Here is a 144,179-nt window from a genome sequence, read left to right on the forward strand (position 1 = left end):
CCCAAAGCCCTGCACTGAGCCACACGCTGGGCATTTTTTTTTCAGCACTATCCCCCCTCCTTGCCGTACCAAACTCCTTAATGTAGTTATTCCTTTCTTTTGCTTTTTCTCCCTCCCAAGCCTCCTGCCTCCTCTGTCAAAGACTCGTCTCGCCTTCCCTCCCTGATCTAATTAGTTCCCACAGAACACCTGGGTTCTGCGTGCCGGACTGACATCTTTTGCGATGCACCAATCTTGTGCTCGATTGCCTCAATTAGCTTCCATTGTACACCTGGGTACGGCATTAATGTGACATCTGTACAGTTCAGAGAACGTCTGCTCTGTTATGGAGCTTTTCCATCACTTCTTGGAGAGAAAGAGATTATTGTGCCCTTAGCTGTAGCCCTGCCTTAGCCGGAGGGATCATTCTCTGCCTTCTTGTCTCACGTACAGCTACGCAGCATCTCTGCAGATGTTGAAGCTTGGAAAACATGGATCCTCTGCGAGAGATGCGAAATCACTTTGGAAGTGGAGGCTTTGGAAATAGTAGTTTATGGGAATGCTCGGAGCCAGAATTGCAAAGCTGGGTAGAGCTGTTATAACTGTTGCATCTTGACCGAACTCTGTGTAATCCCAGCAAAGTGTAGCTCTTTGCCCTGTTTGGGCTGGCTATAAAGTTGAGGGGCTCCTCCAGCTGCATAGCAGGACTTTAAAACCTTCATTAGGCTCAAACTGCTCAAGTTGCTTGCAGTAAACTGCAGACCAGGATGTTCAGGGGATAGGTCCAGACTTTGTCACAGATATTTTACATTTGCATCCATGGAACTGCTGGCCAGATTTGCCCCACGTTCTTCAAAAGGACATTGAAGGACAGTGGAAAGGGCATCCTCAAAAGGTGAAACTGCAGACAATGTTGATTATTTTAAATTTAACATTAACAAAAGGTGGAACAAAATAGTTTGTTCAGTGCAGATGAGGAGAACTGCGGGCTAATGCTTCCCATCAAAGACGAAGGCTTTCTCCCTGGATGCAAAATGATAAAATAGCATTTTTCCAGTCACCATGTTGGGTTCATAAATTAAAGTTTTATAAAATCCAAGCTCCTAATAGTCCTTAGTTTGAGGATTAGTAGGGAAAAAAATTAGCTAGTATAATTCCGTTTGACAGACATCAAAGCTAAGAACAACAATTTTAGTGATGTTATGCTGAAGCTGGAAGGTTTACGTCATCAATTTTCATCCATCTGTCCATTCTTTGTAGTAGAACTGCTGAAGCTGTGGGCCAGTTTCAACTGCATGTGGTGGACCAGGGAGGTCTCAAAGATATTATATGAATGCGTGTTTCATGGAAATGAATTTTTAATCAAGAAAGGAGACCTTATTACTTTCTCTTGCTGATTAAAACAGCTGTAGTGTGAGAATAAGAATCATTAATGAAAGAAGCTGCAGCAGAAATTTTTATGAACTTCCTGGCTTTAGGGGAAAAAAAAATCCAAAACAACAAACACTGTTGCTATTGGCACTTTAACAAGCACAAGAAAATTCAGCAGAGGGGAACTCCATAACAGACAAGTGTCTACAGTTCTTCAACACTTCCACTGGTCAAAGAACAAGTTGTTCCAGTGCATTATTTTTTGTGTCCAAGAGATGCCCCCTTGGAATCAGCTTGCACTTAGAACAAAGCAAAGTTAACGCTATAAGAAAGCAAAGGAGTGATGGGTGATCACTGGGTTGCGTTAAACACATTTGTCCCCATCTATCCATCTACCCAGTCTATGATAAGACATCATAGAAATTGCCATGAATTATATATCTCAGTACCTCAGCAATAGATTCACCAAGGATCAGCATTATACATACTGTAACTTGTTTCTAAATGGTGACCCCTTTTAGATGCAGTCAAACTTTCAGGCCATGCAAAGTGTCCTATGCATATTTTCTCCTATTCTTAGGAAAAAAAGGTGATGATGCTATAAGACAACTTCAGGTTTACTGTTCTTGATTAATTTTTGTTGTTATTGCCGCCATTTTCTTCTACTGTGGCTGTTTTATTGCCTCAAATTCACCAGAAAACACATCAACACCATTTCCCACAGCATTTTCCTGGAGAAATTGGCTGCTCATGGCTTGGACAGTTGCACTCTTTGCTGGATAAAAAACTGGCTGGATGGCCGAGCCCAAGGAGTGGTCGTGAATGGAGTTAAACCCAGTTGGTGGCTGGTCACAAGTGGTATTCCCCAGGGCTCAGTACTGGGGCCAGTTCTCTTTAATATCTTTATCAATGATCTGGACAAGACAATCAAGGGCACCCTCAGTAATTTGCAGATGACACCAAGCTGGGAGGGAGGGTTGATCTGCTTGAGGGTAGGAAGGGTCTGCGGAGGGATCTGGACAGGCTGGATGGATGGGCCAAGGCCAGTTGTGTGAGGTTCAACAAGGCCAAGTGCCGGGTCCTGCACTTGGGTCACAGCAACCCCACGCAGCGCTACAGGCTTGGGGAAGAGTGGCTGGAAAGCTGCCCGGCAGAAGAAGACCTGGGGGTGCTGGTTGACAGCCGGCTCAATATGAGCCAGCAGCGTGCCCAGGTGGCCAAGAAGGCCAACAGCATCCCGGCTTGTGTCAGAAATGGTGTGGCCAGCAGGACTAGGGCAGTGATCATCCCCCTGTACTCGGCACTGGTGAGGCCGCACCTCGAGTCCTGTGTTCAGTTTTGGGTCCCTCACTACAGGAAAGACATGGAGGTGCTGGAGCGTGTCCAGAGAAGGGCAACCAAGTTGGTGAGGGGCCTGGAGCACAAGTCTTCTGAGGAGCGGCTGAGGGAACTGGGGTTGTTCAGTCTGGAGAAGAGGAGGCTGAGGGGAGACCTTATCGCTCTCTACAACTGCCTGAAAGGGGGTTGTGGTGAGGTGGGGGTCAGTCTGTCCTCCCAAGTAAGAAGTGATAGGATGAGAGGAAATGGTCTCAAGTTGTGCTGGGGGAAGTTTAGATTGGATATTAGAAAAATTTCTTCACCTAAAGCGTTGTCAAGCATTGGATCAGGCTGCCCAGGGAAGCTGTTGATTTACCATCCCTGGAGATATTTAGAAGACGTGTAGATGTGGTGCTTGGGGATGTGGTTTAGTGGTGGACTTGGCAGTGCTAGGTTAACAGTTTGACTCAATCTTAAATGTCTTTTCCAACCTAAATGATTCTATGATTCCAAGTCTCTTCCTCCACAAAACAGAAACTGAGCAGTAGCATGGCTGCTTATGAAAAACAGGCCTCTTGAGGCCAGAATTTAACCCAAGAGCTCTCTTTGGGTTGCTCTTTTTCTGTCTTTTTTTCTCCTTTTGTAACTGACTGCCTTTGAGTTGTCCCACTGGATTATCTGATTATTAAAAGGAAATGACTAAGCATCAAGCTGAATGAGTACCCATCTTCTAAACCACTTTCAGCCCATGATGAAATTTCTGCAAAGCATTTCAGCCAGTGCCAGAAAGCCCTTAGAAGGCAGCAGAATCATAGAGAAAGGACTGGACCCGTTTGGAAAGGGAGAGCTCAGCTGCCTTTAGAGGAGGAAAGCACCACATCACTGCATTCAATGATGTTTGCACTAGCAGGGAGAACTCCAAAAATGGTGCTTTTTGGGGACTGGGCACAACAGACAGCAGATGCTTGCAGGTTGCTGTATGGCAAAAGCAGACACATCCTTACTACTACTAAGAAGCAATGTGTGACCAGGAATAGCTACACACTTCGAAAGCAGAGAGACATTCCCCAAAGGCTGGAGAAGGAGTTCTGGGGTCTCCCATTCCTCCCATAGTACTGCTCAGTGGGTATCTGCATTCCTTGTCATGCAGGGAGCCTTCGCCACTCGTATCGAAGCTTTTCTTTGGCTCTAAGCAGGGCAGAGGAATTGATTTATGTGCATTTAAATGCTAACAAGGCATATCTTCCTTTTGACTACAAGTACTTTAACTACTTTCCTCAATTCTCTGAGTTAAATTCTTCTGTCATCCCATTTCTTCATTTGGAAGAGTCCTGGATTTTTTACTGTGATTTGCGTTAATTCAGATGATTTCATCACACACAATCTAACAGTGGCCCAACTGAAGAGGCAGCACAGTATCGCACATGGGCGAGAATGAGCCCTTGGGACAACGGAAAGAAAAGGCTATCCTAAACTGGTTTTGCTGGTAGAGAAAACATCACATGGAAAGTCACTATGAGTAAGATTTAAAATAGTTATTCTAAGCCACAGTACAGGTGTCCTCTCCTCATCCTTTAGGGAGAAACGGAATTAAATAAGCCCTTTTGCTTTGGCCCCTGTGTTGAGCCAGTAAATCATTCCTCCTGGAAGCAGCGCATCATTTTTCATGTCTCTTGGACCAGGTGACCTGCAGACAGTAATTTCCTTTTGACAGAGGTCTCTTTTACATACTGAGAGATCACAGCATCTGGTTATAGTGGAACCCCAGAATGAACTCTACTGCCTTCAGGGGGAAACTATTCCTTCCAGAGCAGGCCCTTCTGTACCGCTGTGTCACTGTATTTTTTCCTGTAGCATATATTATTTCCATATACTATAGTTAATCTGCTGAACAGGACAACTCCACCAGTTGAAAACTTTGTTGTGAAAATAAACCCAAACTCAGTATACATGTACAAATATATCTATAGTTTTTACTTCTTTCTGGAAAGGGAGAAAACCCCAATTCCATTTGTCAGTGTGGCCAGGGTTTGCATTCATAGCAAATCCCTCCATGGAAGAATGATTAAAGAGAACAAAATCACTATATGCTGAGTTTTAGAAAAGTCTGTCCAAACTGTATGAGAGGCAATTGACTCACTGGAGTGTAGGCTTGACTTGACTGTTATGGACTAAAAGTGGTTTTTCAAAGCTCTTTGTGTTCATAAATGCTATCTACAACATCTTTCATGGTGCCTTTTCTGCAATGTACGATAATGTGAGCTCACACACAGTTAATAATTAGCAGCCAATGAGCTAAGAATAATGGATATGGAAACAATTTCCAAGAGGGGATTTTTCCTCTTTATCTCTCTTGACTTTTCAGGCGAGTATTTGAATAGTCAGAGACAGGAGGGATTATATCCTAAAGGTAATTAATATCCATCAGTCATCAAAACTAGCTGCTTTTGTGAGCTCTAATTACCGAGGAGTCCAACGGCTTGGTGGATCGTGCCGCACGGTGGGAGTTCTGGCCATCTCCTTGCTCTAGCCCCTGGAGTAATGGTGGACTTCCACTTACTCATCCACTAGAGAGTTCTCTGAGAGAAATCACGGAACAGTCTATGGAAACAAGCAGTGCTCTGGGAAAGGACGTCAGCCCCTGGTTTGTAGCCTGGAGCACAGAAAGGGCACAGACTGTGGCCCTCCTTCTGAAAAAGAAGTTTTATCAGTAGCAGACCACTGGTCTGATGTGGCTGGTGTGGCTCTGCACAATGTCCGAATTTCCCGAAGGGCACTTTTTTGTATTTCCTTGGAGCAAACCCATCAGATTGAGCCTGTCAGAAACTGAGAGGGTCACCTGCTCTCAGAATCCCGATTTAAGTTTCGGTATTGTTTAAACCTAGCAAAACAGGTACTATATTGTGCTCATCTTGAGGCACAAACTTGAAGGTCAAAGAGAGCAACTGAGAGATTTATCAAAGTCCTGCCTGACTCAGTGGGTGGTGTCAGCACCACAGACACACAAATTCTGCTTAAAAGCCATTTTAAGCACTCATGTTCCTCCTCTTTCTTTCCCTAAGATCTCAATATTTAAATAAAAGCATTTTCTATCCTGCTTCCAGCACTGCTTCACACTTCTTTTGTGTCTGTTGCTTTAAATGTTCTTTAATTGTCATCACACATGACAGAAGAGTATTATCAAAGCAATCAAACTACAGACAAAGGGACTTAGAACATTTACAGCTGCGTTCAGCTCTCCAGATTAAGCTCATGACAGCTTGAAGCCACAGCAAGCATTAGGCTCAGTTGCTGGCCACAGCAGGTCAGTACTTACTCAGGGCAGAGGTGGAAAAAAAAAAAAAAAAAAAACAAAGGAAAAAAAAAGGGGGGGGCAAAAAAAAAAAAAGCTGGACTATCCTGAATGAACATAGAGGAAGAAATAGATGTGATATTCCATGGGGCTCTACCTACCCAAACAAAACTAACAGCCTTTCCAGGTTAGTAACCTGCAGTTCCTCCTTTTTACCATCTCATTCCAAAGGCTTGCAATGCAGGCAACAGCAGGAAAAAAGCAGTCTTAAACCAATACCGACATATAATTGATCTGGGTTCCTAATCACTGCTCCACAGGGACCGGCAATGCTTTAAAAACAAGATGTATTTAATCACAGTGTCCCACTGACATCAGTTCAAAGGCAGCTTCAGCTGCTCTCATCTTCAAGAGAGAACTTTCTTGCCCAGACTTCAATTAATCCCCACACTGTCTAATTTTTCAACATTTTCAACCTTGCACAGATTCTTTGCACAAAATGCTGTCACTTCCACTTGTTCTTTCTTCCTGGATTGAATGTACAGGTCTTTAGCCAAAAAAGGAAATAAACTCTCTTATCCAGATTTTTCCTTCCCTGCACTATAAGTGAAGACTGTGGCTGCTTTTTGATTTGCTTTATTTGTCACAATCAGAACAAAAAATAACCCCCAGGGTTCAGTCTCCTCAATTTTAGTACGTTACAGAGATTATCAGTTTTCTGTCTTGTGCAAATCAAGTTCTTTACTATTTTGCTGAAGAATTAATTATGATGAACCATTTCTTCAGCATATGCTCCAGATTTTCCTAGAACTGTATGATTTGCTTTTTAAAATGGGAAACTTTTCAGTCTTCTAATATACAGCTATACTCCTGTATTTTGTAAAAGGAACAGATTTCCTAATTCCCATTTCACTCTAAGTCATTTAAGTAATTTTATTTATATTTACATACCTCAGAATTACATCAAGACTCTGAAAAGCATATTAAATTTTCACTTGTGCTTGAATAGTTTTCATTATGGAATTTCCTGTATTATACATTAAATATCAATTAAAAAAAGGTCTCAAAATACAGCATTCATCAAAAGCAGACATGAGAATGGAACTTTCTTCCTCAACAAATCTGCTCTCAACGCAAATAATTTCTGTTGAAGGCATATTTTCTTTTTCTAAGATAGTCACCCATTTCTCTTATGATCTTTTCACAGAGCATTTGCCATGAAATGAATTACAAAGTGCACATGCCTTGTAGTTCTAAACATATGACCAGCTATGCAAGGTCAGCTGTATTGTGCTGTCTTCAACTGAGACCAGTGAGAAACGTCAAAAAAAGAGTGAGGAAAGGAGTAAGAATATATTAGTATTTTTCTGTTGTATTTTCTCAGTTTCCAGTGAATTATAGTTTCAGGAAATTCAAGAAGTGTCGGTAATATTACATTTAACTGACCTTGATGAATGTTTCTTCCATGCATTTACCTAATTGCTATTTAGCATCCACAAAACACTATGATAAGGAGCTCCATAGTTCAATTAGGCACTGTGTGAAAAGCACTTCCTTTTATTTGTTTCAAACCTTTCTCTTGCTAAGTTCCTTTTGATACCATCTGTTCATTACAAAAGAGAAAAAAACCAATCCTTTCTTGTTCACTTTTTTCCATATTACTCAGGATTTTCCACAGCATACCTTAGTTTAGACGGGGCCTCTTGAGACCACCTAGTCCAACCCTCCTGCTCAAGCAGGACCACCTCGAGCAGCTGTTGTCCCGTTGGGTTTTGTGCATCCCTACTGATGGAGACTTCAAAGCTTCCCTGGGCAACCTGTCTCCAAATCTGACTACCATCACAGTAAAAAAAAAAAAAAAAAAAAAGAAGAAAAATGTTTTCTTGTGTTCAGATTGAATTTCCTGTGTTTTAATTCGTGCCCATTGCCCCTTGTCCTGTCACTGGGCACTACTGAGAAGAGTCTGACACCCTCTTCTTCATTCCCAGCCCCCAGGGGTTTAGAGACGTTGGTAAGATCCCCCTGAGCCCTCTCTTCTCCAGGCTGAACAGTCCCAGCTCTCAGCCTTTCGTCATAGGAAAGATGGACCAGTCCCTTAATCGTCTTTCTGGCCCTCTCCTGGACTTGCTTTAATAAGTCTGTATCTTTCTTGTACTGAAGAACCCAGAACAGGACACACTACTGCAGGTTTTAAAGACCTCTGTCTCATCCTTCTTCAGCCATCTCTTTTCTAGACTGAAGCTTCCTAGTTCAGCTATTGATCCCGCGTTGGGAGTCGTTTTTCCTTGCTTATCCTTCCTCAAGTTCCCTTGCTTATCCTTTTTACTTATCTTCATATTCTCTAGAACCAACATATCCATTTTGGGATGGGACAACCACAGCTTTGTTTGCATTCCGTGTGCAGATGCACATGCACACATGCAGCGGCAGGAGGATTTTTTCTGTACATTCTCTATTCCTTTTCTAACAACTCCTAATGTTCAATTGCCCTTTGGCTGGTAGGGAGCATGAAAAGATGTTTGCCTAAAACTGTGTTTTAGAACTCTGAGATCTCTTTTCTGAATAAACCTTTTAACAGATGGGGTTGCATAATGAAATTTTTTCCTTACGATATTATTATTAGAATCACTTTCAAATGCTTCCCCCTATTCTTCCTTCAGTTTTTGCTTTGCTATCTTAAACAAAAACTGAAAAAGGCATTTATTTTGCATTAGCATTTTTGCCCCCTTTCAATTATTTTCTTATGGCAGAACAGAAAAGTGAATGAAAGGGAGGAAAAAAAGAGGAGGATAAAAAGGATAGAAATGTATGTGTAAAGGTGGAATATTGAAGTAATATATTGATCCTACAAGTGATTTTCTTTTTGAGATCGTTACAGCATAGCTTATGCAAATGCTTTCTACACTCACATATTGGTCTATGCAATGACAGAATAATTCAGACACCTCTATCATCAACATTGTGGGCACAATTTTAGACATATGTAAAGTAAGCAGTCCAAGGGCTGAAGACTTCTGGCTTGTGAGATGGAGAAGGAAGCAGAACAGCCATGCCTTCACTACCTGCTTCTGCCATGTAACTTGCTCTTCAAAGCCCGATTAGCTACCATGACCTATGACTAGACACTTGGAGGGGTCTGAAGTCCTTGGATCTCCTTGTACAAGACAGACATGCATAGAGACTGCTTTATTGTAAATCTTTGCATCGTTTTCTTTTGTTTCACATTTCCAAGAAAGTTGTCTTGTCTTCTGACATGCAGATTAGTGGATGCAAGACTCCATGGGATTTGATCAGAAACAGCTGTTTGTTAAAAGACAGGAGAGGTGTGTCACCCTACAGTGAGGTAGGACTTGGAGTACTTTAGAATTTCATTCCAAAAGCACGAGAAGCACTTAAAATACACTCACTACACTCACGGCCAAAGGCACAACTATTTTGTTACAAAGCTTGGCTATCTGTTTCTGCAATTCAACACACAGCTTCTTGGTGTAGAGACAGAAAATCACAGGAATGCATTACTGCCACCTTAACAATAACATTTTTCTGCCTCAAGTTTTAGACAAGACATTTCTTTCCAGCTCTATCCTACATAATGGTAAGTTATCTGAATTTATTAATTGTTTTCTTCTCCACCAGCAATTATTGGGCAGTCTAGAAGGCACACTAGAAGGATTTCACTGGGTGATTATACAGTTTGCTTTAACAACAACAGTTGACAGTTCTTCTCACTCTGATTTAGAAAACAAAAAACAACATTTTTTTTTTTCCTCCTATTTTCAGGTTGACCAAAGTGAAAATATGTGAGGTCAGTTATTTCTAGCAGAAGGTATAAATTTTCTTCAGAAGGCTTCTGTATTCTATGCAGCTATCTAGTGTCCCTTCTCATTTTACAGTTAATTTAACTATCAAGATCCAGCTATGTTATTTACATGTGCCTTTTCATTTGGGCTTGGATTGCTGGTTTCTTCCGTAATTGTTTGTCTTATAGGAACACTCAGAGATTCTAGACCTATGGTGAGAATCACTATGCAAATGTAATGATATGATCCTTGCTCAGAAGAGCTTACAAATTTAAAAGGTCAAGAGAAGACAACACAGATGGATGCAACAGGTGAAGTAAGAACCACTTGGATCCCTAATGGCAGATATATAGAATTTAAAGGAGACTGGATAAACTGTTCATACACGTGAAATGGCAAACAGCTGGCATGGTATCTGTGGAGCACTGGGATCAAGCCTGTCCTTTATTATGCCAGCAGAAATTCACTGTAGTGATTGCAAATTCAAGTAAATCTCCTTTCTTAAATTATTTAGATTGAAAATAAACTAAAAAAGAAAATAAAAGTAGCCTCCTTCCCACTCTCAATCACGATGGATTTTATGGAATTAAAAAATATAGGAGGGGAATAATCAATAAAATCCTCAAGAGACGTTCAAAAACTGCAGTATCAGTACAAATACACATTTAACTTCAGATAATTCATGCAAATCTCTACCTTACAAAAGTTAATAATTTATGCCTCACTTGGCCTCTTTCCACTACCAGGACCTGAACACATTTGTTATTTTAAACTTCACAAAACACCTGAAAGCAGGTAAAGAATAGGAGATCAGAACAAGCACATCCGAAGCCTAGCTACCATGGCAATTAGATGCTGCATGAAGATTTAGAGCCCAAAGCTGGGCATAATGGAACAGCTAGTTGATTTCCTAGAGCAATGTAATTATCTGCTCTGTGATTTAAGCTTGGTTGATTGTGCCTAGTGGTGTGAAATGCATTTGACTCTGCTCTGGCTTCTGAGAAGATGGCATTTCTAAAAGGTGGTACTCTCTCCTGCGACATCATCCACTAACAAATTTAGGTAAAATCAGTCTGTCTTCTTGGGACAGCACCACCTCCTCTGGTTCTGGCAGGAGACCTCTTATTCTAGTTAAGTTTATGGGCATTTGAATGTAGGAAAAGGATCTCAGTGTTCAGTGACAGGGCTGTACTCCTAATACTTTACTATATGTAAAGCTCTGAAATTCTGCAGAAGTTAGGCTCATGGAAACAATGATCTTTTCAAGGTAACCAGCTGGATGAAAATGTGACGGGATTAACCCTTTCTCTGAACATTCCTGTACCCATGACTTCTCTCAGAAAACAAATGTGGGACCATACAGCCAAACAAATGTGATTTGGATGCACACTTAATCCACATCTCACAGTGAATTCCACTGCTCAGAGAGTAACATAACGTCTGCATACCAAAGACTGTGACCTCCTTTTAGAGAAGGAGTGCTTTGAACCTCTCCCCTGCCACCTAATAGGACCTCAGACTCCCTTAATTATCCAAACTTCCCATGACTGGGAGATCCAGTTAGGGATGCCCTCTCTTTGGTCCTTGCAAGGAACATGCCAGTACTGGAAAACAGAACTGCCACGTGTGTATTTCGGCTCCATATAAATACCTGCATCTAAGTTCCCAGCATGGTCCATGGAAATCCTACTCAGTACAGTCAGTGAAATATAATATTTCAGAGTCAGCTCATCCTAAAGTAGGCACATAAGGCTTGATTCAATTTGTCTGAAACTAAGCACACAGTGCTATTTGAAATGGCCTGAGGTAGCCAAGACCTCCATGACAGGCTGGCAAATATAACATGGAAAATATGTGTAACCCGTGCTCTTCTAGAGTAATAGCTAGAGCCCAGGAAGGATACTGGTTAGATCTGAGACCTACCTTAAACAAACTTCCTTCAGAAATCCTGATCTGTGATCCAAATATCACAATATGAAGCTAAGGGTAATGTTCCTTACCTGCTTGCCTGGCAAGACAAATGGGAAGGAAGAGATTATTCGTTAACCAAGGACAGCAAAGAACTTAACAGGATCCTGTACATACTGTAATCTGCAGGATTAGAACACGCGCACACCTGGCAGCTTTATCTAGTAGGATTAATTGCCCCAAATCTGTGTCTGTATGGCACCAACTGCAATGGTCCAAGATTCCTTTTTCATGCTCCCATATTACAGTACAGTGTGTACACTGTAGTCAAGTATTTAAGCAGTGATTGCACCTTCAGAGATATTCTAGTCCAGGGTCAACACTCTGCAGCCACAAAAATTAGGGTAGCTGGTAACCCTACCACCACACCTGTGCTTGCCTTTGCACTAGTACTAACACCATGGCTGAAAAATGGCAAGCTACAATAGTAATGCACTAGAACTCAATATGCAAAACCTGAGTAACAAAGAGAACAATCTTTATGATTGCACAAAAGGCTCAACACTAAAACTGCCATTGAGGAACATTAGTTGGTACATGACCAGGGATATTAATACGAGCAACAAAATAATGAAATAATGGAAAAACATATGCTAAGTAAGCCTTTTGTATACATACATAACGGAGATGTAAGACTGAACTGTGGGTGTCCTGATTTATGCTGATTTACACATCTTAAATGAGCTGGTCTTCTTGCTTATTATATAGCTCTAACTGTAAATGAAAAAATAATCTCTGGAACTTCTCAGTTGTTCTTGTACACCCCCATTTACAATCCATATGGTGTTAAACTAGAAAAAACGTACAGCTTTTAGCTACCCTTCTGGCTATATCTCTTCATTGAACAAAAAAAATTTATCTGTTGCAGCTTTTTAAATCAGCATCAGGTACCCATTAAGCTGGATGATGCGGATGCAGAAAACGTGGACCCTGATAAAAAGGCCTGACAATGTATCTTGTGGCTATTGCTTGCTTAGGCTGAAAAATTGATCATCTTATTTTGCTGTGTTTCAGTTAAGCTTTCTTTTTGCACATACTGAACTTTAGGATTAGTTAATGAAAGCAAAGAAACATTTTCATTCTCCCTATTTTTACTACAGCTTTCTAAGACAGAAGGATGGAGAGAACCGCCAGAACAGTGTTTGACAGGAACAGGAGTTCCAGCAAGTACATTTCTTCAGGCATCTTTCAACTCTAAGGTATGGAACAAATACAAGCCAACGAACCAAGGCTGAATGCAAAATGCAATCAAAATGCATTGCTATTTGGTAGATTATAATGGCACTTCCCAGATCCATCTGAAATTAAAGCCCCAAGCTATGGTACTTCCCGTGTGAGACAAGTTAAAAACGGGTCCTGCACCACTGAGTTTACAGAGCTGGGAGGGAAACAGAAGTTCAAAAAGTGAAAAATCTTCAAGGCCAACGGACAACAAAAACCACAGCCAGGGCTGTAACACAGTCTCTCAGCTCTCATTTCAAAAGTAGCGTCTGTCAAGTTAGAAGCAGAATGAGAGCTAAGACCTGTCATCTCCTCGTTTGCAGAGTAAGATGCCACTCAGCACCTTGTTATTGGCATGTTGTTTGCAACTTGGAAAAGATAAACGCAATATGGCCCAAGATCCTTGAAAAGATACCACCTACAGGTTTTAGTAAATTGTGCAGACTAACCGTGCAAAACACCTCTGAACTATATAACCACATTTTTTCCCCCATTCAGGATTTCAACAAGTACAGCTCTTACGGTAGCCAGCTCTCTGCCACGTATTTTATTTTTAAGACCACCTCATTCATTGTCCCAAGGTCTGTTGTTGTGCTTTCCCTTGGAAAAGAAACTGAATTAGCTTCCATTGTAATGCTGCCTTGGCAGAACCTGGTCAGAGACCTCAGCTGAGTCACTCCTTTAAAGAAAGAGCTTTCTGCCATGCATGCTGCTGTCCTCACCCTTGAGGTTGGTGAAAGAATCAGATAATCATTACAGCATCAACCACCTCCCCTTCACCTCTGCTGGGTCAGAAAACTTAGTACCCGAGTCAGTCACTGCATGATCAGACCTGAGTGTTAGAAGCGAAACAGTTATCCACACAAGAATGGCTCCCAGCAGGGACAGCCAGAGTGAAAAAAATCCCAAATTCAAGCTGAAATGGAAGCTGCCTACTTCAGGGAATAGACACTGCTACTAGACTAGTTGTGCTTTTATCAGCAATCTCTCCCTCGTATGTCAGCTGATGACGATACAGCATTAGAAAGGTGACAGACAGCTGACTGGACTGAATGAATACAGTTGACACCACCAGATATAGGGGAAAAAAACAATCCAGTATTTACTGGAAGAGAAAAAAAGCTCTGTCTTGTCCTGTCCTAGGGACACAGTGCCCTTGTCACAGGGTGCTACAACACCAGCTAGGCAAGATTAAGTAGGCACCTCTCTATACCTGCACGTAGACATGGAGCTTGTTATTCCACCTCAAGTTCAAAGGGAAGTAGTTTGTGAATGGTTTGTTAAAAGCAGTGATTTTTCCCTAATTACTTCCCACCTTCTCAGCTAGAAAACTGTTATATATGACTGTGCCAGAAAAGAAAGCTATTATAAAAAAAAGCTATTTTTCTTCCGCAATATGGGTTCTTCAGTCTCTAATCAGCGAGAGAAGTTATATTAAACAGACACGGGAGATAAAAGCCTTTGGTTACAATTAACTTCACAATCTGATTCCCAGTGAAAGAAGACACACTGAAGAAAGGACTGCACAAAAACTCTTCCTATTTTATAGATCAAGGACAGATGAAGCAGCTTGTTTGACACTGTGGAACGTGTATCCATATGATTTACCTATTACGTATTCCAATTAAAGTCTAAGCACCTAGCGAGATGGGGAAAAGTGCCGTTATCCAACTGTCACTTTGAGGACTACAGGCTGGAGCAAACTGAATGGCTCGCCCACGGAAGAACTGATCTCAGAGCTCCCCTGAGTCCCCACATTGGCTCAGCCCTCCCTTCACATCACTTCACTTTCCGTGCACTGTAGTTTATGAATTGAACATCCTCCTCAGAGCAAGTCTGTAAAATCACCATCTTCTGATCCCTCACCATTGACGAGGGCTATGGGGAAAAATTTAGGACAAACACATTTCTGTCAAGGGAAGGAATTCAAAGTGGCTCTGTTAATTTTTGCACAACTTCTAGCTGTGGAGAGGTTTTATTCAGAATTTAAGTACCTCCCTGTGGTATAGCTTAATTCACTTTGGAAAGGACCATCCCACACACAGCTTAACTGATTAATGTCTGTGCGTAGATGAGCTATTACCTCCTCTCCAACCACTGTTCCTGCCATTTCAGGTTTGAACCCATGCAGGTGAACCGTGTCGCTGCTCGATTCTCTAGAACCAAGAGGGGTTCGGTATTTTACCCTCCAAAGTGAAATTTCTTCCTCCCCCGGGAAGAGTCCTTTCTAAATCACCGATGCTTGGAAGGACAGGAGGACACCAATATTGCACTTCAAGTAGCTTCACTATTACAAAGAATCATCACATCAGCTGAAGAGGTTACAAAAATCTATTTTAACACAATCCACCTGCAATCTGTTTTCGATGACTCCCTTAAGACTCCTTAAATGTACGCGCTTCAGATACTTCATAATAACCAAGGTATTTTACCATCCAGTGATGACACTGGGTCTTGTGAGTAAAACCTCTGCTGACTACAAAAGGAAGGCCATTTAGTGATACTACCTCTCTTTGCTGCTACCCCCACTCTGCGAGGTCTTAAGATTCCCATTCTCTGTCCCTCCTTCCCTTTTCCATAGCCATTATTCCTCCAAAGCCTTGCAAAAGTGCTTTTTATTTTAGACTGCACACAAGAAGAACAAAGACAGGTAACTGTCTGCAAGAACCGGGACATTTTGTGCCAAAAGGGTATATGCCTTTTATATTAAAACCAAGGGCCCGTCCCTCTCTTTCTTACTCCCCTAACTCCCCCCCCCCCAAAAACTACTTTGGCAATTACTGCTTCCTCCCCACAAAAAAGAAAAGACGACTGCCACTTTCTGCTCCTGAAGCACTGGCAGTTGAAAGCAACCAATGACAGTCTATAGGTAGGGGAGGGAAAAAAAAAAAGAGCAATTTCTTTTGCTTCCCTCACCCTTGATCCCAAGGGAAAGACCACTAGAGATTCCAGAAGAAAATAAAATCAGGATGAAACCAAGATAGATGTTGAAAGGCAAATAAAGCACCCACAAGCTGGCTTTATAGTACTTTTTACCTCTAGTTATACAAAATACAACTGCTAGGTAAAACAAGCCTGTGCCAAAAATTATTTTTTTGACTGTTCTGTTCTTTTTCTCTGCAGTACTTCCTGGAGAGACTTAATAGGATGACTTTTGACAAGTTATTCTACAACACAACTGGTACAGCCTGGTTTCCTACTAGCTACTGCATCATGCTTTGATACATGTGATGGACCTCACAGCCTCACTCTACGCAGAATTTTGTGTTTGCATGCAGCCCCACATATGCATACATGCAAATACATGTGCAGGGTGAAACTGCTGTCTGACATCCCCCTGGGGACCTTTGTCTGACTGGGGATCTACCTTTGTGAAATGTAGAAGGATTTCACCTTTAAGACTTGTACTCCTCAAGACAAAATCAGTAATAGTTATTGAAGGGACTCAGAAGTTATTAGAGACAGATAAGTAAGATATTCACAGCACTGGATTACACAGAGATATCGAGCCACGATAGATAAACTATTAAACATTCTTACTCCAGAAGTAGAAGCTTTAGACAAACATACCGAAAAAGAAAACCCTTCATTTAAAACAAAATAGCTTACTCCCCCCAGTTTTGTTTTTTCTGTTTTACCTTAAATAGATGATGCTGCACGAAATGCTAAGAGCCATAAGATTTTGCAAAACAGTCAGAACTTACTTTGTATATGAGGAATAAAAAGATATATATATATATATATATAAAAAAATCTTTTGATGTGTGGACTTCAAAGAACAATTTTCAACAGTATTTGGTATTTAGAACACAAGGCTTAAAGTAATAAATTTACTTACATCTAGTATATTGTAGCAGTCCCAGTGCTGTCCTGTTCTTCGTGCTGTAAGGGTTCAGAGCACCTCGGAACAGACTATGCAGATCAGCCCCCAAAAAAGGCACTAGTTGGATCAGAGACATATCCAGTTAGTTTGTCAGTGCTCAGCTGGTACATGTTCTACAAAATTGTTTGGAAAATACACTGAAAATATAAGCAGAGTGACTCAACAAGCAGAAAGAACACACTGGTTGGATTATGTTCCACTGACTCAGGCAAGCTTTTCCATTTCTGTGCCTGATGTTCTCCATTTAGAAAATAGTGATTTACAGTGAAGTCAGGGTCTTCTTAAGCCTTACCTGTGATACTCAGATTTCATTTTGGGTTCACATGCTAACATTTATAACTGACTTAGCGTACAGTTTTAACAGGCTGTTGCATAGTCCAGCATATGAACAGGTTATTGCGTTAATTTTAAACCACAAGGCATAGTGAAAAAACATGTATTAATTCATAATGTGTTTACAAAAGTTATATTTAACACTTTATAAAACTCTCTGCAAAGTGGAATGTGCTGTAGGATCCGGCCGATGATGTCTTTTGGGTTTTAACAAGGAGTCATCCTTGGCCTGTCTGGTCAACTGGTAGAGCGGCTCATGGCCATAATTAGTCTTGGGCAGGGGGAAGAGGAAGTTTTCTTCAAAAGAAATAGAGGAAAAATCCTAGAATATATACAGTGGGAAGGGCTGGGGATCAGGAGTTCAGAACTCAGTCAAATAAAGTGTGGCTACAACATACAAATCAAAGTTGTGTGAGCATGTAGGATGCCCCTTCAAAACAAATTAAAAAAAAGACAATTTTTTTTTTTTGCAGAATTTACTCTGAGTGTCTGAGAAGTCCATGCTCTCAGAAATATCCTTGGAAGATACCACAAAGTACTGCATGTAAAATGAGTTCATGAGAAATGGAGGCAGTAGAGAAATCGGTATTTCTGCCAGATGAAGTAAGACCAAAAAAAACCCATGAGAAAATGGTAATTACTACTTCTCAGAAGAAAAGCCAGGTAAAGATAAGAGGTACTACTGTAGCTCGCCTGTGGCATTGTGTTTTGCCAGCTAACACAAGCACTAAGTAACTAGGGTAACACAGTTCCTCTAAGTTGCAGATATAGGGGAAAAGAGGGGCTGAACCAATGTTGTGGTTAACTGGCAAATTTGAGTAATATGCTAAAATAACTAAGGGCCCATCACAGCCCTAGTAGATTTTCCTCCATCAAAGCTCTTCTGGTGTTTGCTAGCAAAAGCAGCACAAAGCAAGACTGACTCACAAATATCAGTCAGATTCAGATTCAAATCAGTCCTTCTTATCTTTGTAATTGGGAGGGATTTCTTCCTCACTTGAATTGTTATTAAAAAAAATAATACAGGAGTGTAAGAGCACTCTTTGAAGAGAGCCACACGTTTATGAAGAGCTAATTACATTGTTGATCATTCAAATCAGATTCATTATGAACTCAACATGTGGCACAAAAGTCATTTTATGAGTGGCCTTATTCCTGCATCAAGCGAACTGAGAAGTGAAAATCCTTGCAAAAAGCCAAGAGTTATGAACATAATCCTCTAGTATGCCATGTCTCAGCAGGTAAGATTAAAAAGACAAAACAGAACACCTCAAGACTGCAACAACAAAGACTTTATTAGAGTCAAGAATATATAATCACTGTACAGAAAACATTCAGAGTTAAGGTGTGAAATACTGAACCGCTCACTGTGCATTCTGGTTGCTGAGCCTGTTAGTGATGATTTAATTGGCTGCCTACAGCTGGCTAACTTATCAGCACTTAAAAACATTTTTGTAAGCAGGGGAGAAATGATTGTCCTTTCTAACTGATAACATTGCCCAAGGTGGGAAATAAAGGATCATACGCATTACATTAAAACTTACTCACGGAACAAAGTTGGTGGGAAGGGAAGAGAGGAGATTGCCATAGTTTTGTGTTTTTTTCTGCACTGAGGAACTGTAACCTCACTGTTCTAACTTTGTACATACTCTTGTTCAGTACAGCAATGATTTCTATTTTTAAATAAGAAAATATATTAACAGGTACAAGAATTTACCATCAAATGCAGCCTCTTCCAGTTATCTTTGGCTTGAGAGGAAGTTGCTTACTTCAACTTTTGAGGCTCAAATGTTTTCAGTGGAAAGAAATGCCATAGCATCTGAGCCCCAAGGATGGTATAAACAACCATTTTCCTTTAAAAAATGGTTGTTTTTAAACCTTCAATGAACAGAGACTCAAAAAAGCCTCTCTACCTCCTGAGCTCTCAATTCTCCACGCTACCAAAACTGCAGCTTTTGCTTTCCAAAACTGTTTGGTGAAGTCCACAAGGGCTTGAGAAAGTCTCTTTCTTGAGCATTTGCTTGTTTCCACCACAGGTAGGCAAAAGGCTTATTTTCTCCAATACTAAAAGAAAACAAAAAACAGATAGAACAGCATTTATTCAACTTGGCTTACTCTCAGAAACAAAAGTTATGCATAAATTGAACTCTGTGTTTAAAAACATGGTGAAATGCCTAAAGGCAGGCGATTTTCACAACGCTTCAGGAGAGCAAACAGCATGGAAACCAACTTATCTGTCTCTTCACAAACGGCTTCATCCAATCTACACAATCCTGCTGGTAGATGTTCCCTATTTTATTTTGGCATCCAACAGAAGGAAAACAGAAGCCCTGTCCTGAAGGAAAGGAACCACAGCTGCATTCCAGGATGCAGCAGCACTGGGACCACAGCTTGGAGATATTCTAAAGCCAGGTAACATTTACAGCTTAAACTGAGTCTGTTCCTAAGCAGACAGCAGCCAAGTATTAGTACAACCCCAAGTTGTACTCCTACATTTTAGGTGGGACACCCCTCATCCCCCAAGCTTTCACTTTTTTAATCACTGTTTAGCATGAGCCCTGAATGTAACTGACTTGACTTGTAAATTTACAAGGGAAATAAAATGTGAAATTAGTCACTTCAACTGGAGATTGTTTCCTTCCTCTACAGAAATAAATAATGCTGTTAAAATGAAAATGACTCTCCAGGGAGAAACGGCTATCCAGTCTTCATTAGTATCAACTAAAATTAGTATGTACTTTTTCTCCTCTTGAGCACTATTGTACAACTCCATTAACTTATTCTAAATGTTAAATTTATTTACTTTTGAGACAACAGTTTTTTGATAACCATTAAGAAGGAGACAAGTACTACATAAAAAGATCTGTAAAATATCTGGTAAGATAATAGATTAGAGATGTATTAGAAACTAAACTAAAGGCTGCATAACACAGCTTTAAACTGAACTCAGTTTACATTTTTGTTACAAAATAACAATTCTAAGCCAATACCAAAATATCTAGACTGCTCTATCCAAGAGCTTTACTTACTATAGAGTGGCATATAGAATGGTGATACACAACAGTTACTATAATAACCAACCTTATTAAAAAGCTCTTAACTGTTGCAGTAGGCGACACCGATTGCTTGTAGGCCTATTTTGAAGGCAGTAAGAGAATAAATATCTATCGATAAACAAAAAAACATGTTGAAGGGCATTTCAAAGGAAAAATTGTGTGGCAGCATTAGGCCAAAATCTGCTGTTTATGCTTGTGTCATAATACCTGTGTAGTGTGGTGGGGTTTTTTTTGACAACTTACATTACTATTAAGAGCAAGGCCATTGGCAATTCATTGCCGCATTATACATGAACAAATTGCAAGCTTCAATTGGCCATTGTGTAAGATGACCCCTTTACAGCAAATTCAATGATGCATTATTTGTTCATTTGTTCAATGATTTACAGACTCTGTGAAGACTCCCGCAACAAATTCTTAAGACCACCTTAGACAAAAAGGAAAGATCATGATTTTGACTAATGAAGTACTAAATATCACTAAAAAGTGTCCTATTTCACTTGTAATATAAACAGACATTAATTACATTTTATTTTGATGGATTTTTCTGGTAAGTTTTTTAAAAAATACATACATTGAGCTCAGATTCTTAAGACTTGTCAACCGCTGATTAATCTGTGACTATTCTTTTTGTATCCTTCTCACTCTTATAAACATCCAGTATTCTTGCAGGCGGAAGCCTGCACGTGTAACTGTTTACAGAACATACATGAAGGCAATAATCTGAACTCCAAAACTAGCAGAAGAATCCGACATCACGTGGAGCCAAGAGACGCCTTAAGCACTTACAGAGCAACACACTATTGTTTTCATTTTAGGCACCTGATCCCAAAAGTAGAAAGGAAAGCTAAAGGCATATAGGTAGCAAACTCCGCAGCAGTACACGAGAATTCAGGGCCTCAGGAAAAGCAGCCCAAAAGTCTCCATGCTGGAACTCAGCATCAGCCAGCTGGAGAGATAAAAACCCCCAAATGAGACAACTGGATCAAGCCTGCATTAGTGGCTGTCATATCTGCTTATTTGGTATCCAAAGTGCAATACACACTGTGGGCTTGCTTTTTAACTCCCAAAAATGTGAAAGGAAGATGCAACTGGTGCCTGCTGCTGTATGTATCAGCCTCTTGCTTAGAACACCATTCCTGGCAGCTAGAAGCCTGGGGTTCAAATTCTTGGGTACTTTTAAATATTCTGAACAAATCTGTCCTGTGATTTTAAAAGCAGTTTTAAGTGCTGAAGAAAGGTCAAGCAAGAACAAGTCTGAATGGAAAAAGAAAAGGTCACCTAAATCAAACCTGTAAGCTCTGACTTACTAATACAGCTTCACAAATGCAATAACAATTATCTGGGAGAGTCTGGCAGTCACCTAAAACCAATGAAGTAAAAAGACATGTCTTAAAAAAAGTGACTGTCAGTATGGGATTAAAAGCAAGGTCTACACACATATTGGAAGCACTTAAAATTTTAATCTTGAATATTTGTAATGGCTGGGTTGGTTTGTTTTTTTTTTTGAACCCCAAGGTAGATGCTAGGCATTTTTCACTTTGTCTTATGAAATTATGGTCCTCCATCCTATGATCAAAGCAATCCATAATAAATGACAGCAAATTTTGCAACATTTTCGCATAATTACATTCCTTTTTTTCACATCACGTAAAAGATCACCTTTATTAAATATATATGCAGATGGAAATGACATTTTTGCTTCTTACCCTGCACTATAGTGCAGTTCTTCAAAATAAAAATAAAGTTTGTAGGAAACAACATATTAGTTGGAAGACCTTTAGCAAAATGCATAGCCATAAAAATACTTTTCCTTGGTTCATATCAGACTTTGATCAGTCTTTTGAAGAAAGAATCAATAAAAAAACCTGAGATAATGACTGGCTTTTCAGATTGGTTTCATTTTTCCTCTCAATTCCATTTCTTGTCATGAGTCTAATACTTAAGGCAAACAATGTAATATCTTAAATCCCTGATAAACACAAACTAAATATGTCAGATGATTTTAGGGAAAAACCATTGTAAATTCGAAGAAGAAATGCTTTTGTGAACACAGATTTATTCAACGTGAGAATTAAACATTTTATTGTCTTATTGTGGCTTGTAGTAAGACAGCACACATATGTGTGGTTAAACATTTCATTCTCCATACTAGAGCAAGGGTAAATTTTAATAATAGAAACAGTAAAGACAATAATTTATTGTCACCCCAGACCATTAGCAAGAATCAGATAGTGTGTGAGGGTGCATGGAACCTCCAGAGATCATTTAGTCCAACCCCCCTGCTCAAGCAGGATCAAACACAATAGGCTGCTCAGGACATTGTGCTGTTGGATTTTAAGTATCTCCACAGATGGAGACTCCGCCACCTCTCTGGCAAACCTGTCCCAGCGTTTGATTACCCTCACAGTAAAAAAAGAGTTCTTTATGTTTAGATGAATTTTCCTGTCTTTCAGTTTGTGCCCATTGTCTCTTGTCCTGTCACTGGGCTCCACTGAAAAGAATCTGACTCCATCTTCTTTACTCCCTTCCATCAGGTATTTATACGCATTGATAAGATCCCCCTGAGCCTTCTTTTCTCCAGGCTGAACAGTCCCAGCTCTCTCAGCCTCTCCTCGTATGACAGATGCTCCAAGTGCTTAATCATCTCCATGGCCCTTTGCTGGACTCGCTCCAGTATGGCCATGTCTCCTGTACTGGGGAGCCCAAAAGGGGCACAGCACCTTTTGGTGTATCTCACGTAGCACTGGGTAGAAGGGAAGGATCACATGCCTCTACCTACACCAGGAACACTCTGGTGGCCCTTCTTCACCATGAGATCATGTTGCTGCATAGAATCATAGAATAGTTTGGGTTGGAAGGGACCTTTATAGGTCATCTAGTCCAACTCTGCTGCAGTGAGCAAGGACATCTTCAACTAGATGAGGTTGCTCAGAGCCCCATCCAAGCTGACCTTGAATGTTTCCAGGGATGGGGCATCTACCACCTCTCTGGGCAAACTTGTTCCAGTGTTTCACCACCCTCATTGTAAAAAATTTCTTCCTTTTATCTACTCTGAATCTAGCCCCTTTTAGTTTAAAACCATTACCCCTTGTCCTATCGCTACAGGTCCTACTAAAATGTCAGTCCCCATCTTTCTTATAAGCTCCCTTTAAGTGCTGAAAGGCCACAATCAGGTCTTACCAGAGCCTTCTCTTCTCCAGGCTGAACAACTCCAACTCTCTCAGCCTGTCCCCATAGGAGAGGTGCTCCATCCCTCTGATCATTTTTGTGGACCTCCTCTGGACTCACTCCAACAGGTCTATATCTTTCCTGTACTGGGGACTCCAGAGCTGGAAGCAGTACTGCAGGTGGGGTCTCACCAGAGTAGAGGGGCAGAATCACCTCCCTTAACCTGCTGGTCACACTTCTTTTGATGCAGACCAGGATATGGTTGGCTTTCAGGGCTGTGAGCACACACTGCCATTTCACAACCAGCTTTTCATCCGCCAGTACCCCCACATCCTTCTCCACAGGGCTGCTTTCAATCCCTTCATCCCCCAGCCTGTATTGATACCAGGAGTTTCCCAGACCCAGGTGCAGGACCTTGCACTTGGCCTTGTTGAACCTCATGAGGTTCACATAGGCCCACTTCTTGAGCTTGTCCAGGTCCCTCTGGACAGCATCCCATCCCTCAGGCTTATCAACTCAGCTTGCTGTCATCTGCAAACTTGCTGAGGGTGCACTCAATCCCACTGTCTATATCACTGATGAAGATATTAAACAGCACTGGTCCCAATACTGACCCCTGAGGGACACCACTTGTCACTAACCTCCATCCAGACATTGAGCCATTGACCAATACTAGCGGTCAGCATCATGTGCAACTCATCCACCAGAACCTTCAGGGCTTTCTCTGAAAAGCTGCTTCCCACCTTATCACCTACCCCCGCTTGCCTATGCTTGTGCATGGGGTTATTCCACACCAGATGCAGTACTCGGCACTTCCCCTTTGGTGAACTTCAAGAGGTTCCTGTGCAGTCATTTCTCCAGCCTGTCAAGGTCCCTGTGAATGGCAGCACACGCTTCTGGTGTATCAGCTACTCCTCCCGGATTTGCATTGTCTGCAAACTTGCTGAGGGTGCACTTCAACCCATCATCCAGGTCATTAATGATGTTAAACAATTCTGGCCTCAGTATCAACCCTTGGAGTAAACCACTAGTGACCGGCCTCCAGATGGAGTTTGTGCCACTGATCACAACCTTCTAATCCCAGCACAGTGACCAGTTTCCAATCCACATCACTGTCCAGTTCTCTAGTCTGTATTGCTCCAGTTTGTTTATGATGATATTATGGAAGACAGTGTAAAAGCCTTGTGAAAAATCAAGACAAAGAATACCTAAAGCTCTCACCCGGTTCACTGAGCTAGGCTTTTTATCTTAAGTGGCCATCAGGCTGGTCAGGCATGATTTCCCTTTTCTAAATCCATGCTGACTACCCCCAATCACCTTGAATCTATTCTGCAGATCTGCACATAGAGGAGAAGCCATCCCTCCTAATACCAGAAGTCTCAAGGTTCCAGCCATCACCATCCCAGGAGTCTCCATTTCCTAACTCAATGAGCACAATGTATTCTTGCTCCTCCTTCAGTGCAGCTAGAGGTTCAGGCTCTTCTATCTCAAGGCCTCTATGAAGTTCTGGTCAATCTCTTTCTTGTCAGCCCTGATACTGTGCAGTTCGCTGACCTCCTCCCACAGCTCCTTTACTTGGTGATGTAGACATTCCACCACCGCACACCTCCTGCAAGCAAGGAGCCCAATTCCCACTGCCCCAGCAAGAGGTCTCAGCCACCCCCTACAGCCCCAAATCTGAAAAACTGCAGTATCCCTCAGGACCTCCCTTCTGTGCCGACGCCTCTGACATAGGGGATAGCTGTCCACGTAGCTGCTAGGGACCATGTTCTAAGGTACAGTATCAACATTGCAGAAGATGTGGATGCTGTTACAAGCAGAGTTCCTGGCCCCTTCTGCACAAGCTGCTATGTCTGTCAATGATCAAAATGACTAGCTGGAATGCACAGTTAAGGAAGTCTAGCAAAGGTATGAAAGAAAGGAAGTTATTGTCACTCATTTACTTTGGGAATGAAAGCTAAGGAAGTTCTGGATCCTTCCCTCAGAACTCCAGCTTTCCAATTTGCAGTTCTTACCCTTAGTAATACAACCAATTACATCCCACTTAGCATGTCTGCTAAGGTGCTTTAAAAAATTTTCTAGAACTACCAACGGCTTGCTCTCCAGTCCTGGCAGCAAGAACACACTTTTAACTTGTTGGAAAATGAACTAAAAAGATCATAAACAATGAAGTTAAGTCTTGAACTTACCACTCGCAACCTCTCACCTTACTGAGCGAGCTTTCACAGAGACCACCAACTGAGAAGATATCTCACCTGTGCAAACTTGTGTATCTGCTCCACCACAGCTGCAAAGAGGGCATGGACACTTTCATCAATTAGACTCTGCATATAATGGACAGCTTCTTCATCAGACAGGTCCAAACGAAATTTGTCCTGCACCTGGAATGGAGGCGGAGATGACAAAAATTAATTCAGTAGTTAACACATGCACTATTCTATCTGAAGTATACAGTAGCAGACAATGATTTCAGTTATGAAAGTTTAGTAAAGAATCTCTCTTTCACTTCTAAATTACAGCAGATTATTGGAAATTTACAATGTTACGTAAAATGCCCATTTTTCACTGCTTCATAAAAACAGGTATTTAAATAAGCTAGAAACATCCACCTACACCTTATCCCTCCAACTAGTAATTTCAAAGCTTGAGGCCAGAGAGTCAAGAGAAGTACCTGGACATAAGAGTTTAAACAGAACTAAAATGCTCTGAGAAAAAGAGAAAACACTCTAAGTTCACTAAAAAAGAATTAAATGTCACTTGAGAAAAAAACCCACACAACTTTGCATATTAAATACAAAGTTGGAAAAGTCTGGATGATCCTAAACGTTCTTGAAAGTATGTAACAATTCCTTATTCTAAATTTATTTTCAGGTAACATTGGCTTTCAGAAACTGTAAGACTATTAAGTAAAGAATACATAATTAGAGGAAGGGGTGGGCAAATCAACCACATTAAAACTGACCTTTATATGGCAGGTGAGAATTTCATTAGCTTTTATTATATACACCATCCATAAACAGTTAGCTGGCGACACTGCTACCCCTTACATTGTTTTTCCCTTTTGACGACAACATATTTTTATTATTGTACCAATAACACATTTTGCAATTTATACATGAATTAAAAGGGGAATGCACTATTAATTAAGAATACAGCAACATCTATACTTTTCTATTTCAGCCTTGGCAAAGCCTTGACCCATGAATATTTACAAAGGTGCAGTGGATGCCTTTCTGTGAATTCCAACTAATTCCATGGCAATTGTTCAGGACTGCTCCAGATGGCAACATCTTACAAGCACCGTCACGACAGACATTCCTTTGGTAATACTCAAAAAACTTCTGTGCATAGAACTGGCAAGAGCTTAAACAGATCTTTCCGGAATAAAAAAAAAATAGAAAAAGATTTTGCTTTAGAGGAGCCAAGTAAGTTTTGCAGACGTGCCTTATCCCTCAAAACATTTATGAGAGGCAGATGCATGAACAAGCATTTTGGATGAGTTCAAATATTCTGATGCGTGGACCTGAGGAAGTGCTACAGATGCCAAAACATCACTTTGAGTTTTCTGAAGTGCTGGCTGTGCAGCAAAGTCTGCATATAGGAATGGCAAGTGTTCAGATTCTTTTGGGGGCGGGGGAGGAAATCATCACACTGGTCCAAAGGTGCACCAGGGGAGGTTCAGACTGCATATTAGGAAGCATTTCTTTACCGAGAGGGTGGTCAAGACTGGAACAGGGTTCTTAGAGAGGTTGTCAGTGCCCCAAGCCTGTCAATGTTTAAGAGGCATTTGGACAATGCCCTTAACAATATGCTTTAACTTGGTTAGCCCTGAATTAGTCAGGCAGTTGACTAGATGTTCATTGCAGGTACCCTCCAACTGAAACAGTCTATTCTACTTTTTGCATTAAAAAGCCCTTGAGGTGTTGAATTTGGAAAACCATTTGTGCTGTTGAATACCTCCTAGCAAGTCCATGATCTCTCAGAATTAAGAGTCTAAGACAGAATCATAGAATCATTTAGGCTGGAAAAGACTTTTAAGATCAAGTCCAACCGTTAACGTAACACTGGCAAGTCCACCATTAAACCATGCCCTAAGTGCCACATCTACACATCTTTTAAATACCTCCAGGGATGGTGACTCAACCACTTCCCTGGGCAGCCTGCTCCAGTGCTTGACAACTCTCCTGGTGAAGAAATTTTTCCTAATATCGAATCTAAACCTCCCCTGGCACAACCTGAGGCCATTTCCTCTTGTCCTATCACTTCTTACTTGGGAGAAGAGACCAAGGCCCAAAACCTCCTTTCAGGTAGCTGTAGAGAGCGATAAGGTCTCCCCTCAGCCTCCTGTGCTCCAGCCACAAAGTTTGCTTTGTGTCCAAGCCACAAGTAGCCAGTTTCTCCAGGAGAATGCTGGAAACAGTGTCAAAGGCTTTACTAAAGTCTAGGCAGACAACATCCACGGCCTTTCCCTCATCCACTAAGCGGTTCACCTTGTCATAGAAAGATACCAGGTTATTCAAGCAGGACCCGCCTTTCATAAACCCATGCTGACTGGGCCTGATTGCCTGGTTATCCTGTACGTTTCATGTGGTGGCACTCAAGATGATCTGCTCCATAACCTTCCCTGTCACTGAGGTCAGACTGACAGGCCTGTAGTTCCCTGGATCCTCCTTCCAGCTGTTCTTGTAGATTGGTGTCACACTTGCTAATCTCCAGTCAACTGGGACCTCCCCAGTTAGCCAGGACTGCTGACAAATGATTGAAAGCAGCTTGGTGAGCACTTTTGCCAGCTCCCTCAGTACCCTTGGGTGGATCCCACCTGGCCCCATAGACTTGTGTGTGTCTAAGTGGTGTAGCAGGTTGCTAACCATTTCCCCTTGGATTACAGGGGTTCATTCTGCTCCCCGTCCCTGTCTTCCAGCTCAGGGGGTTGGGTACCCAGAGAACAACTGGTCTTACCACTAAAGATTCAGGAAAAGGTAGCGTTAAGTACCTCAGCTTTTTCCTCATCCTTTGTCACTATGCTTCCCTCCACATCCAATAAAGGATGGAGATTCTCCTTAGCCCTCCTTCTGTTGCTAATGTATTTATAGAAACATTTTTTACTCTCTTTTACAGCAGTAGCCAGATTAAGTTCTAGTTGGACTTTGGTCTTTCTAATTTTCTCCCTGCATAACCTCATGATGTCCTTGTAATTGTCCTGAGTTGCCTGTCTCTTCTTCCAAAGGTCTCCAAACTTTTTTTTTTTTTCCTCCCTAAGTTCCAGCCAAAGGTCTCTGGGCAGCCAGGCTGGTCTTCTTCCCTGCCAGCTTGTCTTTTGGCAGATGGGGATGGCCTGCTCCTGCACCTTTAAGATTTCCTTCTTGAGGAATGTCCAGCCTTCCTGGACTCCTTTGCCCTTCAGGACTGCCTCCCAAGGGACTCTGTCAACCAGGCTCCTAAACGGGCCAAACTCTGCCCTCTGGAAGCCCCAGGGAGCAGTTCTGCTGACCCCTCTCCTTACTTCTCCAAGAAGCGAAAACTCTATTATTTCATGATCGCTATGCCCAAGATGGCCTCCAGCCATCCCATCACCCACAATTCCTTCTCTGTTCTCAAGCAACAGGTCCAGTGGGGTGCCTTCCCTAGTTAGCTCACTCACCGGCTGTGTCAGGAAGTTTTTCCACATGTTCCAGGAACCTCCTGGACTGTTTCCTCTCTGCTGTGTTGTATTTCCAGCAGATATCTGGTATGTTGAAGTCCCCCATGACAACAAGGTCTAGTGATTGTGAGACTTCTCCCAGCTGCTTGTAGAACATTTTTTCTCCCTCTTCATCCTGGTTGGGTGGTCTATAACAGAGTCCCACCATTGTATCTACCTTATTGGCCTTCCCCCTGATTCTTACCCATAAACACTCAACTCTATCATCACCATCATTAAGCTCTAGATAATCAAAATACTCCCTAACGTACAGGGCTACCCCACCACCTCTCCTTCCTTGCCTGTCCCTTCTGAAGAGTTTATAGCCATCCATTGCGGCACTCCAGTTGTGCAGGTCATCCCACCGTGTTTCCATGACGGCAACTGTATCATAGTTTTCCTGCTGCACAATGGCTTCCACCTCCTCCTGTTTGTGGCCCATGCTGTGTGCATTGGTGTAGATGCACTTCAGTTAGGTATTGATCCTGCCACCTTTTTGGGAGGAGAAGCCTTAATTCCTACGTGACCATTCTCAGGTTCTTCCGTGGTTTCTAACACATTAATAACCCTTGTGGCTTTGCTGCCGCATGGATCTCCATCCCCTACCTCCACTGAGACGTCAGACTGAAGGACCTCGCTATCACACCCTCCCTCAAACATTGGCATGCTGTCCCAGGCTTACCTCTAGGGAGCCTGGTTTTATCCCTTTCTCCCTTCAAATCTAGTTTAAAGCTCTTTCAATAAGCCTAGATCCTCATGTTCTCTAATCAACCCTATCCCCAAAGTTTAAAAGTACTAATCACCTTGCAAAGTAGTGCTGATAACAATATGAAAATTGCCCAACAAATTCACATCACTTGCAGAAAATTAATTGCTGCCATCTAATCACGTGCTTTATTCTCATAAAGATAAATTTCAAATGATGCGAGCTCTTGTGGAGACCATCATGTTCCTCTAACTTCAGTCTCCTGCATAATGAGCTAGGTAAAAAGGTATCAAACAATTTTTGCATCAAGTATGTAACTTCTAGTTTATCTCTAAGATTGAGAGAGAAGAATCTCTTTTACAGAGTCTTTATACTGAGACAGAATGCTTCACATCCTAGGTAAATTGTTTCAAAGATTAATTGCCCCATTTAACAATTGTAACTTATTTCCTATCTGAATTTGTCCAATTTCCATCTCAAACAGTTGAGCTCATTAAAACTTTTTACATTAAAGAACTGTCCATCAGAAATCTATCTCATGTAGGAAAATATCAAAGTATTTAAGTTGCTTCTTAACCTTCTCCTGGATATGACTAAGGAGACTGACTGTAAGACAGAATCAAGTCTTTCCTGAACATTTTCCATGCATTCACTTTTTTTTAAGCACTGACAAAAATGCGAGCCAAATTATTTCAACAACGTTCTTAATAAGGTCACATTTGTAAGATGACACTACCTTCTCTTCCCACTCTGTATTCTTTCTATGCACCAAGGATACTGCATATACAACCACCCTCTTTATGATAGCAAAATACTCTGAGATTTCCGTTTAGTATTACTCTGCATTCTTTTCAAAGGCAACATGTTCCAGAACAGCACCCTTCCAGCGCTACAATAAAAAGCATGTTAGCCTGCCAAGTATGGAAAGATAACGCTGCTTTACTCAAAATACTGTTATAACTCTGTTGCTCATATGTTTGAAGTAATCATAAATAGACTTTTTCCTCAACTTCCCCTCAAACAGAAGATTGATCAATATGAAAGAATACATTAAGCCAAAAAAGTTCAAACTCTCAAGGAAGCAAGTACCAAGGAGAGATTTAGAAGATATTTCAGGCTAGTATTTTATAACTTTTATCTTCATAACAAACATGATGAGAAGGAAGTTTATTATCTCCTGCAGACATATTAGAAGTTTGACAGCCAATGAAGCACACAGTAGAATCCAACTGAATTTAATGGACTATTCACATGCTTGCAATTACACACAAGCTTAAATACTTGCCCAAATTAGAGCACAGACTTCTATCAGATCTATTTTCACGCTCACAGAAAAGGCGATGTAATGAGAATTCAGCAAAATTGCTAACTGCAGTTTCCAAAAAAAAAAAAAATTATCTGTAACATGCTTTTACACAACTCTAGTAACCAAGCACTTCAGTGATCTTCTGCTTTGTTCATAGAAGTACTTCTCAGAAAGTCTTGCAGTTAGCAATATTAAGATGCAGCCTCATTCTATGAATTAATGACTATTTAAACCCGCTTCCCACCTTCCCCAGGAACAGACTGGCACACTGATACATGTGGCTTTCCACGGTTTACCCACAGCTAGATCTTAAAAGCAGTTTGCAGTTAACAGCAGGATCAAATGCTGCCGAGTACTAGATCTTTGCATGAAAGTTTTTCAGTACTGCAATTAAAACTGACTGCAGCCTGAGAAGAAACACAGCAAGATGACAAATTACCTCTTGAGCTCCAACAGCAGCAACAAGATTAATATACATCGACTTATAGTTCTTACAACAAAAGCAGTAGTAATTCTTATTTGAAACCTGTGAGTTCCAAAGTAAACCATGTACTCTAAAAGCCAACAATTTCTCACAGAGGAGGTGCAACTAGGCAGAGATTTTTGCATGGTATAAAAAAAAAAGTAAAAGTGAATTGGCAGGTCAAATTCTGATGAGTTATACCATTGTCCCATTCTACACAATTAAGAATGGCCACCGTGAAGGCATCAAAAACATCTCACCTGAATTATTCAGAGTTCTGACTTTGGCATTTAAATCAAGTGAATTGTTTTAGTTAGTCATTAGTATTTGTCAAAGAGAAAACAAACATACTTGCTGAATCTGGTTAAACTTTTGCTTTGTTTCCAGAGAGGAAAGTTTTAAGCCCCACACTGTATACACATATTGATTTTAAACATCAGATCTCAACAGCAGGATTTCAGTGTTTAAGGATAAAATGGCTGGATAAAGAACTAGAGAGTCCATGAAGATACTGACATCAACTTGAAGGTTTCACGTTGTCCATTTCCTATCCCCCTGCACAGTGGATGGTTTAGTGTTAACACGTAAAAGAACAGGACTGCACAGTTGTATAAATCTGTCTGACTAGAAATTTTATTATATTTCAGTTAAAACTGAAGCATCCTGTAAGAAAGCTACTGTTAGTTATCATGATACAGCTTTTCTTTTTCAAAAGACAAAGAAAATAAAAATTAAAAGCGGAACAGGCCATAAATCATGAGGGACAGTTCAGAAGAAAATATGGGGAGGTGGGGGTGAGGGGAGAAGCATTTAAGTATAAATTACTTGGAACTGAACTGATGATGAGAACGGAAAAAAAGCTGATCATCGCTTGCTGCAGAATCACACGGAGAATGGAATCTTAGCAAGGTAAGAAGGCAAAAAAGTAAAAGAATATATTTTACAGTAAAACCACCAAGAAATACTACTTTGCACTGTGCTTATTCCATCCAAAATTACAGGTTTATCAACCACAGTTGAAACAAACCCAAGAAAAAAAGCACAAGAGGAGGAACTGGATAGTTAGTAGCTTCCCTCACCTTCCAGCACAGTGTGCAAAACCAATAGAATAAGATGTAGTGTTTTGTTTGTGGAGTTTTTTTGTTTTGTTTTCTGTAACTGATAGGTATCAAAGGTCTTCACACATTCCATTACTGCTGCCCCACGCAATGAACTTCTCAGTATCTGGAGAGGTTTCAGATTAAACTGTTAAATAAAAAAAGATCCTCCTTTTTTAATGCAAAGATGAACTTATACAGCACTTATTTTTAATATGGTCTAAAGTTGCATTTACATATCTTATTTATAACCAGATCACAGTTTGCAGATACATTATTATGCTTTCTAGAATAGTTTAAACATAAGGATTAAGGTACTAAGATATGGGAGGGAGGGTGCGAAATAACAAAAACGGACATCAGTTTTGACTATACTTTTGCTAAAACAAACAAAATCACCAAAACCCCAAAACACAATCACCCTGTGAGATCCCAGTCAAAATTAGAATTAACTTCTTCTTTTCCTCTACCTGCCAAAACCAAACAAAACACCTCAACCCAAAATCAAGTGGTCACTTCATCCATCTACTGCAAAAAAAACCCCAAACCCAGGATCCTATGATGACACAGCCTGATCAGAGCAAATACTAACTAGAATTCCACATCTTAAATTCTGGGGTAAGAAAAGTAACTCCTATACCGCAAGTGTTAATATGGGGAAGTAGAACATCGTGACAGATAAGACTGAAGTAGAAATTAAACTATTTCATGGTAAACACTGCTATTTCACACACTCACAAAAAAAAACCAAAACAAAAAACCCCAAACAAAAACCAAACCACCCCCCTCCAAAAACCCCCAACCCCCAAAAACCTGTCTTAAAGACACGAAATTTCAAAACATGTAAACCTTATGTATTGTTATATTTGATATGACATTTCACTAGAAAAAGGAAAGTTGTAAAGTTAACTGAGAGGGAAAGAGCATAACATCTACCAGAATAACGGGCAGTGTTAACTGCTGGTAAACTTGCACTTTATTTTTGCTTGAAGTGTCTTCAAGGAGAACTAAAAAGACTATCATTTTGAAAATGATATCAAACATGCTGTATGAATCTGATTTCACAGAAAACTCCCAGTCAGGCTCACAGAGCTGTGTACTGTATAAAATCAGGATGGCAATAAAGAGGAAATACTCAAGCCAGCCCTAATTATCATATTAAAAATCGCAGTTAAAGGTCTGAGATAATAGCAGGCCTATGTCTTCATTCACTTGAATGAATCTCCAAATTTACCCTTCTCTCTTTTGGTATTTTGTATTGTCAGCCTTAGGTTTGAGAGATCGTACACAAACCCAGCTGGGAATAGGGCTAGTGCAGGTAAGTGCACTTCATTGCAAAGTTCCAAGATCTTCACTTACAGTTTTTGCTCCTTAACCACATTGTATTAAAGTCAGGAATTTTTCTTTTTTACTAAAAAACATCTCACTGCTAAAACATTACCTGAAATGGATTAGGTACTTAAGGCTCAAGGGTAAGACAAGCTTTTTAGAAATTGTTAGGAAGTTTTATAAACTTCAGGGCAGTATCCAAATCCATGCTTCACGAACATTTGTAGCTATGGTTTTTGTAATTACTGAAGAAGGGAGTAATACATTTTGAGGTAACATATCACAAGTACATATTGAGAACCCTTTCTCAATGCTGTTCAGTTTTCAGATAAATTGTAAGTCAGCCATTCTGAAGACTGGTGGCTGCTCTACTATTTATTTTTCCAGCAACATTAAGCAGCACTGCTTGTGTTTTCTGTCACTACTAGGTACATAATTTATCACTCCAATATGGTATTGCTCATTGCAAAGTCAGCTGCTTAAATTTAAGAGAAACTTCAGTGTCCTTTTTTGTTGGGTCACGATATGCAATGGATCTAAGCACCCTGACTACTACCAAAACGTCAGATAAAAATCAACTGATAACCAAAAAAGAAAAAAACCCAAAATTTAGTGAGGTTTTCCATGATCATTTTTACTGTTTTGCCTTATAATTGTCACCAACAGTCAGCATCCAACATTCATGTAGCAGAACTTGGCTGCAAAATGGTTGGCTTAACCCTTACTATGTTTCATCTTTTTCAGCAAAAGACTTTCTTGCTTTCCCTATTGCTTGCAGTCCAAACAACTCACAGTACAAACTCCTAAGGTGCTCTATTTGCATGAGCAATTTCATTTGAAAGACTATCCCGACAAAAGCTTTTGTTTTCAAGGCTTTGATTTGAACAAACTGCAGTTTCTAAACAAGCCTGGGTAGGTTTCTCTATTTTTTTAATTTATTTCTTTTTAAATATAAGCAGTAAAGATGTTAGTGAACATCTCTAAATTGAACTTCCATGAAAATCAGGGTTTTAGCTGCTGCAAAATGCAAAGATGATACTGTTCCAGCTCAGATTTTCAACATATTGGTCAAAAACTTATAATCAAATAGACAGTGTGATATAAAGCAACAGGAGTGTTCTCACACTTGGTTCATGTTGTGATGTTTATTCCATTTTTTTTTTAATTTTGAAATGAATTAATATACATGCAAAATTAACAGCTTCGAAACAGAAAAGCTGGGTGTGCAGCTGCAGCATCATTACCCAAATGGACAGAAAGATGAACGTCTGCCTAGGCAAAATAAGCACCATGTCAATGTGGCACTTTTACAAATAAAAAACGTCCCCAGAGCAGCAAGCAAATATAAATACTGAAACAAACAGACTGTAACTAGCAAAACTGAGCTTAATTCTCCAGTAAAAGTAAACTTCCTCTTGACATTAATAAATCTCAGAAATCTTTCCTAGCTCCACCTTTTAACAAATACTTGTATTTTCAGTCAGGTGAAAAGACACAGATATCCACTGCCTAAAAAGGCATGTCAAGCACCAGATTAGAAGTCCTTTCCATTTCACTAATTTGTAAGCTCAACCCTCAATTATCCATTGAGTGACTCCTGGGGAGGACAGAAGAGAAGAGCACAGGGAGTTTTACTACAACCCAGCTGAAGAAACTGGCAACATTAGCTCAGGTTTACAAACAAGCTAGCTCTGAAATTCTTTTTATCTCAAGTCACATCATATCTCTGCTTCAGCTTTTATGGCTGTAGAACAAAAATCATTTTACCTTGGTATGTTTAATGTAAAAGGAACAAAACATGCCTGCTCTCTCCTCTTGCTAGTTCCAAACAATTACAGTACTCATATTCTTATTAAGGAGGATGAGACCTAGTCAATGCTTGCATATATTTGGGAGACACAGAGGATGTCTCAGTGTTACAACCTGTAGAAAGAAAATTCTCCAGTCTCCTGAATGGTTTGATTTTAGCCTTTTCTGTGTATACCCAAAGGTGCTATCAAAACTGAATGGGGCTCCTTTCACCAACATCAGTTACCTACTGCTTGCTGGACGCCAGGTATTTGCTGGTTTGCTATGTTCACAATAACCTCGCCTGTAAATAAAACAGTTGCAGCATCTTTGCAGCACCTTCTTTAATCAATGGGCATCTGAAACACAGCTCAGTCAATTAGGACACTGTCCTTTAATGCCTGCTGGGTTCTTTGTGAGCCAATGAATCACTGGTCCCTGATGTTTTCTAATTTAAAGGTCAAATTTGCTATGAAGGACAGATAGAAACCATCTGGCTTTCCTGTAGAAAAATCAAAAGCTTTTTTTGTTAGGAGGTGACAATGCTGAATACATTAGCTATATCTGAAGAGTGATGGTCTACCTCTTCCTTATGCAAAACTGGTTATATAATTGGCTCCAGATTTTAGTCATTACTACTTAAATTTATAGCACTGGCTAATTTAAAAAAGCCCAACAGTTAGCAATTAGTGTTGCAGCTGTACTGGAAATGAAAAAGCAAGTAGCACTGGCAGAAAAAAGGTGTGCGTAGGGAAATCTTCATTGTATCATCAGTTATGCACTGACAAGTCAACATTAAGAAGTTTCAGCCCAGCCTTTTTCCTGAAAACTGAGAAGTGGAAAAGCATAAGCAAAGAGTAGAAAATTTAAAGGCAATTACCTCAGAGGCCACAGAAAGGGAGAGGCAAACTGGGGAGACTCTTCCCCTACTTTTCAATTTAATTTCATTTTGTGACATTTTTGAGCCAAAGCGGGTTTTCAGAGCAGCCTAAATCAGAGGGTGGCAGTAACACATAGTGTCATGAACCATGAAGTGAAGCACCCTAGACTGACAGTTTTCTTTATAAATAGTATGGAGAGGAAAAAAGGAGATGAAAGGATCAAAAAAACCAAATAATTTTAAACTCTGCAGCTATTTTTTCTTGGTCAAAAATTGACAAATGTTTTACTATTAAACAAAACACCAAGAATGTGAACAGGGTTCCTATGGTTTTGAGGATGGGGACAATTTTGCATAGCTGGTAATCGCTGTCTTCTGGGTTTTTCTATGAGGAAAAGTAGTGATCAAAACTGGAGTGAGGGAAGTAAGTCACTAAAAGAAGCTTTTCTTACAATTGAAAGGTACTAGCCAATTTATCCAGTGATATTGGGTATACGCACTGAAAGTAGATAGTTGGTTAAAAAAACATTTTTCCATACACTCTTAAAGAATAGTTGTGAAACTTCAAAAACAGAGCTTTTTTTTGTTTTCAGGCCAATGCTGACTTACTCATTTTCAGTCCAATTTTAGGTGTAAGAATGCATCATTAAGGTCAGCACTGATTTAATTTCTGAAAACAAATGTTATGAAAAGCAAGTAAGAAGTTATTGTCAAATTTTGGTATGCTCTAAATCCACATCTCTAGTTGAAGTCAATGGGAGCTTCTGGTTCTTTTCAAAGTAACAGGGAGAAAATATCCAAAATTGTAGTCATTCTCGGTAAGAAAAATCAGTTTGTGTAGAGCTTACTTTCTTTTGAACAAGAAGAATGTGAAAGTACCTTTACAGATGACAGGAACAGAGCACCCAGGTCTACTTACACCATCGTGTGCCATAAACCACGTAAAACAGGTTTAATCTGTACTTATTTTACAGTTGTACATGACAAGCTGCTGTTCCAATTTTGCCTTCACTTGATACATATTTCTCCCAAGACTTTTCACAACTATTGGACAGAAATGACACCTGGACAATATGCATTCAGTCAGATTTTAAGCTTGATTATACAATTACATTCTGCCAGTTAGCTCCTTGGGATGCCAGGTTGTTACTGGAAGGTAGATGGTATTTTGGCAAAAACAGTCGCCAACTACAAAGATCCTGCCTTCTCTTTCGTTCTTCAAGTTAGTAATAATATTCCTTAAGAGTGCCTTCTACACTCAGATTTTTCTAAAAAGTGTCATTTAGCATACCAGTCTGAAATTCTTAAAAAAAAAAAAAATCACAATTCAAATCATACAGTGCCTCACTGAAGACAACGCCCCACATTATAGTTTCTTTCATGATCTTACTTTGTTTCCTTATTTGTCTGAACATAAAGTCCAAAGATTGCTGACTTCCAACCATCTTTCCTAACTAGTGAGCATCCTGTTATGATACACATATGTGTCACAGGAAGTGACAAAAGACAGACAAGAAATCAAGCCATACAAAATGACAGTAGTATTCTTCACTCTATTTTATTCTAGCTGTCATTATCATATGGTATATGGAAATTTTATTTTTATATAGAATATGTATATGATTACAAAAATTAAACCTTCATTCTGGCTGTAAAAACTCAGTAGATTACTTTCTCTTAAAGTTTAGAAAAGGGGAACACCAAAAATATTTCCAAAGGCAGCTTTACTCACAAGCATGTCTTCACATCTTACTGTGTTTTTCACCAGTGGGCAGGTATGTTCTGCAACATAAATCACCTCCCTCCCTATCGGAAGCGAGGATGACGCATTATTTCACTTTGTGAAGCTAAAGGCTAGACTGGAACTTAGGCTACCATCTAACATCACAATGCTTTCACTTTGAGGAATCAAAACTGTGACCATTACAGAAAAATTTTCCTTTAGAAATAATCTTTAGAGTAATTCATGCCTACTTGGTAACAGCAGTATAGCTGCACCTACTGAAAAATTCCAATATCAAAGATCTCTATACCAAACAAATTGTTCTCTAAACTAATTGAAGTATAATACTCCCTTCAGTAAACGTTCCTTTGTTTAAAAACAAGAACTCCTTTTTTCCATACTATATAATTTTCCATGTAGTTTATTCATAAACTAGTTTTCTGATTTATCACCGAATTTAGAAAAAGGTAACCTATCTAGTTACCTCAGTGACTTGACTCCAGCTGCCTGTGAGACCAGAGCCTCACCAGCTCACCAGCTCCCTAAAGCAAAACTGCAGGCTCTACAAAACAGAGAATGAGTATTACTACAGCACCAATAACGAAAATGCTGGCTATGAACTTCCAGCTACGCTGTTAAGCAGGATACCTTCTTAGATACGGAAACATTTGTAAATCTCCACCTTCATCTTCCATGAAAGTGGTATCATGGTTGAAATGGCTATTGACTTGATTCACACAAAGGTAATTTAATTTTGCAGTTCAGTCCAAAATGGATCTTTAGCTAATTTGAATCTGTTGAAATATATATGGATTTTTTGTTTAAAGCTTTAAGAAAAAAAATAAAAATCAATTGAGATGCTGAAAGCATTTATTCAATTTTCCTACAACAAGGTACAGTATTATCTTGTTAAATGACTGCACAGACTTGCCACTCAGCCCAAGAGATGCAAGACACCTTGTTGTTTTTTTTTTATTAGTACTAACAAAGCTCATAACTGATTTGAGACAGGCTAATGGGTATTTAATATCCAAAACAAGTTTTCTAACACATTATTTAAAAAAAACAAACAATGACCTATTCACCATTCTATAACGGGTTAAGATGATTCTGATACTAGCCCTTTTACAGCTGATTTGCTAACTGTTTTTTTTAAAGCAAAAAGTAAAACCAAAATTGAGAACTAGAGAAAACTACTGTCATAGGAGCTTTGAACATAGTTGTATGCATTCAGTAGATCATAACATCAACAGCAGCTTTATGGAAGGGTCCTCTGTTCACCTACTCTTTAGGGAGCCCATTATGATGTATTATTTTTGCACAAATTCCAGGAGTATATTCAAAGGATAATTTTTGAACTATGAGGACCAAACCTGAACAGTTAATAGCAGTTAAAAACAGCTGAGCTATCAGAAAAAAAATGAGAGTTTATATAAAATAATAATACTTGTGGGAGGGCTGAAAAGTCTATGAATTACAAATAAAACATTTATGAACAAGCTAAACAATCTGGTTATCTTTCTGATAATATCTTACTGTGTGGGTTTTGTTTTGTTTTTTAAAGGAACAAGCACACTGTAAATGAACTTAAAGAACTTGGGAAAGTGAAACCTTTTCCTCTCAAAACATTTGAAAATGTGAAAGTGATTTGCTTTCCTTATCAGTAATACTTGTCTTACTGGTTCAGTTCTAGCTCTTTTCACATTTTAAAGCCTCTGTGAATAGACAGACTTGAACCTACCATGAGGGTAAAAGTCACAGTTCACCAAGCTGCAGCATTGTCAGAGTCAGTATCCCAATAACTAATTGCGGCTTTTGACCTAATAGTGGTCTGTCATATAACAACTAAGCTTATGTTCTTTTCATGCAAAGAATGCGCTATTATTTATACTTTGTAAGGGAATTTAGAAGTAACCACATTGATCTAATTCATAGCTATTAGAACATCATTTTAGATTTTGCTTCCTTCATGATCTCCAATCAGATACAATACAATCATACTTTACATAATCTTGATTTTTAACTACTGTACATCAGTTAACTGTAACATACTTAGCAGCTGTAGAAAAGACTTGTTGGCTTTCAATTCTGTATCTCAATTTGTTACTTAAAGAAAATTATATAGCAAATTTATATAGACTAAGAGTTTTAGAAGTGTCTGAAATACTCAAATGTTGCTACATTAAAACAATCCTTTACAAATATTTTACAGAATCTGACATCCTATTATCATTAACTACAGAAAGCAATATACCCTTGGACAGCACTTCTACAGGGTTTACCAACATAAAATACAATGCCAAGATACTAATAAGAAACAAGGATCTTGCACATTAATTGGCAGTGAACACTAGGAGACTCTGATTAATAAATGTCAGAGCTCACGAAAGAGCATCCAAGGCAAGAACGAACATAATTACGTCAAGTAACAGTGAACTCTGGACAGAGGTGAGTAAGATTAAAATACGCAGCAAGTCTCAAACTTACTGCTGCAAACATGAAAGAACCAGCACTTCTGGAATTCAATGAAACCACCAGTTTGACCTTTTGATGACTGTTGCAGTCAATGACAAACTTTCCAAAATTAGCCCCTGCACTACCTGTAGATGCATACTTTAACTTCTCCCAGGATTTATTGTGCATCTATTCATAGACTTTGCAATCTAGAAGGGTTTCCCTTCCTTACTGTATCATGGAAATTAAAAAAAAAAATTATTTCTCCCCATTTTTCCAATAGGTAGCCTGAAACAAACATGTTGTCTTTATAAAGATGAAATTCATAGGCATGCGTTGCAAGTACACTGTTAGGAAGGTCTCTTCTTTCAAAAGAAGGTCTCTCCAGGAAAATGTAGTTACTCCCAGAAATTGGTAGGTATTGAACCATTTCGGTTTTCTACTTGAAGCCTCTCTCTCCCATGTTCCATGTGAGTAACTTACTCAATCTTTGCAGGGCGTTTATGGACAGAGGTAACGTTCAAATATTGATATGGAAAAAGAATTAGCTGTGAGTTTCTCAGGAAAAGTATCAAGTGGAGGGAGGGCTGTCATCTTTACCACAAAGTACAGCACTTCTGGCTAGCTCAGTCTTCCTGGAAATGAAACTGAATAGCTACATGAACTTTTTGTATTAATTTGAAACCAAGAAACTCTGAACAGAAATGCTCAAATTCTTGCAGGCAAAAGGAAAAATTTGGTTGGAATAAGAATTTAGTTTCCTTTAAGGGAACTGTATTAGAACATGAAATATTAAAGATTCTGAATCTTTGCTTTCATAGCTTATTGAAAACACTGAAGAACAGCCTATTTTAGAGAAAATCCACTGCTTGAATAAAAATTACACTGAACTGATTTCCATTGGATACACAGGCTCCACAAAGTCTTTCGTGGAATTAAAACACATAGCCTTTCACTATAAATCAGGTTATAAAAAAAACAACATTTGCCTAAAATATAAGTGTAATGAAATCAAGATGAACATTTATCCAGTATTTTTTAATCTCAACTGTTGTTGAAACATCAAATGGAGAAGAATGATTCAGGTTGGTGCAAAGTGACAGAATTAGAATTATGAGACACGAGTTTGTTTTCACAACAAACAAAATTCTTGGTGATGAAGACATACTAGTCTACTGGTTTTAAATCTTCAGCAGACTGGTTTTATAAAACCATCTATGACTTACAGGATTCTAGACTAGATGGAACAATCTTTCGTGATATAGTCAGTGTTGATTGCTTCACTTATCAAAAGTTTCATAAGGTAGGATCACTGTTCTTAGCAGAATGCTAAAATACCACTTGGAACAGAGCGCTAAAGCAGACTCTGCACTACCGCATGGATGATAAAGAGCAATTCTGTATTTATGGGCACATGTGCTAAGTGATCTCAAAAGTATATTCTCCTATCTTTAACTTCAATTATTCTAGAAATTGCTCAAAACTTATAAAACAGGATCAAGTATTTTCAGGTCAGTTACAAATAAGTCACCACAAGTGACTGAAAATTTCATGACATGATCATGACTTGGGTCACTGCAAGACAAGGAAAGCTTTCCGGTTACCTTTTTTACAGTCTTATCAGGTTCGAGAGCAATATCTGGAATGTTGGCATCCACCATGAGGGAAAATAAGTTCAAGATCAAGTTGGAATACCTAAGCAGAAGAGCAAATTAGGTAAAACACTTTGTAAACTGTACAAAAGACATTTTGCAAACAACTTCATTTAAGAACACATCATCATCTTAATGTGAATTGGTAATGCTTCAGAGGAGGTGCATCCATAACACTTTAGTTGAACATATTTATGTTAAAAACATAAGGTACCTGATATTAGCAGTGAAAGTTTAACCCTCAAACCATCTCAAACTGCCAAAACTGAACAGACTGCTCTGGTTTTATTATAATTTTCTAAAAAATGTCAGAACATTTATTCAGAAACACATCAAATATAAACTGTGAATTCATATATTGAAAGATTTAATGCCATTTTCTACCTCTAGTAGGACAAACATATGCTCGTATATTGATTCAAAGGTTATTTTTTATTAAAAAGGATATCAGTGATACAGCAGTATTATATAAATTAGCATTCAAACAGCTGAAGTCTTCACAATTACAAGAAATGATTTTTCAAGTTGCTTCAAGGGCTTTTGCCATAACAAGTTGAATATAAGTGATTTTACCAGATCCAAGTCTGCAGTTGCTCAGTTAAGCTGCAATAACATTGGTAGGCATGCCACACTTACGAAGTAAAATGTAATTTATAACCATTAAAAAAGACAAGACAGAGTATAGTTTTCAGTCTTAACGTGATATCGGAAGTACTCGCGAATCTTTGAGAGAACATCATTTTGCCCTTGCAGGAAATTAGCTGTAAGTTGCTTTTTGAAAGGATAATTTTCAAGCTGTTCAACATAAACTGAAACTTCCCTTCCTCTGTAAAGAGATCTAATCCCCTTTCAGAGACAAAGTAGGTAACTGACTTCAAAATCTGAAATATTGCTAGAACGCTAGGAGCTTCACAGACAATAGAAAATGAATTCTTAGCAGCAAAACTTGTTTATTAGCAAGCTGCTGAATAAGCTGACAATTGCAAGGAGTACAAAGTATTTTAACTACACAAAAGGACTGCTTCATAGCTGTATTTTACAAAGTAAATACTGCTCAACACCAACAACAAAATCTCTCTAGAAAGCATAATTCCATCAAAAACTCTTGACACTTCATTACTATCTGGGACTAGCACTACCTAACACACTCCAATATAAGTTTTAACTCTTTATAAACACAAACATTTAATATAAACTGTTTGGGCAGAAATCTTCAGTGTCTTGTTTCAGCTGTTCTGCTTCACTTTCCCAGGGGCAAGGGACTGGAATCAGGAAAATTACTTTTATCACAGATTAAAAGAAAGGTTAGACTACCATTTTTTTTCAGATCTGGTTAAGAAATCTGGCAGTCAAGTTGCTTCGGTGCCAGGAACAGACACCATAGGTTGTAATGAAAATTTTTTCTACTTGCCTGAAACAAGCAAATCTCACTTTGAACATGCATAAATCTTACAGCTATGTTCTCTCAAGTCTCTTCCTAGGTCATTGGTAGTTCTCCCTTTGAACTGACCCAGGAGTCCAGAGTCTGAGTCCCTTTTGCTCTTGAACCATGCAGAGAATAAGAGCTTATGAGCAGCACAGGTCACTGGGGTTATTTAAGAGATAGATGTTTGTAAAAGAGATTTCAAAGGTCTAGGCTTCATTGCTAGAGGCCAGTTAAAAGCTGGTTCTGTTCCACACAATGAAGTCTTTTGGTTCTTGGTGCTTAGAGTAAAAGCACTGGAAGCATAAGATTAACTGAAGAACCTCATTAAAAAAAAAAATTCAAGAGAAGGTAAGTTTGGGGGTAGTATGGAGTGGGAAGAGACAAAAATTAGGAAAACAGCTGCTCACTATGCTATCTGCAGGTCTCTCCTCTGACCCTCACCCCAACATTTCTTTAACTCGGTAATCAACTAGATGGTGGTCTAAGGGTGAAAAAGATCTTAAGTGAATTTGTTAGTTGCCTCTAGGATCCCTGTCATGTTTCACAGATTTTTAGAAAATTTATTAAAAAAGTGGGACTTGACAAGAGAGTTAAGAGCTTCCTACTTTAGACAGCTGGCTGTCATCCCTCCCATAGGCAACATCCTTGGCAAATATACTAAGATAATCACAACTGGTCAACTGACAGCCCAAATTTATCCTAAGACTAGACATTTTGCTGGAACACCCAAGTTAAGAATCTGACCTGTAAAAACCAAACACCTTTGTCAGGCAAGTCATATCACTCGTCTTTGACATCTACATTAAAGGCCTCTGGAACAGCTGACCTCCATCCACAGTCAGAATGAACTAGCAGCTCAGCTTCAATTAAGTACCTAAACCTGACCTTAAATCCCTCTCATGTAAACGCATTCTTTGTTTTCCTCAAAGCTCAGTACAAATTAATTTACGAAAGAAATGAGCACTTAGCTACACTGGAGGTTGATTAAGCTTACAGTCTGAACATAAAGTGCTAAAAGAAGAAGGTTCTGTAAAAATTTAAGAAATCAAACAAAATAACTCTACTCCTACATAGGAGAGGCCTCATATATACCAAAAAAGCCACATAACAAAAGTTAAAATTTTCACAGCCATCTTTTCTGAGAACAGCAGCTTTTGGTTTTAAGTGCTTAATATCTCATCAAATACATGCTTGATCCTAAGCACTCCTTTATGCATTTTTTCAACATTTAAGGGAACCTTTGCATATAGATGTCTTCAACCAACCAAATACTTAGGCTGTTGACATTGCAGTAGTCTATCAAATTCGAAGCCACGAACTTCTACTACAAAGACAGGATGGGAAAGTATACAGTTATCTGCAGTCCCAAACTAAAGCCCTGTTTACCTGGTCTAACTCAAAAATTCCAAAGTTTAAAATGCAGTCGCCTTTTCTGCAGTGTAATTTGGGACCCCCCAGGACTCATTTTTTCCTCTTCACAAGGCTATGTGTCCTCCCCAACCACTATCATGTCCCAGTCAGCTATAATAAACTATGGCCTTTATTCTTCCAAAAGTATTTCCTCACGGTCCAGACTCAAACAAAACTGACCTGATCCCATCCAGTTTCACCTTTGCTCCTCCCTCTTCACCATCTACCCCCAGCTTTTAGAAAAATATCTAGACCCTGCACTGCCTAGCTACAACCTTTCCAAAGCATCAGCACTTCCCAAGGGCCATCACAGCTATCCATTTGTTGCCTATAGTGTTTTCATTGAGATCTATACAGCCTCCTCTGTCCCTTATACCATTGAGACCAGACTGGGGAAAACACTCTGGTCCACCCAGCTGGATTCCCCATCCATACAGAGCAAATCTCAGCCCAAACTACAGCTTCTATCCCTAGTTACCTACTAATCCTTTGTCCTTACCTATGCCCAAGCACTTAAACTGAGCATCAAACTTCTCACATGACTAACACAGGGGGGAAACCCTTATTTGGGAAGAAACAACACAATCTAGAACGTCCCCCTGGAAAAAGCTCTCAAACGCTGCAGATGGATTCTTCTCTGCTGGATCCTGCTGAGGATGCGTAAACTGGGAATTCTCAGAGGAAGGAAATGCTGACACGTAACAGGACTTGAACATCTTAAATAGGCTCAACGTGTATAATGAAAAAGGCTGCTACAGCCCAAGTGAGGATGCAAGTTCTGCTGCCAGCCGCAATCTGCCCTGCAACACATTCAGAACACAGAGGCTGCTCTTTCATTACAGCACTGCTGACAAACACACACGACTGATTACTGTTGTTCAAAAATGGAAACATCTCCCTCACCCCCTGAAAAAAACCCACACAAAACCAACAAAAAAAATGCACACTACTGATCATATGCCAAACTACTCCCAACCTAAAACAATGAACAACACTATCTTTCCCACTTATAAGTTTTAAATTGTTTTTATTTGTTTTCACTCTGCAACACCAACAGAACCAGGAATCCTGAAACACTGAGATATAGCACTTTAAAGATGTAGAGAACTGTCTATACCCCAGGGAAATAAAGAAGAAAGAATAAAACACAAATTCACAGAGATGACAAGCAGAGTTTGAATTTTGTCTTAGCAATCAGAGGTTATGATTTCCCGCTACTTAGCCAGAAGTATCTGAGAACGGGTTTGTGTCAACATGCAGAACTGTTAGAATGAAGCCATTCCACCTCTAATTATTCTTTTTTCAATAAGCAAGTAATCTTAATCGTTTTTAGTTCTAGCTGCTTAAAGTAATAGTTATAGTAATACTAATATTATCCTACGCTATCTATCTTTGTTGAAAGCCTTAAAGATATTTATCCAGAACAATTTAAAAATACTTTCCAATTAAACTGAACAAATATTGGAGAGGCTATAATTACTACAATCCCAGACATTAAAAATGAAACCATCTTGATTTACAGTTTAGTTTTATACCCAAATTACTGCTATACTCCACTTAATGATGATCTTTGTAGCAAATCATTACATAAATTAATGCAATGGATAATCCTTCACTGACACAACAAACCTTTCCATTGAAACAGCTAGGTTTAAACAATAAAAACAACTCAAGTATTTCACAAATAAGAAATACAGTATTATGAAACAGTTTTAAACAAAATTTAGAACATGGAATATACATTAGCCTTTCAGATTGTTCTCTGAAGTCAGAATATTGTTTGCTAATAACATGCCACTCTTTTTTCATGCAGCTGAATTGCTTGTAACCTATTAATAATGTCAGTTCATAAACCAACTCCTTACTCTTTCTCCTTTTAAGAAGTGGAAAACTACATGCTGCATTTTTGTTTCGTATCACTGACTGCCTACTCGTCATACTATATGTACTTTTCACATAGGCTTTTCATATTACTAATTTTTTTCCACATATTTGGAGGTTTGCATTACGTGATCTTGATATTAAAGTGAAATAATTTCATCTCCACTGAAGATGTACTAAATGAAATCACTGGACAGACCAAGAGTGCTTACCTGTGTTCTGTTCAAACAGAACAAAGCTGAGCTACCTGGCTCAGAAAGTTGATGGTAAGTAATACAGTTGCTGCAAAAGAATGAAGCTGATTCCAAGTTTAAAGGAGAGATCTGTTGGTCCATAAATAAATACAGTCTAAAGAGGTTTTAGCTGTCACAGTTCTGGGTATCTACAGAAACTGCTAACATACTCAACTGTCACTACAGGTAGATAATTTTTGTCCTGCAGGACCCAAACCCAACTAAAGTTATTTATGTGCCATCTTGAAGCCAAAGAATTTGATCACCACTAATCTAAACCAGAGGAGGAGAACAGCAAATGAGTAATGACTCAGAGTTAAAAGGACAGTTACTTGATCATCAATAATCAGAGAGAAAGTTGCTTAAGGACAAAAACATATCCAAAAAGCAAGATATAATTTAATAACTCACAGGAGTTATGGAAAAAAGCTATTAGGTTATTAAACAAGCAAAATTGGAGGTCTTAACTTGAAGGACAATTACATTCAAGCTCCACATTACACCAATGCTGTGATGTTTTCATTCCTTTGTTTTGTAAAAATTCTTGTGTCTGCGTTCAGACTTCAAAGTTTTGATTTTTCAACGTAAATACTTTCTCTGATTCGTTTACTCCTCTTGTCTCCCACTTTACAGTGGCTCTAATAAATTTTTAGCATTAAAATAGTATTGTTACCTGCGGAGATGGAGAAAGGCTGTGTAGCACTGCTTACGGAACTCCTGGTACTGTTCACTCTGTGTGCCTCCCATACCTTCCACCATTTCCTTATTCAGCTTCATTGGGGGAGGTAGAGGCTTAGGGTCCCGACCCAAAATATAACCAAAGTCAATGTGAAATAGTTTACCTGTAGAAGGAGGAAAGGCAAACACTTCACATAGTAACAAATACTGATGCAAAACTTGGGGAAAAAAAAAAAAAAAAAATCTTTAAGTGCAATCTCTAGTAGATGCTAAGCAGCTCAAAAAAATACAATTCACTGTTTTCTATAAAGCTTATAACTGTATATTTTATATCTTCAGCTGCCAATTTGAAATTATGGGTTTAAAAAAAGTAAAGCTGATTTCAAATTCATTAAGAGTACTAACTAACAAGATAAGTTTTTCTGCCCCCCTTTTTTTTTTTTTAAACACATGAAGTACATTCACAAAGACTGAATCAATGTTGAAACTGGTCAGTAGATATTTAATGCACAGTTATATAATAGATACCATAATTCTTTGTGCCTTCTTTAGAATGTTAACAAATTAAAATATTAATACACCCATCGCATTGCTTTTAGTATCCCATTTGGTTGCTGTGGCATGAAACGCATTATTTTAGTTGTATGTTAAATTTACCAAGGGGAAAGTTAAGACTCATGATCCTAAGAATGACCTTTTGAAGCCACCAAATACCAAAGATTTCAAAGCTGTTTCAAAATTCTTTTAGTTCTTTGAGTAAGGTTAAAATTTATCAACTATTTTCAAAGACATTAAAGAAACATCACTACAATTCCAAATCTGAAACTGTATTTCAAATGTGCCTAAGTCTGTCTTACACTTTTTCAGCACTAAAATACAAGAGTTACATCACTTGATCACTACCTTTCCCTTCTCAGATCAACTGACTACATTTAAAATGTTTCTGCAGTATTAACTTCACAAAAACTTATATACATCTCTTGCTTTAAATGCATAAGGCAACTTCCCTTCCTATCAAGAGCTTGCGTGCAGCCATGCTGTTTACAATATTGCTCAGACTTTTGTTAGGGAATATTCACTGTATTCTCTCAATAGTACTGAACCATACACGAGATGTTTATTTTGCCACCTATTGCAACTGCAACACCAGCAACTTTAAAAAACCTACTAAAACATTTAGATAATCTGAAGATTAAATATTATATAATACACAAAACAAAAATGTTGTCAACAGAAATCAAAATCGTACAATCCATAATTCTTAGGAAGCCAGTTTCTAGGAACATTCTTGACTCACTTAAGTGGAAAACATTGACCATATAAAGCAAAAAAAAGTTTTTTAAAGTGTTCTTCAAATAAATTTTCAGTTTAAAATATGTATTTTAAACAATGACTTGGGCCATAACAGAGCTGCGTTACAAAAAGATGGTAAGAATGCAGATATGCCAAGAAACATTTATATAAAAAATTTAAAAGAAAAAACATAAGTGAAATCTGTTAAGTGATTTCCTTAGGACAGAGAGAAGCCATCTTCCTGAACTCTGCAGTAATAAGTAATCAGGAAATAAATTACAAAGTACAAAAAGGTGATGGGTGTCTGAGCCGTTAGGTAAATTAAGTTCTGCATTCAAAGCAAAGCTACTCAGTGACATTAATAAATTTAAGTCTTACATGACTAATTTATAGAAGAGAATGAAATGCAGATACAAGATGGAAGATCTTGTAAACAAGAAGGTAAAAAATTATTAGTATGATTATCACCAAGACAGCCACAGATAGGACAGAACATACAGAGTCTTGCTTCAGAATTATAGAACTGAACAGCATTATGGACAGAGATCTCTTTGCTAAGGGCTATTTTAACCTGCAGCATCCATATTCATCTCAATATTTTCATAAGCTTAGGTGCTCAGCACTCTTGAAAAAAATGGAACAGTCAGTATTTTTCAGTTAGTCACCCCTCTTTGGCCATTTCATTGAATAATAGTGTTTTATCATCAGAAAATGCTGCCTGAGATCTGTCATAAGCACTCTTCTTCAACCCAAGAAACAAATTCCATCACAGTCAATTTTCTAAGGGAGATCACAAAGAAGCTTAATAAGCAGGCAAAGTATTTGCTAGTTGATAAATGCCACAACCATTACATTTTGCATACCTAATTGTGCTACAAAAACCCTCCCTTCCTTCAATAGTTTTTTTCAAGTTGCTACAAGACTTACTTTTAGAGCTCATTTTTGTACACTAACTTTTTGAAGTGATATATACACACACCCTTCCACCATTAAGTTACAAAAAATGTTTAATTAAAAAGTTTTGGGGGTTCTGTGTTCTGTTCACTTATTCAAACCTGTCACCTTCAAAAGTCAAGAGACAACATTTTGAATAAAACAGTAACTCTTGTGGCAGTAATTAAATTTTTTTTTAGTTTGCTCTGGAGATAGGGAATAAGAGGCAACAATTATTAATTTAAATTGGTAACAAAGATGCATCTAAAGCATTCAAAACCATTTTAATAGCTGACGTTCATATAAATTAATTAGATATCAAGTACTTATGCATTTTCAGGACTGAAGTATCAAAAAGTATAAGATGAGGCCATCCTGCATTAACATTCTAGCTTCCCTAGCTGTACTTCAAAATCCAGCAGATTTTTAGGCTGACTTAAAAAGTATGTCAAAAGCTTTCATTTAAATACATTAAATATATTTAATATTTTTCAAATTCATGTACTAAACACAGACTTAACTAATTTTCATTTGTGCAGTTCCTCCAAGATCCAAGAACCAGCATACCATATTACAGAATACGGACAGAAGGCTCCCCTTGGTGCTTGCCTGAAGCCGCTACACCAGTGAAGACTGACCAGCCAGCTTGAGGGAGGCAGTGCAGTTTTAGAGCTTTCTACAAAGAAGCCTGACTTATGTTCTCCCCAAGGACTTAACTACAACTGTAACAAGCAAAGAACGAGCCTGCTTTGGACAAATTAAAATTGGTTGTATATTTAATACTGAAAATTATACATGTTAATAAATAATAAATTTATCAAGTTTAACAACAAATGATATGAAATCTTTTAATACTAAGATAAAATGTTGCAAGTATCTCAAGTGATCATCCCAAGTAAAAGTCGGGTTATAGCACTGAACATCCCACTTTCAGACATTAATGAATGTGATGATTAGACTACCACTCAGTATAAGCTCTATTACAAGAACAAGACTGGAGAAAGTTTCTGGTACCTATTTGACAAGGTGCAGTGCCAGAAAATACTGAATAGTAGCAGAGAGAGCAGGATAAAGATAGGAACCTAACACCCCAGCTCTATATAAAGCAACTGTCGTAGAGTATATGAACTTCAAACAAAAAAATATCACTTTGTTCTAGAAATCACTGTACTGAAGATGTAATTTTAAGAGGACAGAAAATATATTTAGTAAGAATTTTTATTCTGTAGGAATTGACTTTCACTGTGAATAGCATATTGTCTCCTAACATAGCCATCACTCCTGATACACATCTGTAAGGATGGAGGCAGAAACTGCCAGTACCAGCTCATGAATTTTTTTTTTTTGTCAGCTTAAATGCATTTTTTTCTTCAAGAGCACAGCTCCTCAAAACACTACTCATTGGAAATCTGTCAGCCTCAGGTATGACAATAATTAAAAAATAACCTTGTCTAGTAATCACAGCTGAAAAACAGTCAACAGGAGAATCAGCATCTTATTTGGGCAGGTGTTGAGTGAGTTTTTTAGTTCTGGAGCATCACACAATTTGTGCAGTTTGTATTTGAAAATTCCTGAAAGTTATGTAGTTTGGTTGGTAAGAAACATACCTTCTCAACCAAATTTAGAAGATGACTCTTTTAAACCTTTATTTCACAGAATCACAGAAAAGCTGAGGTTGGAAGGGACCTCTGGAAGACATCTGGTCCAAGCTCCTGGTCGAGTAGGGCCAGCTGCCTTGCCTAGGACCATGTCCAGACAGTTTATGAGTATCTCCAAGCATGGAGACTCCACGATTTCTCTGGGTAACCTGTGCCCATGCTCCGTCACCCTCACTACGGGTAAAAATTCATACCCATAGCATAGTACTTATATAGTTATCATCTATCCTCCCAGTAAATTAGACTGCTTGTGAACTTTGTGTAACACTACTTTTTCTAAAGGCTTTGAACTTCCATGTTTTATAAAACAATTACGTTTCCTTCCTTCAACATACAGTGTCAGTGCCATAACATATACACTTTGATCTCTTAAACCATCATGTTTTTACCTCAGCTTCTAACCCATCTTCTTCAGATTTATTAGATCTTAATTTAAAGGGCTCTAATTTATAAGCATGTCTAATAATTAAAAGACAAACCTGGACTTCCAGTTTTGGTTTATTACTGTTCCTGAATAACTGCTAAATCATATGGGTGAGGGTTTTTTTGTTTGAGTCATGTTTTATACTAAAAGAGAAGTTACTTAAGACAACAGGTGAAACACATTTAATCCTCTGAGCCTCTTACATTCTTGTAGGGCTAGATATAAAGGCCTTGGATTTCTAATATTTAGACACTGAAACCTTCAGAGATCTATCTAGAAATCTGAGTTCCTTATAAAAATAGGGGATTTTAGGTATCTGAGAAAACAAAACATAACAATTCAGGAAATACCTCAAGACCACAGACAAGTATGTATGAACTTTCTACTCTGTTTTGAGGCTAGGAGCAGGACTATATGTAGGCTCCTATGTATAGTTCAAGATCCACAGCTTTGGACAAACATTTCTGATGTTGAAAGTGGCTCACTCCTCAAAGTCTAAAAGATGGTATTAGCATTCTTTCAGGAAGCAAGAAAAATCCCTGCTGGAAAGACTTTGAATAGCACTTCTCACCTTAAAAAACAGTGCCCTAATAATCACTCTCCACTCCCCATTTAAGCTATTTTACTATAGAAAAAGCAAGACATAAGGCATTTACTGACTGTGGCGGTGTGCTCCCCATGCCCCCTACCCCCGCAACCTGACCTGTGTTTCCAGTAACCCTGCTCAAGTGATAACCACCAGTGGCAGCTGTAACGGATGCGTCTGGTCGTGATGGCTGCATCCAGCTCAAAGTGGATTTGGGGGAGACGGGTAACAACACGATAGCCAAGGGCTAATTTGAACAATGTGCCCACCTAACCACAGTGTTGGTCAATGTCCAACTCAAGCCAAATTTGGGAAAAAGCTAACATCTGTAGTCGGTATACAAATATGACTATGAGTCAATTAACTTACTCCATAAATAGAGGACAGCCCCGTGCCCACTGAGCTCTCCTGCACGGCAGCGGGCTGCACGCCAGGATCTCCCCCTGAGTAGAGATGCCTCTCAAGGTTACTCCTCGAGGTTGAGAGATTCCTTGCTGCAACAGATTCTCAGCAAGTGATTAATAGCATGCTAATCTTTGAAATCTCAGCTAAGTGATATAAAGGATTGATTGCACATATGTAATCCTTTAGACATAAACTGCTGACCAAGTCTGGGACTAGGACTGGATCCAGTCGCCCCTAGACACCTCTCTGAGAGGGACTTTAGAACACGAGGGGATCCATTCTGAACCTTGTGACTCAACGGGAGGGTCTCCCTCACAGTTGTGTCTGACCATGTCCTCTATACAGTAAATACTCAAGTGTACCTTGCCATCAAATCTTATTAAACCACTGTCACATTTACTATCAAGTTTTGTTAAACTGCTGGTTTGTATCAAACATATCATTACTTCTCTCCTACGAGTGAAGTGTGTCACTCCATCTGCGACACTGACTGGAAGAGAATGAGATGTTTCCAAGAATAGGCAATAATGCAGCATAAACACACAAAATTATTTACTTCAAAACCCAAAAGCTGATACTGTTGTCTACTTTTAAGCTTTTTTTTTTTTTTCATTTTATGAGGTTGACTACATTTTTCTACTGAATACCTGGTTTTCTAAACACATGGAATAAAGAGGACAGGCCCTTGGAGAATTCAAGGAAATGCCATCAAACGTGGAAAGTTTCCCTGACTAGCAGTCAGGGCATGAGGGATTTGAAAGTCCACCTAAGTTCCTTTCAGCCTTGAGAGTGAAGTGATCTTTGATTAAGCGAAGCATGGGCTTGTGGAGACTAATAATTGATATCTTGTGCTTGCAATAGCCAATAACATCTGACTGCAGCCAGAGAGACTGATTTGTCCACCGCTTTTACTGCTAATGCCTAGATTTTAGTACAGGAGAAAGTTCCCATATAGCAGCACAGAAACTGTTTTATTTCACCATAGGACTGTTAGGAAAGACTACTGAAAACCTGCACAGAACTCTGAAATCCTTAAAATGCAGAACGCAAAGCAAATTAGATGCAATTACTAAAATAAAGGAAGTCTGGTGGCAATTGTCTTTAACAGGTAAGAAAGCCTTACAAATTATTTTTAACTTACCTGTTCCCACTTTTGAGAAGGGGGGCGGGGAACAAACAAGCTCTGGATTTCAATGTATTTTCTGTAAACTGCAACTGCCATTATTATTTTAACCTGACTCGTATAGAAAAAGTACAATTTAGTGACTATGTTAACTGAATTCCTATTTTAAATTTGAAGCAATAGGATAAAAATTCCTATGATGAAAATGAGTGGATGGAATGGTTTCCTGGCTTTCCCAGCAAATTCTGATGTTACCATCAAAATTTCTCCTTTGCTAACAGAACACTGTGCCTAATTTATTGCCAAAATTTTCATCAGCTACGTGTTATAACTTTTCTAAGACTACACAAAAATGGAAGAAAGTAGGATGAGTTGTTAAGGACTTGCTCAGAATACAGTTTTTAAACTCAGTATGCAGCAACAGCTGGAGGCAAAGTTTATCATCACTATCCATAGAATGGATAAGGGCCCAGCTTGTGCTAAGGATTGTAATTTTTCCCCCCTCACACATCAAGCTGTCCGCTCTCAAAATACACTCCATGCAGACATATTGTAAGGAAAAAAAAGATGTCAGATATGAATTGTTAAATGAGAAGTATTGTTCAAGATACCTATAAGAAAATTTTTTAGCAGACCAACAGCTAGAAGTTTATATTCTTTTTGGTAGGCATCACAAATAGGAGTTGCAGAGAGAAATCTAAAGGATTACAGTATGTGTTAGCTTTTTCTTTTTTTTTTTTTTTTTTTAACAAAAAGCATGTTCCTCTATCAAGACCAGTAACATTAAAAACATATTTAAAAATCCCACTGCATTTCACATACTGTAGTAGTTTGCAACATTAATAAATGTATTTATTAATGTACTTATCTAAGAATGATATAGAAGGAAGGTTTGAATCCTATAGTTTTTCCATTTTTGTCATCTTCAAACCTGCTTTGGGATAGATGGTTTTAACTGAAAAGCACTAAAAGTACAAACACATGGTGCCACCTCACATATGGAACTGTTCAGATCCTTGCCATCTTACCTGGCAACCCTTTCTAACAGACTGAAGAATAAATCAGATGTCAATTGGTGCACTTCACACTGAAGACAGACCACAGCTCTACCTCTAAGCATTAAATGAGAAGACAGTCCTGTTCTTTCACCTATCTACACATAATGCTAAAAGCAAACGTGGTTTTCAAGTTATGAGCCCTCAGACTTTGACATGCCCTCAGATATTAATAACCTAATTTTATCCATGTCGCAACATGCTCTACTGCTACAGAGCAAGTTCAGCTGTAGAGTTCAGATCAAAGCACCTGTATTTAGAGAACCTATAATGGGAACTTGAATTTACATGTAGGTCCCTAAAGATTATTGAAAGATTAAGCTGACCAGTCACTAGGATGAGAGTTAGTTGGTCAGACACACACATGCAGTGCTACTCAAGAATGCCATTTGAATGTCTCAGGATATCCTAAAATATCTACACATAGCCTGCAAATATGACAGGACCTTTGTGAAACCTTTGTCTGTCTAAAGCAAGTTGAAGTTACTGTGATATCTCAAATGGGACAGGAGACTTCACTGGTCTATCTAAGCTCTAACGATGGCTGTACTGACTGTCCTAAGACTTTAAAAGGCTTAGCAAACATGAAGACATCCATATCTGGATGTTATATCAGTAGCTAGATCCCAACTCTGCAATCAAAACCAGAGTGGAACAAATGCAGAGGAAAGTGTTTTCAAGGCAAGGCATAACATAATTGAAACATACTAGTGTAACGCATATTACATGGAAGTTAACTGAACATGCTACATCTCACATATCTCAATCCAGCTTCACAACCATCCAGCTCTTCCTTCCAAGGCAACAGAAAGCACATTAGCTGGTAAGTCAGATGCTGGCATTAAAATATAAATCAGTCTGTAATCCTACAATATGGCACTGATGTTACCTAAAGCTGGGTATTCAGCTGCAAAACAGTGCCTTGCTATTTACAAGTCACAGTAATATCTGCTGTTATAGATTTGGAAACAAAAAATTAAAACATACAGCAATTGGTAACATATTTCATCTCCGGGATAAGTAGGAAGTTGAAGGTTCTCAGAGAAAATAAATATTGCTGTTATGTAATAGATTATATAATGTGACCTTCAGGTTATAAGCTAAGGCACATTTGTGAAACTGATTGAAGTATTCTTGTAATTTTTAACATTACTTATAGATGAGGATGTTTTGACTGAAGATTCCCTGTATCTCTTTCCAAACAAATTTCTACACCTGCCCTTGAAGAATGGTACAGCATTTAAAAATCTGAAAATCTAGATATCTTATTTAAGACTACTTAAAAAAAGTGTCACCCTATTTCTAGCACAAGCATAAAACAGTCATGAAAGACAGCAGAAGTTATTTCACCCAGATAGCAGACACTCTCATCGTATAGTGCAAAAAAAACCAACCCAAAACATTTCTAACATTAAGTAGGAAAGAATTTGTTTTTATGAACTTTGGTATCTACTGCTTAATATCTAAATTATACTGAATTTATTATAAGCATAGACATCTGTATGTTAGATGATGATGCAACAGTTCTATTGGAAGGAGTCCAACACAGATGTGGCTACATCCACCAAACTGAAAGATAGAGTCAAAAAAAGGGAATGATGTATATTGCCATATAAATCCAAGGAAAGTATGTGAACCCACAGCTGGTACTCAGCATTCTTTACCCTATTGGAAAGCTTCAATTCATTAAATAAATATCATCAAGAAAGGATGCGTATATAGTCACGCAGTTTTGAAGAAAGGTACTTACAGCTTCCCTTCTCCAAGAGAAGAATGAAGTTAGCTTTTTCCAACTTAACTCTCAGGGATACTCAGTAGCAAAAAACAAGCCTTTGTAGCAAGCCTTTGTTGTATTTGGAACATAAGAATTTCTCTTGTTAGCTCAAAAAACCTCTCTCGGTATGTAACAGAGCACAGGTAGCAGATGAAAACAATTTCAGACTCAGAACGTATCGTGGATGTGCACTGCCCTCTGCTGTACTGCTTTAATTCTTCCACTAAGCCGAACAGCCATTGTGCTGTTACTTTTTAACATAGACAGGTAAGATGCACTTTACCCCAAAACACAATACTAAAATATCGCTACTCTCAGCACACAAGCAGTGCCTGCAAGGAAAAGATTTATACCTGTCACCTTACACAAATGATAGAGACCTCTCAAGACAGATTTTTAAATGCCCATTTATACATCTCCAAGCAGATAAGGAAAACTACACTTGTTTTAGTTGTTCCCCCATGTGCTTAGAGCAAGACCTTTTAACCTAATCAAGGTCCAATGGTTAATTTTCTACTCTTTCATACAGAGTATGCCGATTCAAAGCAATATATGTTTCAGCCTTATCTGTAAGCTAACAAGCCTTCCATGGGGATGTGTCTCTTTTCCCCAAATACCATTTTTTTATTTACATGTTTCTCATGCAGTAACATTTCACTTTATTATAAACACTTACCACATCTCCTAACTCTTAATCACTATGTAATGAAGGTATTCAAGGCATCAGAACTCCTATGGGAAGCTGTAGTTCTAAAGTAAGCAAGCAAGCAAAAAAAAAACCAACCCAAAACCCAACAAACAAAAAAACAACTCCAAAATTATTTTCCACTACAAGGAATGTTTTTGTTAAAACTTTGTGAAGTTCATGCAGCTACACATGAACTCATTTTCAACAAAAACACTTGAATTTCCTTCCACCCCAAGGCACTGACTGTAATAGTTGAAGTAGCTTAATTTTCAAATCCTTCATTTCCTCTGGTAAAGAAATCTTCTATTTATTAAGAAACACTAGAATTATTCACTCTACCTGGTCTGTTATTAATCCATACAGATGGCAACAAAAAATAACATTAAAAAAAACTTAAAACAAGTTAGGGAGACTCAAAATGCCCATTTGCTATTTTGAACTTTCAAGATACATGGCTTTTGCTGCAAACTAAAGGATGAACTTGATTAAACAGTAACTTCTACTACCTTCTCTCCCCCAGCTGTGAATTTGTAATGAACAGGACACTAAAGAGTCTATTTCCTTCTTTGTTTTTAGAGAAGGCTTAAAAAAAATATATCATCTCAACTAGAGCTGAATGGTCCAGCCAGCTCAACTACTGGATTTTTGTTGCAGTGGCTTGGCTTCATCAGGAACACAAGATTCCTAGGGAATAGAAAATGCTGAAGTGAATCCTGCTCTGACAGGTCTCACATTATGTTCCCACTTCTGGGACTTATCATGTAAATTTCTCAGAAAAACATACAGACCTGGAAAGTTCACAGAACCACTTTGTTTAAAAGAAAGTCAAATCTGAGACAAGAATTCACACAGACATCTCAGTAAAATCATCAAGATTATACCTAATTCCCTATGACTACTGATAATACTTGTCTAAACGTCTACTGTACTTGGAATAGCATACATAAAGCAGAATTATTTGACAACTATTAAAATACAACTAGAATCCCACTAGTAAATCTTGAATTTGCTTTCTGATAGCATGTTTAAAAAAGCTACTAAACAGGAATGTAACAATTTAATGAAAAATTAAATGCTTTGATAAAGAACAATCAGGATACTTGGGGTTGGAGTCATTTTACAAGTATTTTTTAATGCATTCTTTTTTCCAGCTTCACACCAAGAGTTCTGAAAAAAAACAATGTAATTATGATTTTAGCCAAGTTTAAGATAATGGTGAAATGTTTCTTGGTCTTAGGTAAAGGCGGTCAAATTTTACCATATACTATGTCCATACTACTTTCAAAAAAGGTAGCATCGCTCAAGAAAATTCTTGTGTTTAACAAAAAACAACTTACAGGTCCAGCTTTCAGTGTAAAAAATGATGGTAGAACACAGGACTGTAAAATAAGCCAACTGAAAACTATACAAAAACTCCAGTGTTTATAAACATGTCTGTGTTGAGGTTAAGTTAGACTTCCATAACCTACAGATGTATAAATGGCTCTTAAACTGACATCAAAACCACATATCAGATACACATTTTTTCATATCTTGCCTACTAAAGTATTTAGAGAGCAATTAATCTACTTGCTTTCTTATTCTTCAGCTGCCGTTTCACACTACTAGTAATTTAAACCTAAACTTTGATTCACTGAACCAAATATTACCTTAGATGAGACAATATAACTTTACATTTAAAAATATATATTCTAATCTACAATACTCAGTGGGTTATACTCAAGGAAAATGGAACACAACAGTACCAACACATTAGAAATTAAACAACTGCTGTTATAAAATTATACTGCTAAAAAGAATTACCTGTTTTTGTTAGCAAAAGATTATCCAGATGTCTATCTCCAACTCCGAGAATGTAAGTAATTACACAATAACCAGCTGTAACAAGTAAATTGTAAACATCAATATCTTTCCTGGAGAGCAACAAGTTCCACACAATTAACAACAGTGTATGACATTATCTCAGTTCTTGTTCATTAGTAATAAATATACCATAGAGACTGGGGCAGGGGTGGTGCTGATGAAGAATAATCAGGATTGTCAGCACTGTGAAGAACATTTGAAGTAACAGATTAGAAACTCTGAAGTTTATTCAGTACTGCCTAGATTTTAATTTCTTACTACACAATCATGCGCTTAACACTAAAAGCCTAAATTCATTCAATATTGGGATCAAGATACTTCAAAGGAAGATGAAGTGCTCTGAGCAAAATGAATGTACTCATTTTGAACTGAAGACTGTAACAAACATTAGACATTGATATGAATCAGAATGTATACGTCAGCAGTATTCACAAGCTAAGCAGGAAGCCAGACAGTGATAAGTAGTGAACTGCTTAATTGTTACTTTCACCCACTAACAAGAACAGTTTGAAGCAGCTCTAAAGACTGTGCCATCAGAAAGCAAAGGGGAAAGGAGAAGATACTGTGGAGCAACAACTGAATTGCTTTTTTTTTTTGTAGGATGAAGTTGCTTTTCATTTAATGGACAGCAAATGTGATATGTTAACGTTGCCACCAGTTTACTGAACAAGAACGACACTAATGCTTTTTCTTGTCATCCAAATGGAACAAGAAGTTGAATGTAGCCTCACCCCCAAAAAAATTTGATGTTTTAAAAACAAATAAAAATTTTTCACCTCAAATACAGATGATTTCTTATTATATAAATGCTTATATCTCCCTGAATTATAAAGGCCCCAACTCATGAAGTGGAAGGGTCGGAGGCAAGGTTATTGCTAGAAAGCAAAGAATATTTAACTTCTAGTCTCCTTTAAAGAGAACAAAAAGAGGGCTAAGGAGAGGAATTGCGTATGACATGCCAGGCTCAAAACCATTCCTTTCACAGGGATTCTGATAGCAAGTACATGCGTAGTGCCCTATCTGCAGTCATCTGACGTGAAATGTCTTAATACCTCATCTACCCTGTCCTTTATACTTCAGATATGAAGTTACCAACTGTAAGACTGTAACTTACCACAGCTCTTAACATATGTGTCCATCACCTCTGCACTTATTCCATGAGGGCCAGTCTCACTAGGTGCATGTTTTCTGAAGAAGTTCTGGAGGGGAAGTCATCAACATATTTAGTTATTCCACATGATCTGAAACAGGATCTTTAGAACTGGTAGAAAAAAAAAGATTTAAATCAAGACCACAAATGGCCATCACTACAATCTGTAGTAAACTAACAACAACTCCTCAAAAAACTAGTAAGATCTAATTTCATATCGCTTTATTTTGTCTTAATCATCACATTCCTATACTCAAGAGAAACAGATCTCAAGTTCAAACTGAAAAGCGGGTTTTCTTTACTAACAGCTTCAGAAAGTTAACAATGCATTGAAAAGTTACTGATTAATAACTATGAGTGCAAATACTTCCACAGGAAACTGTTTAGGCCAGATCAACAAAAACTAAAACAGGACTAACAGTCCAGATTAGTAACTACATTTGGAACACACTCTCTTACAAGGTTTATCATTGCTATACGTCTCCATATTCCTCAATACAACAAACCACTACTGAATTTAAAAGGAAAATCTAAGTCATCAAATGGAAACTTCACATTTCCTGTGAAATGGGAACAGGGCCAAAACAGTCCTTCCCACCGCTCAGAAGAAAACTGTTTTTTTCTTCCTTGACTGAGATGAAAGGTAACTAAATTAAATCCAAGCCTAAGCACAAGCTTCTTCCAGTAAGCAAACACAAATCTAAGCAAGCACTGGAAGAGGAGCTTTGTAGGCAACTAGATGACATATAAGTAACTAAAATCATAATGGAAAAAATGAAGGGAATCTTAAAAAAGAGGAGATGGTACTGAAGAAAGGTACCTGCAGGCAATTTAAGAAAGTTTTGCTTGAAAAGTGCTCCTGTTGCAATGTGTATCAGAGATTTAAGGCCTGGAGAAAGCTTTAATTATCTTTGCTTGCAGAAAAAAAAGCCCTTCTGAAATATGTTAAAAAAGCTGTCAGAGTAAAGATTCTGTTAAATGAAATCCCTAAGCGAAATGTGGAAGGAAATTTTTAACTGCTTAACAGGGTACTATAGTGAGATGTACTTTCAGTGCTCCAAAATGTTACATGCTGTATGTTAAAAAATGAAACCAAAAAAAAAACCACCAAACCAGAAACTAAACAAAACCCACACATACTTCAGACCATCCAAATGCTAAATTGTCAAGTATAGAACAGAAATACCTCTAAAACATAAACTGTAATTTCAAGATTGTTGATAGAAGGTAAATAACACTCAAACATCAAAACACCTTTTCTGTCCCGCAGATCTGCATTACCTGCCCATATTAGATTACTTGCTTTAATTCTTTTTAGAAGTGAAACATTTTTTAATATCTATATACAGTAGCCATCTTTATTACAAGAGCTATGACACCCAAAATGAACATTTACAAAAAGAATAAACCAAACTTTCACAACACCTAAAAATGTTCATTTAGTTTTTATTTCCTTGGTCTACAATGCCCAGCTATTTTATCATGCTTTGGGCACAGGAAATCTGAGCTCTATGATGGATTTTGTCATTGATCTGTGAAGTAATTGCAGATCACATTCTTTTGGCGTCTTGTCTATTTAGATTAGCAATTCTTCACAGGAAGAATTGCTCCTTATGTCTGCACAGCAACTAAAACAGTGGGGCACCCATTTCAGATTGGAATATGATGTTATAAGTAATTGCAAAATTACAATTTCACAAGCATTTCTAAATATATTATTTTATAAAAACATCCAATGAACTAGAATATGAGTACTATGTTTCCAAGATTACAAAGGATTGCCAAGAAAACACTTTCTAAACTGTATGATTATTGAATGTGTAGATGTAGCTTATCACCATCTTTACAGAATGAAAAGTTCAAGAAACTTAAGCAACCTGATGCCAGTCATTGTCTGACTAATGATAAGCATTTTTTATAAATGATAAGCATTTGATATGCTTATTTGTTAAGCAAACAATAATGGCAAGTGACAAGCATTTTTTAATCTCCGTATTTTTAATATATGTAGTTTATAGTAGCTGGGAGCTGTTTACTTTGGTTCCCAGTTACTGAGCTATGAACACATACAAACTTAACTATCAACTGGAAAAAAGAGAAAAAAGGTACTGTGACAAATTGAATCCAACATAAACATGCTGTGTTTTCATTAAAAAAAAACAACCACTTATTAGCTATCTCTCTCATAAGGCAATTTGGTATATTTTTATCTAATTATATTTATCTCAACCAGCTGAACTCTGCTATCTAGCTTGTGTACTGTGCTTGAAACTAGCATGAATTTTGTGTGCCACTACTCAGTTATGTGTCCCTACTCAATTTCATGACAGTTACAGAAAGTTTGCTAAAAAAAAAAAAAGAAAAAAATATCACACAGTATCTATACAGCCACTATGGCAGGGAAACAGACTTCAGAAATTACATGAACAAACTATTTAGTTGTTCCATCAAAAAAACTTATTAAACATACTTTGACCAGGTATCAAGCCAAAACTATCACATGAACAACAGAAACACTTAACAAAACAGTACAGAAAAGTGTCAGGCACCTACCATTCATCATTACAGCAAAGCCATAATTTCAGTATCACAACTAAATTACACTTTAATTACTTAAATGGTATTACTTTTAGGACATGAGATACTCATGTGGTGATTTAAGTATATATTTTTTAAAGTAAAACATTTGCTGTGAATATACTTATGTTTCAAGCTATATTTTTTCTTCTAACAACAGATACAAAAATCAGTGGGAGACTAAAGACTTTTGTATGAGACCTAAGCCTGCAATTTATACTGTTTGATCAGGAGACGACTTAAAAATCCCGCATCACGTACCTGTATACTTTCCTCAGTAGCAAGAACTTCTGCAACTGGTACTGACTGAATAAACTGCATGAAGCCTGTGACAGAAGACAACCAAAAAAAAGAAAAATCTCCAATGCATAGAACTTTCAGGCTACTCTATAATGCATGTTTATTAAAGGACAACACTAATACACACTTTCATTCAGCTGCTTCTCATCAGAAAAAAAACCATTTTGTTCCAATTTTCTCCCCCTTCAGTGGTTTTAAAACAACTTGTCATTAACGCCAAATTAGCTTGCAGAAGGTCTGTTCTTCCAGGTTTTCATGGGAAGAGAAAGTAAATCAATGGCTTTCTAAATATTTATCCAGAATGTTTCTAAAAACATAGTCAAGTTTGATTTTGTTTTGTCTCGTTTTTTTCCTCCATTTCATGCAAAGATCTATAAATAGGAGAGTTAAAAGTTATTTGTCCAAGATCACACAGCAAGCTAGCAGCAAAGATAAGACTACTGATTGTCACATACTCCAAAATCCAGACCAGGCTTCTTTTATGAAGATACCCGAGTCACTTATGGAATACTGTGGTCACTCAGGTTGTTTACTTCCATGACTTCTATTGCAACAAGATTTTCTTACACATTTGAGCTCCTTTTTAGAATGCTATACTACGCAAAACATCTCATGAAAATACTGTGTCACAACACAGTCTATGAGCGAGGGAGAAGATTCCTCCCAATACCGTATATTTAGGAAATAAAAGTATTCATACCATGTTTTGTACTAGTTGCCAGCACTTTATAGGGTGTCAGTTTCAAATCCAGATTCTCTTTTCTTAACAGCTGGAAAAAAACAACACACAAAAGCAAAGATGAATGCAACAGAAAAGCAGCTTCTACTTCTAAAACCAATGCGTATTGGACATTGATCTCCACTGTTCTTCATTTAAATTAGTAATGAGTAAAAGCCTGTTTGACTTTTTTTTTTTTTTAAATCTACACAGGATCATTGCATGTCTATAAAGAAAAGAAAAAAGCCACCTGAGATCTGAGAACCCTGGAATGTATTTGCAACGTAAACTGCATTAACAGGTTTTAACAGTCTTGCTCTCGACAAGGAAAATCAAGAGCAGAGAAGGGCAAGGATGTGGATTAATATTTCTCACCTTATCCATGAGTGAAATAATCTGAAGAATAAGTTGATCTTGACGTAAATCATCACCATGCTTAAAAATTACAGGGTATTTGCCTCCGTCTTCTGTCTTGAAGAATAACTGAGCAGGCATTAAGGCACTCTGGAAAAGGAAACTTGTTCTACTAAACTGGTTCATATTAACATGTTGCTACAGTAGAGTTCTAAAATATAAATCTTTGTTTACTGCACTGTAGATAAGAAGTGAATTAAGCAAGTATCAGGTCATTGCATTCAAGTATCAAATTCAGTTACAAAAAGGTTTAAAATAGTCCCATTTGAATACCAACAGTGTGGCAGTGAGTACCAGAGCTCTTTTGCTATTCCTCCAGTTTGGTAGAAAAGAAGCAATTCTAAAGCTTCTAAAAGCAGTTCCTCATTGTTTAGGACTAAACAGTTAGAACATACCATTTCTAGTTACCAAAAGTGTGATCTAGGCATGTTTTAAAAAAGACAAAACCACAAAAAACCAAAACCCCCTTAAGGCTTTCCTCCTTTTTTAGCAAGGAGTGTGAAGGATACATTCCCTTGCCACACCCCCTCTCCAGCAGCAGAAGAGAAAGGACAGAAGTATTCAAGTTTTGTTTGTATGCATGTAATTCCAATCAACACAGAAGCACTATGCAAAAGGTCACAACAAAACAAATTTAAACTGACCAGATCAAAAAGAGACACAATTATAGGATAAACATCAAAGAAATGCTAGGGGCAAGACATCTTAAACAATTAATTGCTTCCTTAATCTATTTAGTAAAAGCAAAAATGCCTTTTTACTTTGTTGTTTGAGAAAGCCAATTTAATTGTTTGCAATTTCTCTGCATAAAATGGGTTGAAGGGAATCAATTACCTACATGAATTATTTCATCTACTGCAACTGACCAAGTCACTTCCATCAAAACCAAAACCAAAAAAAATATTCAAGGATACAGAGTTTAATATTTGAGCAGTTACATTAGATTTTCACATGCAACGAATGTTTCAAAATTATTAAGTTTGATAAATAAAGGAAAAATTATTCTTTAAATAGTCCTACAAAAGCTGCCATGTCATGTCCAAGAGCACCAAAAATTAGTCATTTATCCAACAGTACAGAATGAGAGATTAAACAGAAATCTGTAACCTTTCAAAATCAGGTGAATCAAAACCATCTCCGATTTTGAAAGAAGTTATATCTCAGATTTTTGGTCCTAAGTTTTCTACATTGCTACAGTAGACCAATATGTAGAAGACTATCTGACTTGAGTTTGTCCTGATCAAGTTAAGCTATTACTCTTGATAAGAAATATTTAGTTGCTGTTCCAGCAGTATTTTTGTCAACATTCTTCCCCCAACCCTTACAACATAGTCATGCTAAAAGTTGACCCAAGTTTGCAAAATCTTGTTTTCATGACAACATCTTTCCAATGCTGCCTCCAACCTGAGGTGCAAGAGCATGCAATTGAAGAAGCATACTCTTCAAAGAGACTAACTGGTATATAAAGAAGCAAGCCAAAGCTGGGAAACCAAGAGATGGTTTGGTAGAAAACTATGCAAAAATGTTCATCTCTGATTTTAAGTAAACACAAATTATATCAGTCACCAAAGTTTGAAACTACTGGGCATAATAAAATTATGAGCTAGTAGAGATGATGGATTAACATTGGTTGTCACAGCAGCTTGTACATTTTTTAACTAGCAGAGAATGCCTCCTGGACATAGGCCTGACTCATAAAGCACATTTTGGTCATCTTAAAATTAGATCACAGTCACCTATATGAGTTGAAAGTAAATTTATAAAGAGGTTCTACATCACCGGACACAGGTAATAACTCACATTCCAAGCAATAACTTAGATTCCAAGTAGTATAGGAAGAAAAATAACCCCAGGCCTTTCAACTGTTTATTAACTAGATTAAGGGATGGCCATATGATCACAAGCAACTGCTACAGATTGGTTTAAGGACTTATCAACCATAGGGATATAGGGTCTACCTGTCAGCCCACTGCAACTGCGTGAAACGGACCACCTTATTGCTTTCCAGTCTCCACCAATTTAACAGTTTTATTTTCCAATGTAATAGACACGTACATCTAGCTGACATCCAGCACACCTGACTTGATTTGTATGATTCTGATCATACATGGTATTCCTATTGAATACCATCTAACTAAAGTTCAGAGAAATTCTGAACTAGGAAGCATGCCTTGAGCTTGGGGACTTCATAAACTTTATAAACTGTATCATTCTTACAAAACCTGCTTTAAAGTTTGCACATTAACTTGAAAAAAAGGAGTTTCACAAAGAAAATAGACTTGTTTAACCACTTTAAGAGCACGTTACAGTTACATCTTGCCTCGACTATGTCAGCCCCTTTAAATCTTTAAAACTGATGTTTCTAAGCTTAGTGCTCATAAGACTTGTTTGTATTTCAGCTATTCAGAATATCTTATTTACCTTGAAGAGTGTGGCTTTTTCAGGGATTATCCCTTTAATTTTCACCTGAGGTTCCAGAGGAAGTGGAATAAGTTCCATATCTGCTAAATTCATCTTTTCATTATCTGCTAACAATGCCTGAAGCCTCTCATTCTGAAAGAATAAAAGAATGAAAACTCGTTTTAAAAAAAAGCCAAAAAACCCACAACCATAAAACACATACTAGGTATATGTTAAACAGTTAAACAGTCTTTTAACAATGGATGTATTATTAATAAATAGCCAATTTATTCAATTATTTACTCTCCCAAAGAATCAAGGTTTCACTCTTAAAATCCAGTGAAATAAAAATTCCCCACTTGCAGTAATGTGAATAAGGAAGCAAATACTCCATCTAGTCTGAGTATAGTCAAGCAATTTTAAGTGCCAGATACAACAGATACAAAAATTTATTTATAAATTACCTGTACAAGTAGCAGGATAATTTGTTTTCCATACCAGTACCAAACGTTAGCTCTGTTTCAGAAACTGGATTCAAGTCTTTAGCTCTGATCATTTAAATCCCTGAACTCAAGGAGATCCCTACCATCAGTGAACCAAATTGCAAACAGCTTGCACAGATCTGATTTCAGGGCTTGCTCTACATTCCTACAACTGTAGTTACCAGAAACACAATACCAGTCAATTTTCAAGTACTTTACACTTGGTGCCCTACATAATAAAGGTTGAATACATAAAAGTCTCTAGCCTTTTCCCTTACTGAATATTACAGGCAAAAACACACAGCAAGGTAGCCCACTACTGTTAGGAATACTTTTAGTGGTTAACTGCTGCTAGCTAGATTTTAATTGAAAAACCAAAGCCATTTGTTTCTTAGTTTTACAGAAATATCCCAGCAGTTATAAAAGACTACATGACAGAATGCTACCAATGTATTGCACAAGAAAGAAATATATTCTTACGAATTGAAAAACACTCCTCCTCTTTTAGTGATTACACCTTTATTACTGATACATAGAATATTCACAAAATTTCATAACAATGATGCAATACTTGTGTTTCATTTTCCTGCAGAAATATACCCCACAGATTTAAAGAAGGGTGACAACAATCATTATACTGAAAAATACATGTTTAAAAATACTGATGTGTGTCAGAAGAAAAAAAACCAACAAAAACCAAAAACCAAACATGAATAGAAATCCCTCTGGCCTTCCTGCTTCCTCCACATACACATCTGTCAAGTTCACTTAAAATATTTTAACTAAGAAGGACAAATCTTCTTAAAACGCACCTGTGATAGAAATCCCTTTCCAAAAGATGCAACAGAAGGCAAAGTTCCTTATAAAAGAATAATTTTCTGGCTCTTGGAACAAATTAAACATTGCTGCTAGTCAAATTTCATTATCTATCCTGGCATAATTCTCACACCACAATAACCTCTGCTACCTTCCCACATCCCCCACAACTTGTTCACTCTTGTATCTTCAACTACTCAATTATTCCCCCATCTTCCTTTTGCCAAAGTATCGCAAGATTTTTCTCAAGGGCCTCTTCTGTTTTTCATCTACAAACTTTCAGAACACTTTGGAACTTTGACCCATCTAAACCTCTCCAAAGTTTGTTTCAAGTTACCTAAAGTTATTACAGGACAGATGGACATCTGTTAAAAATCTCAGTGCTAACAATTTTTTGTTAAAAGCCAACATTCCTATTATCAAATTCTAGCCAAAGATAATTTTTCCAATCCTTTAGTTACCTTTTTCTTACGATTCCCACTTTCACGCTGCACTGCTTTCATTACATGAACCAGCCGATCTACAAATGTCTGCTGGGCTGCCAACAATGAACGCATAACTCTGACAGACTTATCACCCTAAATGAATTAAAAGAAACAAAATTAGTTCTTTGTTCTGTAATTATTTTATCTAGAAATTATTCCTTTATTCTTAGACCTTTGGGCTTTTAAGAGGTAAATGAATAATGATCAATTTCCTGTCAATTCGAAAGGTATTTTCTGTAAAACACAATCAGAATCACTGTAGCTGGCAATCAATTATCTGACCAGCAGTGCACTTCAATTTGCATCAACAATTTCAGTGGTGAACAGTCATGCATGACAAACCTATTCACACAGTCAAAATAAGTTAGTAAGGATAAGCACATGGAATAATCTTATGAAGCATAAGAGTCAGATTTAAGCAACATCCCTAAAATCAGAATTTTAGTATGAAGTGTGAGATACATGAAAATCAGGAAAGACTGCACATCTGCTATACGTTATAGCTTGCAGTTCACAAAAGTTTTTATTTTTGTTTTTGCTTTTTTCCCCACTGCTCCAGCACCCTCTGCTGCTGATACACAGAACAACACTGTGAATTCAAAAGATAGGTGTCTTGTCTCAATTTACTCTGCAAGGACAAGTGCTTCCAATAAAGAAATAGTAAATAAAGTAGACTGATTACACAAGAGAGAGGATTTTAGGCCCAGCAGGTTACTAACAGGAATAAGCAATAAAACACAGGAAAGAGTTCCTAATACTTGTTCTTTTCTTTTGCAGTAGTTTCTTTGGTTTACCACACATTCAAAATTCAAGCAAAAGCAGAAGCTTTTTTAAAATTTCAATACCTATGACATAAAAAACTGTCATCCTCCTAGACACCTATGTCTTTTTAAAGAATGACTATCCCAAACCACTATGTATTTCCTTACGCAGAGGCGTTACCTTCAGCAAAGCCTGACTAAATCTTCTCATCACATTTAAGTACATTTCGTGAGTCTTTGGGTCCCTCTGCTGAGTGTCTTGGTCTTCACACTCCACTATTACATACCTGCAGCATAAAAACAACCCAAGTTATGCTGTACTCTGGTGCTACACAATTTGAGTGAAATACAGTAGCCCTGTATTATAGGCCTGGAACTAAAAATAAAGTCAATCTTTGAATGAGATTGCTATCTCAACCAACAGGTGAACTCTTCAAAATTGCATAGTGACAAATTCCCACTTGGATCATGAGAGCCTATCAAAGTTTCTGAGGTCTTTTACTTGCAATGAAGCGGCATCACTCAAACAGGACAAGACAGAAGTCCAAATCACATGAACACTCCAACCAAGCAGTACACATGGGAGGAGCAGGCGTTCCACTGTGCTACTACCCTCTACACACTGTAGTGGCTGCAAACTTGTTATTCAAATATACCTGCAAAACCAAGAAGAATCTCACCCTGCCTGTTCCCTTTTTACCATTAGCAATGGTGGAAGAGATGGTGTTAGTCCTGAAGCAGCTCTGCAAATTCTACATTCCAAAATAAGTTTTCATTTCTAAAATTAGGATTCAGGTACAAGATTTAAACAGTACAACTTGGGATGGTTATACTGAAAATTTATATGTTAAGCAGTTGTTTGGAATGCTTTTGTGCATCTTTCTGTTCACAGCACTTATTATCAAAAAGTAGCTATGCACGGAAGTTATTCTTTCCATTGATCAATCTATCTCCTAGCACCACCCAGTAAAAAAAAAAAAAATATAATCCCACTATTAAAAAAAGGAAAAAATTAGTAAGTTAGTCGATTTTAAAACACTGAATTTGAATTCAAAAGCGACTCTACACATACAAACACACACATCTGGACTTTACTCTGGCAGCTAGAATTAACCCCTCCTTATGCACTTTTTCAGAATCTCTTTACAACTGAATGATTGGGGGACAAATAAGAGGACTGTCGTTTGCAGCTGATCAGACTTGACTAGTCTTATTTTAAATACACAATATATTATATACATTAAAATAAGGCATATGTAACTCATTCCATGAGTATTATCTCAATGAAATCTGTAACTAAAGATTACTTCTAGGACTTTGGTAATAAATTGCTCTACATCATTCCCTCACTAAAATGACAAAATTAGATTGCAGCAATATGTGCATAAAAATAAGTCCATATTTAAAAAGTCTGTGCACCAAAACTTAAAGGAAAACAGGAAGTAATGAATTGAAACATGCCATTTTCATCTTCATTTGTTAAAAGCCCTAGACAGTTTCTCAAAGCTATCTTGAAACAAGGAGCAAGAGTAATGCTTCATACTCGGATAGGTGTCTTGTATGTCCGAAGAAGAGACAGAAAAAAGCAGTAGCTGACTTCTGTAGCTGCTGTTAAAGTATGAGGATAGGATAGCTTTACAGTGACAAGTGACTGAGCAGGAGGTTTGATTTTCAAGGGTTATTGTACTTTTTCCATTGATTATTTTAGGTGCATGCTGTGTCTGGATAGTTGAAACAAGCAATTGATCAGCAGCCAAGAGGATTTATGGCTACGTCAGCTGAAACAGTGGCTGCAACATTTGTATTTTGTCACTGAGAAATTGAGATGTCTGGAAAGAAAACAAAGAATAAATTGACTGGGTTTTTTTGGTTTGGTGGTTGGTTTGGGGTTGGTTTTTTTTTGTTTGTGGTTTGTCTGTCTGTTGGGGTTTTTTTTGGTTTTGTTTTTTTTTTTAATAAAGTCATAAGACAAAAACTTCAAAGTTCTGTACGTTTGAACCTTCTGTAGACTGAGATGTTGCCAAAATTTAAGTGCACAGTTTCTATCCATGGGGTAGAAATAAGCTAATTACTAACACTGATCTTAATGAAGAATATTTGATTAAGTCAAGCATTTGGCTTCTACCCACATCAATTCAGCCTGCAATTATTTTAATAATTTAAATTTGATAGCACTTTATTCTGAAGCCAAACATTATCTTTGGCCACTGCAATAGGAACTGTAGTTAAATCATGCACTTAAATATCTTAAATTCAAGCTACTGAAAAAGCAATGAAATAATAAAACTTAAAAAGACAAATGGAATCACTCTTAGCATAGGTTAGGATTCTTTTAAGAATTTTATAAGAACAGTTTGGTAGGTTTGCATCACATATCACACTGTTCCCAATTCATGACTTATCTGTGGTTAATATTCATAGTACATTAACATATGATCATGGGTCTTAGTATTTTTAATTATTAGATACATCTACAAAAGATACAAATGCAAATCATTTGACTTAAGTTTAGCCATGTAAAAGGCATCTACGCTCTCTATTTTAAAATACATGCGTATATACAAATGAATAGCTGTATGTGTTGTGTACATGCGCATATGTATGTACATTAACATATACACATATACACACACACCTTCAGAGTACAGCTCTATTCATCTCAGCTTCCTTCAAATGAGATAATTCCTACCTGCAAATGCTTACTCAGAAGGCATGCAGATGACTGGTTTAGGCATCTAATTTATTTCTTAAACCACTGAAATGAGACAAGATCCTTACCTAAGTAATCGTACCTCTCCACTATCTAAATGAACTATTCACAACTAAAGTTCCCCCTTAAGAAAGCGTGCATCTGCAATGACATTTTGTTTGTGCTCATAATATACCCACAAATGGAATCTAAAAAAAAATTAGATCAGCACAAAAGAATTAGTGCTTTATGAACCTTCCTAAAGTACACTCTTGATTAATACTAAAGTGCATAACTTCAGTATTCTAGCCAACACTGTCAAAAACTATAAACGCAAACCAAACAGAAAAGCAGAGCAGAAGAGGAACTCCACCCCACCACCATAAACAATTTGAATGACAACTTATAAACTACAGTTAGGGTTTTTTTGGGGGGGGGGGGAGAGAACACTGTACTTAATGCCCTACAAACCACCAGCGCCCTCCTGTTACAAATTTTTCTGTTCAAATGCATGTTCTTTTAAATCCACTACTTCATCCTGAGAGAAACTGAGATTCTCAAGTTCTCAAGACAGGTTATCTTTTGCTGTGCATCCTTCTGGGTATTATAGCTGTGATTTCAATTAGACATTGATACAGTATGAATAAATAGTTTCTAACATACCAGTACAAGTAGTTTGCCAACGTGGAATTTTTGCATGCTCGTGATATCAAGAAAGTGCAAAGGTCTTGCTGGAAGGGATTTAAGAAAAGCAAAATTAAGTTGTAAAGAAGTCTAAGCACCTGAGAGACACACAAAGTTAAGGAAAAACCCCAAATAACTGCAGGGCATTTTGAGAGATGCATTTCCTTCTAAAATCTGAATCCAATCCAACCTAATATTTAAATCGTATTAGTTCTAATATTACTCCAAATCCTGCAACAACACTACAAGTAAAAAAAGGTCTGCTATTACAGTAATATATTTACCAACATGTCAAAAGTACATATGTTCTCCAGCAATAAATCTTTAATGTAAAGTTACTATTTACAGTATATTACACTTTCTTCCTATGCAATTATCCATTGCTGTAAGATTCAACCCTGAAAGGGATTTGCTACCCTGTTTTGCATCCAGAAGATGTGAAAATCTTCAAGACGTTCTACATTTTAACATAAAGAAAAAATCTGTAGAGGATACACAGCATTTAGCTGCTTTTTCAAGGTTTAATATTCCAACTAACAAGAAATATGCGTAACTTTACTGATATGCTCAATTTGAGGCGTATTTTCCATGCAGTAATGAGACTCAAAAAGGAAGATTTGCAACAGAAAATGGATCTTTAGTTCAAAGACCAATTAACTGCACATTACATTAAAATCAGACTCCTTCAAACCATCTTTACCTTCTATCTCTCCCTCCCTCCAGTCCCATTCTTATTACTCTTCTACTTGTGGTATAAATTGAGTATAATCCTTGGCAGATGTAAATCAATACAGCGTCTCACTTAAGTGCAAAAAAGATGACACCCATGCCAAAGAATATGGCTACAGGAAGAACAGATTGCAGAGATTAAAACATTTGGATAACTGTTTTCCATTTAAAAAAACCTGCTTTAAAACACCTCAAACACATGCAGTTGTCAGTATCTAATCAGCATGTGATAGTCTTTGCAGTAATTTTCTCCTTTAAGGAGAGTACTTTAATTTTATGAAGAATTCAGTGCCCAGTCCCCCAATTTTGGATAGTGCGACCATGTACATAAATAGATGCCTGTAAAAAAAAAAAAATCAGTTAAGCTATTGCTATTTTCTTAGCATTTAGTTTACATTTATATTCTTTGAGCACTCTAAGTATTCAGCAAGATACAGTAGAAAGATTCAAATATTCACAAACAAAAACTAAAACCAGTAGCAGGTCACTAAAGAAGTATCAAAAACAGAAGGTAAAGCATTTGACTTACATCAAGGTTTTCACTGTCTGCAAACTCCTTTGTCTTAGAAGTAAGAGGTGGTGAGGAAACAGGTGGAATAGGACTCATGATCTGGGAACTACATAAGGAAAGCATGTAATTGGCATGATTCGAATTTCTTACTTGGGGAGCAGGGGGCATGCATGGAAATAGCAATGCATTTCACTTTCACAGCATAACAAATTCAGAAAACTGGACGAGAAGTAACTTTGAAGATAGTATCTCAACCCTGTTTCAGAACAAACTGCATGAACAGCATCTTTGACAGCTGCAGTTCCTGAAAACGGCAAAAATCTGTCCCTGGTTAGCTACACATGGCTTTGAAGGACATTCACTTACATGAAACTTAGCATTTTGTTTCATCTTCCATAAAAAAATAAGCAGACATAGATGGGAATTTAGCAAATCCGCATTTTCAGGATAAGCTTTTTTTAAATGTTCTTAAGATGAAATTGCTAATACACAACACCTGCAAGCACTCATCTCTGGAATGCAATTACACATAATAGAGTAGACAAACCCAGTGCTTGTAAGGCAAAATTATCACACAGCAAATTTACCTGAAAGGAAGTAATCAAACAGCTCTACTAACATCTAAGCGTCACTGCAGCCTCAAAACACACCATACATGCCAGGATACCCACTGTACAGCTTAGCAGCAAGATCAGTGAAAAGCAGTATACTTGTAATACGAAAAGTATATCCTAGTGATACAAGGGATTAGACATTGAAGCTTAAGACTAAAAATCCTGGAAATCTGTATTAAATATTCACAGGAGACTTCAGTTAACCAAGTTTGTTTGCACCTTGCTTAATACTATGTTAATTAGATATTTCAGCCTTTCTTTTGGGTTCCTGCAAGAATAAAAAACTGTGCTCCCCCAGCTCCTTTACATTCACAGGACTCTCCCTACACCTTCTTCTGCTGGAGCAGGAAGAAATTTCTATTTCAGACTGATCGGACTTTTAGATCCGTATTCTTTGATGCAAGTGGGAAGTGGAGCCTCATATAGCTTCGTTGAAGACATCCTAATTTTTGCAAGGACAGAAGGAAGCAATGCCAGTGTTTTTCCTGCTCTCCAGAAGTTGTCTTCCTTTTGTGCAGTAAGGTCAAAGGCCATAACTTCAAGATTAAGCATGTTTGCTCTGTAAACTATCTGTAGTCAGGAAATACATTCTGTGAAAGCTCAGGGGTCAGATTTTTTTTTTTTAATGTTACCACTTCAGATTATAAAATAGGATGTTGAATATGCAATAGTCCCTAAAAAGGAGAAAGAATTTGAGGGCTCACAGTGTTACATGTTTCTGCTTTTCTACTGGAAATCTAAGTTTCTTACCTTTCTATTTCTGCACCGTTAGTTCCAGATGTTGTCATGCTTTCTGACATTGAACCTTGACTGTCCCTCTTGCTAGGTTCCAGTCCATTCTTTATGTCATCAAAGTTTTCATATTTCAATGCCTGGACTAACTGTAGCAGGTACATCAGCAAATCCTCATGGAGGAAAAAAATTAAAGTGAATTGAGAGGGTCAGACAAAGCTGACTAGGCCTCCATGTTTTCAAAATTCTATTTTATAGAGAATTTAGTCTGCATTTAGTGGCCTACACAGAAATGGAAATTGGGGTCTCCCTAGCAAGCAATATACAATAGAAAAACTGGTGGAGGATGAAGTTCGACTCGCAAAAGATACTAAATTATCACACTACTAATGTTTTGTTACTCAAAGGTAGTAAGTCCTAATTAAGTAAATATTTAAGGGCAATTACTACTTTAAAGTTCTCCTTAGTTAAGCTGTCCTACTTGCTTCCAGCATCCACAAAATAAACCTTTCAGTTTGTGGCTCCAAGAAAAAAATTCAAGAATAAAATTTGGACCATGGTACCAGGAATTCAGATTCTCTCCTCTCTTATGCACTATCATTTTTCTTCTTTTTTTTTTTTTTTTTTTTTTTTTTTTAATCCCTTGTATAGCTGGGGATCCAAAAAACCCCACATATCTGATCTATTTTAGATTGAAGTATAGAATTTTAATCACTTGCTGTTTATAATGAATTTTTTCCCTCTGCTATTCAACTTGCTCCGTATAGTTGCCTTTAAATGTTTCATAAAAGGTACATTTTTCAAGTCAAAGCAGTATGACCTTAGCTATTGAAGTAGGCCTGCAAAAATTTGATACATTTATGCTCCCTATTTTAAACTCTATTGATTGCCAAGGATTCAAGAGTTATGGAAATACCTTCAAAGTATTTTTTTTTTTACTGTCAAAAGAAAATTAAATACATAAATAATTAACAGATTAGCATCTATTAAGTGGGCTCTACTCACAAATCACAGCTCATCATATTCTAATCAGTATACAATTAGAAACACCTTATTTCCACAGATGCTTTTCTACTCACTTTCTTTAGCAGAAGAGTATGATGAAATACTGCTTCAATTTAGCAGGAGGATTTGTTGGAAATCTTTTAGTAGACTATTTAAGTTCAAAGCACTTCTATGCAGGATAACATTCAAAATTTGTCACCGGTTTCTGAGGAGAACATATGGTGGTTTCACCTTGTTTGACAAAACCAGCTATCACTGGCTGCTCACACTAAGACAATTATCAATGAGTGCCAATTAATAATGTGAAGACTTTGCTCCATAGAGAGCTTACAATAAATAGCATCACAGTGAATTTCTTTTTTTTTTTCCTCCGTTTTCCATCACTATTCTTTACTTAAACACCTTAAAAAGTAGCAAACATTTCAAGTACTCAATGAGACTAAAAATCCTGAGACCACCTGACTTTCACGTGTCCACAGACCAATGAATACCTCATCATCAGCCTGCTGAAGCCGGGCGACAGCATAGCGCCGAACCGTTGGGTTGGTGAAGTGTGATGACAGAAGTTCTAGAGAGTCTTCCACATCCATGGGCTTCCACTTTCCCAGTAGCTCTAGTGCTTGCTTTGCCTCCTGTGGTAGGTCCCAGTTGACACATTTTAAGAATTTTGTCAAGGCCTAAATAGAAAGACATTGGACAATTCATCAGTGAAAAGCCAGGCTAAACGAATTATTTCAGAAATTAATGTTTCACGTTAAGGTAGAACTAGATTCAGACTGTATTTACATAAGTGCAGACCTGGGAAACCTTACTAATATAAGTGACAATACAACACTGAATTGTTTTAGTATGTCCCCAAAAACTGCAGCTGAGTTATCTTCTAAGTAAAATGTAAAGTCAATGGTTACTGCTCTACCACCATTACCACTACATTAAAAATGTCACTGCTGAGGGATTATTTAGTTATTTAATTTACTTCGGGCTTTTGGTGTGCTGCTACTTATTCTGGTAATGCTAACCGTTGTCTAAAAGGGATGAAGAAGCTACTCTTTAATAATTTTTATTTGCTGCAGACAAAATTGGCAACACTGGTATTTTAAGCTGACAAAGTGTTTGAAGACAGACTGCTGCAGTAATAGCCAGTTCACATGATTTAAGAGGAAAAATTAAAGTCACTAATTTTTACATCAGTAATATTGCAGAAAAAATAATCTTGAATAGCTTCTAAGACACTGAAGGTCTGTATCTCTGCAAGGACAGGACATTGTAGAACAAGTGCCAGACGAAGCACCTCTTGCGTAAATAAGTCTTCTCAAATCATTCAACTTACCTTCTCCTGATTAGTAAGGTAATATCTGAATTTCCAAACTAGATCCTGTTCCTCGTACGTTAGCTGCTTTGTCGGTGGGTAACTCACTATGATCTATTAGATACACAGTCAGAAAGTGAGTTTAAAAACATGAGCAGGCATAACTAACAAGTTAACAGACTACACTGTGATAAAGCACAACATTGACAACACATGAAAATAGCTAGAAACAAACAAAAAAATCTTTCCAACAACACGAAGTTCTCATGCTATGACGGTGATGCTCTTCAGTTATGTGGTTGAACTGGCAGTGTAGGCAAACACACACAGTTACTTTAAGACCACCATTAACACCTACCTGATATGTGCACAATATGCATTCTTATTGCCCCAAAACTGTTTTACAGAAAAATGAGCAAGTACCTTCTGCTCCTGAGTTGGACCCATCTAACTAAGCACTTGTAAGAAACACCTAACATTTCTTCATTAATCACTTTCTATAAACTGAAATTAACTGTATTTTCCTTAAATTGTCACCATATATTAATACCAACCTACCTAATAAAATTGAATTTAGCCATCATATGACTGACTTACATTAAGCTGATCTCGCGTAGCTGCATTAGGCTTCAGATCATGATCAGAAGGTCCACTTCTTAAACTTCGAGCAAGCTTGTGATGTTTGCTTTCTACTAAGTTCTCCTAAACGCAGAGGGTAAGTCAGTATTTATAAATACTTAAAACTCCAGAGAAAATTACTACTGAAATGAAAGACTCACCAGTATCTTGAATAATGCATGGCAATTAAAATTCACATCTAAAACTACAGCATCTTCTGGATTTTTTTGTTGCTGTTGTTTTAGAAGAACCTCCTTCAATAGTATGTGGAGGGTTGTTGGGGATTTTGAGGTTTTGTTTTGGTTTTCTACTTCACATAATTTACAAACCCTATCTTGCCTTTTGGTGAATTGCTGCAAAATGTTAAGCGTTTCAGTCGACATGTCCGTGATTTAGACAGCACTCACAACGTGCTAGACACTTTATAAATGTTTTTTAGGATGTTTGCAGTATAAAGCTTTGTATGCAATAAAAACATCTCAAAAAGTTTTCCCACTGTTAATACCATGTTAGCAACAGTAGGAGCCACAATAGGAGCCACAGTGTCAATGAGATTTCAGCAGCCAAGGCAGTTTTCAGCATTGTCAGACTTGCTCTTGCAGTGTTAGATTACACAGTGCTCAAACAGTGTTGCCAGTAGAAGCCCACTTACATTAAGGTTCCCAAAGCTGCCAATACCAGTCCCACTGAATTGGCATCCACAATAATGGAAATCTTTTCTAGAACTGTACTTAGGCACTGTCTACATGAAAGACAACATACAAGAGAGTGTAGGGAGAAAATATTTTAACAGACGAAGTGACCAAGAGTTACTGCACCATCCTCTACATTTCATCTCTTCATCTCCCTCTTACCTTATATTCCCACCCTCTGACCTCTTTTGCCAGCAATCCCCCTTCTCTGCTTTCCTACACCTCAGAAGCAAGCACACTAGGTATGGAAACGAGGAGATGAACACAAGCATTAAACCACTTCTTCTATTTTAATCTAGCAGCAGCAGCAAATAAAAAAAATTTAAAAAGTCAAACCCACTGATATTTCTCAACTGGTCAAATATATCTTTCCACTGGAATTTTTAAATATTGAAGACAGCAATAGAGGCAAGCTTTCATCTCCATTTACAAAAACTTCAACAAAAATACTGTAATATGGATTGCATTACACGGAGCACGCTCACCATAGACATCTGGGGATCTGGAATCTTCACAATTTCAGAACTTGTTAAAATTGGAGATGACTCATCACCATCCTGAACGACAAAAAGTTAAAGGCATATTAAACATCTCAAGTTTTAGGGAAAAAACATGTCATATTAATGTATTGTGAATTATACTACAGTGAAAAAATGATGCAGCTGCACCTTGCTGACTTTTGAAAGTTATAAAGGGAAAAACAGAAAATAAGAAATAGATTCTTTTTTTTGTTAGTTTTTGCCAGATGATAAACAAGGTGGCAAGACAGATGAAAGTTCATTCGATGAGACACAGTTTGGCAACTCATTACCATGCTGGCACACACGTAAGTGGAGAAATTTTCCATTATCATTACATGTGTCCTCTGGAAGCACAAAGAAAAACCAAATCAGGGTCCGTATTTCCACTGAAAACAAGTAATTTCCTAGAAATAACAACCATGTTGCAGAAAATATCTCCTAACAGTTCAACACAGACAAATTTAGGAAGATATATGTGTGCCCATCTATCACAGGTTCCACATGGAGCATGACAGTCTCTTCTAGAAGTTCGTGCTGTGCTGCTCTAGAGCAGTACAACAGGAGCCCGCTAGTTTTCCTCAGGGCAGTCTAACCTGCTGCTGCATAAATAAGGGAAGGGAGAAGCTAAAAGTTTCCTGTTTCAACCAGGCAGAAGGAACAAAAAAGTACAAAGCCTGCCACCACATGACAAAAACAGCAACTCCGTTTCCCTCTTTCAGTGACACCCAGCAGTTCAGTTTGGGTTTTTTTTACCTTAGAAGTATAACTAAGCATCAATTGACACAATCTACAGAAGAACATTTCATTTAAAAGACAGTATAAAACAGTAAAACAGAAAAAGCAACAAGACAACACCAGCATAATACATGCTATGCTATATTTATACTTAGTTTGTTCTCATTTATTTTGGAGTAAATTTCAGCTCAGAATAAAGTTTTTTCAACATATCAACATTTCCCTCAATAATGTAAGTTTTGAGATAACCTGCTCAGGTTTGCTTCTGTCCCCACCCTCCTTTTTTTTTTTTCCCCTTCCTGCTTTTCCAATCACATATGCCGCTTGGGATGGTTTTGCTTTCATACTTTTCAGAGGTAACTTTCAAAGAAGGGAGGTGCTTGCATCAAGGGGAAGAAAAGAATCAGTCGTCACCAACAAGATACAGGAGTTAAAATTGCCATTAACCTTGCAGGAGAAACATTTTTTTCCAGCCACATAAATTTTGTGTTGCTGACTACAGTAAAAGATCTCTTATTATTGAAATGCACGTTCAGGAAGACACTTCTATTACATTTATTAGTGTCTTATACCTTTCTGAAGTAATGATTTTACTGTCAAAATAATGACAGTAAATACACACACATCATTCCTAGTTAAAGGAAATACACATACAATCTGGCTGTGGCTGATGTTGGTCCCAGAACATGAGCAGGATTGCTTTTCCCAGTAGTCTTTAAAAAAGTACACATGCAAACACTGAAGAGGACAAAGAATACATTTGCTTACAGTTCCTCTGTTTTAAAAATCATACTGCTTAAATAACGAACTTAGCTTTAACCTAATTGTATATAATTAATTTTATTTCCAAAGTATTTCTATTATAACAAAATACTACTGCATCACTACAACAGTAGACTGAACTGAGTAGAGCCACACTGACAGATCAGCGCTAGCATTGGACTAAAACCTTTGCCATCTCAACAGACAGAGCTTTCAGATCATGTTATACTAGTTTTACAAAGCCATATTACATAAAAAAACAATGAAATTGGTTGGGGGCGGGGGAAGAAATCCTTCTGAAAATAAACACTTCTGATGACAAGAGATGACAGACCAATTTCTATCTACTAATTGGTTATCTTCCTAATCAAAACCATAAGGCTGCAATCTGAATTGACCTTTATAAAACAACCAAGGATTACCAATGCCCCACTGACAAACAAGTTCCCACTCTGTTTAGACCCCTCACATAAAAGCACTGTAGGAAAAACTTGACACAGGAGTGGATTCACTAGCAACTTATAAATCTTCAAACTCCTACAGAAGCATTTATAACATCCATACCCCACGCGGATTCTCTAGGGATTAGTAATAACACCCATACTACTACATCTTTCTCTCAATGAAAACATTCAGATAAAATAGCTGTAAAACGAAAGTCTGACAAAGCTTTTAGGCTGGTAAAAATGGAGCACTTACCCCACAATCAAAAGCCTATGACAGCTATTACCAACTCAGAACTTACTAGGATGAGAATGACAGAAGCACAAACGTGCAAAGCCTTCCAGTGCCTCATGTCAAAATGTTTATAATAACCTCTAAAACAAAGATTGCAGATTTTTTCCAAGACTAGTGTTAAAAAAAATGATTTCTAAACTCATTGCTGGCATCTTTTTTTTTTTTAGCGTTTCAAAAGAAATATTATAATGACTGTTCTTTAAACGCCTCTTCTCAAATGCAGTTAGAATATGCTGAAAAGCCAAGCTGAAAAGCTCTAGTTACTTAGCTCAAGCACTAGGAAAATTCTATTCCCAGCGTTTCATTGCATTTTAGAACAATGCTTTAAGCTTCAACCAAAACTTGCTATGAAACCAAGTTTTGCCAAAGATTCATTCATAGCACAGCTACAACCTGAGATGACCTGCTATTTTGCCACTGGGAAAGAAAAGCAACATCAGTACTGAACAGCATTAACTTAAACTACTATGTTGCAAAGCTTTAGAGGTATTTCACTAAGTTAAGGTCAATGTGTTACTTTAATATAAATATTAGAGTTCATTTAAGAAAGTCAACAAAATATGCAGAATTTTCTGAAGCAGCAACATTCTTCTGCACTTTCTTGAAAATTAGTTTCACAACATCAATAAACAAGGAAGTTCTATTTATCTTATTCTTTAGCCAAAACATCATTTCAAGTAACACCAATGGGATCCAACTTCTCCCCCACAAAAAGTAAACGGACACCCAATGCTGTAGACACTACTTTTTCTTTCTTTCAAGCCATGAAAAAGGCTCTGATAATCAAGACTGCTATTTTTTTTTTTCCAAATGAACTGGATGCAGCAGTGCAATCAATTTATTCAAACTAAGGTTTCACTTGAAACCTGCACAAAACCACATAAATGGTAAGTGCTGGTGTTATTTGCACTTGGAAAGTCACACTGAGTTTTTGCCTAAATGAAGAATCAGAAGCAATGCTCTCATTACTAGCAGACTGCTATACTTCACGTCTTGAATGCTGTATTAGAATTAATTTAACAGAGAACATGGAAAGAGCCACTGCCACTTCACTTCATTGTAATTGAATGTTGAGTCAAAGAATCTCAAATTCTATCAGCCACTGTTTAACAGGCTAGTTCTTCGTAAACACTTGAAAACAAATTTATCAACAAAACTGTGACAAGTAATCTCCACTTCGACTATCGGTCACAGGCAGGTGACAACAGAACCTACTTTCATTAGACTCAATATACTGGATTGGTGATGCTGGATACATATACTGTACACTGTAATTGGAAGCATGACAAAACTGAGAAGACAGGCACTAATTTATGTACCGTTTCCTACTGCTGCCAGAAAAGGGTCAAGAACTTGTTGAAAAGCTACTTCATAACAACAAATCCCTCAAACTGCACTTAGTTATAGCTTTAATATGTACTATTACACATTCAATTACTTTATTTCCACAAGAGCAGCCAATTCATAGTTATTTTGTTCCATGCACTTTTAATATGTTTCAGAAACATCTGTTAAAAGCAAGAGGCATGCTTCAAGTCTTAATCTTCTTTCCTGCACCTTGCACATATGTAAAACCATAATGACGACAAAAAAAGCTGTGCGTTTAAATCAGGAGTAATTCATCTATAATGGCAGGTTTCTGGAGGTGAGGGAGAAAAATCATTTCTAGGAACATCACACTGAACTATAAAAATATAAGAGCCAAGAGGACACAGAGCCACACAGTAGCCATGCTCATCAGTTTGCACCTGTGAAAAAAAGTACAGCACATTCTAAAGAAAAAAGCCAATGGGTTAGTAAAATGTTTCAATATTTTGATCCCACTCTATTATGCTCTCCAGAAAAGTATTTCCTTGATTTCCACAGAAGTAACTTTATTTAGTTTATTGGAGGAATCTGACACATTGTAGGTTTCATTCTGATTTACAACGCAAGGGAGTTTTGTGATAGTAAGGTCCTCTACAATAGCTGCTTCTAGGATAAGTGTATAGGAGCACTATGAAACAAGCTATTCTAAAGGGAAAAAGACTTGGAAAGGTGGGGAGAGGTCTCATTGTCAACTACAGCCTGCAAAAAGAAATGCTAAAGAGCTAACCAAGACATCTGCCTAAGGCACAGTTTCACCAAAATTACCCCCCCAAACCCAAACCACACCAACACTGAAAAAAACCAAACCCACACCCCCCCCCAAAAACCCAAAATCAAACCACCACCACTCCCCCCCCCCCAAAACCAACCACAAAGACAAAACCAAACAAAACAACAACAAAAAAACACACCAAAAAAACCCAGGAAACTCCCTCCCCCAAAACACACCCCTGCCTCAGAGTGCAGGAAGAGACACTAAGTGCCAAGTGGAACTCCTATTTCCTCCAGAAGCATCACAAAGGCAGCTACCACTATATGGGATATGTAGATAGAGCGTGGACATCCGCATGCATTATGCTTATATCATGTCTGCAAGTCACAGCTCTTAAAAGGGCTTAGAAAATTTCTTAAACAGCCACTCTTTTTTTTTTATGACTACAGCAATTTGAAAAATAATCATAACAGCCTCTTTTATAGAGGCATCTCTATTAAAATTAGTGCCAAGACTACTATTAATAGTTTCAGATATTCAATAACACCTTAATTCAAAGGGCTACATTAATAGCATATAAACAGTTCTTTTTCAAACACTCACAAGCCTTAACTTGCACCAGATCACACAGTTGAGGTAGATTCTGATCTATGCCTTCTCAGATTTTTTTTTTTTGGTGGAATCCTGCTTTTTGCAATTTATTACTGTATTTTTCACTACCTTCCTCAAGAATCTTAAGTTAGATCACACTTCTTCTGTCCAGATCAACTGGTAGTGTTGTCACATACATAGAAATACTTGTAATCCATTTTCCATTGTATTAACATTTTGCATACTGAGCTAGATTTATTTTTTTTTAAGCTCTCAGAATAGATGTTCCTTAAAGTTAATGCCTCTGATCTCAACAGGACTCCAGTCTCTTTTTGTACCTTCTCTTTCCCATAAAGCTGTATTATTCAGTAACTTCCTGACTTCTTATGAATCTAAACATGCTGAAAATTTTAAGAGGCAATTAATGACAAATTTTTTTTGAAACCAGATTAGAGATACACTGCTTTTTCTATTTCAGTAGGTCTTTCCACAATACAGAGGTCCATAAAAGTACTGATAATGCCTTCCAGTGCCACACTGATGTCTGTTAAACTCACTGTTAATCCTTTTTTCCATTAGGTTTGAACTCATACAAAACACTGAAGGCACTGCTTTGGAGATCTGTTTTGTAAAGAGGAAGAAAAGATGCAAGACATTCCAATCCAGAAGTCTTTCACTTAAATGACTTCCCAAGCATTTTCAGCATGGAAGACTGAACTTTTACATTTGTTCATTTTAGATAAAATGTTCACCAGCAGAGCTCCTGTGCAAAGTTTTAACAACTTTGTAAGAGTTAAGTTACCAATCAATACAGGTACATTTCTTTCTGATATAAGACATAATTTTACAGACAGCTACTCTGAAAGTACTACTGGAGGACTGAAGGAATCACAAATCAAAAAGTTTTTAATCACTCACACTTATTAAATTCTGTAATCTTGAACTGTATTACACAAATGATTGACTTCTGCAATCTTGTTGCATCTGTACTACTTGATTTGTACGTACATAAACAGTTGCCACTGACAGCTGTCTGCCACTATCCTGCAGCAGAATATTTCACCTCAGCAGAAAACCCCATCCATTTTAGATGCATATGTTGCTTTTTAAAGAAGACCATAAAGCCTGCAAGGCACATACCTTTTCGTAGTAAACTATTCCATATTCTTTATCATCACACTTGACGCAACGGAATTCAATCATCAGGTACATAAAATTAGAACTTCGTTTTTCCCTCTGAGAAGAGAACCACCACAGATGTGCATCATACATTAAAGTGCATCAATCTTCAGCATTCTCACTACAGCAATTACCTTACTTCCTTTGTGCTGTAACTGATTAATTAGATTATCAGTTGTTGTAGCAATTATTCAGTTAATCATTTCATGGCACTACTTGAAGCCATATCACCTTCTTCCTGATATTCTTACTTGCTCACATTCCTACTTCATGATAAACACCCACATTTAACAGATAAAAATCACATTGTTTTCAGTGACTTGCAACTGTGGGCTGAAGGTCTGAAAAACGGCAGTGAAGAATAACCAGATGACAACCGCGGTTTTTGTTTGTTTGTTTGTTTTTTTTTTAAAATCATTACACACAATTATGCATGTCAGAGTCAAAAACCAGAAGACACTTTTTTAAATAACAACATGAAAGAGAGATATTAAACATGGACTATGAGATTAGATTTGCAGTTCATTCACTTTTGGAGGAAGATTTGCTCACGTATGCATTTCTGAAATGCTTTACCTAGAAAAAGTGCTTAGAATTTTAAAATCTACGTGGGAAACAAGAAAGAAGTTACACATAGCCACCACCAGGAACATAGATTTAATAAAAAATAAGCATCACCTTTAATCATGAGCAACTCAAGTTCATTTTATGCATTAATAGTGGACTACCTTCCCAGCACAGGCAAAGTGGTTCTGAACTTAATTGCACAGCTCTAGGAATCAGGAATTTTTAGTTTTCTGTATTTTTACAGAAAGGGAAGGCGGGGAAAAAAAAAGGGGTGGGATAAGCTGAGTTCTTAAAAAACAAATTCATAAGGGTTTATAAAAGCACAAATTTAACTTCAAAAAGAATATGATTCCCAGAGGTCTAATTATAAATAAGACAACAAAAATCTCAGAGCGCAAAGCAGAAAATAACAGAGTTCTGTTGTGCAAGATGAGTATAATCAGTTCACAGTTTGGAGGCGATTTTGCTCAATGAGGGTTAACACCTCATTCAGATATTTAACTACTGGATTTTTTTTTTTTTTAAATATTCATTCAAATCTTCCAAGAGTTTTTCCTCAGCACCCAAAATCAAAACCAATAAAGCTGGACAGGTCTCAAAACCAAGGAACAGACTGTATGTCCAAAAAGCTTCCCATCACAATCTAAATCCTAGAGTTAAACTAGTCATACCTAACAGCATTTGTTCAAAGCTATTCCAAATTATTAATAAGTCCTGTCTTTCATGATCAAGTTCAATTAAAGCTGAAAACTTGTAACACAGCTGTTTATTCTGGTGGATGAAAAGCTGGACATGAGCTGGCAATGTGCACTCACAGCCCAGAAAACCAACCGTATCCTGGGCTCCATTAACAGAAGCATGGCCAGCAGGTCGAGGGAGGTGATTCTGCCCCTCTACTCCGCTCTGGTGAGACCCCACCTGCAGTACCGCATCCAGCTCTGGGGTCCTCAGCACAGGAAAAGACATAGACCTGTTGGAGAGGGTCCAGAGGAGGGCCAGAAACATCATCAGAGGGATGGAACACCTCTCCTATGAGGACAGGCTGAGAGAGTTGGAGTTGTTCAGCCTGGAGAAGAGAAGGCTCTGGGGAGACCTGATTGTGGCCTTTCAGCACTTAAAGGGGGCTCATAAGATGGGGACAGACATTTTAGTAGGACCTGTAGCGATAGGACAAGGGGTAATGGTTTTAAACAGAGGGTATATTCAGAGTAGATAAAAGGAAGAAATTTTTCACAATGAGGGTGGTGAAACACTGGAACAGGTTTGCCCAGAGAGGTGGTAGACACCCCATCCCTGGAAACATTCAAGGTCAGCTTGGATGGGGCTCTGAGCAACCTCATCTAGTTGAAGATGTCCCTGCTCATTGCATGGGGGCTGGATTAGATGGCCTTTAAAGGTCCCTTCCAACAAAAACTATTCTGTGATTCTATGAGTCTCATTACTGCCAAAGTAAAATCAACTTTGGAAGCTTACAAGAATTTTTTTTCCTTTTATCATATACACTGACAGCTGAAGAAAAATAGGACAAGTACTTCAACTTAGTCCCCTAACCAAGCAAAGGTTCTGATTTAGCAAGATCCAAAAAAATATAAGTTACTACCGTGATGTATGATGACCTACCTCATTGATCATTTCTATTTCTCTAAATGTCAGTCTGTCCAGCCAGTCCACTTTTACCATGTGACCTTGCCGATGAGACTTGGTGAGCTGCACAAAAAACCACAATGATAACATTTAAATTGTTCACAGCAAGAATAGTATCAAAGTTATAATTTAACAGAGACACTAACATGAAATCAGGGGAAAAAATAAAGGAACTGGAAAAAAATGCTTGTACAGTACACACACAGTAGATGCTTGTAAACAGCTAAGCCATGCCATAAAAGTAATTCTACTATCTAAAACCGCAATCAAGGCAAAGACCAAAACCATGTTCCAAGCACATCACCTTTGCATTTTTAACACATTAAAAACAGGAACTTTTTTTTTTAAGCAAAGTCACGTAACAAATATATTTCATTTTTTGAGTTACTAAGTTTCATATAGTAAAACTTACCAAGCCAAAGAAAAAGAAGATATTTCAAAAACTATCCAAATTGAGTATTTCTGCCCTTGTTAACCTTACCTAAACAAGTTTTCAGGCCAGGACTTACACACCGCAAAAGGTCAGCTGAATACTTACAGCAAATCATAGAGAGCTTGTTCTCCCTTTCTTTTTAGTCACCTGAAAAGTAGTTAAAAGTTTTACTCCTACATCTACATGTTGCTGTACTAATAGCAAGGAAGTTGTTTAAAAGACTACCTAACATTAGAAGAGTGGAAGGGCAGATAAGCAAGATATGAGCCATACTACCTGTAGTTTCAGATGCACTGACACACAATAGTTTATGAAAAATTCAGCAGACCACCACACAAATATGAACAAAAAATCGTCTTTCTGGCTCCCAAGAAATCACAAGTGTTCCTTAAAAAAATAGTAATTCTTGTAGCATGCAAGAAGAGATGCAAAGGAACTAGAAGACATCAAGTTTTTTCATGTTTCAAAGAAATCACTGTCTAGAAAATGGCCAGTGAAGAGACCCTCAAAATTATTCCTATTAAGGGAAGGGTTACAACTAATACTCCACCAGCTTTGTTCTGTGGTCACCCTGCCAACCCATGAGCATTTAAATTTGAACAGGCCACACAGTCACACCAATTGCCATTTCTTGCCCAGCTGACAGCTAGGGGACAGGCAATATACAAGGAGAACTAGGAGAGCATATGAATGGAAGGTATTGTATGCAGGAGAACACAGCAGCCTGCTTCTTCCATACAGAACTGGAGATGAGGTTACTACAAAAAAAAGATCAGGTTACTACAAAAAAAAAAAGACACAGAAGACTTAAGACTTGCAATATACTGGGAGTTGTCTAGGTTACATAGCTTGTCAGATACCTGCACGAGACTTTCAGTAGCTCACCACAAGAGACAGGAAAAAAAAAAAAAAAATCACTCTGAAGAAAAAAAGGTTAAGAGTTTGCACCAGTAATACTGTTTCATTATTCTCACTCAAATCCCCAGTAAACTGATGTGTTAGCAGTATGGGCACAAGTATTATTGCACACCAAGGATGACCTGGGCTAAATACATACCCCATCATGATATACTCTGGAAGGAGCATCAACTTCACATCCAGGTACAGATCCTGACTGACCTGGAGAGTTCATACATGACAAACTCTCAAGAAGCCAAGCTTCAGAAATTATGCAGAATCACATAGCTTTTTACATCTCTTAGAAGTAATGCTGAGATAACAGGCAAATAATCGTATAGTCTCCAAAAGACTATAAACAGCCATTAAAGCCATTAATGAAATGAAATTTCAGTGTTCTGCAGTCTCCCTGCAGGTGTTATTGTATCAGTGGAACTGATCTGTGAAAGATCAGCTGGTAAGCATTTAAACCTTGTCTTTTAACAACTTGATCAACTGTCCTTTCATATCCAACAACAGCAAACCATCTTGCTTGTTCACTTTCCACAAAGTGACTTCTTGCTGTTTAAGACAAGGTCATTGGGGGTTCTTTTTCTCTTATTCACCTCCCCAGAGTTTAATTTGGTGTTATGGTCTAACAGGTTTGGATACTGGTTCCCACTTCTAAGCAGGAAAAAACCCTCCCAATTAATTTAGTTTTCTTGGAAACAGTTTATGTCAGTAAGAGTTGGAATACACTACAGCCCACACCACGGCCTCTGCACCCTCTCAAGATCTGAATTAAATTTTAAGGCAATTACTTATGAAAGCAAGCATGATGTTTAGCTCTGAATGCCAATGGTTGCTCATTTCTCAGATATGTTATCTAATTCAGCTTTTCTGATTCTTGGTTCCTACTAAGTCTACTAGTGATGAGATTTAAATTTTTCCACTGAATATTAATCCTCAACTATAGTTAGTGGCTCCACCAAAGTAAAGGACTAATTAAAAGCAGTCACAATTTTAAAAGCAGTCAAAAAGCTATTCTGCTGGGAGGAAAATCCTGCCTTTTTTAAAAACCAAATTTATTTCCAGATTTGCTAGGAACTGGCCATTTCAAGAAGCACTGAAGAGTAAATCAGCCATGAGAATCTGATGCCCTTTGTCCTGAACTCATTCCATGAAACACAAAACCACAATCCCATAATGACTATGATATTGCTCGCTTAAAGCAGCTGATTCACCTAACATTTCTTTAAGCTCTAGACCACAGTATAGCTTGACAGAAGTAATAAGATTTTGATGCAAACTTTGGAAAACCACTACAACTTCTAAGAATTAATTAACTCCATTCAGTATATAGTAAGGATTTTTTTTCATTTGTTTTGTCTCCAGTAAACTCTGGGACAGCTAATCTTCAGATTAGCTTCAATAAACTTCAGAAACTTAACAGTACAAAAGGAAAAGGAAGGGAGGGGGGAGGCGGCACAGTATAATCCTTACTAACATTTCAGGATGCTGAGTATAACCAGTCTTTCAGTTCTTTCAACTTATCAGCAGGATTGTTAACAGGAGCACAATATAGTAATAACTTTTTGCTATCTTACGTTATATTCTGCAGCCAGTTCATCAAACTTTATCTCAGCATTATTACAGAGACAAAATGCGCCAGGACTGTACTAACAGGATAATACAAGACTTGGCCTTTGCCTCCTATGTGACTTTATAATATATTTCAAAGGTAGAGAACCAGCAACACACAGATCAGCTATAACCCAAAATGCTGTTCCAGGCAGGCTGGATATGATCACTTAAACACATTCACAAATGTCCTACCTAGTTCACAGAAAAGGTCTTCTCACTCTCAGCAATGAAGAAATTCCTTACCCTTACATGTCCACCATTTTAGCCACTTATAAATTACTCCCTGCTTTTTTTTTTTTTTTAATCTAACAAAAGTATTTTTTCTTACTCAAGGTGGCCTTCTTATTTCCACTACCTTGAACCAATGCATCAAAATTGTCCAACTACCACATATTCACATCCAGCATTGATACACAGATTTAGGAGAGCACTTAATCAAAGCTTTGGCAAAAAAAAGTTATAGATATCTTGGTCACAAATTCTTAGTTTATTTTGTTGTTCACTGCACTAGAGAATAAAAAAAGTCATTCTGTAGTTTTAGAGGAAAATCATTAATCTCTTAAACCTGCAAACCTCCCTTGTAGAGAGGAAAAAAGTCATAATACAGCAACTAGTTAGGCCTGCATACAAGACCCAGAAGATCTGTAGGCATATATATATACACACACACATGAAGAACCGTTCTCTTGGATTAATATTTAAAGCTTAAAATAAGAGAGAAGCTCGTGCGTTCCCTTCAGGGAAAGAAGCATTCATCATCTGCTACTAAATAAGAGGCATCCTTTTAGATACTATCTCACCATTGTTATTATCTAATTTCATTCAGCCAGCAGCAGGTGTGAGGGAAATGAATGAATCAAAAAGAACTTAAGAATACTTTTTGTTTAAGTAGAATAAATTAACACAACACTCATGGGAGAAACATCTTAATGTCATTAATATTTGAGCATGCTAAGGTATTCCACGCTCTTCCCATTAATATTCCTTAGTACAGGAAGAATCTGCATTCACAATGACCCTGAGGATGCAAAGCCATGGCTTTTTCATCAGTAGCAATTTTACAATCAACATCCATGTGTTTTGTAAGACCACAACCATATGGCACTTCAACATGAAATGAGAGACTTGCCATAGTATCAATTATTTAAGGTAAAAGGATGCAACTCCTCCAGCAGCCAGTCATTGATTTTATACAAATTCCCTATAATAATAAATACCACACAAACTCAGAAGCATGTCAAGAAAATAAAAAGTTATCCTTTAGATGGAGAAAAGGTCCTTCAACAAGCTCTTCTCAAAAGTTACTTATTATCTGGCGGACTCTAGTTTGGCCTCTGGTATGAGACATCAATCAATAGCATGACACTTATAAATGGTAAGTCTGTGCAATAAACAGAAAAAAACCCTAAGAATAACAAAGTCCACACAAAGTCATCTTGCATTTAATTAGTCCTGCTCCTCTTACCAGTATTTAAATATACCTGCACATACAGTAGCATCAGGAGACATTCAGCAACTGAGGAGTAAGTCATAGAAAAACTGAAGCTGACTGTGCTCAAACAATGGCTATTTAGGAATGATACATCACAAGAACCTCATCTGCTGTGTAAACAGCTGTGCAAATGAAAGCTCTCATAGACACGCTATCCAGAAACCCTATTCACTTTGCTAGCATTGCTGGTAAAATGTTTTTATAAATGAACACAACAAAGCAGCAGTGAAAACACTCTCATCTTTCAGAAATTAGTATCTCCGAAAACAGCTTTCAGGAGAGAAGAATGACGGCAGCTATGTTATTAGCATTTCATTAGCCATTAACTAGGACTCTCAACTGGGATGCGAAAGGAGAATTCCCTCCTCTTCCTCAGAGGCTTTGAGCCCTCATCTCCCATATGCCAAAAGAACGGTCTAGAACAGACCCAGGTATTTTAAGACTGAAATACTCTACATTATTTGTATTTCTTGAGCTAGGGAGCATAAGGGAGTGAAGGGAAGAGGAGAGAAAACACTGGTAGGGCATGGTCATATTTGCATAACAGAACTAACGTGAAAGGGAAGGCTTAGACTCTAAAAATCCTTTCTCAGAGACCCACTGCCTACATCATGTAACCGTTTGATGAACTATAAACAAGCCTTGATATTTAGGGTCTGTCTGCAGAGCTTCCTTAGGCTAAATGCGATTTATTCTACTATGATCAAGAAATGGGGCACCACCACTGGCAAAAGCTTTAAAGAGTTTTCCATTATAAATTCAAGGTGAACTAGACTAATAAAAGAGATACCCTAAATGAAAGTTAGTTTATTGCTGTGATAAATCTCTAGATGAGAAAATGAACGTATTTAGGGCACTGGACCTATCTTTCACTGGGAGTTGCATAAAGGTGAGGATGAAAATTAGGAGACCAAGATTAAGAAGAAAGCACACTGGGTAAATGAGCTGAACAATTTGGCAAACTTGGGGTAAGCTCACCTGAAGAATGAGAAAGATCTGCTAGTAAAACAGTTCAAGAATGAATATTTACTGATCAATTCCAGAAGTAGTTTTGATGCCAAAAAAACACTCTGCCATCAAGCTGGGAGAAGAAAATACTAATATATACACATATTCATGAGCTTAAATGAATGAAACTTAGTTTAATTTTTGCAGTTCTACTCAAATTCTTTCTAATGTAGAGGTATGTCATACACATCTGAACACTACATCAGACAGCCTTAAATCTAAAGGATGGCTACTGAAAGAAACTAGGCTGTCCTCACAAGTTACTGTCAGGAGCTGCTCTTACTGAACCTGATGGAATTTTGGCTTCAAGCATCTTCAAGGCATCTTCGTATTTTCATTCTTTACAAAGAATTAGGATGTTAAGTTGTTACAACAGAATGCTATGTATATTAAAAGGTATTTGTATGTCCCCTTTTAATAAATACTTCACAAGCAAATGAGTATGATCTATTTTACTCATTTGTATAAATCCTGTGAAATATCTAACCAATCAAAGGAAGACAGCTTTCACATGAGAAACCAACACAAGACACCTGTTTTCATTAAAGCCTGTCTTAATTTCACTCCAGTGAAAGTGCAAACTTTTCACATACATCTTAAAGCTTACTTGCTATTCCATTACCTTTGCCAAGCGGCTCATTTGATCTTCAGAGACTGTGCTGCTGGTTCTCCCAGGAGTTTTGGTGGGCTCCGAGCCATCAGCTTCTACATTGGGCCAGACTTTCAAATCATGCATACCTTGACGAAACATACTGTAGGGAAAAATGCAGAATCACTTCAGTACATTCAAAATAATACAGCTGTTAGGAATCAAAGTGCAGCAGCAGCTGCAAGAAAATGAAGTAGCTTCCTTGGCCAAACCCGCAATCATGCACTGTCATGCATAATTTAACTGAACTGCAAAGTGTCTTGCACCTTGTGCCCTCTACAGCCTTCATATTTATTGGCATGTGGAGTTTAGAAGAAAATGAGTACCTCTGAGATAACTTATTTGGCAAGTGGAAGAAAAATGGGTAATTCCCAAAGTCAGTGGGGTGGTACAAACGCAAACTGAGGACAGAGCTTGACCTTCATAGTTTTATTTGTAATGAAGCAGAAAGTATTCCTCTTGACTTGCAAATTATAATACTGACTTTAGGTCTGCCAGTCTGAAAAAAAATTCAACTAAAAAACTACCTAAGTTTCATTTGAAGGTCAACTGATATAAAGCAGCCTTCTGAGCTGCCAAAAAAACCCAAAAACCCCACCCACCACCAAAAAAAAAACCCCACACAACCCTCAACACACCATTTTCTCCATCTATGCTTGAAATTGAATTAGTAATTGAAACTATGCAGTGAACAGAACTTTGCAGGGTAACTGACCACATCTTTTTTCTGCAAAACCCTGCTTCCCTTGCATATTTGTGCTGATCCACCTATAAAAAATGCTCCAAGAAATCAAGTGCATTACTTTTGCCAATAAGAGCCGATCACTTAACTCTAACAACTTCAGATAAATATAACTGGAAGGAACACTTCAAAAAGTCAACCACTGAAAGTGAGAAAAACCAACTAGAAGGACCAGACCACCTGTCCTTGAATTTACACATCAATTTCTGGAATACTACTGTAAGGATTTGCATTTACAAGCAAATACAAAATTCCACAATTATTTGTTTCTTTCTGTCTGTCTACTTCCCCCAGGCCCCACATGCTGGAAATAAAAGTAAATTTAATTTATAAATATTGTATCTTTTTCCAGGAGCTATGCTCTAATGCTTTAAAAACTACCAGCAGTCTTTGGGACAGAGCCCAATTGAACCAGTTCAATTTTCTGCCCTAAGACAATGTCAATCTTTTTGTCAAAGCAGTATCTTCAGTGACAGATACCACCTCTCTCTACAGTCATTTTTCTGCATTCAAGCATCACTAGAACAGCTTTCCTAATGTTAACCTAAACTTTTCCTGCACTTCAGTTTAGCCTTATTACTTCTTATCCACTGACAAGACAAAAAAGGCTCTTTCTCCCCATTTTCCAGCACTACCTACATACTAGAAAAGTGTTCTTACAGTCTTTTCTTCAGCCTCACTAGTCTTCACTCCTGCTCCATCACACCTATTTGGTAGATGTTCAATGATATGGACTCCCTTAGACTCCCAGTAGTCAGCAACTTGCTTAAAGTCAGTTATATAGAACTGAACATATCCCAGACAAGTGGGCAAGTATAGAGGATACAACATTTTCCCTGATGCGCATACTTGTAAATTGTTCATATATTCAATGTTGTTCACACATTTCACAAGAGCATCACCATGCTGAATCATGAAAAACTTAAGATTCACTCCAAAACACAAATCTTTTCCTCTGTTTTCTTGGGCAGCTGCTCTATTCTGTATTTGACTACAATCAATTGCAAAAAGTACCAGCGCCTCATACTTTTCCTTAAACTGCATCCTACTTTTTTTCAGTCCCCTTTGCACTTAGTCAAGATCTTTTTGATGCATTGTTCACCTTCAGCACACCTGTAATCCTTCCCATCTTAGTGTTATCATCCACAAATTTACTAAACTCACCCTCTATTGGATCACAGATTATTAATTTTGAAAACTCCTGATTTACTGAGTTACACTTTATTCCTCCTAAATAATATTGTATTATTAACAGCCCAATTGCAAGCCAATTAAATCAATTACGTTAAGTAATCAGTACTGGCATCCATGTATTACAAAAGTATAAATGATTTCAGCATTTGCTACCTTAAAATCCAAGATTACAGTTTTTTTTTTTTTAAAAGCATAAATTTTGGTGTTATACAAGAGAAGACTTTTTTTTACAACACTGTAGCATGTATGAAGTTACAGTCAGGAGGAAATAGAGTAAATCATCCATGTATCTGATTTTGCAAACATGGAACTGTTAACTTTGTTTAAAAAAATAAATTAAAAAACCCTTTCATAACCACTGCTACCTTACTATTCACAAGTAAGCTTCAAATCTGTATCATAGAAGAAAAAGCAGTATACCCATATTTCCCAAAGAGCGAGACTGTTGTTCCTCCCACAGGAACTGCTTTACCAGGTCCATATACATCCCAGATGGTCAGAGCCACTTGTGCATTGCGAGGCAAGTCCGGATACTTCACAGGCAGTTTCAGCCACTCATTCCAGCTGCAGAGAAACACTTTTTATTAGTCATAAAGCTTTAGAATTCAAGTTACTCTGTATTAGTTTATACAACCCAGATTCTCCTTAGAATATGACTTTCTAAGAGCAGATGGACTATTTTCCTGTGGGCTTTAACCATTCAAATACTTGTCTTGAGCATGATTAAAAGTCTAGAGACCAAGGAGAAATACTCTGGCTTGAGACTAAGTACCAAAGATCAGTCTGTCCAGTAAATAGTATGAAAACATGCTAGTCGAGGCCCCAGAAGTTAAGTAGTGAGCCATGCCCAAACACGCAAGTAACAATTTTATCACTTACCCATTACACAAAAAGGTTGGTTTTGTGCTGTCAGGGTAACACTTAATAACCATACAGAGACTTGAAGAAACAGAAGTTATTTGAGGAATACAATAGAAAACAAATTCTTCTGACAGAAATAAAAAACATACATATTTATTTATATAACTTGATGCCCCAGTAACTAAAAGGAATACGAAATAAAAGCCAGTCACTTACTTCCACCTAGTGCTAAAAGCCTTGTAGGAAGTTCTAACTGGTAGAGCAAGAGGCTTCCCTTCTGCAAACACCTGACAAGTTACATACAAGTCAGAGCAAGTTTCTTGATAGAGTCCTGAGAACTTCAGCATCGGATCTTCTAAGAGAGCTTTGTAACTCTTCTGTTCTCTCTTCCCTTCCAGACTTCCTCTGCAGGGGAGGGGGGGATAAACAAACCAGAATTTATTTCATCCACAATAAAAATCCTGTTCTATTTCCATAGCTTATATTTAGATTACCCAGTACTGAGGCTATCCTCACTTTGCATTACTAGTCGGTAGTGAAATCCAAATATCAGAGCGGAACTCAGGATGTGAAATGGTGAACAAATACAGAATTTATTTCTATGCTGATTTGGAGCGGGGGGGGGGAGCAGAGAAGGGAAGAATTACTTGTTTTGTCTTTTCAATGGAGATAACTTCTTCTAGTACAACCTGCGGATTCTCAGACAGGATCAAATGAGGTACCTTAAGCAGGGCAACAATGAGATAACATATGATGCTATTAAAAAAAAAACAAACCAAACACCAGATCACATGTGCTCAAATACTATTTGGAAAAAAAAGAACCAACACAAGAAAAGCCTTATTTTTAAACTGTATGAAATGTGAAACATATGACTGGCTTTGGATGCCAGCTGTCTCTCAAATCAACAACAAATCAAAGCTCAACTAAGCAGACTGTTCAAATCAAACTTGATTGAAGCCCTGCAACAATTTGCAGAGTGCTGGCATTATGAGTAAATTGATGGATTTTCTCAGGCCTCAGCTATATCACGATGAAAACAATCATGCATATTAAATATCTGACTGTGGATGTACATGTGAAAACAAAAAAGACACTGTGGTGGTGATGGGAAAACATTTACAATCAATCTTCTAGGATAAAAAAATAATCTATCAGTACCACAAGAACACTTCAGATTAGATGAACAAGTTTCTTGCAAGAAACTAGCATAGCACATTCCAGGACGACATACACTCTGATGCACACACACACACGCAAAAAATACACATGCATCTGACTTCAGGTATCACCTTCCATTCAGAAGTTAAACAACCCCCGAATAAGCTTCCCCAAGTTAGTTTTCAAAAAAAGTGCAACGTAGCAACATCAGGTATACATTTTAGAGCCAGCCACGTCTCTCCTATGCAAATGTAAACATCCCATTGCTGTGATGCAGAAAAATCCCAAACTTCAAAATTAACCAGCAAATACATCAGCGCGTAATAACACCAGCTTCAAGAAGAGTGCTTACACATACCCAGTTAGGAACATACTTACATGTTGCAGCACCTGGATCTGTCTACAACAAAGAAGCCGACTAAGAGCAACTTGCTCTCAAAGGAGCACGTAAACAAGTAGGAAAGAGTGTCCCCAGTTCACCTCCTTCCCCTAACACTGAGGGGTGAGCTGTGACACCAGCAGGTGAAATGTTATCAGAGACATCACCGCTGAACTGAAAACCAATCTTTGCCTTGAAGCACGGTCCTGCACTGCGGGACCACGAACCTTTCTGAGGTGTTTAGGGCAAAGCTTACACCCATGGCCCTGCTGCCGCCGCTGTCCCTTGCCCGTCCCCTCCCCACAGCACCGCTCGGCGGCGGGGCTGAGGGGACGCCGACACGGCCGCGCTGCCTCCGCCCGGCCCGGAGCCCTGAGGGAAACAGGCGGCGGCATCCAGGGGCTCCCGGTGCCGGCGAGGGGAGACAGAACCAGCACCGCCCCGTAACCGGACTCCCGCGGGGAAGCCAGGCTTCGGGACCCAGCGCAGCTCCGGTGAGCGGGCGGCCCAGCCTCCCCCAAACCGGCAGGGGCCGGGCCGCTTCCCACACAGCCCCCCCACTCACATCTTCAGCTGCACGTTGATGTCCAGGTCGCAGCTATAAACATAACAAAGCTTCTCGGTCTCGCCCATGGCTGCCGCCGGTCCCCGCCCGCCGCCTCAGCGGCGCCCGAGCCCTCCACCACAACAGCCCGCGGGCATGAGCGCCGCGCCGCCTGGGCCCTGCGCGCCGCCCCGCTCTGAGCATGCGCCGCCGCCATCTTGCTGAAGGGAGGAAGGAGCCGGGACGCCGCCGCCTCCCGCGGTAACGGCCCTTTACCAAGATGGCCGCCGGCCTAAGTCAGCCGAGTGGGCGGCCCCAGGAGGGTTGCGCCCGCGTCCCCCTCACCACCATGGCTGCTGCCGGCTGTACGGCACGCAAGATGGCCGCTGCTCCAGCTGGGTGCGAGATGGCTGCCTGCCCCACTTGAGGGCGGCGAGGGCTGGGATGCGCGGCAGCAGCCTCCAGGGTGATGTGTCTGAAGGTTTCAAGGCTCTGACTCTTGCTCGGTTTTCCAGCAGTTTACCTAGATCTCACGCTATCTTCTCAGGCTGCGATTCTTCACGCTGCAGACAAATCCCTCATCTCCAAAACCTTTCTGTGCCCTGGAAGGCAGGTGCTACTTCTGTGAGGCTTACAGACTGTACACCTTACATTTTTCCAGGGGTAGTCACACGCTGGGTAATTTTAGAATTAATGATTCTTGCTTTATGTTACTGACAGCTCTGAAGAAGGCCCAGTAGAAATGACAGTTGTCTTCGACCACCATGCAGCGAACACTGTGCAGGATGTGGACATTACAGGCTGATCGCTGAATTCATCATGGTGATTTTATCATAAGTCTCACCATGCTTACTTTGGGAGTATTTTTTGCTCATTTGTTATTTTTTTCCTGAAGTCTCAGCTGTCAGCAGCACTGGTTGATCAGTGGTCATCACCTAACAGAAACCAAAATTGTAAAATCTAAGTACAGAACGACTCTACATCTGACACAGGCAACCAAAAATCACCCACAACTTACATATTGTAAATAATAACATGATTTTAAACAATCCTTAGTGTTTCAAGGGTTATTAAGGATTGCAGCCACTTTTAAGTGGCAAAAATATACACGTCATTACTATCCTACACTTATTCTGCCTATGTAGGCAAAGCAGCTGGGGCTGCCTAAAGAGGAGGTTCGTGGTTTATGATCCACCACAGCCGCTGAACTTCTCAGCACTGCTGAACAAAAGTATAAAAAGTGCTGTTTTGATGTAGCTCGCTGTATATACTGCAGCGCTAGTCCTGAGGAAGCATCAAGACAGAGGTCCTCTCTCCCAGCATGTGCTGCTCATATTATAAAAAGATAATTGTCTTTTGGAACCAGCACGTTCTCCTCCATTTTCACAGCAAGACCTGTTAACGGGTGGATGTGGAAGTACATGTCGTCAGCTAGTCCTCTTCTCTTGCAAGTCAGCAGCAATGGGGGAAGAGGCCGAAGCAGGGGAGGAACTCTTCTTTAAGGAAAGAAGGACTATTTCACCCCAACACTATTTTTTTCCCCTCAGATGCTGTGACCAGGAGGTCTTTTTTTCCTTTTGCTCCAAAACAACTAGGAAATTAGAGAAGGCCGTGACCCAGAACCTTATGTCACTAAAATGAAGCCTTTGCTTTCAAGCACTGCCAAGCTGGCATGTGTCATGAGTGCAAAATGTAATTTAAACATAATTAAATTAAGAAATTCCTTTGCACAGATGATGTTAAAATAACTTAAAAAAAAAAAAAAAAAGGTGCCCAGCTTTTTCTATCTTAATTTGTCACTTTTTGATCACATTTACAGTTTCTACAGCTTTGGCAGCTGCCATTCATTTATTGCCTGTCTCATAATTTTTGATGGCTTCTGTTTGTTTGTTAGTTTGGTTCCAGCCCAGCTTTTTACATAAAATCTCTGCTTTCCATAACAGAGATAAACAAACGTATTGCTCTTCTTGGCTATGGAGAAAAACTAAAACATAAAACTGTAAAAATTTAAAAGATAAATAAATGTCACAATTTTAAAGCTAAGCAATGTAAATCTCAGCAAGTACATTCATATGTGTGTACCTGTTTTGGTATTATTTTGTCTCAGGAAAAATGGGATCCTTTTTCAATTAATGGAATTAGTAGTATAAGTTAAGTAATCTCAACATGGATTTCACCATTACAGAGACGTTTTTTGGTCATTATTCAATTTTTGTTTATTTATCAGAAAAAAAAAGCTAAGGGAAAAAATTACAGAAGACCTCTGAAGTTGGCATTATAAAAAGTTTTTGAAGTGGTGTATTTCCCAACTTTCTCAGATTGCAGTGTGTCTAACTAACTAAATAAATTAGGTCTGTGGGAGGCAAAAGAGGATAAAAATGTTTAGGAAGACATTTTTGACAATGAAGTTGTAAAAAGATGCAATTTCAATCAAAAATGTCACTTCATACTACTTTCTCATATTAATAACCTTACATTTATAAGTTCTGAAATACTGCCATAGAGGCAGATAGAAAGAGTATTTTTCACCGTGAAGGACCCTAAAGTACTTTGAAAATGCAGTGATGAACGTACCATCCATGTCTGGGAATGACTGCCCACGCTACTGACACAGATCTTGCCAGAGGTGACAGATGTCTAAGCGGGCGCAGTGTCTGTACGACATGCCACACTGCTACAACCAACCGAGGTAGCGCACTAAAGCTAAGCAGGGCCATTTGGTACGGAGCAGATGCAGAGCTAGATAAGGGCATTATCCCGTTTATTCTCTGCTGCCACTTCTGTGGATCCTTCAGGGCACTCGCCGTTCATGGCAACATCTATACTGCTAAAAACAGCCACTGTAGGCTGTTGCCCCTGAATCAAGTAGTTCGTATGACTCACATCTACCCTATCTTGGCTTGCTCCCTGCAGACTGGTCCATCTGTATCCCAACTGCAATAATATTTGGTCTGTCTCTTCTCTAAGCTTCAGTGACCACTCTTGTGGCCAAAAGACACGATTATTTCTGTGCATGTTTTCCGGCTCAGAGTGCCTGATGTAACGTAAGGGTTGTTTTGCAGACTGCAGGAAGGTTTTCACAGCGTGACATCTCAGGCATGGCATGAAGGCACGTTGTGGTGGTTGAGTGTTTCTGGCCTACTGAAGTAGGGCAGGATTATTCCAAGTGCTGGGTGTCAAACAAGGCACATCTGTTCTGTTGCTGATCTGCAGCACAGCCGTAAGCAAACTCTCCTGGCAACTCTATGTAGGTTTCTTCTTTAAGGAAATTCATAAGCATATTCCAGAAGGGAGTCCAGGAGTGAACTAGCACACACACTGTACAGGCAACTGCACATATGTGATAGCAGGAACAAGTTCTGGAAGCGAACCGGAGTGTCAAGATTGCTGATGCCCCAAGTACATTGTGAAGCAAACTCTGACCTTCCTCGTGCCACCAGAAAAAGGGCATCTATCCCTTCTAGACTTGGGGTGAAACCGAGAGGGACCTGAGGGACTAACAGGCCTTAATGGCCACCAGTCTCCCCTGCTCACGGCCCAGGACCCCATTTCAGGGAGTTCCATGTCCCAGGAATGCCATAGAAATCAGTCTCCTGCTCCACCGCAGCCCTGCCTGGCCCAGCCATGGGCTCCACTGAGCCAACTCCCACTCTTGGGCTAACGTCCCATCCCCATGGAGGTGCCTGATGCCCAGGGCTGGAGCTGCCCTGGCCGCCCCCCAGTCTGCCCTGCTTTCTGGCTGGGGCAGTGGGACAGGCCCTGGCTTTCTGCCACAGCACAGCCCAACCACAAGTTCCCGTAGAGCCCTAACGTTTACCTAAGTCTTTGATCACGAAACACCAATTTAACTCAACACATGTAAGCGTCTACAAGCTTTCTGAAGAAAGGTACACAAAGTGGAATTTATTTTTTCTCACGACGACTAGAAGTAACTGGCTAGCTACACCTAGATTTAGTTACTTACTGATATTATGCCATTCTTGTCATTAGAAGACTATAGGAAGCACGAGATTGACACTTTTCATCGCTTTGCTCATGCATTAAAATCTTCCCCATCTCTTCTGTTTTTCAGTCTGATAGTTTGTCAGGTCCGAGAAGCCTGATGAGGTGAAGCATCGAGAAAAACAGTGGGAGCAATAGAGAGCTCTGCCACTGACACGATTCTCTTTGGAGGGAATGGAGCTATTTTTCTTGTTTTGAAGCAAAAGTATCACTCGCAGTTCATATTCGACTGATAGCCACAGAGAAATGTGTAACCTCTCAATCCCACTAAGAAATATATATAATCTTCCAGAGGATGGCATTGCTTCCTTGTACACCATCTATTTTCTGCTAGTGGGGCTACCACGATAAGCAAGAGGACTGATCAGTTCAGATGTTCAGCCAGGTCCCACATTCTTGGTAGAGACTTTCAGCGAAGTTGCTCAAAGTAGCTGTGTTGTCAGACTTGCTTTGTTTCATCTTTTCTGAATGTGGACATCTGTCCACTCAAAACTGGACTGAGACAACTAAGAACTATAGATAACCCTTAGTACATCTGTCAGATGGTAATGAATTTCAATCACTAATGAACTGGAACAAAACTGAATTGGCAACCGCCTTTTTCCCTCTAGTAATATCCTGAGAAAGACTTTACATGCTGGATGTACAGCAGAGAAAGTTTCTGCTGTTTGGGTACCACAATGATGGGCAGGTTTTCAGAAACACAATGGAAAGGTGGTTAACACAGTGGTTATCTTATTTTCTTTAAAAAGGGGTAAGAATGGGGTTTAAGAAAAAAACACACCTTTTCTTTCTTCAAATGTATGTTTTACATTTATTTATAGGTGCATTAAAAGATCATTGATTCATATACTGTAAATACTGAATAATTTTAAGTATCCATGCAGAACAATAGTTAGCTGTAAAGAACCCCCCCCCATTAATTTGGAGTTAAATTCAAACCTAGTAGTATCATTTGGGTCCAAAACTTTATCCTTCTCACAATTCTAGCCTTGGAACAAAGCTGCTCTTGTAATGTGCTCAAAAAACATTCAGATCTAGACCACATGGAGCCAGGAGCAACAGTCCAAAGTCTAACAGAGAGTGTTTGGCCAGCAGCATATACCTCTGTAGAGAGCTGAGGCTGTCACAAGGGTAGCCCTGTGGATTCTCATCTGGATAATACAAATCCACGCGTAAAGCTCTATTTGAAAAGTCAGAGCACTGATAACTTAGGTTTATGGAATGATGTTTTACCTAACAAGGTTCACTTTCCAGCTGATTTTATATTTTTCCATAACTAATGACTGTTAGATTTAGATTAGAGTTCTCTGAGGAAGAAGTCACTACCCTTCTGCATGTCTACTGTGCTTTGCTGTCATAGGACTTAGCTCTTAAACATGACAGTAAGAAGTACAGTATTTTCTAATTGTCTAGTGTGTGCCATTAAGTGACGCTACCACTGAACAAACTTTCCAAGTTCTTGTTTCCCCATCCTTCTGTCCAAGAACAACAGCGTCATTCTTTGTGCTCAAAGAAACCTAGCACTTGCAGGCATCTCTTCACACATTCAGTCCCATCTTCTACTATTACCAGCACCAAATGTTTCAATCTGTCTTGGCGAGTTCCACTTTGCAAGCAAAAGGGCTTTCAGCTCCTCTAAGACCACGAGAAGGTTGTCCTAAAACACTCCTGGTTAGGAACCATCTTTTTTTTTTGTCCCATCCATAAGAGTCTGTTTTCTCTGAGCCTGATCCAGACTGGTGCTGCATTTCTGCTATTTTAAGGAGCCAGATCCCCACAGTCTCACCTTGCTCCTGGGACAGATGCCATACCAGTCAGCAAACCACTCCCTCAGTTGCCATTGATAGAGATGTGGTGGAGAAGATGGCCATTCTGGCTGGCCATACAACTCAGAGTGCTCCAGGGAATATGTAGACATGAACAGGAGTGTTATTAAATGCATCCTTGAAAATATTAAAGGGTTTGTTCTAATCCATTAAAACAAGGTATAATTTTACCTTTTTGTGCTCAGTACTCTCAGGTTTCATCACATCAGCTGAAGATGAAAGCACTGGGCTTCTTGCAACATTTAATTTCCATTGAAATGACAACAAAGCTGTGGACTTCCCTTTTATTATAGAATCAGCCTCTGCAGTAACCCTTTTTGGAGAAGTCCCTGAACTCATTCATCTCTATATAACTTGAACTCAATAAAGTTGCACTAGGGAAGAGTTTGGCCCATTAACTTTAGTTTTCTAATGCTGTTTAGTCAATAAGCCATATAATTCCCAAAACAAAGAAGGGGAAGGAATAATAATATATAGGAAATATGAAATGTCAACACAGCCTGTTCAGGAAGGGGGGGGGGGGAGAAGCTAAAGCAAAACAAAAATACTGAGTCAGGTCATCAGCTAGAGAAAATCAGCATAACTCCAGTGAAAGCAATTAAATGATATTGGATTACACCAGCTGAAGATCTGGTATGCAATTTTCAGTTTTTTCCACTTCCTCTTCCCCCTCCCCCATCATAAAATTTATTTTAAAAAAACCTGGTCTGCCAGATTTTGCAAGTTCAGTAGTCTGTTAACTGAGTAAGTAAAGATATAATGAAAGCAGTAAGTGCTGAAACATCACACATGCAGTACATATCTCCAGCCAGTCCAATTTTATGCCTAAGGAGACTGGCAGAGTTCCTGCTGCGATTCAAATCTTATGTCAAATTTATAAACTTGTTTTCTCCATTCTCCTTTCCTATCCCCGTGCCCCATCAATCAGAGCTTATACCTGCACAAAAGGCTGATCCATCATTAAGGAGGCAGGTTGCAGCCAAATGTAAATTTGCACTTTAAAAAAAAAAAGGAATAATACTCATGCTGCAGGGCAGGGTCACCCTCTGACCCTAGGCAATCTGCCTCTCAATCTGCAGAACACAGGTTAAAATAATGTGTCCGCCGAACAAGCAGTAAACTTTTCTGCTTCTGCCTTTTTGAAGATTCTTGGAGTTGCTGCGTCTGCCGGCTGACACTCTGTCTGTCTTTTAAAATATGAAAATCTCCTCCATATGCATGGAGCTCAGTTTTCTACTTAGCATTTCAAGAGCCCTAAGGACCTTCAGGGGAAAAAAAAAAACCACACCATATTCTGAATTTTCAATTTTGATGACAATTTGCTTTCCCTACAGGATGTGCAGAAACACCTTGAAAAACTTGTCAGCTGCACTAAAGGAAATGTTCCTTGCCATGGGAATGAGGGCACATCACTTTCAACTAACTTAGGGAAAACAAGTTTGAGTCTTTTATAAGAGTGGGTCATATTTTCACCTGTACCCCGTGCTTCCCCAAAGTAGCTGAACATCTCTTTTAGGTTGTTCCAAGTAAGAAGCAACGATAATAGCAACTTTTTAAAAAAATGAAACACCATAAACATAAGTTTTGACCAGGCATGTAAAGGCAAAATTTAGTCCGTCCATCCATCCATCCATCCATCCACTTAGAGAGGAGTCCATTTTCATAGCATCCGAATCCAAATAAAGCTTCAGGCCATAAACAAAAGATTTTTAATTGCTTTAAAATGATGCTGTTATGTTTGGAATCATAACTCTACCTTGTCTAGGCTAGCCTCACCTTGCTTTAGAGTCAAGGGAAGGAGACGGTAACATTTAAGACCAATATAATCACACTTACCTGCAATAATTGCGTGAGGCCAGGATGTACCACTGTTTGCAATCCCGTTTTTCTCAAAAAATTGTAAAAGGAACTTAGATGACTGGCTTGTATTAAACATTGCCTTTATAAGCTAACGTTAAATGAGGTGAATCTCACCCTTAAGCTGAGATTTATGTATTTTTCTCTGTAACCACCAGATCACAAAAGGGCACATTGCAAGTGTTAGTTCTCTAAGCACCAGAAACATCGAAATTATTCAGGGTGCGCTGGGTTTTGTTGCTTCCATGCCACAGATGGGAGGTGCTGAGGTACAGGGAATATAAAGTTCGATGTTTTACCCTCCAGTTGAAGTTAATGACAAAAAATATAATTGACCCTAAGGGGCTTAGGAGCAAGTTGTACAGGCTGACTGCTCAGAAAACCCAAGGTTACAGAAGTCCGGATGAAATCACTGGATTTCAGTATTCTGGATGCTCAGTATTCAGCCTTCATTAGTTCCTGACAGATGAACCACGAGCTGAGTTAGGAACAGGGGAGATAAGCCCTGATTTCTGGGTTTATTTTCCAGCCATTAGACAGCACTTATCTTTAATGTGAAACTCCTAGTTTTAGAGATTGGACTGATGACAATTGTTTGTTTTGTTTGGGGTTTTTTTGATATTACCAGTATCTCCATGTTCTACATGGGCTAGACAGGGATGCATGAATTCTAACATCATTTAGTATTTCTGCTGCTAATCCTGGTTTAGCCTTGACACAGACAAATCTGGTATTAAGCAAAGGAAGGTGTTGCATAAACACGGTAAATGCTGCCTCTCTTCCTTTCAGTGGACTCAAAAATTCACACCAGAGCAGTCAGTTAGAATATGCAATTTATACTACAGGCTATTTAAATGTTTTAAAATGGAAGGGTTCATTACAAATGCCTTTGCTAACCTTTTATCCAGGGTGAGATGCAAATACAGCAGTGACTGATAAAGACAGACATGTAAATGGATATGAATGTTTGCATAAACTGTATTTCTTTGCTGTTGTGGAACAAATTCTTCGTTCCATTTAACCATCTGCTATTGATTTCAATGTAGTTATGAGTATGCAGCTGAGGACTGGATAAATCCATCCATCCACCTATTGACTGATAAAGCGACATTTTTTATTATGGATCCCATTTCCATATAGAAGTGAAGGAGGCCTTGATCTCAAGGACAGGCTATACGGCATCATCGCTGCAGCCCCACGGCATGATATGGGTATATGCCTCACTCCAGTGGGTGCTCGTGTTGGGTACAAAGGGACTGAAGTCCCCCATGCCTCTCTGCAAAATACCAAGGGCCAGATAGACCCCAGCAATTAGAAGTTTGTTATTTTCTTTAAAAAGGTATTTAATAAATAGTCTAAGCTCAAAAAGCAAGTTGAAAATGCATAATCAATTTTGTCATTCTTGCTTTTCTTTCTTATTTGTAGGAAAAAATTAATCACTTTTCTCCCACCCTCTGATAAGACTAGGCTTTTGCACTCTATTAACCCCAGGGGCTAAAAGATAGACTGTTTTCTAACAGGTGAATTAGTGCTAGATAGCATTACCACAAATGCCAAGTCATTAAACATGTAATTGGAATTTTTTTTTTTTGCTATCTTAACTTTTCTACATTATAAAGGATCTTTACAAATTAATGTCAGAATACGAAGCTGCCCTGAGAGCTATTTGCCCATTAAAAATAGGCATGAAAAACTCCCATCCCCATCACATGAAGAACTATCCCACCAATTTCCAATTACTTCTGCCACTGACAGTTCACTGGACTGTTAAGTTATATTCTGCACCATGCTGCTTAATGTGGTTAAGTCAGGCAGGTATTTGCTACTCTTTCTTTTTTCTTTCTTCTTCTTATTTCTAATTTTTTTTCCCCTGATTGTGAAGCAATTAAGCTATGTCACTAATGAAAAAGCAGAATTTTAGTACTATAAAGGCACAGTTAATTTAAAGATGAATCCCTGACAATAACCAAATAAATCCTTCTAGCACTCTGGTCCAAAAATGTTTCTGGAAGTTTATTCAGGACCTTCGATAAAAGCCTTTCCTGTGGCAGTCACGGATATTCTGAGGCAAGAAGCCTTAGTAAAAAGAGCTAAAGAACTTAAATCTGTGTTAGGTCATGCCAATAGTAATATTAGTGGTAATGGTTAATAAGAGGAAGAAGGATTTGCTGTGGAATTTTTTTTCTTCCATTTGATGAAAACCTTCAATTGAAAATGCAAGAAAAGAATGACAAATATGATCGCTTATGTCAAGAACTGAAAAAAAACCCTAAGGCTTTAGAAGAGTAAGCAAAATACCACTGATTCAGGGTGTTTTGAAGCTCTATGATGGGGAAATCTAAGTGGCAGTGTGTACTAGCTTCATTATTAGATGATGGAGCCTTTAAACAGAGATGTTAATAGTATCACTGGGAATTGAATAAGGCAATGAAGCATCCTAAGTTCATGGATGCCCTTATCTGAGCTAGAGCTACTGGGGTAGTTGTGTTCTGTGTGTCTTGTGCGGTTTTACTTCTCACATAGGACTTCTTGAGGTGCTTGTGACATACCTGTTCTCTGTAGATTGGTGATTAAGTAACACACAATTCAGCAAATTGTTATATTCAATCTAAATGATTTAAGTGGGAATTTTTATTAAATAAAAAGTAATCCATCTCAGCATGGACAAGGGTAAGATAACCAAAATGTAAATGGACTTTATCAGAACACTGTGTCGGATGTGCATCTTTCCTTCAGGTTGCTCATAGGACCCCCTTTTGAACCAGTTTTGTGCTAACACTCATAAGGAATTTTAACCTAGCCATTTCTGATTTAAATAGAGAGATCATCAGTTATTACTGAGAAAGGGGAAAGACCTGGGCTTTCTAGAAGTTGTGTGATGTCTGTGAATCATTAAAGTGATGCAACTAAAAGAAAGGCGAGTACAAAAAAATTGTAACAGGAACTTGAAGGCACTAATGGCCACAAAAAGACAAATTCGAAATGGTGTGGGTACAGAGAAAGACTATTAAAATTAACAGGGGAATATAGAACCTATTTTATGTGGAAAGATTAAAAGAGAATGGGCTTTTAAACCAAAAGGGGTGGGGGCAAGGCAGGGAAGTAATATTATTACTGTGTAATTATCTTTCCTCATGGGGACAAATCCCTGGAAGGAGTTAAAAATATTCAAGTTAGAGAAAAACAATGAAAAATGCAGATAAGTGCAGATAAATTGCATAGCTGGGTGCAGCTGTCCTCTGGACAGAGTGTGCTGGAAGCAGCCACACGCCACTTTGAAGCATCCTCTTTGAACATCACTATATATTCTGAAGTATCTCCTTATCACATACACTCCACATATATACTTCAGTGCGTCCTAATAAGTGTCTTCTTTAGAAGTCCAAACTCCAATAAGTCTCTCAAGCAGATTAATGCTGGGATATTGCTGGGTAAGGTGATGTTTGTACTGGAAACAGCAACTCATTCCACGCTGGCCAAAAACCAGATTACAGGCCTGATGCTTTTCACTGGAACTGCTACATGTGCAGCCTGTTTCACTTGCCAGACTTTTTCCTTTCTCCATCTTCAGCTGTCTCGCTGAAGTCTAGTTTGATATTTTCAAAATTTACTTTGGCTTTCTGATTCTGAGGATTTAGTTTGGCTTACCCAACTAAACAGAAAAAAATAACCACCACATTAATATGGTAAAATGCATTTTCTCCCCTCGTTGCTTTTCCTTTCCTTATACGTTGTTGTGACTCCTTTGGCTTCTAAGATCTGAAGGCAGAGGTTTGAGTTCAGATATTCCTTCATTTTTTAACCTTGTGCTTGTTTACACTGGTGTGATTACAAGGTGGAATATATTGCTAAACCAAGGGGACATGATTTAACACCTCTTTTCAGTGTTTGGAATGGTTTACCAAGGCTAATCATTTCAGAGATGAAATGAAGAATTACTGTTTTAAATGCCCATGTTCGCTTCAAGCACCCCATTGCTGCTTTACAGAGCTGCATACAAATAGTATAATTTAATAATGAGTGGAAAACCTCCTGCTTCAACCTGTAAATTAATAGTTGAAGTTTACTCTTGTGCAGACAGTCGGTGTCTGGGCCAGTTCACACCTGGCATCACATCAGGGCTTGTGTGAAATTCAGGCGGGCCACAGGCTTTGTGCTGGGTTTTTGAGCAAGGCTACTTTCACTCTACAACGAGCAAGTGCAGTCATATGTTTCAATAAGGGACTTATCCGTTAGCATGTGAAAATGTTACTGCTAATTTTACACCTTGAAAACAAATCAGGGTTTCACAGTTCGAAAGCAGAAACCAACCAGCTATAAACCGTCAGATTGACTGTGATCTCAGAATTGAATAGGTCTATTTGTTCTAACAAACTGTTAGGCCATTAAATTGCAAAGCCTTCCAGTGTTTGTCCAGGTAAATAAGGACACATCCAAATTGATTATCTGTTGTTCGGAGGTAATGATACGTAATAAACTATTCGCTCTGGGTAACGTAACAGAAATGTGCTTTAGCGTGCAGATGTGCAATATCTTCCAGTGTAAGAGCAGGATCTCCCGACCAGTTTAGCTTCAGTCCAGGACTCCATCGCACCCTCCTGCCCCCCACACTGGGAAAAATGCATTTGCCTGGTAAAACAAACATGCACATTTTTTCCTGCTCGATAACCTTGTGTGATGCTGCTGCACCTGCTAATGGGGATTCCTCAGAAATCTGCATGTGGGTACATCTGCAGCTCACAGAAAAAGACTTCAGGGACATTAAGGTTGATGCTGTTCTTTTTGGTGTCATTATACTCATTTGAAAAAAGAATATCTGTCATCACAGACATCAGATCCACTAGCTGCCCAGCAATAAATCTTGTGCTCATGTCAAAATGTCTCCAGCAGAATTTCTAGGATGAAACTTCACAGCTCAATGTTAGGCAGCAATTTATGATATATGATACAAGCAGCATGAACAGTATTCTAACAGGAAAAGGGCTAATCTCTAAATTTTGTCAAATGGGATGTACTTAAATGATTCTTGCTTTTCTCAGTTAGGAACTTAACTGACTTTTTTAAACTGTCATATAAGAATTCCTCCCATGCACACGTTCTTGGTATCTCCAGAGTTAGACTATGGCTACATGCAGATCTGGCTGGAAATCTCCAGCGTGGGGGTGAGGGAATAAGCAGTTGGGACGGAGAACCAGGGACAGAAACATTTTCCAGCAGCAGCAGGACATTCTTTATGGGATCCTGCTCCATCACTTGTGACAAACACCAAATTGAATGTTTGTGGGGACAAACTCTGAGAGGGTAATAACCCGTGCTGAGGCAGTGTGAGAATGATAAATGTTTTATTGTCTCTATTTTTCTCACATCACTTGCCAGTTAGACTTACAAGGTGAAATTAGCAACCTTCCGAGGTGGCATTCGTCTTGCCAAATTTTAGCTGACTAAAATATTGAGTGGAATAGCGTGCATAAGTAAAACACCTGAATTTAGACACCTAGGGATGTTTATGCCTAGGCCGGTGTTTAAGCTGTCCTTAGAGCCATTAGGGACTTAGTCAGTGCTGCTGGTAGCTCCTAGAGCTGTTGGAGCCGTCCTGGTGCTTGGTTTTGGGTGAGCGGCATCATCCCCAGGCTGCACTGACAGCTCTCCCCTGCACGTAAGGAGATGCTACGTATGTAGGGACTCGGACGATCTGATTTCAGGCCCTTTGAGCTGCTGTTAGTATCCTCTGACCCTGAGCTGCCGGTCAGGGAGAGGGCAGGTCTCCTGAAGGCTCTTTCATGCCTGGGGGAGCTTGACCAACACCGGAGGTCGACGGCGAGGAACCAAATCGTGGTCCAGGGGCCTCGCCTGACCTGCCTCGATGAGCTCCCTCCATAATCCGGGGAGAAGGCAGGTGCCTTAAGCAACATTTTGAATTAATCTATCGTAAATGCCTGCTTTAGGATGATACAAGATCTAATTTCTCCCAAATGATTTTTTAAAGGTAACTGGCTACGACTTACAAAACTAACATTTGGAACCTTATGCTGGAAAAGAATCACGTAGAGTTTGTTCGTGGTATAACTTTGCTGATATCAGGAGGACAACACTGTGGGTATTTAACCAACGTCCGCTGAAACTGAAAGCAAGATAACTAATCAAACAAGTGAACCAGGCATTATCTCTCAGTAATCATATAACAGATGGCAGACAATATGGAAAGGGGAACACACAAAGAGAGATATTAATTTAAGACAGACAGATAGATGGAGCAATGCTTTCAAAAGTAATAAATGGCTCAAATTGAAGGCCAATTCTCAAATGCATATTCAGAGACGTATGGGTTGAGCTCTTAATGAAAAAAAATCCCTTCTCTTTTTTTAAATATAAGTAAACGAAGGCTCATGCATTGACATTTATTTTCTATCTGTAAAAGAAAAAAAAAAGCACAGCTACATTTTTCTTGAGCCCTTTTTTCTCTGAAGTTGATTAACATTTCAGTGCTCCCAGTGGAACTGAGACAAGGTGGGTAAAAAGACATGATTTTATTTTCTTTAAAAAAAAGGAAAGAATAATAAATGAAAGACTGTTTCTTTTTCTTTTTATTTCATTTCAGAAAATGATGAGACTAGTTCATCTCTAAAAGATACAGAAATTGGATTTCGAAAATATGCCAACAGACATGCAAATATATTTCTAACCACTAGATGGTACTTAAAGCACAGGGTTGAAATTAACTGCTCTAGCGTGAGCTGTACAGTCAGGATACCTGTGTCAGAGGCTTGGTGAAGTCGAGGTTGGTTTTATTTTCCCCATATCCAGGAGGGGAAAAAAAAAAAAAAAAAAAAAAAAAAAGAAGAAAAGAACAAAAAAAGAATAAATCTCTTCTGTGCCTTTTTTGACTTAAAAAGAAAAATGGACATGGCAAAAGTGTTCCTGATTAGATTGGTACAAAAAGATGATGCATTCTTTCTGGATGAATCAGGAGATATGAGGTTCTGTCACTCTTTAGATATAGACCTGAAATACTAAGCTTAAATTTATAGCCTCTTGAATGAGCCACAGGACTCTGTTTACTCATGGAGTAGAATTGGGTGTAGTTCCAGCAGTTCTGTGTGATCAGTTACTTTATCACCTTGATCAGTTCAGAAGATACAATAACTCTCTTTTTTAATACATCCTAGTACAGTAGATCCTTTATCAACCTGCTTTGGATTTAATCACACTTCTGGGGCAGGAATCCTCTCCCCATCTCTCTCTTTCACATGCATGCAAATACATGCCCACACAGCTATAAAAAGCTTGTATGTTACTTTTTGACTTTTTACAATTTTTATTTTTTCTGGAGGAAAGGCTGGAAGAGATGGGGAGCAGGATCTAGACAAAAGATAGCTTGATTGCAGCTGCTCCTTTTTTCCAGCTCTGTTTTCCAGAAAGGACAATCTATTTCCAAAAGTGAGTGGGGGAGAAATCTCCACCTATCGGAACGATATTGCAGTGGATACCTGGAAATTTGAAAAGGTACCTTCGCTACAGATTTTGGACTTTCAGTCCAAATTTATAGCATTAGGACTCAAAACTGTTATTCGCTCTGTGCTGGGTAACCTCTCCCATTCCATCCCAGGCTCAATAGTTTAATCTGGTGCTTTGGTTTGGGTTCATTCCCCACATAAATTTTTACAGCAAGGAGGAGCACTGGAGAGGTCAGTGAGATTTTTCCAGGAAATAGTGAGTAACAAATATCTCCCTGTAGTTCCTCCCATTGAACACCCTGCTGTGCAGCTGGGAGCATTTCTTCCTGACCTCTTCTGCCTATAAACTGTCCCTGGAGGTATGCAGATCAATACTGTTGCTTAATGTACATGAAAAGGTTAGGCTGATTCTTATTCTTCAAAAAAAAAAAAAAAAAGCCACTAGATCTTTTCTAAAAGTATCTCAGATGATTTGTCTTTGAGGTATTCTGTGCCATTGAGCTCTAAAACCTCCAAATATTTGTTTGGTATCTCTGATTATCCAACAGAAAAAAAAAAAAAAACAAACCAAACCAAACAATCCTGCTATATCTTTATGCAAACAACCGTGAATGACATTAAGTTTGGAAAGGTGCATCTAAAAAATGTTATAAAGTGTTAGATCATCCAGAGAGTTAGTAGGGAATGACTTTGTTACCAAGGCCTAACTTTTCTTTAGGAAAAGGTGAGTCTCTGCTTCTTCGTATTTCTTTGCTTGTCCCTAGCAAGCCTCACCACAGAAAACCAACAGCTTTCAGCCTGATCTAAAGCTCCTTGAGCACAGGACAAGTTCTCCCTGAGGACAAAGTCCATTCATTAGTTTCATGGCAGCTGCTCTGAGCAGGAACTTTTTTCACAAAACAACAAAGTTTCAGGAATAGCTGTAGCATTGATCTCATCACTGAGATTTGCTCTCGCATAATGGCTTTGCACCAAAGGACTTGGCTTTGGTAATGAGTCCATGTGCGAAACCTTTGAATGTGAGTTTTACCCTGCAGTTTGTGAGTTTGACCAGCTGCCGGCTGGGAGTTACTTATTTTCTAGAATCAAGGTTGTTCAGAAGTGAACTTCTGGGCAGTTTTTATTTTGTTCTGTGGTGTTTTATAAAGATGCACTACAGCATCTTCAGAAGTCACACACTGGTTGTATCTATTGGCCAGATGTGTCCTATACCATCAAGGGTGTTAAAGGCATACGACCTGATGTAAGCATGCTTGAAAACACTTTGTTCTTTCTTCTAACTGGTAACTTCTATTTCATTAGTTGCAACTTGCCTCCAAGTCCCTGAAATTACTTTCCAAAATATTTTCCGGAACTGCATCACTCCTAGCTCTGCCATGAAAGTATTCACCATTTCTTCTTTTCAGAGCAAATCCTATCTGTTCCTGTCTGTCTGTTGTTCCATCTGTCTGTCTGTCTGATGTGCTGCTTTGCAGGGTGGAAGGGAATACCTTTTGGGTTGTTTCATACATATCTTGTAACTGCTGCAGAGCTTTGCTTGAAGGGGCCAAACTCAGCCGTGATGGTGAAACTTCACTGACTTCAAGGTAGTTATACAAGGGATGAGTTTGATCTTCCCTTGGGACCGCTCTGGATACAAAATGTGTATCTGTGCGTATGAACAGTCGAAGGTGGGGAGGGGAATCAAAGGCAAGGTTTTGCAGAGATTGTTCCAGGACAATAGTAAATCATACGCTCATTGCTGCACTGCACAGAATACGCTAAAGGAGAGCAAGAAAAATGAAGGAACATGCAATTCTGCCCACTTCAGCAGTTAGGCTTTTGTTAGAATACTCTTAAGCAATTACAAAGCTGCCAGGACTGTATTTAATTAAATATATAAATATCGGTACAAAAATAAAACCCAAGCAACACTTACATCATGCCTACAAGGTGTTATTGTTCTGTTTATTTTTTACAGATGGACATTTTGTCAGGGAGAAACTTGCCAAGTGCTGTGAGAGAGAGAGGGAAAGAGAGAGAGAAGGAGGTAGAGGGATGTAAGGAAAAGAAATGTTGATGCTACAGGAAAAATGGCAGCTCTTATATTTCAGAGAGGCAAACACACTACAGTGTACATATGATAAGGAAGTGTGACTTGAGTTCCCTACTTAAGGCTTCACTGAAATTGCCCAGTACTTACAGGAAAACAGATGACAGCGTAATTAGAGATGGTGCATATAATTTATCATCCATGGTCTTGAACTTCCTGTAGCCGATTTGAAAGACCAGATGATTTTTACTAGTAGAGTAAATATTTGAAGGGGAAAGGTGGGCGGAACAGAGCTGAATACAAAAAATAACTCTTATTTGCCTAGAATCCTGAATCTTTAACCCCTAAAAGACAAAAGCCGTGCCTGCAGATGCTCAGGTGAGGGGAAATACAGCCAGCCAGCGCCTATGGCTCTGCTGCTCTTTCTGAGACAGGTTTTGTACGCCAAGAAGCACTTAACTGCACAGGCACACCCAGCAAAATATGGGGCTGCTTTTGCTCCTAATGGAAGACGAGTAGAGCTGTATAGAATTTCATGAGCGCGCTAAGGCTTTGCCTACAGGCCAGGCACGTTCCTGAAGGGCTGTGTTCTCATGGGATCTTACAGGCTGCGGAATCCTGCCTAGTGGAAAAGCTGGCACAGGGTTTGATCCTGGGCTTTTTTGGCATTACTGAGACTAGTTAAAAGCTTGTATATAGTCAGTTTTTTAAACCGCAACTGGCATAGGGCAGGATAACTTAGGGGTAAAGTGATACAGTGTATAGTTTATAGCCTCTTGGTTAAATTATCTCAGAAATATATTCATATTTCTTTCACACTGAGTGATATTTTCTGAAATGTTAGTGTGCTACATGGAGGCGGCCAAGGCATGTTTCCTTCTCAGCTACCAGTAATGCGAAGTAACATACCTGTCTACTCGGCAAAACTATTTTTAATGGCACTCAAATCCACCGGGTGCTCTCTGGAAATCACATATCCTGCCTCAGCATCTGCTCAAGTGTGCGGGTGTTGTGGTGGTTTTCTGCTGTCCCAGGAAGGGACAGAAGGTGGTTTTCTTCTGTTACTGCATCTCAGTAATGGCCTCGAGAGATGCACCTGCAGGTGCCACGAGACTCTGATGACTCCCAGGCACAGGACTTGGTCCGTAGCTTCAGCAAGAGGGATGTTTTGGTCTGAATGCTGGAGTCCTGGCCTGGGTGCTATTACAAAGGAAGATAAGATGGTTACCCCAAACAGTTATGGCCTGTACGTGAGGCTTTCCCATCATTTTACGTGAGCTTCATGACCTACAAGAGTGTGAACCTGCAAAGGAAGGGGGTTTTCGTAGAGCAGGGGAAAGTCTGCCCTTCTCAGTCCCCAGAAGGGGGAAGAAAGCGTGGTTAAGATGAAACAACAGCTGGATTTTTCTTTCACTCCCTAAAAGCTGTGGCTATAGTTTTCAGAAAGGCTAAAGGAATTAAGTATCCATTTCTTTTTCAAGTGAAAAGTCCAAATCTCTTACCTAAGCCTAGAAGGTAAATGTTTTACTTGCTGGATTTTAGCCTCAGAACTGATCATGTGTTGGGCTTATCCGTGCTCCTTTATTACCTGAACCATCCCATAGTATTCATTATCCTAGTAACAGCCTCTTACGTTAATTTACAAAATGAAAAACTCAGGGACATCCATAAGCTCCCACGCAGAAGCACTGATGAGGAAACAACTTGGCATTGGGTGCACTTTCTCTGTTTTCCTCAGACTATCTCAGGTGGTGGCTGCAAAATGAAAATGCTCCGCTGATAAACACTTGTGAATGGTAGGTGAAAGAAGCTCTCATTTCAGGTGCAAAACTGATAGCTTTCCCTGCGGTTCGAGGGAGAGGATTAGTTCCCTTCGCCACGCGCTTCTCATACCTCCACCCACCCCCCATCTTCAGGATCTGTATCCGAACCCTCCATCTGAACCAAAAAGCTATATCTGTCCCTTAGTAAAACATCTTTTATTTGCCAACTTGTTTTTCCCACAGACTCCCGCTCCCTTTTGTGTTTGCGCTAATGTTCCGAATGTCTACACCGCGTAGCCGATGATTATTTGTGAGACAGAGTGAGTTAATGCAGATTTGCAAGCTGTTCCCATTTGTTAAATGTCAGAAAAACACATGCAAGTCACTGGCTTTAGCACTTAGCTGCCAGCTGGCTCTTCTGAAAGGAGGGGACAAATGACAGTCTATCAAACAGCATGCTTTCAAAGAAAGAGGAGACCTGTTCCAGAACTGCAGCTTCAGAGGCTCTTTTAACAACATAAGCAAAACTGGGAGCCAACCTCATTTTTTCCCCCTGGCTGTAATGAACACATAGCTTAGCTACAGCATTCCCCCACCCCCAGTAAAAACAAACTGGAATTACAAAGCTTATGAAGAAAACAAGTGTCAATTTTTTTTTTTCTTTCTCTTTTTTCCTTCCTTTTTTTTTAATTTTCTTTTTGGCTCAAAAGTAAGACCAAAAATGTCAAAAGGGAAAGGAGTGGGGTTCTGAGATCAGTCTCAAACCTCAGAAGATTGCGGGAAATTGTGCCAAATGGAAGTGTTTATCCATGGGTAAGTGCCCAGTGTAGATTAACATATTTTAATTATGGTCTCCGGGTTTGCTGCACTCCCCGAAGAATACATGGTTTAGGCCTCACTGGTGAGCCAAAGTTGTCGGGGGGGGATTATTTTCGGTCGTGCATGCTGATGGGGAGCTCTCTCCTTGCTGCGCCCGCAGAGCCGAGACGTGCCTTTCTCCTCCAGCAGATGCTGCAGGAGTTGCGGCCGTGCCGGTTTCTTTACGCCACCCGACATGCTCCGACCCTGACCTGGAGGCCACCGGTCCTCTGCTGCAGCTGCCAGCGCGGAGATCCAGGCGTAGAGCTGCTTTCCCGGGTGATGTCCACCAGGACCTCCAACATCACCCGCTCATTAGGATGTCTCTGAACAGCTGTCATGTGGTGCTGACTTTTTGTCACGGTTGACAGCGGTGAGATTAAAGCAGGTAGCCGGAGGCTGAAAAACTCTGTGTTTTGTTACAAAGCCCTGAGTCATCTAGTCCCCTGTTATAAATATTAGGTGTCAGATTTGGATTCACACTGAGTCACTTGTAGCCTTGGGTAGATCCCATTGCACAAATGGTCCAATTTATTGCAGCAGGACTATTTGTATACAAGATTGCCGTCATTGTCAAGATGTCAAAATCTGGCCTCGTATGTTTAATGCTTGATAATTAACAAGCTGTATTGCGCTAGTGAACATCTTCCAATTATACAATAAGATTTGGAAATGAGTGGTCAGTTCCCAAAGTTTTCTCTGCTTTAAACTCCGTGCTGGTTAAGACAGGGCTTTGGGAAGAAAGAGTGTTGTGTTGAGCAAGATTCATCTTTTCTGCCTTCCCTTTTCTTATTCTAAGCTGAACATCTGGGTTCCTTCTTATAGGGGAAAGAGAGAAACAAAACTATGAAGAAGATAATTCATGCTGCATAGCTTACAGAAGAAGGAGTCCGTTCTGCTCACCTCTGTCACTGGAAGGAGCCCAGGTGACTCCAAGTAACTCCAAGTTCAGTGCTACCCAATGGAATAGGAAAAACTAGGTGAGATGAAACCTTTTCTAATTGCAAACGCTGCCTACAAAGCTCATTGCTCTCTGTTGCTCACAAATGCATCTCAGGAGCGCTCCCATAGAGGGACTTTGGTGCCAAATGTAGTCTCAAATTATCATCCAAACCATACCCCCTTTCAACTGTTTAATTCACGGGAATCATAAACTCTCTGGGTGTCTATGCTTTTACCCTGAAAACGTACCCTGGACACCCCTAAATTTGAACAGTGGGTTGGTTAACTCCTGTCTAAATCCCAGTGAGATCCAGGAATTAGGCAAAGTTAAGCCTCTGAATCTGATCGGTACAACTTGAACCATCCTGATGTCTTCAAGTTCAGCACAACGCCTTACTTCAGTCAAGGCCCCTTTCATAGATAAAACGGGTCTAGCTATTTGACCAAAAAGTGAGATATACCATGTTCCGGGCTGCCCTCATTCAGATGAAAATGAAATAAGAGACTTCAATTGCTCTAAACTTCTCATTATAGTCTCAAACTCTAGACTTTGAGACTGTCTGCAGAAAAGGGCTGTAAAAGTTATTGTTCTGCAGCTGGAGGAATCTAACCCCATTTTGAATTTTGAGTGCTCAGAGTCTTCAGAGCTACGTCCACAGAGATATTCAGAGATATTTAGGCACCCAACTGCTATTTGTCTCAGTGCCTTCATCAAGAGAGATCACAGTCAGCTTGGATGTAAAGAGTATCAGAAAATGAAAGCACCGAGCAATATCAGCCTGTGGAGAGAGAGAGAAGACAGTTGTTATCTGAAAATTTCCTCCACATTAGATTCTTATTATCTTTCCTTTTGCACCATAAACTGTTCCCTGCAATTGTGCTTGGGGTCATTTCATGAACAGAAAGGCTCCCCTGTCCATCTGCCTGTCCAAAGGTCCCTCTTTTTCTTGTTCCCTTCCTCGGATCTGGCCGGTGAAGCTTATCAAACAGAGCATTACGATATAGTAGCCTCTCCAAACCTCCAGAGTCAGACTCCGAATACTGACATCACTGAATTTGTTGCAGGTTAGCGCATGGCACTCGTGCATTTTTTAGTGCCTTGAGAATATTGTTAGGGAAAGACTGAATTCGGCAGCTCAACGGAGCCGAGGCTGCTGCAGATCCACGTCCCAGGTCTGACCAGTAGAGAGACTGAGCATGTATTCCCAGTAGGCACACACACACATGAACACACATATACAGCATACATATAGATGTATATGACGTATAGATGTATTCAGAGCCATACAGATCACAGACACACAGAGCACTCGCACAAACACAATCAGCACCGACAGCCTCATCATGTCCCTTCCCTGGCTGATCAGGGTGAAAGTCTGTCAGTGCAAAATATACACGTATGTATAAAATACGGATCGCCCGGTAGCTGGGCTCAGACACTCAGTCTGCCCAGTAGCTGCCTGCGGATCCCTGTCTCCCCCATGCTGCTGGCACCTGGACGTAGGAGGTCCTGGGGCTGCAGCCCCGCTCCAGGGGAGGTACAGGGGTACAGACACTTTGCACGCACCATCTCCCTCACACACACACACGAGTGGATTCAAACAGCACTGGCCAGTCCTATTTACACACAGCTGGCTGTTTTATCGCCGTTTCCTTCAGTTTTCCCATGTTTGGCTCTCCCAAACTGCTTTGATCCTTCCCTTTCCCACCTTTTTTTTTTTTCCCCTCCCCAAACAACCACATAATAAGTCCCATTCAATCCCAAACCACTCTTCCCGTGCACCCCATAAGGTGTCCCCGGGCAGTGACCCCTCTCTGTCCCTGAGGTGCTCCAGAGAGCAGCTCCCGTGACTCGCCGTGGTGGGGTGATGCTCTCCCAGGACAGCCCTGGAAGGACCACTGCAGGGACACATTTCTCACCTAAAGTTATTTAGGTCCCCCCCCGCCTCCCCCTTGCTATGCTCTGTGCTCCTCCGTGTGTGTGGAAATAAGCTTTTTATCTCACAACCTGACAAATACCTGCTTTCTGTGAGATTTTTTTGTTGCCTGGGTAGATCCTTCTCTGTCTCTGAGGCACATAAGCTCTGTCATACTCTTTACATGAAGAGCATTGGGGTGAGTAAGCCCTTTCCCTTCATTTTCTTGAAGAATGTCAGGCTCAGACTTAAGGAGTAAATGCCGGTAACAACAAAGATGTGGTTCATGTGGGAAGATGGTGAGACGAGACTAGTCTAGTAAATAGAGTAGGGTGTATCTGGAGAGGCTCTGGGAGTCTGCTCATCAGCTCATGTACTTTTAACCATGTGAAAGTCAGCCTCCCCACTTGGTAATAGGGGTTTTTAGTGCTAGCTTTGTCTTGGGGCATCATTGGCTGTAAGTAATGCTAGCAAAATACTTCGACAGTTTAAGAGTGTCAGACACGCACAATGGGATCTCATTCTGAAGTGCACACAAGACTCAGATTTTTCAAGGGTGCTTAGATTAAAGATCAGCAGATGCGAAGAAAGATTTTCAAGTTTTTAGGTATTTCATTCCCATTAACTTCAGCAGAAGATAAGCATCTTTTTTTAAGTTCAGTTACCACTTGTTAGTATCTTTAAGTATCTAGATGTCTTTAAGAATGTCTCTGAGAACTTCTGGATAAAAAATTCTTCATTTTAAAAATAAGCACTAAAAAGCATTTCTGCCAGACCATTTAGGAGTTCCACTGTTGGTATCATAAAGCAATGCTTTTCCTTTTCCTAAGGAATGGCTATTCACTGGATAAACTGGATTTTTAGACATGATGAAGGACATACTAAATATGGCAGAAGACTTGAGAAGAGACAAAAGTGAAAGCTATGTCTTACTTTTAGATTCATCCTGAACCCTGTTTTATCAGTATAGCAGATGTACTTTAAGACTGGACAGCGGTAAAGTAGAGTTTATGAATAGAAGCATTATTTTCTCATTTTTCTGCTTCCTGGGTGAATTGAGAAAGGTTGTTCTGGGCATTCGTGGTCATATTTGGTCGATACACCCTGGAGCGCTGTACATTGAGCCAGCTCTGAGTGAGGAGGCTGCCGGACCTCAGTTTACCAGCACCAAGCTGGGATGGCCAGTCTGCTCCCACAGCCAGAACTAGCATCTCTTCAGGTGGCGATGCTGCAGTGCAGACACTCAGCTATTTTGGAGCCAATTTAAATCTCTGCCTCATAGTGATGTCTTATGGAGAGCAGGCTTATGCTTAGAGCCTGATCCAGAGCCCACAGAAATGGGTAGGATGCTCTTGACTGTGCTTCAGCAAACTCCTTCTAAATCACGAAATTCTCCCCACCTCACTTCCCTTCCTTGAAAAAGGGATAACAACCTTTTCTTAACACGGTACCCGTCTTGCTCAACACAATAGATCTCTAATCATGCAGGGAAGAAGAGAAGAGAGGGGAGGGAAGGGCAGATGGTATCATCCTAATGCAAATAATAAATAATCAGATTAATCCCTGCATCATGACAAGAGTTTCATTAGGTGCAGAACTAGGGAAAAACACTGCTGCATTCTCCGGGAGCAAGTCAGAGGGGGACGTGATAAAAAGTGCTCCCAAGCTTTTTTTTTTCCTTTTTTTTTTTTTCCTTTTTTTTTTTTCTCATTTATATTTGTGTTATACTGAGGGTAGAGCAATGTGGGAGGGCAAAGGCAGAAAATTATAGTGCTGGAAACCAACTTCTGTGTTTAAAAGATTTTTGTCAGCATCTCATGAGCAGGGTGACCAAATGCTCACATTGTAGGGGTCTTGTTTTCGTGATCTGCATCCATATGTCACACACTTATTCAGGGAGGCACAATCGTGGGCTAAAGCAGGCAGACCTGAAATGTCAGTGCTCAGGTAGGAGGAAAGCCCTCTTTCCCCTGACTTCTTTAGCTGAAATGTTGAGCGCTTTGCGCTGCTATTGCTACTTCTTGGTTGGACTGTTTCTATTTCCACAGTGTCCTCATGCCTGTCATTGCCTGGACCTGGTTCAATAAACACATTAGCCACATCCGAGAGTACAAATATTTCTTCAGAGGCTTAAATGTCTATTTGAACATGCGATTGCAGTAACTGCACGTGCAGTCAGAGTCAGCCCTGTATACAGCGTCGGTACTGACGTGTTCAAATTTAGGAAGATCGCACGTAAGAGGAGGAACAACGCTGGAGTCGGATGGTAGGGAATATAGGCTGGCTGCATCGAGAGGTCTGCCAGTAACACCAGGGTTGGGTGGGATTGCCAGTCTCTTGAAAACCCTCCGTGCAGAGGATGCCCCCCACGGTCCAGCATGTGGCTGTGTTTCTCCTGAGCACGGCTTTCCTCCCGCGTCCTCCCGACCACAGGCTGGGGGTGTCATCTTTTGCCCTCTTGATGTAGCAGCGGCACCGGGATGCCGTGCAGCAAAAGGCCCGTGGTGGCATTTGTTGGCACATTGCAATCCAAAAAGTCAGCGTGGAGAAGGTTCCCCATTAGCAAACACAAATAGGAGTGGAAACTCAGCTGTACTCCTGAAGGAATCTTCTGCGCAAAACTCCCTTCTTTTGCACTGCTGAAAAAGGGGGTTTCTTCTAGTGCAACTGCTGCTAGCGGATACATGCTTTTGCAAACAGCATGAATTGAGCAAAGTGAGTATTTAATATGTGAAGAATGATTTATAATGTGCTTTACAGAAAAGTTTTCAGCAAGTCTGCATTCTCTATTAAAAGCTGCTTGCTTCATTACAGAGTTACCAAAATAGGCAAAGAAAATATTCCTTGCTTATCCCAAGACTCCTTAACTCCTGACAATTTTAATAAATCAAGGAACATTTGTAAGTACTAAATGTTAAATGTGTATTCACAGTTAATTTTTAATCAACTAACAACGGTGATGTGTTAATTGAATGCCATTAAGAAACCATAACTTGATGCATTAGCTATTTTCTTATGCAGAGGAACTTTTCCCAAGGCTTTCAGTTGTTGCCCAGGCTGCTTTTGAAAAAAAAGTATCTTAAATGTGTTTAGACCTGGACTTTCAAACCCTAAAATTGAGCCAAGTTCACGGGGTTCACTGAGGTTTTTAGCTTTATGAACCTGGGCTGAATTTTAAACAAGCCTGGGCTAAGTTTCAAGTTATCTTGTGACTTAAGGTATGACTTACAACCTACCAAGCGATCGTGTTGGCTCAACATGTAGACTCCTGACTTCAATACGAATTGCTTAATTTTGGGGATGTCAACCAAAAGATCAAAGAGAAACTCATAAGGGTGACATTCACCTGTCTCTGCGACTTGTGAAACTTGCTATTTTTGCATCCACCTTATCAGCTGGCTCCTCATCAGTGTAAAGTCAATGGAGCTGTGCCACTTTTATTCCAAACGAGGACTTGCACTAAGGTCTTGACCACACATCGCCGTGGCTGTAGTGCAACTAGCTGAAGAAGTTGCTGCTCCCTGTCCTACCCCATCTGTTCACTTCTGCTCTTGCTGACCTGCCGGATGGACTATTTGTGTTGTCTGCTGCACTCTCTTTTTAGTGAAAATGAACAAGGTTAGCTTAACCAGTCTAATTAGGAACTCTGCTAACCTGGCTGAATCTGTATGACGGTAGGCAGCTGAGAAAGCAAGTCTCATGGGACGACAACCCCTGGCACAGCCACTGGGAACGGACTGAGGCTACTCCTTCAGCCACCTATGGTGCAGATAGAAAAGAAGGTGGTAAAGCCCCCAGATTCCCCTCCATACATAGTCCTTGCATGGGTGCTTTACATATTTCACCAGGGTCTGAAAAAAGTCTGATCAGAAATGCAAGGAGGAAAGGGGGAGGAGAGATGTGAGACAAAAACAGCCAAGTTATAAATATCTCTATTTTTAGATACTCAGATGAAATTTGCTATGGGGGTTTTTAGTGATGGTAATCAGGAGAAGAATGAAGGGCATCAGTAAAGATGATTGAAACCTATCCAACAAAAATAATCTACTGCAGTTGGCTCATTTTCTTTCTGATGTTGTGCTCAATGAAATGAATTTAAACTGTTTATTTTACAATTAACATGCAATGTGCATTTCCGAAGTAATTTATGAGAAACAATTTTCTTTTTATGTGGGGCTGCAGCAGACAGAGAGCAGAGCTTCAGTTCACAACAGCAAGGTGAAGTTCCAGGGAGGGGGAAGGTGCTTTCTCATATTTGAAATCTGCCACTTTCCATAAAAGTTGCATGCCCTTTCATGGGTTTTTGCCACAATAACCTCAGGGTGCCAGGATTGGAAGCTGGAGGAGGAGGGATGCCAGGTTCATGGGCACCTGGTGCTTGCGATGTTGCAGATAGCATCATCTGGTCCATGAAAGTCGGAGGATAATCAAGGCAGACATTTGCTGTTTCGTTAGCAACAGGTTGAAGCAGATTTGCGGGAAACCGTTTACTTCGTGAGAGGCTAGAACCATACGTTGCTGAGTTCCTGAGCAATTTGTGTCCTGTATAACCAGGTCTCTTCTGTTGTGCCCCAGCTGCCACGTACTGGTCTGTGCGTGACTGGAAGAGGCAGAGGCAACACTGCCCTTTCCCACAGTCTTACCTGTAAAACCCATTCCGCGTGCTGCATTAGTAACCATTATCCATCCCCATTCTCCAAAGTGCTGTCAACAGCACGGATGAGCTGATATTCTGGGCATTATCCTGAGATTTCAGAATGTGAGGTTTGGTTCCTTGCACTCGTATGTATTTCCTTTGTGACCGTGTGCAAGTTGCGTCCTAAGGGAAATATGCTGGGTTGTAAAAGGATCTTGAATCTTGAAGATAAAGTCTTAACAAGAGTCAGTGGCTGGAAGCCAGGCAAATTCAAAAGGGGGAAAAGGTGCACTTTTATAATGGAGAAGGGAATTAACTCTCAAAACAAACTACAGAGATGAGGGGAATTCTCTTGCTTTTGATGTCTTCAGTTCAAGACTGAAAAGTAAATGTAGCCAAACACAGATTATGTTTAAGCAAAACCAAGTGACTGTAGAGTTACAATTGTGTGGCAGTAAATAGCTGATGATCGCCAAGTGGCTAGGCTAGGTGAGCTAACACTCTTTTTCCAGGCATTACATTCCCTGAACCTATAATGTGGAAGAATTTTTGAAGGACTGTGGTCAGTTCCCAACTCAACAGTCGAATTAAGCAAATATGCCTCCACAGGAAATATCTGGTAAGGAATTTATCTCCCCCCACTGAAGCTGACTAAAAGTAAGGCATCTAGTAATTAGTTATCGAGGGTTTTGCTGAAATTGATGGCAAATGCTGGCACATGGCATGGGTGTTTCAGCGTGCCGATAGTGGATACCAGGTAAATAGACCCTCTGGTCATGCTGTCTCTCTCCATCAACTAGAAAGGAGCCTAGATGATTAACTTAGACCTGATGATGATCTTTTAAGTGGATGAGGTTGGATGAGATGTATTCCAGCCTGTACACTCCTAGGTCAGGTGTTTAGCAGCTGTACTGTTATCTTCACTCTTCTTGTCTTGTAGCACCTCTCCTTATATTTATCACTGTTGCAAGATAGTCCTACATTTCATATCCACCCCAAAATGACTTTCACTTTGCCAAAAGCAAGAGTAAGCCTGCGGATTAATTGCCCTCTGAAGATGTTTACCTCTTTCTATTATCTGTGATGGAGCCTAGGTGTCTAGCTCAGATTTAAATCATTTTCTGTCCTGAATGGTAGGTACAGTGTTGTTAGCAATTGATAAAAACCTGCTGTGTTTCATCCTAGCTGTGCTTGAATTTTAAGAGATGATTTTGCAAGGAAATCTGAGATTCACCCAGATGAGCGGAAACACGCGTATAATAAAAAGAGGAGGGACAGGAGCTTCTCATGTGACTTCAGGTGTCAAAAACTTATAATATTAACGTCTGAGGCTAGTCATGTTAGGCTGACGCCTTTAGAATTGATGGCAACAGTCTCCGATGCCTGTCCCAAGATAAGGTCAACCGCTGTGCAAATCAGGCTAAATTCGCTGACTTCAAACACCTTTCTGCTGATCGGCACCAGATAAGGAGAGGCATTGTTTTGTTTGGCTGATCGAGGAATTTGGAACTAGGGACCAAATTCGACTTCTAGCTTTTTAGCCAGCATGCTAAATAAGAAGTAATCCTATATTGGCTGCTTAGGCAGGGGATAAAATAGGCACCTCCAGAGGGTGATTCCACCCAAAAAAGATCAGAGTCTCCTTCTCAAAGAATATCTTCCTCTCTTTCTCTTTCTCAACTATAGAGAAATTCAAAGGTGACCAATGCCTAACTTACAGCTATTAACTAAATATATGAAATTGGAGAGAACGAATCTGGTCCCACAAATCTTGAAAACCAAAACAACTGAAATTTTGTTCTGCATCCTAGTTATAATTTTGTTGACATTGCTGGAACCAAGATGTATTTTAATGCTTGTTCAAATCTCTCTCTATGTAAGGATATTTATATATTCATCTGTAGATATTTATATGTTTATTTATATGAATATTTATATACTCATATAGACAGTCATATAGATCTCTCCACCAAGCAATTCTCTAATTAGGTGCTGTCAAAGAAGAGCAGTATTTCAAAAAGAATAATTGGGGATTTGGGGAAAATTTGCATGAGGTAGCAGTTTAGGTCCCAATCCTGCAAACACTTTCTGTATATTAATAGCATTACAGTGCAATTCATGGTAGCAATTGTGTAATTAACTTTCTCTATATAACACAAGACCCCATATATACATATACAGGTACATATATATAGTACTCAGCTACAAGTCAACTATAAGTCATATTGTGAAAAATCATTAAAAAATACCATCAGATGGACTCCTCTCTTAGTGTGGAAATTTCCAGTAGCATTTTGTTGTGGTTGGGCATGATATTTTTGTTGTATTTATTGGCTGGTCATCCTTTTGCTATCTGAGGTAGCAAACGATAATCCAGCATATCTGCTGACAGAGACATTTAAACGTCTGTTTATGAGCCTCCGTGATGTTTTCCATTTCAGAATTTTAATTGATGTTCTCTCCTCCAGGCAATTATCTCTGCAAAACTCGCCACAGCTTCAGCCTTAAGTTCACAAACTGCTCCTAGGAATGGACGTGTTTCTCCACCTGGGTGACCTCTGCAAGAAGCAACAAAGGAATGGCAAAACTCCTTCCTCCAGTCCCTGAGATGCAGTTTCTTTCCTCCAGCATTTCTCTGCTCCTCAGCGTCAGATCTTTTCTCATTGTAGAGCATGCTTTAATGCCAGGTGGATGTGCCTAGACCTCGTGCAGCTCCTTGAACGGAGTGGTCTGCTTTAATTTCCTCACTCAACAGGAAGAGACGTCTGGGTCTAGAATGGGGGAAAAAAAGTCAATCAATCACTTTTTAGAACATTAAGGAAAGATGTGATTTCAGCAGTTTGCATTTCATCCCCAAACTAGCTATTTTGGCCCCAGGTATAATCTTCACTGGCACTATCATGCTTATGTTGATGTAAACCCAAACCACAATGCATTTGGAGAGGGGGCTATTTTCCACCCCCAAAATGAGCAGTGGAAGTGCAGCTTGCTGGATGTCAGAAGGGAGGTGGGAGCACCTGAGCCCAAGATTCAGGATCAGAGAGTGTCTGGCTCTATGTAGTGGGTAGGATATAATTTGATCAGTACGATCGATTCACTGTAACATAGCATGGATTGCAATTTTTCCATCTACAAAAGCAAGATTTAATACTGCTAGGTCCTGGTATGCCTGAGAATTTCAAAACGCATGTTAAAGGTCCATAAGAGTTAAGCAGATGCCCACCTAAGAGTATGGGTGTTTTCCACAAAGCTCAAGGTCTTTCATTTGTGGAATAGTACAGGTATGCTGATGGCAAACTTTGATTATGCCTAATCCTCTTTTGTCTGCAGGGGAATAAATCAGGAGGAACATGAAGCAAACAGCAAAGGAATGTCTTTTTTTTTTTTTTTTTTCTGAGGAACATTGTGCTGTATATTCCTTACCCCAGCAAAGTCAGGGATAAGCAGATTTTACCTTGGTTCGCATCTTCACCCGGAAAGCTGTGGATAAACTGCCAGGTCTCACTGCCCCTGATGCGAAGAAGGAAAAATGTCTCTTCCTTGTATTAGATTTTCTAATATTGCTTGTCTGACAAAAGTTATTTTGTCCTGGCTTCGTTCCAGTGAGATGAAGCTTGGGTTCATTACGAACTCTTTTCCTGTGTCCCTTATTCTTTGGCAGTGATATTAACAGATACAAAATACTGTGGTTTGGATTTAAAAATAACCTTCTGTTTTCATCCACCTTTCATGCTTGAAAGGAAATTTGTAAATTGTCAAGTTGACTTAATTTTTCCTCTGGACTTGCACCTATTTGCTGTAATAAGAATTTCCCCCTTGGGTTTCACTCATCTCCAGTGTGTGGCAGGAAAAAGGGATTAGGATTGTATTTGTCTTCTTTCTGAAGCCAATACCCTTTCAGCAAGTCTGCTATCAGTTCTGGCTGCCAAAACAGCATCTTAATGCCTTACCTGAGGGTCAAGTATTTTATATTAAGTTAACTTTTTCCTCTGCAGACTTTCAGTATTCTATTTACTTTGGAATCCTCACTCCTTATGGAGCTTACTATTGTTTTATGTGCACTCAAACCTGTATTATGCTTTTTGGTTCCTCCTGCTAACCTGGCAAAGAAATGGGGAAGGAGTCTTGGGGCTTCTTCTTCCTCCAGTAATGGCCCATTTTAATGAGTTTATCCTCTGATTTGGAGAGACTCTTAACCCTTTGGCACCAAGAGATGGGATTTCTTGACACTAAGTGCTCTCCAAATGCATTTTTGTCAGAGCTACGGACCATTGGTACCTGGGGGGATTTACACGGTACTTAGCAGACCCATTTATTTACAATACAAAATAATGTTTTGTTTACAGCATCCTCCTCACAGGGCATTAATCACAAGGCACCTCATTCCAGCTGCAAATTGTCAATAATGCAGGTTTTTTTCTTCTCATTTTTTTTGTCACGGTATAGAAGATCTCGTATGTCTTGTGTTAAGAAGAAGGATGTGCCTCTGTGAAGTTCTATGTGGAGTTTTTTCCAAGGTGACTTGCAGTTTTGGGAGGTTGATAAGTTCTAGCTCACAGACGGCTAGGTGTGCATAAACTGGATGGGCACAGTTACCCATCCCTGATGATGTAGTACTGTCACAGGCTGTCAGTGAAATATCTGTCACAGTAATTTAGAACTTGACCATCAAAAGGGCAAAAATTTCTATCAGCAAACTACTGTCATCTTTTGTTTTACCTGAAAAATTAACTATAAACTATTACCTACTATAGCAATTATCTATTTTGCTAAAGGACATAAAATAAAGTTGAGCGGTCGTGATTTCTTCCGGGGGAAGGCTGAGTTTTACTCTCCTTCTGGCCAGTCAATTGAAATATTTTCCTGGTATATAGCATCACTTCATCTACTGATCTAAAATGTATCAATACGTTAGATAGATAGGTCAATGTATTTTAATACTTTCTGTCTATAATTTTGTCAATGGGTTAAATAGAATTTTCCAGGTGATGCACAAGAGATACTAGTTTTCTTTTTTTTTGAAGGTGAATGAACCAATACAAGGAAAATCCATGTAATTTTACCTAAGGAATTACAGTCTGAGTAGTACCCAGTGGGGCTATTCAGGTACCTAAATGTAGGTATCATTTTATACTGTCTTTGGCACTGAATCGTCCACATATGTGACACTACCAGATTCAACTGGGCACCTGGACCACTCACTGGGAGCCTTCACCTATTGTATTTTCACTTCAGCAATACGTGTACTATGGACTTATCTATACTTAGATCCTTATTTGGCTTTTTCTCCCAACACATAATCAAGTTGGCATGCGGGCATATAGGAAAACAAGCTTTAAAAAACAGCCAACAAACAACCAAACCCATCCATCCTTCTTTTACAGCAAGAAAATAAATGAACTTGTTACTGGATATAGGAGTTTTCCAGTAAATCTACTAAAAGAAGAAAATACTTTATTTTCATTTAAATTTCTGGCTTTCCAAATCAGATTATTTTTTGTTTATTTGAGATTTTTGTCATGGAATTTTTATTTAAAGTGTTCAGCTGTAATTTCATTTTCCTAATTTTATTTCTCCTTTCCCCTAGGGAAAAATGGGACAGTGGGAGGATGAAAGATAGAAAGAAGGGTATTAAAAATGGTGGAGGGAGGAAAAGTCTACTTAAAAAAGGGAACATTTTGAGGAGAAACAAATCATGATGGGGCAAAATAGTTTCCTCCAAAGCCATTCCCTAGTTTTGAAAAAGAGGCAGTTTTATTAAAAGCATCTTTTTTTGAAAAGTTCTACCTTATTTTACTTTTCTTTCGCAGTTGATTTCAGCTACATCTCAAAACCTTCCCCTTGTGTTACCTGTTGATGCAGTCCTGCTGTACTGCTGAAGCAAGCTGGGCTTGGGTAGACACTGACTACTCTTGTTTGTCTTATCTCATCTTCTGTGTTTTTATTAAGTTGGTCCTTATATAGCCCCAAGTCTTGCAGACTGCTCTTTACTGCCGGAGGACCAGTGAATTGGGCTGACGGTGTACCAAAGTGTCTAAATTGTAGCATGCTGTACTGAAAAATAACAATAATAGTGATAATCATTGCCCAAACCAGTAGTGCTTTTAAGTGATAGACTGAGATCTCTAACTTTGGAGAACTTTTTTGCCTGGGTTTAGCAGCTATTCCTTGTGGGTTTGGAAAGACCGATATCTTTCAGTTTTGGGGCTTGCTGCTTTATGCAACATCTCCAAGCAGGATCAATCCCTGTGTGTCAGCATTTCCACAACCTGACAGTAATCAATGTACATTTTAATTGGATCAGATAGTCGTCTTTTTTTTCAATTTATGAGTGACAATTTCTCTTTCTACGAGATCGAGTTTTACATTCACCTGTTCGGAAAGCACGATATCTGCTACCCGGCATGTCATACAGCATCAGGATTGTCTACTGTCTTGCGTGAGGTTATTATGACAGGTTCCTGTGTTTTTGTGGCCTGGCTCCATGAAGCATGTCACATTTGATGAATGTCTGACAAACGTGAGTTGCTGTTTGTAGGCTTGATTTACATGGGAAGGAAGTTTTGCTGGGAGAGCTGTTCCCCCTGGATGTGATCTGATTCCAACCCTTTCAGTTCAGGACAGTCAGTCTGCAACCCTGACTGAATGACGGGTCGATATCCAATAACTCATGATCAAAAGCTGAAGTCTTCTTAGTCAGCAGAGCCTGGGTTTCCTTCAGGGGATGAGAACACTGTGCAACCACTCTGACAGAGATGCTATTTCCATTTTCCTTTAATCTGAGGACACTACAGGCAAAACTAACTTGGCATGAAACATTTCTTACATTAATTACCACAGCAAGATAAAAAATAATAGAATATATATTTTGGTGCCCAGCCCGGTAAGATCAAACCTGATTCATTTTAGGTTAAAGCTATGCATTTAGGGTTGGGTTTTCTTTAGGTTGTGTGTTTTCTATTTAATTGAGCTATACTATCTGCAAGTTAGCTTTTTTCCTCCAACTATGGGCAGGAGTATTAACAAGACATCACAAAGGGTTTTTTTTTTCGCAACTAGTTTGCTAAGTGTCACATTCTTTTAACGCAGTGACTTGGGGAGAAATGACAAATGGATCTAATCTATCGCCATTCACCATGGTATCCAGGTACAGAGCATGAGAATTTATGATGGTCAAAAGATTTCGCCATAAAAAACTCTGCTGTCTTCTGCCTAGTTGAGCCAGCATTGGAGATTTCTCTGTCTTCCCTGTTGATATGAGTCAGGTGTCAGCCCTGACTTCAGCTTTGCTTTGGGGACAGGATCTTTCAAAGGTGTATGACGCACAGAGTAGCTTTGCATTTGGTCAACATCTTCCTGAACTGTTCAGACCATATTAATCTTAAATTGCAGATTTGCCTTCTCCTTTCACGGTTTATTTATTTCACAGAAGGCATCTTCTACTGTTTAATGATCAAGTGATTTTTCAGGCATATCATTTGCAGTATTCAGCATCATTTATAGAAATTTGTCATTTCTCTGATACTGCTTTGTTACGCTCATCTTGGAGAATTAGTCCACGTGTCTGCCAGTTGAGGATAGGAGAAAAGGATTTTGCAGAACTTTTTTGTCCTTCTGAGTCCTGGGCTCTAAAAGGAGAAATAGCACCATGCAGAACTTACAAGTGGCAACATGGTGATGAGGCAAAAAGCCTTGAGAGTCCGAAAGCAAAAGGCAGACAGCACTAGCCAAAGCTAAACACAATGTGGGGAAATATTTAATGACCGGTATTTCTGCTAACTCGGAGGAAAGTGCCAAATCACATCCTTAGTTAGCCAAACATTGAACCTACAATTTAAATGTCCCTCTTGACCAAAGCCATTCCCTCTTTTTAACAGATGGAAAGGGACTCCATTAACAGTAAAATTTTTGATCACCAAGTTTCCGGGGTACGTTTGGGATAAAGGGAGTTCTTCCATGAGAAGGAGAGCTCATTTTGTTTGTACCTGTAAACAGACCATGGTCTGACATTGTTGAACAGCTAATGCCAAAAACCATCTAGCTTTGCACCTCATCCTTTACATTTCTTCCTGTTTTTAACTGTTACTCATTTTTACAGCACCTCAGGTGTGTAAGGTTTTCTGAGCTATCATAAAAGCCAAGCGGTCCCAGTCCATTAGTGACGCGTAAAAGCTGTTTGCAGTTTTATGTCTGCTAGTTTAATCGACTTTTCTGCAGACTACCACATGGTGTTCCTTCCATTATATCACACTGAGGTATAGCAAGAGAGCATTCAGCGTCAATAGGATCAAAGCACAATGAGCAAGAGCCATATGAAAACCGAAGAGCTGCTATATGAAAAGTATTTCCCTTTTAAGCTGGTTTTAAGAAGTTTAAGACCCTCTCCTGCCTCTTGTTGTTAAAGGTAGATCTGAGAGGGACACTGTAGTCTTACATAAAAATCAGAAAACCTCCCAAAGAACAACAGGTATCATATTAGAAAGAAACCTACAGTTTGCTCCATAGCCATTCTGGCAGCAAAAAAAATGCTACTGGATAACTGAAAGAGATGTGTTATATCTAAAGCCAATGATAGAAAATAAGGCCACTGACGACATTGTCTAAAATCAGAGCCATCTCCCTGGCTGAGAAGAGTGGAGTCAACAGACAACTCTCGAATGGGGAGAGAAGGATGACGTGCAGCTTAGTGACTGCGGCACATGACTGTAGGTCCTGCAGTTGTCTTTTGCTTAGAGAAAACTGAAGTCAATCCTGTCAATAAAAAGGATTAAATCGTCAGTCTTAGAGACCCTAATGTGTCTGAGAAGTCCCAGAGATCATATCTGGGTCTGTAGCGTTATATGGTCCCCCTATAATTAGAGGGGTCCAAGATACCTGCTAAATAAGGAAAAAAAAATTATATTCTTATAGTACTTATAAAAATCTTTAAGGAACTACTTAACAGTCAGGAAGACAATCTTCACATAATTTTAGATAGTTCTCTGAAAATATCAGCTCAATGCTGAGCAGTGGTTGAAATAGTTAATAGCATGCTAGTAATGAATAGGAAAGGCAATGGTAACTGAATGGAAAAATCCTGTGCTTGCAGGATGTTAATAGATCTCCCTGATAAGTTCTGGGCAGGAGAGGAAATTGTAGGCTACAAGTCTAAAATGCTGCATGCTGTTATGCTGTTTTACTTAATGCACTTAGCGGAGAGCACACCCTACCATGCTAATTCAGCAGCACAGTCTTGGGAGTAAAAATTTGCCTGATCAAACTCAGTTCACTGACAGCCTCAGACATAAAGGCTGCCTATAAATACCAGCAAAGTAGTAAAAAAAAATCAGGAAAGAGGTATTATTTGGATCAAGTCTTGCATAACTGAATTAGCAGAATGGGAGTCAGCTGTGGAAAATGTAAGATGAATATTTTGCATTTCAGCACCACTAAAACAAGCAGAGTAGGCATCTGAAAGAGAAATATTAAGAATTATGCCTTGATACAGAGATGATGAAGATTATTCCTATCATATAGGTAGATGGTAGGAGCTCTGAGTCTGGTTCTCAATCTGTTATGACAGTTTGCATCACTGTTGCTCCATTTACTCCAGATTTACGCTTCAGTTAGCCTAGACAAGCATGAGGATTCCCAAAGTCCTATCTGTGTTACTAAACGTTCTCAGCGTTTCTGCATTCACCCATGTGTGTCTGGTGCATATCCTGTGGTTCTGTGGGCTGAGATGCTTTAGTGTTATTTCCCATTGAGTTGTTTCATTATTTATCTGTCCCTGGAGGAGGATTTGTGGAAATGGCATTGGAGAACTGTCAGCACCTGTATGTTCTTGTTTGCATCCTCTTGGCAAAGTGAGTTCCAGATCAAGCAAAGCACAGCTCAGACTTGAATTCATATCCCAGGTAAGCATATTTACAAAGAGCAAAGACTACACTTTTCAGGGTTTTGCACACATTTGGGGGGTGGGAGGGAGAAAAGCAGAGTGTAGGCTGCAGGTTCATTTTTGTTTAAGAGCACAGTGCAAAACTACGATGTAGCCTTCCCTGAGGAAAATCAGCAGATGACACATATGTTTCCTGTGAACATCTCTGCAGTAAGGATAAAGCAAATGGATTTTCCTTCTGGTTCATTTTGTTTTGCACCTCATTCTGAATTCTGAAAGTCCAGAAGAAACCTCAGGAACTTCAATACTGTGTAATTGGTCTGGACAAAGTGTAGGAGAATCTCATCTAGTGATAGGTACTGAAATAGAAAGGCTAGATGAACAAGTCCTTTTCATATTTCACCTTGTGGCAAGAACACTTAGTACAACCTGAGAGATTTGTGATCCATTTTTCATTCTCCCCTTGACCTATCCTATAACTTTGGCCAGGTGCCTCTGTGGACATTTCGTTTCTCATCTTTCGTCTCACTTGCCTGTTTAGAGCTTCAGGGATGCTCTGACCCATGGCATGTACAGCTCTTATCACAGTGTCTATGCTGGAGTTTGGGGAACCAGTCTATCACATCCCTCAACACCAAACTCCCTTAATATCCTCACCGCATAGGATATATCTCTCGAGCTGAAAACTGATGAAACAAGTAAAGCAACAGACATTTTGCACGTGCTGCAATTTTGACATTTATCAGGAAATTTACTTGGTAATGAGGGTGAACAAAGACTGACCTTCATAATTGTTATGAAGCAAAACAAAAATTGGAAATTTCCTCCTGACTACTGTCTGAACCTAAATATTACTTAAACTCCAGGTATGTAGGAAATGGCTTATTAGTTTATGTATTTCTAGGGGAATATATCATATTTATAATCTCCTAAGGTTTTGTAACCATCCACGTATAGTATTAAAAAGAGACAAAGCAGCGAAGTTGAAAGATAAGCATGCTGCAATATGGCATGACCTCCCTGAGCCAGTGGCAGTGTCAGAGTTGAGCTGAGTGATTTTCAAATGGAGATGACCAGCCTCTGGAGACAGCCAGAGAGACATTTCAGAGGAGACTTTCTCTGGAAAATAAGCTAACTCTGATGGACAACATGTCTTCCACATGTGGAAGCGATGCCTAGTGATTTGGGGGCAGAGGGTGCGGGAGATTTGGATTCTGTTTCTGTACTGGTGACCCCAAGTAAGCAGCTGAGCCTCTCTAGGCCTATGTGTCCAGGAAGCTTTGTAAAAAATACTGTTAATAAAGCAAAAACAGGAGACAAAATGTCATGCAGACTGTAAGCACACAGGGAAAGACTGAGACAGCTAACTTGGGCATCTCAGTATCTGAAAAAAATAGATGCCTGCCAGCAGCAGTGCAATCCAGGGTGGAATTCAGCTTTGTATTTGGATGTAAATATTTCCATAAGTGCTGTGGGTCTATATGTCTGCTGCAGTCACTACAGTACAGTCAATGGAGTCTTAAGAGGTGTTCTTTGAACTAGTTGATAGCATTGGTGGTGAGCTACTGCTAGGCAAATGCCAGTGTCCACTTTAGGGGGGGTTCAGTAGTGCTCCATATGCTACTGACTCAATCACTGCTGAATACAATGGAAGCTCAGGCTGCTAAGCTCAGCTATAGGCGTTTCCAGCTAGACACCAAGCCTGAAAGCCTAAATCTGGCCTGACGTGTGTCACAGATCGGAGTAGCTGCTCAGTGACTAGAAGGAGATAGTTAGCTCTGAGCTGTGATCCAGAAGTCGGCCAGGTGGTGATCACCAAGAGCTAGCCAGAAGGAAAACCGAGATGCAGAGTGTGTCTCCGAGGTTTCATCCTGCCGGCCCTGGGTTTGCGAGTTGCCCCACTTCACTCAGGTTGTCCCACTTGGCAGGGAGTTGAGGGTGACTTACCACCTTCTGCTGGTCACAAGCTCTCCCAAGAGACAAACGTACTCCTTTCTAGGCAGTGGAAGACCCCAAACTCCATCAGTGAATCCCTGGCTTGAGAGAAGCTGGTTATGATACACACTTTTGATTTCTGTGGGACAACCTCTCCACCCGATGAATTAACTTAATGGCAGTACTAACAACAGTCAGTCGGTTGGTGTTAGGAGCCTGATCTATCCAGTGTTGCTGTCAGCATGTTATATGTAATGTAATCTATCTTGGCTCAGAACGATCAATACATTGCTCCCGAATTTGCTTAAAACTGTTGGAGTTGAACCAGTCGTAGCAAGAGTGGAAAACATTTGCAAAACTTCCCCTTAAGGTATACAAACTTAAGATACTCTCCCTCCTCCCCCCCTTCACGGAAAGCAATCAAGATAATGGCTAGATTCCTGTCTCACAGGTGTTTAATGAGGTTAATGGCCCCTTTATAACCAGTTTCAGATTTTTGAATGGAAAATGTTACTGCAGACCTAGGCATTGCATTATTATTCTTTCTTTTCCTTTTCGAAAGGGGAACGTACCCTTCAGAGTGTTCTGTTTAGCAACTGCATTGTTATGGTTGTTGGTGTATAAAATTGGTGCTTGGTGTGTATAATTTATAGCCTCTAAAAATGATAAATAGCCTGAGAAAGAGGAGGGATTTGTGTGTTCAAGTCCTAGGAGTTTCAAGAGGAAAGAATTTGTTTGGGAAATTGTCTTAACTTCCCACAAAGTATTATTTAACCTGCTTCTTAGCAGTGATGTTTATGCTTACACTGATGGAATTTAATTTTGAAGGCATCCTAGCTCTGATCTGGCTGGTGGAGTCTGTCCAGGCCTGCTGCAGTCAGTAGGAATGGACGATCTTGAACGTCTTCCAGAAGTCTAAAACTCTATGGGTTCAGATGTCATAGGCATTACTGGTATCACCAAGATCTTTTTTGATAGGGATAAACTAGAAATGAATATAATTAGCCTGGAAAAAGTGATAAGGATTGTATCTATTAGTGGAATATGTCTCTGGAACTTGTCTCCTGTTGGTGTCAACTAGACTCAACAAGGCTTTAAACAGCGTTCAGTACATTTATATGTGGGACTAAATTATAAGCTTTCCTGAGAAAACAGGGAATGGCACTGGATTCTTTCCAGGGTAGATTTCTGATCTGATTCATCTACATTGGATACTGGCCCTTACACTCATGTTTAATGGGCTGGCTGTTTTATGTTGTACTTAATAAAAACTAGAGCTGCCTGAGTAATTATTAGCACATAATATATTTGGTGATTGTTGAGAAACAGTGTCAAAAATGTATTAAGTCATGAATCAGATTAATTTTACTAGGTTCTCTAAGAAGTATTCCAGACTAAAGAGGAGGAAGGCAGGCAAGGCAAGGCAAGGCAAGGATTTAACTAGAAACTGTCATCAGTACCAAGTAAACATGCCATGGGTTTTGTTTCTTCTATTTTGGAAATGTCTTCAAATTCCTGTGCACTTTCATTGTTATTACTGTAACTAAAACATTATCTTAAGATTCTAGATTTCATTGATATTGATCTCATAAAATGCTGAGCATGTCTATAATGTTAATGGAAGTTGAGACTATTCAGCATCTCACAAGTTCAGGCCCAAAATGGTTGCATTTGGTTATAGAAAATGCATCAACCTCCTAACCTCATTTTACAAAAGTTTCACATTGTTATGGAATCAGCTTAAATGATTCTGTCTTAATGGAGCTCTTGAGTAGTGGTTACCAGAAGCTCTTTCACAGGTCAGCAAAACACTATTATGTTGATGGCTCCTGCTGACAGTGACTAGCAAGGAACAAGTCTTCATAGAAGATAAAATGCATATTTCACTGGAGGAAGTAGAAATGTTATTCTGTATTTCAGCTTGCTCAGACCTACACTGCAACATTTAACCTCATGGTAACTCTGTTCTTCCTTCTATAAAAGCGTGAAGTATTCACACAAAAAGCACTTGTTTTGTCATGAAAATGGGATGAATGTATGAATCCAAAAGAAGCTTTCTAAACTTGCTAGCATTATTATTTGCAGAACTCAGACAATTCCGATTATAAGAAAAAAGTATAAGGGCAGCTACATCAGCTTGTCAGCTGCAATTGGTATAAAAAGAGCTTCCTACATGATCCTGTTAGACCTTGTACATCCAAATCATGTGTCAAACCAACTACTGATGTCAAAGCCTGCTAGGAATTTTTTGGTTAAAAGTTCTGCTTCATCCAAAGTAAGACTTTTGCAGGAACCTAACCAGGTTTATGTGACTGGTGGATCAAGGGAGGAGAATGACCAGGTGTCCCTAGTCTGTGAGGCCCATGGGTAGAAGGGGATTGCATGATGTACCTCGTCTAAGAGACGTACAAGTGCTGATGGAGGTGGGGCATGTTCCTCCACGAGACTTTACCGGTCCACAGAGTAACTACTTTCCATCTCAGAGACACCGCAGGGCATAAACAACTTCCAGCACCCTTCCAAAATGGCCACCTGCATCTCAACAGCCAAAGACCATGAAAACTATTTTGTTACTTCAGCATATGGTAGGGTCCAAAGAAGACTGAAAGTCCGTTAACGGTGGCATCGAGCAATTCAGCCTTGCAGGCAGCAATTTAAATAAACCAAACTCATACAATGCCAGATGAAAGCAAAGGTGGGTAATGGATCATGAAGGTTTAGTCAGCTGGTCAGGAGCAAAACCCAGCCCTCAGCTTACAGAGCAATGTTATGAACTCCAGACAGAGGTACCCCAGGGAAAAGGATCCCACGGTCAGCTCCGTAGAAGCGTTTAGGTGCCAAATGTCATTTGAAGCCCACAAAAGTCAATAGTCAAGGAGATGCCTGGCCCAGAGGCAGGTGTCTGCGTGTCTTGGAAGGTTTAGCTTTCCAAGTTCACTCCAGTTTCTTTCCTCTGGGTGCTTTAAATCATTTGAGACAATCTTGGGTGTTTAAGAGATCTGCATCAGAGTGTCAGAAATGGTCCAGGATTTATGGGGACCTGTCGTTTTCCGAGACGGCAGTGGGAGGCCTGGGGCATGGCCTGGGGCATTTCAAATGGACTCAGATTTCTACACGTGAGCAAATGAGTTTAGTTAAGAAAGAGTGCCCTTGCTTTGCTCTCTTCTCTACCATTAATAAAGTACGAGTGTGTTTTGTTGCTTTAACATGGACAGTATTTCAAATATCACTCTCCCTTCTCTCTCTTCTTTTTTTTGTTTGTTTGTTTTTTAAATTTATCTCCTGGAGGTTTAAAAGGTAAAGTGGAGCTTTCCTGTTCAATTGCTCGGGTTCAATATTTGCTTGCAAACACAGGGTGTGATTCTTTTCTCTCTGGCCACAGGCTCACTCACGACAGTGTACAAGCTCTGACTTAGCTGTTCATATTGTTGTCTACATATATATATATAAAAGGAAAAAAAAGCTGCCTTCCTGTTTCTGGTCTTGTTTCCGTTCATTACTTGGTCTCTTCTCCCTTAATAGGAATCACTAAACAACAGTAACTCATTTGTTCTTAAACTTTAGGTGACCATGAGCAGAGTAATAAAAGGGAACTTTTATAAAATGACTGTATTCAGGAACCTGCAGGGGAGAAGGAATTAACACTCTTATGCCACTGACCCATTTATATTAATGGTTGTATGTAGGTAACATCAAAAAATCAACAAAGGCTCAGGAAACAAAAAGGGGTAAAAAACCAATTTGTTCCTCATTAAGGTGCTAGAAAAGTCCAAGATAAACCTGTTTAAAATTGATCTGATAAGCTGGGGAGCTCTGATTCACTGATGTGTTTTTCTCTGCTAATGGTCCTTTGCTAATATTTATCCATTGCTTTGAGTAACTATTAATCTCCTAAGTTGAGAAACTCTACAAATGCAATTTCTAGAGCATTTAACCTTTCATGTTTGTTGCCTCCAGAGTTTGGGTTGACTTGGATACCAAGCACTACATTTTACTTAGTTTCTGTGAGTTCTAAATTGCTAAAATAATGGCACAACAAAGACTATTTAAAACTAGCTTTTCTTCTTTTTTTTGTCCTCCACAAAATTATGATATTTTTCTAAAGTGTAATGAAGTTGAATTCACTTTTGCTTTTCCACTTGCTCACTTCTGTCCGTTACTGAAGCTCCTTCAATTGCCATGTGCTTGCAAGTGTCATTTTTTTCCTCCATAATTTGACATCAGAAATGGCCACAGAGGTAACAGCTCAGCAGCATGAATGTCTTTCTAATGATGTCTTGGAGAAAAAAGGGGGAAAAAAAAGTATCTCACTACAAGCCTAATATTTCTAATATCTGGCAATAAATCTTGATTTTAAAAAAAAGAAAAATTTCCATCAACTTCCTCATATATGCAGCCACTCAAGTTTATCTTTTCACATCAGAGATTTTAATCCTTCTCTTTTTCTTTTTATTTTTTTTTCCTTTTTCTTTTTTTTTTTTTTTTCCTATTCTATTCTGGCCATGACAACTAAAGGCTTTTGAAAAAATGGCCTGGGCTCTGAACAAAGCCTGTTGTTGCAGGTAATTGTTGAAATATCAAGGGTATTCTGTCCTCCATTACTTAAGCTTTCATTTGTGGCTTTCATGGTTTTGAGGAATGTTTATGGCTGACAATCCTTTCTTTACGGCTCTATCCTTCAAGCTCTGGCTGATACCGCTGAGAATGACCGCATGAGTGACTGATAAAATGTCAAGATGCCATTGTTTCCAGGAGAGTGTTTGGGAGCAATAAGATCCGTTTCAATTTATCTCATCCACCTGACTTTAAGGCTCCAGGTTTTACTTCTTGGACTGCTACAAGGGAAAACAAAACAAACCTCCCCCCCCCGCAACAAACAAAAAACTTACTGCTCCAATCTAATATTATGCAGATGGGTTATAATGGCAGCAGTGCTGTGACGCTTGAGCCATATTTCACAAAGCACGTCGGTACAATATTTTGGGCTTAATTAATAATCTCTGTGAAAGCCGGTTTATGGATCGTAATAACCATATTTTAAAACTTGTGAAACACTGCGACAAAAATGCAATTCGCAAGGCAGATGGTGAAGCGGGGTCTGTAGAGCAACAGAACGGAGAGCTTTACAGTGAGTTTCAGAGAGTCTTCTGCTAGGATTTAGCCCTTGCCAAAACTGTACCACTTTTCAGATGGTCTTTGAGGGTCGCCAGGCTACTGATAAGTCTGGGCGAAGAGAAGGCGGCAAAACAAACTGCCAAATGAAATAAATAAAAATATGAATTAATATTTTGCATAGATGGTTTTCCAGTGCAATTACTCTAAAGCCATCGCACTAATTTTAAATTAAATAGCAATCACTTGATGCAATTCAACTGCAAACTTTCTGAAGTTGCGGTTTTCTAGAATGTGTATTGCAGTTTACATGGGGACTAGGACAATCTGAGTTTTCTTCCTCTCTGGTACTTGTGGGAATAACTGGCACAATCATAATAGCGTTAATAATAGTAGTAAAAACCCCCACCTGTTTAATGTGATAATGCTACTTTAGCAACTTTTGGGGCTCCACTCCTACGTGTCATGAGGCAGTTCTTGATCCTTCCCCTGGGAAGGTGAGGACCAGCCCAGTTGATCCACCTCCCATGGCTGAGGATGGTACCGGAGAGCTGTCGGGTGCTCAGATTTGCCCTTTGTTT

At 39.0% G+C, this 144,179-nt stretch overlaps 1 protein-coding gene across 8 annotated transcripts; it reads right to left on the reverse strand.

The window, feature by feature from the left end:
- Positions 1-18,447: 18,447 nt before the first annotated feature.
- On the reverse strand, positions 18,448-99,526 carry PIK3C3 (phosphatidylinositol 3-kinase, catalytic subunit type 3). 8 transcript variants are annotated; one of them, XM_010566081.1, is made up of 26 exons: positions 99,407-99,526; positions 97,518-97,706; positions 96,861-97,004; positions 94,478-94,607; positions 88,379-88,465; positions 86,153-86,248; positions 80,071-80,142; positions 79,546-79,635; positions 78,873-78,977; positions 78,297-78,389; positions 77,458-77,643; positions 75,980-76,134; positions 74,634-74,721; positions 73,355-73,422; positions 70,184-70,289; positions 69,218-69,334; positions 67,480-67,611; positions 65,020-65,148; positions 64,627-64,696; positions 63,888-63,952; positions 61,014-61,098; positions 59,840-59,914; positions 48,093-48,261; positions 42,422-42,512; positions 25,647-25,772; positions 18,448-19,228 (listed from the first exon to the last, which is right to left on the reverse strand). In XM_010566081.1, exons 1-26 carry the CDS (start codon positions 99,472-99,474, stop codon positions 19,214-19,216), a joined length of 2,751 nt encoding a protein of 916 aa, XP_010564383.1. In that variant the 5' UTR covers positions 99,475-99,526; the 3' UTR covers positions 18,448-19,213. The 8 variants fall into 8 exon arrangements, with proteins under 8 accessions (XP_010564383.1, XP_010564382.1, XP_010564386.1 ...); XM_010566080.1 differs by having other exon boundaries at positions 73,355-73,473; XM_010566084.1 differs by lacking the exon at positions 99,407-99,526 and adding an exon at positions 98,841-99,091 and having other exon boundaries at positions 73,355-73,473.
- Positions 99,527-144,179: the final 44,653 nt, after the last annotated feature.

The sequence above is a fragment of the Haliaeetus leucocephalus genome, unplaced genomic scaffold, assembly GCF_000737465.1.
Source record: "Haliaeetus leucocephalus isolate CR32 unplaced genomic scaffold, Haliaeetus_leucocephalus-4.0 Scaffold204, whole genome shotgun sequence".
NCBI lineage: Eukaryota > Metazoa > Chordata > Aves > Accipitriformes > Accipitridae > Haliaeetus > Haliaeetus leucocephalus.

Excerpts from the sequence above, each read along its gene's own strand:
- PIK3C3 (XM_010566080.1), bottom strand. The coding sequence starts at position 99,474 with ATGGGCGAGACCGAGAAGCTTTGTTATGTTTATAGCTGCGACCTGGAC. Across the intron at positions 88,466-94,477 it reads AAATGAGCCGCTTGGCAAAG|CTCACCAAGTCTCATCGGCA; the intron begins GTAATGGAATAG and ends TTTTTTGTGCAG. Across the intron at positions 79,636-80,070 it reads CAGATCCCCAGATGTCTATG|ACAGTGCCTAAGTACAGTTC; the intron begins GTGAGCGTGCTC and ends TCTTTCATGTAG.